Raw genomic sequence first — 121,896 nt, 5'->3', positions numbered from 1 at the left:
GAGAAACAGTGGAAACAGTGGCTGACTTTATTTTTCTGGGCTCCAAAATCACTGCAGATGGTGATGGCAGCCATGAAATTAAAAGATGCTTACTCCTTGGAAGGAAAGTTATGACCAACCTAGACAGTTTATTAAAAAGGAGAGACATTATTTTGCCAACAAAAGTTCGTCTAGTCAAAGCTATGGTTTTTCCAGTAGTCATGTAGGAATGTGAGAGTTGGACTATAAAGAAAGCTGAGCACTGAAGGATTGATGCTTTTGAACTGTGGTGTGGAGAAGACTCTTGAGAGTCCCTTGGACTTCAAGGAGATCCAACCAGTCCATCCTAAAGGAAATCAGTCCTGGGTGTTCATTGGAAGGACTAATGTTGAAGCTGAAACTCCAATACTTTGGCCACCTCATGCAAAGAGGTGACTCATTTGAAAAGACCCTGATGTTAGGAAAGATTGAGGGCAGGAAGAGAAGGGGATGACAGAGGATGAGATGGTTGGATGGCATCACCGACTCAATGGACATGAGTTTGAGCAAACTCCGGGAATTGGTGATGGACAGGGAGGCCTGGCGTGCTGCAGTTCATGGGGTCACAAAGAGTTGGACACGACTGAGCGACTGAATTGAACTGAACTTGAGTGGGTTAGGCCCTGTTGTCCTCTGTTTCCTCATTGCAATTAACAAAAAGAAAAGGAAAAGGATGAATTGAGAGAGTAGCATTGACACATATAGACTACTTATCTCAGGTGGCCTCGGCCTGCAATTGCTTGGAGGGAGGCTTGGGTTCCCAGCCACAGAGCAAGGCCAGGCTGTGGTGGTGAGTGCACCAGATCCTGGCCATTAGACCAGTGGTCAGTGACTAGGGGCCTGGCCCTTTGGCTTTGCAGAAAAGAATTTCCACAAAGACAGAAAGTAGGGAAGCAAGTAGTTATTAAGAGGAAAAAAGAGTACAGGATGTGTGCATAGACACACGTGCGAACTCAGAGGGAAAGTCCTTGAACTGTGCTCCTATGGCAGTTAAAATCACTTACGTGGGGCATTTCTTCCTGTTTTCCTTTGGCCAATCATTTTGAGTTGTCTGATTCATTTTGAGTTGCCAGTTTATATTTGGCATATCTCAGGATCCTTCCATGTGTGTACAGGCATCTCTTAGCCAAGATGAATTCTACTGCAAAGGCCTGTGGGTAGAGCATCCATTGACATCAATCCCCCTTTAACCTCCAAGGAGCCTTTCTGTGCACATGTGGTTGGGGAGGTCTCCTGACTTCAAGAATGAGAAATATGTTGTCTAGGCAGGGCCCAGCCTCTTCCCTTAATTGTCCTGCTCTTACATTATATTAGGGCTTCCCTAGTGGCTCAGACAGTAAAGAATCTGCCTACAATACAGGAGACCCAGGTTGGATCCCTGGGTTGAGAAGACCCCCTGGAAAAGGGAATGGCTACCCACTCCAGTGTTCTTGCCTGGAGAACTCCATGAACTGAGGAATCTGGTGGGCTACAGTATTATATCATTTTTATTATTGTAATTATTGAACAACAGCATATAATTATAATTCACTCATATAATTATTCATATATATAATGAATATTATATGAATACATAATCATATATATTATTCATAATTCATGTAATTATTGAACAACAATTATTGTTGTTGTGTTAGTCACTCAGTTATGTCCAACTCTTTGTACCCCCATAGACTGTAGCCCACCAGCCTCTTCTGTCCATGGGATTCTGCAGGTGAGAGTACTGGAGCGGGCAGCCATTCCCTTCTCCAGGGGATCTTCTCGACCCAGGGATCGAACCTGGGTCTCCTGCATCGCAGGCAGATTCTTTAGTGTCTGAGCCACCAGGGAATTATATTACTAATACTTACGTATATATTATATTATTATTCCACAGGGAATGAATCTCCAATTGCTTTACCCTGGGGGGTGGGCATGTATCTCCTGTTTCACTACCCTGTGTGAACTAGACAGCTAGTGGGAAGCTGCTGTGTAACACAGGGAGCTGAGCTCTGTGACGGCCTAGAGGGCTGCGATGGGGGGAGGCGGGAGGGAGGCTCAAGAGAGAGAGGATACTTGTGTACTGATCCATGCTGTTGCAGGGCAGAAACTAGCACAACATTGTGAAGAAACTATACTCCAATTAAAAAATAAACTTAAAAAAGAGAGAAGAAATCACTTCTTCCAGGCTTATATCGAGGTAGAGACTTGTTCAGACTTGGTACAGAGTTAATGCTCTCAGATGCAAGTGGCTCCCTCCTGGCTCTTCAGTGGCCCATCACAAGGGCATGTAGTGGCTGCATGAGAGTCTGTGTTCTCCTCAAATATCTCCTTGGAAGAGTGGGTACTACACCCCAAGTTCTCTTACTTACTATTTTAGCTTTTTTTCTTCTAAGGAAGTATTTTCCAACATACACAACAGAAGAGTGGACATATAGTAAACCTTTGCATCCATCACTAGTTTCAGCAGTCAACAACTTCCACGTCTCCTGTGTCACCGGCCTCCCCCCATAATTTTTTTCTTGAAATATTTGAAAGCAAATTTCATCCATCCTATCATTTCAACTATAAACATTTCAGTGCGTATAACAGAAAAAACGTTAAAGAACATAACCACAATTTTTTTTATTACACCCCCGAAATGAAGTATTCATTAATGTAATCTAACACCCAGTCCATATTTGTTTTCTCCCCAGTGATCTCTACAATGTCTTTTTACTATTGATTTGACTGAATCAGGATTCACATTACATTTGATTATAAGGTCTCCTAGACATTTTCACACCAATCTGCTGTTCTGTTTTTAGTGAAAATGCTAGAAAAATGAGGAAGTTCTTACTTCCTGAAAATCTCCCAGCCTACTTCCTGAACCCATTCCAAGTAAACAAAAATTATCATCTCCTTTTTTGGGTGTTTTTAAATGACAAAAAAGAATTCACCCCAAAAAAGGGATTCAGCAGCTTTGAGATAAATGGGTTCCTCAAACAACTTTCAAACCCCAACAATCATCCCAGTGAAGAAGAAAAGCAGTCCATACTTCAGTGCTGCTGTTGGAGGGACTTTTTTCTTTGCAGAAAGACTTTTTTATGCCCTCCCACCTGCTTTTTGAAATCCACTAACCACAAAATTTACTCCATCCACTTTTTTCTCTCTCCCTTCCACACTCCCTCTCTCTTTTTAGCAGCAACATACAAGCCGGCCATATTAGAGAGATGGAAATAAAGGTTCCTTAATGTTGTATGTGTCTTTGAAGTACATCCGTGCATTTTTTTTTTAGCACCTAACCATTCCTCCCTCGTAGCTCTCGGCCCCTCAAATCGCCCTCTCCCCTCTCACCCGACTAACATCTCAGTCTGAAAATGCACAGAAATGCCTGGCTACCTCGCCCTGCCTTCAGTCTCACGGGGCTCAGTCTCTTTTTCTCTTTGGGTAAGTTAGACTGCACATCTGCATGCTCCTGAGGGGTCCAGAAGTGCAGCTGCAACAGGAGGAGGATGGGGGCCGGGGGCAGGAAGGAAGACATTGCTTGTGGTTCCCTTGGTGTCCTTGGGGAGAGAGGTGCTGGGACTGGGGGACTGCATAATGCAGTCCGGGGACTGCCTAACGCTGGGGTGATCTGGTCACAGAAACGCTGGGTCAGGGGATCTGAGAATTCCCCGGAGGTGTCAAGAGAAGTGATTTTTCTGTGGATTTCCCTGAAATGGACCTATGTGGGGGTGGGGGCAGAGGGTAGGTTGATCTGCAGAGCCTCTTCATGGATTTTTGCTTTCAGCCGCTACAGATGATCTGGGACTTAATGTCTGTGAATCTTCAGAATCTGGCGGATTTAGGGTATTGAAAAGAGTATTCGATGGTGGAGTAGGGGGCAGAAAGTTGAGTCTGGGTCTGGCTTCCTGGAAATCTGTACCACTGATTTGTTGCTGTGTGTGGGGGCGTAGGTGGGAAGCAGGCTTGAGGAATGATCTCTGCATTGGGATGAGAACTGCTGAAGCAGGCACTGATGAAGAAGCTCTCTGGCTTGGGCCAGATGGAGTGGAGGAGGGGTCAGGTGAAGGGATCAGGAGAAAAAAAAAAGCAACTCATGGACTGAGGGTGGTTGTGGCCCTTTAGATCATGTCTCCAAACTGCCCAGCACTGCCCCCACCACCCAGCTTGCAGACTGTCAAGAGATCCAAATGCTAATTTCATACCTGGCCACTCATGGACTTCCTGGTGGGCAGGTGGGTAAAGGAGTTACTTGCAAGTCTGCTTTCAAGGTAGTTTCACTCTTGCTCTTAAACTTACTCATTGCTGGCGTAGCAATTGAGGATCCAGTCCAAGGGCGGTCAGTGGGAATATTCCCTATCACAAAGTCTCTCTCTCACTCCTTCTCTTTAACCCTCTTTCTCTCTTCTTCTCTGGCATGCTGTGCTGGCTATTGGTGGCGCTAGTGGTAAAGAACCTGCCTGCCAATGCAGGAGACATAAGAGACGCGAGTTCAATCCCTGGATGGGGAAGATCCCCTGGAGGAGGGCATGGCAACCCACTCCAGTATTCTTGCCTGGAGAATCCCATGGACAGAGGAAGCTGGCAGGCTACAGTCCATGGGGTCACAAAGAGTTGGACACGACTGAAGCGACTTAGCATACATGCTGGCTATTGGGCTGGAGTGCTAAACAGAGACAGCGCAGGGCCCCTGGCAGCCTGCACGATGAGGCAAATGAGCTTTGCTGGATTATTGGGTGTATTAACAGAGTGTTACAGAAGCTAAGGTGGTAGAAAGAGCATGAGCCTTGGATTCCATCTGGTTTTAAAGCCACGTTTGTCATTTACTTCATACTATTGCCAAGTTGCGATTCATGGGGTCGCAAAGAGTCGGACACGACTGAGCAACTGAACAGAACGGATTGACAGGTTACTCACCTCTTTCCTGGGTGAACTGAAGAATATCTACTGCCTGGGGTTTTTTGAGTCTGGCACACAGCAGATGATCAACGATAGTTAACATTTATATCCGTGCACTGCGCTTGTTTAGTCCTGAGGCGATTGGTAATCATGTGGGGCAGATATGCTGTGATTCTCATGTTATAGATAAGGAAACAGGCACAGAGAAGTAACTTGCCCAATAGGGTCCCAGGAATAGTTTAAAGGGAGTTGAGATTTGAACCCTTGCTTGTCTGACTTCAGCCCATTCTTAACCACTGAACTCTCCTGCCCTTAATGTTTGAGAAATGGTACTACTATGCTAAAAATGGGCTCTGTTAGCTCAGCTGGTAAAGAATCAGCCTGCAACGCGCTAGACCCTGGTTTGATCCCTGGGTCAGGAAGATCCCGTGGAGAAGGGATAGGCTATCAACTCCAGTATTCTCGGGCTACCCTGGTAGCGCAGACAGTAAAGAATCCGCCTGCGGGAGACCTGAGTTCGATCCGTGGGTTGGGAATATCCCCCTGGAGGAGGAAATGGCAACCTACTCCAAAATTTTTGCCTGGAAAATCCAATGGATAGAGAAGCCTGGTGGGCTACATTCCATGGGGTTGCAAAGAGTCAGACACAACTGAGCGACTAAGCACAGCACATGCTAACAATTTGGATTAAAGAATCTTCAGTACAGGCAAAAAGAGGGGAGCTGGGTGAGTGACCAGTGTATAAGGAGATGGGGAAGCAGGACAGGCGATCTCTTCCGGGAGTTAGAGAGAGCTTCCTGTGGGAGGGAGAGCCTTCCCTAAGTGAAGTTAGGGAGGGTGTCTGGTGGACCTGAACCAGGGTGTGGCTCAGGTGAAGGTGGAGTCTGGGGTGAAGAAGTCAGGGTGTGGGGGCTGTGATGTGGTGGTGGGAGGAAACCTTCTGCAAACCTGGATGGGGGGAGGATTCAAGAGTGAGGCCCTTGAACTTGGACTTGGTTGGTGCTGTGATGAGGCATGCCCTGGCACTCCAAGGCCAAGGAGTCAGGTGGACAAGGAAACTTGGATGGCTGTAGCAGCAGCAGTCCCTGAGAGGGCGGGACGCCGCAGGTGAGAAGGGTGGGGCCGCGACAGGCGCTGGGCTTGTGGGATGACTGTAGAGCTGACACAGGGGACAGTGGGTCAACCTGCTGTATACACAGCAGAAGCACGCGAGACCAGCTCTCAGCTGGAAGCAATCCAGTTGATTGATCTTTCCTGGAGTTTTCCTCAAGAGCCTCGGCTCCGTAGTCACTGGACTGGTTACCAGAGTCTGGATTATGTTGTTGTTATTGTTTAGTCACTAAATCGTGTCTGACTCTTTTGTGGACACTGTAGCCCACCAGTCTCCTCTGTCCATGAGATCTTCCCAGGCAAGAATACTGGAGTGGGGTGGCATTTCCTTCTCCAGTGGATGTTCCCGACCCAGGGATCAAACCTGTGCTTGGCAGGTGGATTCTTCACCATTGAGCCACCCGGGAAGCCCCTGGGTCATATTAGGTGAGGCCTAGAAAGTGGAGTCTGGTCCTCACTCAAGCCCACTGTGCATGAACATACAGGGGAAGAGGCCTTCCCTTCCCCCTACAGACTGTTACTGAGTGTCCCCTGTGTGTCGTTCACTGTTCTAGGTCCAGGGATGCCAAGATGGGTAAGAATCAGCTCCCCAGAGTCTCCCGAGGGATTTGGGAACATAAATAACAACGCCACATCACACGTGCTATAAAACTACAGCAATGGTGATAACGCTGCTGCTGCGGCTGCTAAGTCACTTCAGTCGTGTCCGACTCTGTGCGACCCCATAGACGGCAGCCCACCAGGCTCCCTGTCCCTGGGATTCTCCAGGCAAGAACACTGGAGTGGGTTGCCATTTCCTTCTCCAATGCATGAAAGTGAAAACTGAAAGTGAAGTTGCTCAGTCGTGTCCGACCCTCAGCAACCCCATGGACTGCAGCCTACCAGGTTCCTCCATCCATGGGATTTCCCAGGCAAGAGTACTGGAGTGGGGTGCCATTGCCTTCTCCGAATGGTGATAATAACAGCGGCTAACCTTTGGTGAGGCTGACCACGTACCAGGCACTGCCATGAGCTTTTTTTAGTATGTAATCCTCACAACAACCCTAGGAGGTAGGGCCTATAGTTGTCTCCCATTTTACAGATGAGGAAGCTGAGGTGTTGGGAGGTGAACCATCTTGCCTGAGATCAGAGCAGGGTACGAGAGCACCAGTCTTGGCCATGATACTGCTCTGCCTATGGGTCTGGAAGGCTGGGGAGAAGGTTCAGGTGCTGGGGAAGTGATGCCTTGTTAGCTGGGGTCTGCAGGATAAGCAGGAGGGCTCAGGTGCAGCAGGGTGAATGAGCGTCCCAACCTGGAGCAAAAACTCGTGCAAAGGCATGGAGGAGTGGAGGAAGGTGGTGTTTTCAGAAAAGTAAGAACTCTGGAGAAGGGAATGGCAACCCACTCCAATATTCTTGCCTGGAGCACCCCATGGACAGAGGAGCCCAGGAGGCTACAGCCCATGGGGTCGCAAGAATTGGGCGTAACTTAGCGACTAAACCACCACAAGAACTCTAGAGTCACTGGAGTGGAGGAAGTATGGAGGGTTGGGAGCCAGAAATGAGGTTGGGATGCTGGTTGGCCCCAGATGGTAAAGGGCTTGGAAGCCCAGGAGCCTGGACGAGATCCTGAAAGTACCAGGGAGCCTGTGGTGGTTGGGGGTGAGGGGTGATGAGGACAAGGGCTTTCATGGCTGCATGGGGGTGGCCTGGCCTGGGAGGGGAGCCCTGAGGTGATAGGTCTAAATAGAGAGGCAGCCCAGGAGATAGACTGCATGTCACACTCACCTGGGAGTCAGGGGTGGCAGGAGGCCATGTGCTCCAGAAGGGTGGGAGGCAATTTCTCTGCTTAGACAAACTTTTTTTTTTTTTTTAACCAAGAAAAAATTAATCTACCTCATAGACTGGAAGGAGGCATGAGGAGAACTAACTCCTAGTCTCTGTAGGAAAGTGTTTGACGGTAATGAGCAAATGTTCATGATCTCTGCAGGATGGGCCATTGTATGACATGGGGCCCACGATGCCCAGATGCGCTTAGGAGAAAATGAGGGGGCCTGGGCCCTGGTAACATCAAAAGCCACATCCTGACTGTACCCCTGTTGATCATATCCTTTCTGTGAGCTGGAATTCAGGAGACCCAGGCTCTAGACCTGGTCCAGGAAGACCATGGGCTCCCTTGTATGGTGCACGTGTGCTAAGTCGCTTCATCATGTCAGACTCTTTGTGATCCTATAGCCCACCAGGCTCCTCTATCCATGGGATTCTCCAGGCAAGAATACTGGAATGGGTTGCCATGCCCTCCTCCAGGGGTCTTCCCAACCCAGGGATCAAACCCACATCTCTTACATCTCCTGCATTGGCAGGCAGGTTCTTTACCACTAGTACCACCTGGGAAGCCCCCTCTTGTATGGAAGTTCACTTTAAATAAGACCATTCCCATCTGGCCAGCCTGGGGGCTGACAGTTATGGCACAGGACCTGCTTTGCAGACAGCAGGAGGCCTGGTCTCTGGGACCCCTTGGAACAAAACCCACACCCTCACGCAATCTCCACCCCTCAACCCTCTCTGTCTGGAGCCTAGAAGCCTGGGTTCCAATCTAGCTTTGTCACTAGCTGTGAACTTGGGCTATTCATTTACTTCTTTGTGCTCCATTTCTTCACCTGGAAAGTGGGGGTGGTCATAGGGCAATATCTGTAGAGTGCTTAAACAGAGCCTGGCACATGGTAAGGCCCTTGTTGTTATTATGAAGTTCTTTTGTGGCCTTAGCTGTGGATTCCGCCACTTTCCTGAAGCAGCAGAGTTCATCAGGAGCCCAGAAGTTTGCTCAGAGCTCTGCCTGTGTTGCATGATGACTTACTCATCTTTAAGGACCGCCTGGATTGGTGAAAGGACATCAAGACTTTGCCCTGAGCTGGGATCCTGGGAGGCCTCAGGTGGAAGTAGGCGCTGGACAGGGAGTCGGGGACCATGATTCCGGCCCCGGCTTGTCCCTATTCGCTGTGTGTCTTTCTCAGGCCTCCTTTTCCTCGTTGGTAAGATGATGGAGCTGGATCTGTGGATACAATTCCCGAGTTTCCCTCTCTGCAGTTGGGAATTGACGATTGACCTCTCTGGCCGCTAGAGGGCACACGTGTCCGCCTGGTGCCTCCTGCCGGACGTGCGGTAGGGATGCAGGAGGCATCCGCATTGCATCTCTGTGTCTGCCTCCCTCCTGCGGGCCAGAAAAGGCCCCTCGCTCCCCAGAGTCCCGACTTCCCCGAAGGGTGCTAGCTTCTTCAAGATGGAGGGGTTTCCTGGTAGGGCTCAAGTTCTGTGTGTGGAGTGATGTCGTGGGCTGGGGCGGGACAGAGGCAGGGATGGGTTACGCAGATTCACCCGACCTACTTCCTGATGTCTCTTGGAGGCTCCTTTTGCTCTGGAGCCCTGGGAAAGGGCAGACCCTTCCCAGGGAAGGTGCGGGAGAAGGAGGATGTTCCTGGGATATGAGGTAAGCTCAGGACAAGGCCCTGCCAGGCTCCTTCCCTGCAGATTCCTCCGCCTCTGCAGAGCGGGGGTGGAGATGGCATTTTCCGCACACCTCCTCCTATCCTGGCGCCATGCTCCGCGCTTTCATAACGGCTGTGAGTGGGGAGGTAGGAACTGGGCTTTGTTCTTCTGGGCCGGCAGCTCAGCCTCCCCAGTTCATATTCCCCTGACATGCACGTCAGCACACCTAGCAGCCTGTCCTTGCAGGTGGGGCCGCCTGTCTGCTCCGCTGTCTATGGTTAGGTCCTGATCTCTGGGGCCAGCATCAGGATGTTTCTGAGCATCCCCTGTTCTTAAGTGCTGCCTGCTGGGCCCTGGCCACTCATCCCGAGGGATGAGCTGAGCGGAAGGACTTTGCTATCCCTGCTTCCAGGCTGCAGTGCCTGGGGTGGGGCCTCCGCAGCTTGGCACAAAAAACAACTTCTGCAGAAGGAGCTCCCTGTGCCAGATCCCAGGGAGTTCCAAGGGGCTGTCCTGAGGGACCAGGCTCCAAGGTGCCCCTGCCAGGAGAGTGCTCCAGAAGCCCTTCCTTCTATGGGGCAGAGCTTGAGGAGAATTTAGGCTACCTTTTGCTTTATTTTATTTTTGTGGGGCCCATGCTGTGCAGCTTGCGGGATTTTAAGTTCCCCAACCAGGGGCTGAACCCCCAGCCACCGCAGTGAAGTGCAGTCCTAAGCGCTGGACAGCCAGGGAATTCCTCTACCCTTTGGTTTATATGTTTTGTCTTATTTAATTGTTACAATAACCCCAGCAGGTAGGTATCATCGGTGCATTTTACGCAGGAGGTGCCTGAGCCTCAGAAGGTGGAAGAACCTGCCCACGTTCTCCCAGCTGACAGAAGGCAGAGCTAGGATTGAACCGTGTCTAATGGGAACTCTGTGCCTCCTAGCTGCTCCCTGGGCACCCTCTAGCGGCTTCCTATCTCAGAAGAATGGCAGCCTGGTCCCTGCCTAAGTCTGGGACCTCAGCTGTCTCCAATTGCCCCTTTGATCACCTCCTGGGTTGTGCCCCAGACACGTGATGCTCATTCCAACCACTGGAACTTTCCTCTGGATGTTCTGCTGCCCCGGCTTCCTTCAAAATTTGAAAACTTCTCCCTCCCTCACTTTAGTGGGGCCCACCTACAGGGCACCCTTTGGGGAAGCCTTCCCTGACTTTTGATGTCAAACAGCACCCTGCACCTTATATTATTTACAGCCCTTGCCCTGTATCACTAAAGTTACATTATTATCTTTTCCCTGTTAACATCTGCCCCCCTCCCTAGAATACAAACTCAGTTACAGCATCTCTGCCTGTATCACAGCAATAACTCTGGGGCCTAGACTGAGTGTTTGGGGGGGTGCAGAGAAGGTGATTTAGAAATGTTTGGTAAATATTTGGTAAATGGATGAATGAATGATTGATACTTAGTATTACTATTTCTCCTCTGTGTTGTTGTTCAGCCACTCAGTCCTGTCTGACTCTTTGTGACCCCATGGACTACAGCATGCCGGGCTTCCCTGTCCTTCACTATCTCTGAGTTTGCTCAAAGTCATGTCCATTGAATCGATGATGTCAGCCAACTATCTCATCCTCTGTCACCTTCTTCTCCTCCTGCCCTCAATCTTTCCCAGCATCAGGGTCTTTTCCAATGAGTCAGCTCTTTGCACCACGTGGCCAAAGGATTGAAGCTTCAGCTTCAGCTTCAGCATCAGTCCTTTCAATGAATATTCAGGGTTGATTTCCTTTAGGATTGACTGGTTTGCTGGGCTTGCTGTCCAAGGGACTGTCAAGAATCTTCTCCAGCACCACAGTTCAAAAGCATCAGTTCTTTGGCACTTAGCTTTCTTTATGGTCCAATTCTCACCTCCCTACATGACTATGGATATTTTGACTATATGGACCTTTGTGAGTAAAGTGATGTCTCTGCTTTTTAATATGCTGTCTAGGTTTGTCATAGCTTTTCTTCCAAGGAGCAAGCTTTTTTAAATTTCATGGCTGCAGTCACTGTCCACAGTAATTTTGAAGCCCAAGAAAATATAATCTGCCACTGTTTTCATTTTTCCCCCATATTGTTTCCATGAAGTGATGGGATCATATGCCATGATCTGAGTTTTCTGAATGTTGAGTTTTAAGCCAGCTTTTTCCAGTCTCCTCTTTCACCTTCATCAAGAGGCTCTTTAGTTCCTTTTCACTTTCTGCCGTAAGTGTGATGTCATCTGCATATCTGAAGTTGTTAATATTTCTCATGGCAGTCTTGATTCCAGCTTGTGATTCATCCAGCCTGGCATTTTGCAGTCCAGGCCTGATGTCTCCTAAAGGGACTCCTGTCCTTGTAGACCCATCGGTTGATCCCTTCGAATTGTGCTTGTTCTTCTGGGGTATTGCTTCCCTCCTGTTGTTCATCTGCCATCCCCACCAGGACCCTGGGGAAGAGGAGGGAGCTGGGCTGGACTGAGTGCACAAGCTTTCCTCTGCTCTGGGGTATGTGGGTCTGCATCTGTCCTCCAGGCTGCCTGCCCCCGGAGACACCCACCGCAGCTGCAGCTGGAAGGGCATGGGCTCTGCTGAGATGGTTGGAAGCGGTGGCAAGAAGGGGAAAGCTAGGCCAGCATAATGCAGTGCCTTGTCCAAGGTCTTTAGCCACCAGGTGGCCATGACAGTCCTGTGGAGTCATGACAGTCAGGTGGAGGGAGGGCTTAAGGCCATCTGTCTGTCCCTGGCTTGACAGATGCTTTGATTTCTCTTCACCCAGCCTTGTTCTGTCCCCCACTTCTCTCCAAGGGCCACATGAGGCACCCCTTAGGAGTTTTGCCCTCCCCTCCACCCCTTCCCCCGACAAATTGCAGCCACAAGGGACTCAGCCAGCTGCCCGAGCTCTGCCCCACTCCCCATCGGGCGCACCTGTCCCCTCCCCGGCAGCGTCAGCCAGAATCCTCATTGGGTGTGACTCTGTCCACAGTGCCACCAGGGAGGAGCATGGAAGTCACAGTACCTAACACCCTCAACGTCCTCAATGGCTCTGATGCCCGCCTGTCCTGCACCTTCAACTCCTGCTACACCGTGAACCACAAACAGTTCTCCCTGAACTGGACTTACCAGGAGTGTAACAACTGCTCCGAGGAGATGGTGAGCCCTGGGATGGTGGCAGGGGATGGGGGAGGAGGCAGGAGCCCCACAGCATGAAGCCCCCTTTCCCACTACCTGTCCCTGCCTTGGACCAGGACTGCAGCATACCCCGGTGGGCTGTCTGCTCCCCAGGGCCTCAGCAGAGGTGCGTTGTCACACCTGGGTGGCCCTGGGAGGGCGGTAGAGATCTGGAGGTGACTGCCTCCCTTTCAGGTAAAGGCGGGGGAGGGAGGAGGGGGGTCCTGCTGTCCTTGCAGCTCCTTGCTCATCCAGCTCCCCCACCCCGTCCTGTCCTTTGCCCCCACTCAGTTCCTCCAGTTCCGCATGAAGATCATTAACCTGAAGCTGGAGCGGTTCCGAGACCGCGTGGAGTTCTCGGGGAACCCCAGCAAGTATGACGTGTCAGTCACCCTGAAAAAAGTGCAGCTGGAGGATGAGGGCACCTACAACTGCTACATCATGAATCCACCTGACCGCCACCGCGGCCACGGCAAGATCTATCTGCAGGTCCTCATGGAAGGTGAGAGGCTGCTGGGGGGGGCCCTGCCCGTTCCCAGCCTGCTACTCTCCAGCAGGGATAGTGGGTGCCTTGGGAGAAGCTGTGCCCTCCTGCGGGGTGGGAGCCACAGCGTGTGCTGGGTTGAAGGCATCTATTTTACTCCTTCCAGTCCTTGAGGACTGTGTCTCCAAGAGTCCTGATCATGCTATCCATCATGATCATGACCTTAAGAATCTTGAGAACAGCTTTCATTTATTGGACACTTACTATGTCTCAGTTATAGGTACAGGTAAACTCTCTATATGCATTATCTCATTTCATCTTCATACAACCCTTTCTCATCCCCATTTTACAGATGAGAAAACCAAGGCTTTGTAAGGTACCTAAGGTCACACAATAAATAGTACAGTGACTTCCCTGGTGGTCCAGTGGTCAAGACTCTGCATCTAGAGGGCTTAGGTTCGGTCCCTGGTCAGGAAACTAGATCACACATGCCATAACTAAGACTTCGAGTGCTGCCACTAAAGATCCCACATGCCACAACTAAGGATCCTATAGGAAGCAATTGAGATTCAGTGCAAATAAATAATTAATTAAAAAAGAGAACTTAAAAAAATAGTGCAATCAGACATTGGTATATTTAAAATGGATAACCAGTGAGGATCTACTGTAGAGCCTTTGGAACTCTGTTCCATGTTATGTGGTAGCCTGGAAGGGAGGGGAGTTTCAGGGAGAACAGATACATGTACATGTGTGGCTGAGTCCCTTCGATGTTCACTTGAAACTGTACAACACTGTTTATCGGCTATGCCCCAATATAGAATAAAAGGTTTATAAAACAAATTGGCAAATTTGTTAGCGTTGCCAAAATTTTAATAATTGGTGAAACTGTGACGAGTATATGGGAGTGCGGCAGCTTTTCTATATTTTACTTTTTAAAAATTAAAAAAATTTTAAGAGAAGTTTTTAATAAAAGAAATGTTACTAAAGAAGTGTGGAAAAAAAAAAAAAAAGGAAAAACAGTACAATTGGGACTCAGATTGGGTCCACTGGCCTCAATACAGTATTGGACCACCCACCCCTGGCTATTTCAGGTGCCCTGGAATTATGGGGTGGGCCGGGCGCTGAGAGGCTGGGTTGGTTTTTGGCTATGACTAGCTTTCCCGCATGGAGAAGGCAATAACACCCCACTCCAGTACTCTTGCCTGGAAAATCCCATGGACGGAGGAGCCTGGTAGGCTCCTCCATGGGGTCGCTAGGAGTCGGACGACTGAGCGACTTAACTTTCACTTTTCACTTTCATGCATTGAAGAAGGAAATGGCAACCCACTCCAGTGTTGTTGCCTGGAGAATCCCAGGGACCGGGGAGCCTGGTGGGCTGCCGTCTATGGGGTCGCACCGAGTCGGATACGACTGAAGCGACTTAACAGCAGCAGCAGCAGCTTTCCAGCAGGAGAGTGAAGGCAGGACCACCCCGCGCCCGCTGCAGGGAGCAGGCGCCAGCGGGCGGGACTCCCTTTTCCAGCCCTACTGCTCAGCGGGTCTGTCTCCTCTCCTTCTCCAGAGCCCCCCGAGCGGGATTCCACGGTGGCCGTGATCGTGGGCGCCTCCGTCGGAGGCTTTCTGGCAGTGGTCATCTTGGTGCTGATGGTGGTGAAGTGCGTGAGGAGGAAAAAAGAGCAGAAACTGAGCACGGATGACCTGAAGACTGAGGAGGAGGGCAAGACCGACGGAGAGGGCAACGCGGACGACGGCGCCAAGTAACGGCGGCGGCCCTGCGGCCCCGCTCCCGTGCGCTGCCCCTCCCTCCCCCGCCCCTCCCCGCCTGCCCTCTCTCGGTGTGCTTCTCTCGAGCCAGGACCCCGGGGCCCGCCTGGGGCCTCCTCCTGAGTCCCTCCCTTCCTGTCCCTTGCACCAAGAGTGACCCACCTCTCTTTGATTTGAGAAACCTGCTGGGCGTCTGGGATGTGTGGGCCCTGGGTGGGGGGAGGGGGAGGGGGGGGGGGAGAAGCGAGGTGAAAACTGCCAGCCCCTGAGAGGAGGCAGGAGGCCTGCGGGAGGGGCGCGGAGAGAGAGGAGGGGACCAGCTGTCCACCCTGCCCAGGGCGTGGGCTGATCTGGTGGTGGCTTCAGAGGGGGCCTGAAGGTGGGACAGGGCTCTGGGGCTGCCCCTCTAAGGCCCGGGGCGCATGGCCCGGCTCCCAGCCCCGGGCGGCCTCCTCATGGGGGTGGTGACGGCTTCCTGTAACTTGGGGGCTTGTTGAAGGGACACCTGTGCGTTTCCTGGGTGTGGAAGGAAGGGGAGCAGGGGCTGGAGGCAACCAGAAACAAGCCTTGGCCCCGGGATCTCTACTCCTCGCCCTTCCCCACCTCGTCTGCTTCCACAGATGCCCCTGGGTCTCCCCTGGCTGCCAAGCCTTTGGGACTTCTGGCAGAGAAAAGTACCTAAGGCCTGCTGAGCGAGGCCATGGGGCAGGGGTCGGGTCTGTCTGGCTGGTGGTCCGTTTTCACCACAGTTACCCACTAATAGGAGATGAAGTTCAAAGTTAGCGGAGAGAGAGACAAGGGGCTGGGGGTTCTGTTGTAGAGTGGAGTTCACGGTCAACTGCCTTCTCGCCCAGGGTGGCAGCTCTCACTGGGCCAGGAGCCGCCTCAGGTGTGGAGATGAGGAGGGAGGGGGTGGGAGCCACATTGGAGGAGCTGGTGCACAGAGTGGAGGGCTTCACTGGGACTTCTGCTCAAACTTTCCCGCGCTCAGCAGGGTTTCATCCAGCTTTTGGCCGGGAGGGAAGCCTCTGAGACCGTGTGGCCATGTCACATCTGGAGCCATGTTACACCCTCCCCCGCCTGGACGACTCTCTCTGTGGATAGCAGAGTAGCATTTGTGGGGAGCCAACTTTCACTGCCATTTTACTCACACGGAGAGGGAATTGCTTAAACCTCAGGAGAGGGAAAGAGACAGACAGAAACTGCCTTGGAAGGCCCTCGGAGATCAACTAGCCTAGTCACCCATACTACAGACCGGGAGACTGAGGGTCACATTCACAGAAACCAAGGGGCCTGTTTCTCCTTGGGTTTCTTATTTTCCAGTTTGACTCAACAGAGGTACAGTTTGTGGAAGAGATGGGGAGAGGGAGTCGGGCTCCTCCAGCCCCACTCACCTCTTGGGAGCCCATCCCTCGGGCTGCGACTAAGGCTGGGATGGGGTGATGGCAGTGGGAGGGCAGAGCTGCCGGAATGCCCCACCCTGCCCCAAGCGGACCCTCTGCAGCACTTGCCAATCTTTCTCGGAGCTCAAGCCCTGCCCAGGCTCAGGGAGTCAGTGCCCAGAACCCGAGAATGGGAGTCTGGGGAAATGGGGTGGAGACAGGACTCCAGCAGCCTCTGGGACCATTCTCTGCCTCTGCCCAGCAGAGGGGAGAGAGCAATAGCATATGGGCGATTCACTTTAATTCACTTCAACTCACCATCCATTTATTGAGCATCTCCTATGTGCCAGGCACTGGGCCAGGTGCTGGGATGTACACAAAGCCATAACAGAGCTGGGAACTGCTAGGTCAGCACTATGGGGAACCAAGATGATTTTTTTTTTTTTTTTTTGGGTGCATCTAATTCCACCTCTGCAGCTACTGCTTCCAGGGCTGGAGTAGGAGAAGAAGGAAGAGATTCTAGAATCTGGGCCCTGGGAAGGGAAGAAAGGAAGGAAAAAGGGAAGATACAATAGGGAAGAGGGTGAGAGGCCAGGCAGAGTGCGCACAGAGTTGGGGATGGGCCACAGCCTGAGAGCTCCTAGGTGGGATGAGTCCGGCTCATCTGGAAATTCTAAGTCATCAGTACCTAACTGCCAATCAACACACTGCCAATGGGGGGTGGGCTAAGCCCCCAGGATACCTGGGGTGGGTGGACATTGCCCATCCTTGAAGCCAACCAGCTGAGAGGGGAGAGGCGGGTGGTGGGCACCTTGATCTCCAGCCGAGATCAAGGGTGGTTGTAATAACACGTCTGCCCCTTGCAGATTTCACTTTTTTGGGCAACTTCTTAAGTGCTCTCCTCTTCCAGGATGAGGAAGGATCTGCAGATGCTGGGAGCTCTTCTTTTTCATAACATTTAGGGGAATTATTTGCAAGATTCCCTAGGTTTATTCTAAGAAATTCTACTCTCTATAAAAGAAGCCTGAGACTTTCGGGTTCCTTCCTTTCTCTGCCCTGACCTAGAGGGTCCTAGGGAGAGCAATGCCTCTCCAAGGGGCCTGAGATGCCTGAGCCGATGGGGAGGGACCAGGAACCCACCTTTGTCCCAGGGGCCCATCTTCATATGCTCTTTCTTCCCAAGCCTCTTAAGAGTCTCTTTCAGAGGCCTCATGGAGCTACCTCCCCCAAGGCGATGAGGTTGGGAACAAAATGGGGCTTCTGCGAGTAGAGGTGGGAGACCGGTGAGATGTCCCCTCGGCACCCTTCTTTCTAGCGTGGACCTCCTCCTGCACCACGGGGCTCAAGCCCTGCTTCCAGCTGCACATTCCCATCACTGCATTCTGCTGGTTTTCTCAACTGCTCCTGCCTCTCCTGCTCTCTCGGAGCCCCCTATCTGTCTCTTTCTCCTAATTAAGGGTCCCTGTAAAGAGAGGTGGGCTGGCCAACCCTGGAGTTTAGCTTATGAAGAACAAAGCACACTTTTTCAGGACTGAAATGCCTTGAGGTGCCTTGGAACTGGCTTTGGAAATAGCTATCTGCCCCCTGGCTCTGGGCTAATCACAGTTTATTGTCGATTTATAAAAAGGAGAAGCTGGATGCGTATTTCTCCTTGTGAATCTCCTTGGTGAGGCCGGGCTGGTAAGTATTTGCAAGGTCAGGTTAAGCAGATGGACAAATGAAAATACTGGCTAGGTTCAAAAAAGATAGTCCCAGGCCATAGGAATGGCTTGATGCAATTGGAACGGGTGATGAATCAAGAGATTTTTCTTCCTATCTGCGTCTTAAGGATAGACAGCCTGTGTCTTTTGCTGTGCCTCTTGCTGATGTTGTCCTTTATTGAAGCTTGCCGATGCGTTTGTACATAGTCTATATATAGGTAGAGATATATTATATATACAAATATAGGACATCTCACTACATCCACCCCAAAAGTTATACTGGGGGAGGGGGGGAAACAATCATTTCTCAATATTTTGAGTTGATTCATCAAAGGCAAATTATGGAATGTTCTCATGGCTGTTTGTGCACTTGGAGGGGAAAACACAGCTACTCATGCATTTTCTAGGACTGATGTGCTATGTGGTGATGGAAGAGGTGGTGGGGAGAGAAACTCAGGTGGTCCTCTGTGACCCAACCGCTGTGAGGGGTCTGCTTTCGGTAGCAGACTGAGTTTCTTCCGCGGTGTGTCTCCTTGCTTGGATGTATTGGCTGCAATAAACTGACGGTCTCCCCTGGACCTCCCTCAAGTGTGACTTTTTTCAGGGGGTGGGGCAAGTTGAAGCAGTGCCAGGACCGTCACAGGGGCCCCTGCTACTCCTTTCCTGGTGACGTCACTGACACTGCCGGGTCCCCATCAAGGATGAGGTCGTCCCGCTCCCCTCTTGTCAGATGTCTCCTCTTTTCCCCTCGTGGCCTTCCCAGAATCCTGGGCGACTCCATCCACCTTGAAAGCACCCTGGGGACAGGGTGGCTAAACACCCACTTCTTGGGGGGCTCTTGGTTATTTCTGGACGGCTGCACTGCAAGCCCCCAAGGCTGACCGCCATGCTGCTGCTGTCTACTCTTTCTGGGGGTGGATGGGCCAGCCTTCCTGCTCCCTGTTGCTAAGCTGCTTCTGACTAGGCAGACATCTCATCTGTTTCAGGCTCACAGAAAATAGACGACAGCTGGTGCAGAGTCTGCCCTCATGCAACTTCACGGATGAGGGTGGCTGCGGGGTGGAATCAGGTTGCTCGTGTCCCATCTGCGAACCGCTGTATCCTAGTGCTGTGTTGATGAGTCAGCCCTCAATGTAGGACCAAAAGCAACCACCTGGCCCTGGGGTTCTGCTTCCCCTAGGCACATACAGTCTTTTTCTCTCTTGCCTCCTGTTCTTATGTTTCTCTTTGCATTTTCTCTCTCTTACACACAGACACACACAGACACACACACAAACCCTTGCCTAGGAAGCTCACCCAATAAGAAAAGCCTCAACTTTCTGAATGTCAAGGGAATGCTGAAGTGGTTGGTTCCTGTTTTTTTCTTAGCTTCTTTCTCATTTTTGCCTGCTCCTTGGTAATCCAGAGACCTTCACCAGTGGTGAGTGGTCAGATGCATTTTAGAATATTCCAGGAGGAGCCTAACACTCATAGTCCTAATGCTGGCAGCTGCTCCCCAAGAAAGCAGCCAGATAGAAGGTGGCAGCCTTAAGCAGAGGTGGCTGGTATTTGACAGAACTGAAGCTACCTTAGTTTAAAAGAATGTCTGTCCTTGGAGTCCTGGAGTCCTTCCAAGGACCTGATGTTAGACAGGATGCTTCTTTACCTAACAGGGAAACTGATGCAAGCGACGTGGACTCAGGAGTAGAAGGTGCTAGGATCCTGGCTGGTTCCTTCTGGGTGGACACAGCATCTAACTCAGCCCAGGGCTTTTCCACCAGAGCTTTGGAGGACACCTCGGAGCTGGGCCTGGCTCATGGGAGTCTTCCCTTGTGGCACAGCAGTAAAGAACCCGCCCACCAGTGCAGGAGACGTGTGTTTGATCCCTGGGTCAGGAAGATCCCCTGGAGGGGGAAATGGCAATCCACTCCAGTATTCTTGCCTGGAAAATCCCATGGACAGAGGAGCCTGGTGGGCTACAGTCCATGAGGTCACAAGGAGTTGGACATGACTTAGTGACTAAACAATAACAACTGACTTCTGGAGGGCTGGGTTTGGCTCAGGTGTCTCCCCTAAATCGATGTTTTGGGGCCCAGCCTGCTTGGGGCCTGGGGGCAGGTTTGTTTCTGATTGTTGAAGGCACTGCCATGTCAGGGGAAGGTTAGCTCCCACCCCACTGTTCAGAATTGCTCACCAGCCTCCCATGGCCCCCAGCCGAGGTGCCTGTACAAGAGCCTCCCCATCCCCACTGCTCCTTGGCTTCCCACCGGAGCCCCCGTGGCTCAGGCCATCGGCCTGCTCACAGCCAGCTGCCATGGAACAGGAGTCTGTGTGCCGGGCCTGAGTCTCTAGGACAGGTTTTAGAGCCCAGAAGAATGGCGGAGTTTGGGAGGGAGTAGATCTTTACATCAGACGGGTCCTAGGGACTACTTGACCAGGTCTCCTGATTATCCTGAAGGGGAAATTGAGGACCAGATTGGGGAAGTGACTTCCTTAAGGCCACTTGATGAGTCCAGGACAATCCAGGATCTCCCAGCAGGCTCTAGGCCACCTGTTCTTCCCATAGCCCACACCTCGTCTGGGCCTAGCGCTTGGCACAGCTCAGCACAGCAGCCCACACCGGCCCAGGTGCCTGCCTGCCCCTCCCCAGAGGGCTTTCAAGCCCTCTGAACAAGAAGAGGCCCCAGGCTTCTCGTCAGGGTGCAGTTTTTAAAGCTGAGGTTCAAAGAGGGTAAGTAATTCTCCCAAAGTCACACAGTAGGCTATTGACAGAGCTTGGCTTTAGCTGCCTTTCTGAGTCCTCTTCTACACCCCAGTAGAGTGACTTTCTTCAGGCTGGTTTGTGTCCAGTCCCTCTTAGACCACTTGTCTTCCTTCCATCTTGCAGGGGTGGGGTGGTATCTAGAAACCTTTAGGTGAGAGGAGGCTGGTGAAATGCGGGCTGGGCAGCCGGATGGCAGAGCATGGGCCCCACTAGCTCTCCTGCCCTCCTCCTCCTTTGGCGTTTCGGGGCCTCAGAAGGTCCATGCTGGCTGGGCTCTGTAGGCATGCTTCTCAGATGCCCTAGTGGCATTGCCCTGCACAGACTCATCCTGACGCCCGCCATGACGCCTGCTACCATGCTGACATGCAAGGCTCCAACCACCTTGGAGCCCAGGCTCCAGTCACCCAGTGATTGAGGGTTCCAGAGGGTGATGGGGAAGGAAGCTCATCTTAGAACTAGATCCTAGCATCTTGACATGGCACATAAACTTGCCCCCAAATAGATTAGTCTAGCCTAGAACCCCACTCCTCTATGGGGCCGAGGACATCTCTGTCTAGGAGAGAGAAAGACTGTGGGATGGAGGTGGCAGGACTGGATGAGTTGAGTGCTCCCACTAGGCTAGTAGTGGGAAGCCTCACAAAGCAGCCTCTTTTCTCTGGCCATCATGACCTTGAGGGTCCATGAGGTGCTAGGGAAGAGGGGCAAGTGGACACTGGATGCTCTGCTTGGCAACTCAGGATTCCATAGGAGGGGCTTTCCCTTTTGCCTCATTGGCAAATCACCTTTGTCCTGACCGTAGCTGTCTCTGCTTCTCAGCTGTGACAAATTCCCTGTGAACAGGTGGTGTGAGGACTAGGAACTGTTTGCCTCAACAGATTGAGAGCCCCCTGTGGGCAAACGGACAAATGAAGAGGGTGGGTTCCGCTTGGAGGGGAAGTGTACATCACAGCTGATGGCCAAAAAGTGGTTAGGGCTGTGGCCACAGGGGAGAGGGATTAGCCTTGTCCTGTTCTGCCCCAGGGTGAAACATTAGAGCTGGCAGACAGAGGCGGGTATAGATCCAGCGTAAGTCAGAGCTGTGCAGAGGGTTGAGTTTCTTTGAGGTAATGAGATCGCGATCCCGGAAGGTCTTCAAGCCTAGCTTGGGGGTGTTGTCCAGAAGATGCATATATTAGGGCATACTTCTAGATCTGTCTAAACTTACTGGCGATGTCCCTCTGCGGCCGTCATCTTAGGATTCAAATGACAGATGTGGGATTAACTCTTGCTTGGCTGAAGATGAACAGGACACATGCAAGGGCAAATTCTGTCCTGTCTGGCTGCCATGTTCCAGTCATGCTCTATCCCAGGCTGCCTCTGCATCCTTCTACCTGCCTGCTCTGGTCATCTTTACTTGACTTAGCAATGGTGGGGAGAGGGCAGGTGGCAAAACCCTATTCACAGTGGGAAATAGGCTGGGAGAGGGTGGAAATTTGGAGTTAGGAACCCTCAGGAGCTTCCTTCCAAAGATCACACCAAGCCTAACTTGAATGCTTGGTCCTCCAGCAGGGGCAGAGTATCCCTTGTCCTTCAAGCAAAACTGCAGAAAATGGTGACAATCCTTTCCCCCTCCTCCCTTCGCCCTCCCAACTTTGCTATAGTCTTCAGCCTCCCCATCCTTGTCTCATAGCATGCTCAAATGCATACTGTGTGGGCTCTCACAGGAGCTGATGCTGTTGGGAAGGGCTGTGGGCATGCATGCATGCTCAGTCACTTCACTGTGTCCAACTCTTTGTGATTCTATGGACTGTAGCCCACTAGGCTCCTCTGTCCAGGGGATTCTCCAGGCAGGAATACTGGAGTGGGTTGCCATGCCCTCTTCCAAGGGATCTTCCCAACCCAGGGATCGAACCCACGCATCTCCTGCATTACAGGTGGATTCTTTACCACTGAGACATTGAGAAGCTCAGGTGGGTTCATATCCAGCCTCAGAGGGCTTGGATGGTGGGGCCGGGTTGGTTGGGGGGATTAGTGACAGCTGGCTAGGCTAATAAGGATGATCACTTTTTACTGAGTAACTACTCTGTGCCTTGCTCTGAACTCAGTATTCTATGTGCATCAGCTGACTTAATTCTCAGGACAACTCCCCCAATACGCATTCTTTTCTCACTTTTACAGATAAAGAGACCAAGGTTCTGTTATACAAAGTATGTGTATATTCAAGGTGACACAGCTAGAAAATACTAGCAAAGAATTCAAACCCAGGGTGGAGCGATGCCAAAGCCATCACATCAGACTGTGACAAAGGGCAGTGGACCAGCCTCTTGCAGCCCAGAGACCTAGGAGTCGGTGGGGGAAGGGTGACTCGGAGCCAGTCTCAAAATGACTGTGGACAACAAGAGGTGGGCAAAAGTGCTTGGAAGCGGAGGCAAAGCCTCCCCACTGGGATGTTTGGGATGCCCCAAACATGAATGGCCAGATGTCCATGCCCCAAACATCCCACTCTGAGTGGCCTGGCCCTTGACCCCACAGCTCTGTGCAAACAGCTCTGGCCTCTGCCGGTCACCCTCTCCTCTCTTGGTTTCTGAAAACCTATAAAAATTCTTCTTCACTTGCTGACCAGTTGCCTCTATCGTTACCCCTCCTCCTCGGCCTGTGTCTCACTCCAACTTCCCCAGGCGACCCTTCACTCCGGGCAGACTCTCTCCATGCTGCTTCCCTTCCTCTCGGCCAAATCCTGACCTTCTGCCCCTGTCATAGCTCTGCTCCTACTCCATGCCCTCCCTTTCCCCTCACTTTACAAGATCCACTGCTCCTGCACTAAAATGTTCATAGCAGACGGGATCAGAACATCCAGGGAACCTTGCCTGGCGCTCTGTTCCATTTTATGCTCCTGGCTTGGTCAGTCTGTCCCAGTGCCCAGCTCAGTGGCAGGACCAGGTCTAGGGTTCTGGGAGGACATCTGGCCATTCAGCTGACAAGGCAGTCTCCCTGCGATCAGTGACCACCTTCCCGATGACTCCAACCCCCAGCCCTCCTGAACCCCCATCCTCCCTTGATGGGAAGGCAGTGAGGAGGCATGGTAACCCCTGAAGCAGAGAGGTAAACACAGCTCTGGGGTGCTGGGCAGGGTGGCAGAGACCTTGCCGTGGGGCTTCACACCCCACCCCAAAGTGGCCCAGAATAAAGGGATGCCCAGGACTCACCCCATCTCTGAGTTGCTGTGAGGGAAGCAGAGCCTGTTCCTGGAAGAGGGCACACACCCCTCTCCAGCTTAGGATAGTCCGGTGAGCATCTCTCTGGTCAGGATATTTCAGCTTCCTCCTCTCTCTGCCCTCCTCCTCCCAATGAGCTCATCTGTCTGGGGCTCCCCACCCCCCTTTGCCTGAGAGGATGTTTGGAAAGAACCTGGCAGAAAACAGAAAAAGAGGAAGGGAGGGATGGAGGAGGTGGCTGCCTACCTGCCTGCACCCAGAGCCCTTAGAAAGTGGAGATGCCCGAGAAGGGTTCAGGAAGTGTTTATCTCCACCCCAACTCAGATGCCCAGTGGGCTGGGGATCAGCAGGCAAGGTGGCCAGTACTGGTTCCTTGCTGGACTGCTGAGCCACGTGCCTGCGGGTTGGTTAGGTACACTCTGTCCGGGTTAACCCCCTCAGCACCTGCCAAACTTCAGCGGATGCTGAGACTGTGGCTGGGGCAAGCCGGCAGTGAGTTGGGGGTGGGGGCAGAATAGTAAGGATGGGCAGCGAATAGACTGAGGTACACTAGAAAGAGGTTCCCAAATGTCTGTCCAGGTCACATCCACACTATCCCAACCCCAGAGGCAGAAGGATTTGGGGGCGTTCAGCTTGAAGTTCATGCAGAGCTTTCTGGCTCCTGCAGTCCCGCGGTCCTGAGGTTGGGGCTCTGTTTATAACCGGGGATTATAAGCTCTGGGGTGTTGATGCAAGTGGTCCATGGTTGGTGGGAGAGGCTGTGAGGTGGAGGGCTTGGGGGGTCCCTGCAGAGCCCCTCGTCCTCTGCCCCTAAGAGCCGAGTCAGCAGGGTTGCCCTCCAGCCCCGTTACCTGCAATGCCCGGACAGGAGCCGCGAGGGCTTGTGGGGGAGCGGGGGAGGCGAGCTGCAGGCAAGGGCGAGAGGGGAGCCGGGGTGTGGAGGGGGGCGGCTCCCTGCCAGGTTCTCTTTACTTAGAAGGAACTCCTCTTAAAATAGCTCTGGAGACCTCACCAGATCTCTCCCTTCCTCCCCTGCCGGGGTCTTGGCTCGCTTTCTGAGAACAGATAGGGGATGGAATCTTCCATCACCACCCCCCCCAACACCCCACCCCCTACCCCCACCGTGGAAGGTGGGACCGCGCCCAGGGGTGCGTGCCTTCCCGGGTAAGAGCATCTCCCGGAAGGCTTCGAGCCAGAGCTCTGCCCCCGTTCCTGCCCGGGCCATGTCCCCACCACACTCTGACACTCTGACCCTCATCTCGTGCTTGCGCCCCTTCCTAGCTCCCATCTTGCTCCCGGGAGGGCCGGGGGTGGAGGCCGAGAGCAGGAACTGAGAGAGGCTCGCCTATCTCAGAGAGGACTGTTGGACTGCCTCAAAGAACCGCTTGAACCCTCCCCACTTCCCACCTCCCCCCCATCACCCCCCCCACATAGAAAAAAAATCCTTTCCCCTTAAATCTAGGCCCTATCTCCTCCCACCTGATAACAGCTCCCTGACAGCTCCTTGGCCCAGGGCCCAATCCCTCTATGCCTCCCTGAAAACTTGCTCTTCAGGGTATTTCTCAGCCAGGCCACCCAAGACCTGAGGGTGCAGGAGCCTACCCTCAGGAATCCACCCTGCTGGGTGCAGCTGGGGGCTGTGTCCCAGCTGCCATCCCGCCCTCTAGGACTTCCAACAGGAGGAGGAGGAGGAGGAGGAGGAGGAGGAGGAGGAGGAGGAGAAGGAGGAGGAGGAGGAAAGAGCCAAGGTACCTGCCCATCCCCCTCCCAGACCCCAGACTGGGGCTCTTGAGTTGGATGAAGGCGGTTTATGTCAGGGAGGGCTCTGCAAAGAAGTAGTTTTCTAAAGGTGGGACAGAGGAATTCTGACTTTTGCTTGCCCTCTCCCCTGGCATCCCTGGATGGATCAATCGATGGACTAGGGTTTCGAGAATTTTTGAGGAAAGTGCTCTCTAAATGTAAAATTCCTCTAGCTGCTAATGCATCTCTCAAACACTTTTTCTGCCCAGTTGTGGAGCCCTCCTGATGTTCTTTAGAGGAGAGCTGGGGGTGTGGAGAGAGGGAATCAAATAATGGGGTAGATTCTAATTCTGACTTGAAGAATCACTTTCTCTGTGACCTTGGCCCACACATCTTACCTCTCTGCGCCTGTTTTTTCATTTGGGAGGCGTGTGGATTTTGTAAAGACCCTTCTGGCTCTACGAATTGGTGAGCAGAGATGCAGCTGAGAAGGTGGAGGGCATGGAGGAAACTGGCACATTTTCGCGTCACCAGGATCTAGAGATACCCAGGGAGCTCTGTCCCCTCCCAACCCCATTCTCTGGGCAGGGGTCACGTTCCTTCCCTTTGGCTCACCTCCTGACTCACCTCAGGCTCCGGCTCCTGAGAAACATAACCCCTGCTGTAAAAATAAATTGAGCAGCGAGGAGGCCTGGCCCTGTGGATCTAGTGTCTGGGACCTCCTGGCAAAGGAGGGGGTGAACGTGCAAACTTGGAGACAGAAAGAGGCTTAGACTTTTTAGGGCCCCAGACCTCTTTGAGAATAATAAGAGCTAAAATGTACTGGGAGCTGAGCCTGTGCCTAGAACTCTATTAGCATTTTACATGTGATAATAGCTCATCCAGGGCTTCCCTGGTGGCTCAGTGGTAAAGAATCTACCTGGCAACCAGGAGATGCAGGTTCAATTTTTGGGTCAGGAAGATCCCCTAGAGGAGGAAATGGCAACCCACTCCAGTATTCTTGCCTGGGAAACCCTGGACAGAGGAGCCTGGTGGGCTGTAGTCCATAGGGTTGCAGAAGAGTCAGACACAATTTAGAGACTAAAGGACAAACAACAGCATCTCATCCAGTCTCCATAGGTCTACATCTGATGTCTGTGATGCTTGGGGTGAGCACACAAATGGAAATTACATATATGTCTAAATATAAGTTAAGAATCAAGATAACAAAGTGTGGAAACTTACCTATTATCTTCTGTCTTTGATGGATTTTTCTCAGTCTTAATTTTAAGGCCAGGCCCCAAAGCCATTCCCTGGTCCACTCTTCCCTGGTCCTTGGAGGATAGGGTCTCTGATGCGTGCCTGGATGTCAGGTTCCACCTGAATGTCAAGTTCCATCCACTCCCCACCCTCTGCAAACAGCTGCCCTTTGCCTTCTCCCCAGGCCTGTAGATACACATTCTGTATGGGCAGCTCCTGAGAGGATGGGCCCAGGGAAGAGGCTTGCTCAGAATTGGGTCATTTGAACAGAGAATTCCATGATCCCAGGTGTCTGGAGCATGGTCTAGAAGATGAGGTATAGGGATTACCCTTCTCTGCTGTCCCAGGAACCACTTTTCCAGTGAGGAGGAGGGGGTGTGATCAAAAGAGGGCCAGAGTGAGACCCTCCAAACTCAGCAGCCCAGGGCTGAGGCCCCTGTTGCCCAGGTCTAAGAATGGCATTGCCCTTAACAATTTCACGAGGTAAATATCATCCCTTTCATCATATTTCAAATGAGGTTTCTGCAGAAGATTGCATAACTTGCTCAAGGTCATCCAACAATAAACGCTGGAGCGTTTGATTCCCCAGCGTGTAGCTCCAGAGCCACTGTACCCCTATCACAGCTATACTGAATCTTTCTCCCAGGAAAAAAAAGAAAAAACCACGTAGACTTCCAGCCTTTCCCATACAACCTCAAGGGGTCCATGATCTCTGAATCCCACCAAGGACCCTCAAGTCAAGAAGGTGGGTGGTGGGGGGGCTGTAGCAGGGGTCAGACCACGAAGTGGAAGCAGGTTTCCAAGTGTGGAACCAGTGTCCAGACAGGCGAAGGATGGAGGGTCAGGAATGCAGACAGGACCTGCGGTGGAGGGAGGGGGCTGGAATGGTTGGGTAGGGGGCCTGAGGAGGAGAGCAGATGTGAGTTACTAAACCACTGGGAATAGCACTGTGCGTGGGTGCATGTGTGGGAGTGTGTGTGCTCAGTCCTCAGGACTCTTTGCGACCCAATGAACTGTAGCCCACCAGGCTCCTCTGCCTGTGGAATTCTCCAGGCAAGAATACTGGAGTGGGTTGCCATTTCCTACTCCAGGGGATCTTCCCGACCCAGGGATCGAACCTGTGTCTCTTCCGTCTCCCGCATTGGCTGGTGGGTTCTTTACCAACCGAGGCACCCGAGACAGGCTCCCTTGTAACTCCAGAGGTTCTGGGGAAAAGCCCTCTGACCTGGCTGTGACCACCCCCCTCCTATCCCGGGCTAATCTACCCCTACTTCAAAACAGAGGCGAGCCTAAGGGAGTCTTCGAGGATTCTGAAGGACACAGGAAACCCTTGGAAGAGGGGGAAAAAGGGAGGGTCGGGGGTGGGGGTGGGGTGGCCTAGGTGGAAAAAAGAAGTAGGGGCTCCGCAGAGGGTGAATCAGGGCTTGGACCCAACGGTAGGGCCTGGCCGGATTCCGTAACCAGGAGCATCAAAATTTCTGAGGAGTCCATGAAGCAATGGGAGAGGTTGGTGTGCGGTGGCGGGGGCAGTTTGCAGTTGGAAGCCGGGTCCGTGGGACCCTGTACAGCTGGGCTTTAAGGCTGCACACACGCGCGTCGGCGGCCGCAGTGTACATACAAGCCCGCACACGCCCACCGGCTGCGGCAGTGCCGGCTGCGGGCGACCGAGCGGTCCTTACGCGGCCCCGGGAGAGGGAGCCGTTGCCCAAACTCCTGTTCCCCAAAGCAGACATCGCAGCCTTCCAACACCCGAAACGCTCCACCTCGATTCCTCCCCAAACTATCCTCCTAATTGGCAGCTCAGCGCACGGGATGATGCGGGCGGCTGCGGGCGGCCCTGCAGTGCCAAGCCGCAGCCACCCAGCCCGAGCTGGAGAGGAAGCAGGGGTGTGTGTGTGGGGGGGCGGGGGCGGTGCTGGGGGTGCGGCCGGCTCCTGGGGCTCCGGGACCTGGAGGCGGGGGCGCCCCGGGCTCCGCGGCGGCCACCGCCCCTCCTGCGGCTGGAGCGCTTCCAGAGAAGAGGCGCAGCGTCGCTCGCCTAGGTGCTAGCTCGGCGGGCCTCCTGGCCCTGCTCGCGTTCCTCCTCCGCGGGCTCCTCCTTCTCCTCCCGCGCCCCCGGCGGCCGCTCCCGCAGCCGGCTCCTCCTCTCCCTCCCTGCCTCCCCCTCCTCGCGCTCTCCGCGCTAACTTTCCCGAGCCCTGGCCAGCGGCGCAGAGCTCCCCGGCAGCCTCCGGCCCCACTGCAGACCGCGGGCTGCGAGCGCGGGTGTGCCCTGTATCCCGTCCCCGCGCCCCGGGGGCGCTCCGGAGAGAACAGAACGATGCCCGGGGCTCGGGACCAAGGCGCAGCCCGGGCGAGATGGCTGGGCATTGGGCTTTTGGGTAAGGCAGCCCCGGCTTGGTTTCTTCTACCTCTTGCCCCAACCCTTCCCCCACCCCTCCCCCCAGAGCAGGGGACACTTAGAAGAACAGCACCTTGGATAGGGTGGGCTTTGGAGCGCGGCCCCCAATGAGCGGCTCCCGCTTCTTCCAGGACGCCGTTTGGACTGCTGAGCTGCCGGGGGACCTTGCGCCGTACCCCGCCCCATCCGCCAGCCCGGCGATTAGTTCTTTGCTGTCTCTAGTGCGTTCAGCTTCTGGAGCTGGAGCTTGGGGCCGCAGAGGTTTAAGCCGGCTGGGGGAACGCGTCTGGGATCGGATGTAGGAGATGCCCGGTGGGTTGCACGTGTGGTTGTTGGGACGCTGGTTTCTACCCCAGCCCGGAGCCCCTTGCAACTTGAATGCGTGTTGCCCCGGCACCTGGCGTGCACCAGTTCAAGGCGGGGGAGCGCCCCTTCCTCCTGCCCCTTTTCCGTTTGGCTCCTCTGCTGTCTACTTCCTCTAGTGCCCATTGCCTTCTCTGCAGACTGGATGGGGTTGGAGGGACTTGGAGGATCGTTCAAGCCCTCCTTTAAATTTTATTTTTGTTTTTATGGCTCGAGACTTGTGGGAATCTTAGTTCTTCGACTAGGGATTGAACCCATGCACTCGGCAGTGAAGGCACCAAATCTTAACCACTGGACTGCCAAGAATTTCCCCCTTTTAGGAAGGATCCTGTCTCTCTTCTTAGGTAAAGATTCCATGGGGTTGGGCGGTGGGACCTGTTTAACCTGCTCTTGGCTCTTCATTTTTGGGATGAGTATGAAGACTAAGGAGGCACATCCGGAGACCACAGAAGGAACGGATGATTAGTGTCTATTTTATGCATATGATACTTTTGAGCGTCAAACTCCTCGAGATTAGGGAATGACATTTAGTAGTCCAGAATGTAGCCTCTCCGAAGTCAAAGCTGGATTTCAGTGTAAGCCGATTCCATCTCTGGCACCTGCACCTCTTCCTGTTTATATTTGTCAGATTTGGCTTTTGGCAGCTCCCCTCATCGGGTTGGGCACACAATGTAAGCATTTGGGCTGAAAACAGGAAGACAGAAGTCTTTAAGGGTGGCCACTGCTGCTTCTGCTGATGTGAACCGTGTGCTGACCTGTCATGTTAGCACCTGGGGGTGGAGCAGGGATAAAGTATGTCCTTCACTCAGGAGCCGCTGCTTTTGTTACATTCCTACAGCTGGTGTTCTCTCTTGTAGCTTAGGCACAGGTGTGCTGATTCCACGGTGACCCTAAGAGGTGGGTCTCTGCGAGGCCCGAGGCTTCTCTTCATGGGCTGGGCACAGTGGCCCTCTGCTCCCCCTCATCTCTGATCACTGTGGCCATGGCAAGGGGAAGGGGTCACTGGGGAATTCAAACTCACACCACCATTAAACTAGCCTGCTTATCAACACCTCTGGCTTCCCTTTCTCCTACTGCCTGGTTGGCTGGTGGAATGTGAGTGCCAGAGTATTCATAGAACTTGTCTTCTGTGGGGAACCCCACCATACACCGTGTGTGAGTGTGTGTGTGTGTGTACACACCAAGGCACAGATTCTTGGTACTTTTCTCCAGGTGGAAACCCCCACATCCTCTAAGCACTGTTTGAGCTGATAGACTAGGGAGGGACAGAGGCCCATTGGAACAGGTTTGGAAGATTCCCTGAGCTACCCTCTGGGAGCCCAGGAGAGAGCAGAGTGATTCATAGGAGGAGACCAGCAGACCCTAGAACTGGCCCCAGCTGCTCTGCCCCTTGCCCCTTTGGTCTGCCAAGGGAATACAACCTGAGTCCCTCCCTGGACGTTGCCCAGGCAGCCACTGATAAGACCTCACAGTGGCATTGCTTTGAGCTTGGCACGAAGACACCATCCTTGGTCTTGGTCCAGGAGGGGAGATGCAGAGATGACTGGACAGCCAAGTAGAGCATCAGAGCTGGCAGGAGCTTTGGAAACCGTAGCACAGAGCTCCCCTCAGGATGTAGAAACCACGGTCCAGAGAAGGTGACTTGCTCACTGATGTGTAGCCAGTTGATGGCCAGGTAGGCCTGAATCCAGGTCTCTGGGGCTTTGTCACACCAACTTGCCTCTCAGTTAACCACAGTCTGCTGCAGGGGAAGGTCAGCAGGGGTCCTGCTGATGGACTGAAGAAGCAGTGAGCTTGGGAGCCTGAGTGTGGAAGGATAGAGGCTTAGGGGCCCAGAGCTGTTCTCACAACTATGGAAACTGGGTACAGAGTAGTAAGCTCCCAGGAGTCCTCTACCCCTCCAGCTTCCTCACCCCACATCAAACTCAATTTCCTAGGCTGAGACGAAACTGATTTTTGATAATCTGACCAGACGCTCCTTTCTTAAATTGAGACACAGTTTTCAAGACGGCAGTATTGCAATTGAGGCTAAAAGGTGTCAGTCCCTTCCTAAGTGTCTGTCCTACCCACTCCTTCCTTGTTGCTTGATCTGCTTAATTGCTGCGATCTCTGTGTAATTATCACTTGTGAGGGTGCTCTGTTGCCCAACCCTCTTTCCCTGGGTATGTATTTATTAGGACTTGTTTAATGAGAAGGCAATTAAGCAGAGGGTGTTTAGTCCCACTCAGAGGAAGGAAAAGGAAAGGGTAAATAAGCGGTTCATGGCAAAAAAGATGGGAAAGCAGGGAAGAGGAGAAAGACCCCAGGTTTGGGGATTCATTCTTTTTTTGGACATGCAGGCTTGTGGGGTCCCAAGTCATTATGGCTGCTGTGGCGGGTGGGACCAGCATGCTAGGTAGACCCCAGGCACAGATTCTCCCACCTTGCCCCCCTGTTGAGGGTGTAAGGATCTCTGCAGAAGCCACATCCATTCCATGGCCTGCAAGAGGAGGGATGGGCACACTGCTTGGAATTGTTTGCAAAGCTGGTTTTGTTGAACATCCAGCGCTGTCTCAGGGGCATGTTTCTATCCTGGCAAAGCTCCTGGGGGTGGGCAGGAAGCCGGCAGGTTGCCTAGGGAGAGGGAGCTGAAATCTTTCCTCTGTCTTTGGGCCCAGGGGCCTTGCCTGGCTCAGCCCCTGCCTCCCACAGCCCCCAGGGCCTGCACCCCAGGAGGAGTCTTGTCCTGCTGGCCTTGGCCCACTTTCTCCCTCCCAGCTCTTACTTTGAACCTGATTCCCCTGGGGCCAGTGTATCAGCTTCCCTATTAAAGTCAGCCGCGATTCCGCCTGCCTTGCCAGGCAAGCCCGGGGAGCTAAACTTAGAGTGTGCTCCACGCTGCCCCTCTTTCCTCCTCTCGGCCTAAGTTGAGTATCACTGTACCTGGATATGGGAAAAGGTGGCAGAAGATTTCTGCCTTGGCATTTGACTTGGAACGTCTGATGGTAGATATGAGATCCCCCTTGGTGTATTTAATAAGATTTTCCTGTACAAATATATTTTTACTATAAATGGGAGGCTTGAGTCAATCCTTAGACATAATCGGGTGGGATAGGAGGGGGCCGATCAGAAAACAGCCAAGAAAATGGCTGTTCTGAGAATGGTTCGGCAGTTAGTGAGCAAAGACAAGGCTTAGGATTGAATTCCACAGGATCACGGGTCGGAGGATTTGTTCCCACCCATCCCACGATGCAGGAAAGGGACCCCCAATCTGAAATACACACAAGATCACTTGAAATTCTAAAGAGTTTAGTTTGGGACAAAGAAAGTCCTTCTTTATCCGAGGAAGTAGCCACATGGAAATAATTACCTCCAGGAAGTAATACAGGGTGAAAGTATAAAACAGTGCTTGAATGACTTGGAGATATTGTTGGCTGACACTGGTCCTTAAGTTGAGTGTCTTGGTTACATCTAGACCTACAGTGGAGGCCAGCCCTGTCGCTCTGCCTCCTTTTAAACACTATGTTCCTCTACCCGCAGAGAGCCCAGGCCAGAGGGATGCATTCACTGAAGCCCTTCTCATGTTTTATAAGCTCATGTTTTTTTTAGCTTTATACCAAGCTTAGAAGGTAGAAAAGACAGGCATCCCTGGTTTGAGGATATAGCACCTCTGACTTTCTCAAGGTCAGCCAGCCAAGTGGGGTCTGCCATGTGCCTCCTGACACATGCATCCTGGCTTGGTAATCCTGCTGAAGTACCTCTCTGAGTCCTCTAGTGGGTCTAGATCTGACTCTGCCCACTTCTCTCCCCCTAGCACAGGCTCACAGGGAAGAAGGCACAGGACGCAGGCCTCCGGGTTTTCCTGTGCACGAGCCTCCCAGACACGGCCGATAAGACTTCTGCGTGCTGGGAGGGTGTGCGGTGGAGAAGCCAGGCTTGCTCCCCATCTCTGATGCTTTAATTCAGGCAGGACTCTGAACTTCAGCGTAGAAACATCTCTGCCTTCCCTTTGTCCCTTCTAGGCTACGGTGGGAATGGTGATGCTTCACTCTGGGAGTCTGGGAGTCCTGAGTACATTAGAGTTAAGTCATCCACACAGGCGCACACTAATCAGGCGGAAATGCACACCGTCATGAGTCAGACCTTAGAGAAGTACTTTTCTCCTCTGTCCTGGACTGTTTTTTTTTTGTTTGTTTTTGCTTCTATTTAACGTGATCAAAAAGATTTCGCTTCTGATGGGTATCTCTGGTGCTTGGATAGTCTATTCCAGCTGAGGTTGGGGGGAAGGGGTTTGGCCCCTGACTTGGATCCCCCTGTCTCCCCTAGGATCCTGGACACTAGAGGCTGGTGCTGTGGTGCTCCCCGGAACACGTGCTCAGGCTCCGAGGGAGCACTGTAGGCATCAGGAAGCTCCTTCTGCTGAGAGCTTCACCACACTGCACTCCATTCTTTGGTTTGTGGAGGCGGTGGGGGTGGTGAGAGGCAAAACTGAGGTCTCCCATCAGAAGGTTGTCTTCTTGGGACTTCCCAGGCAGTCCAGAAGCAAGCAAAACTCCTTGCTTCTACTGCAGGGGGTATGGGTTCAATCCCTAGGTGAGGAACTAAGATCCCACATGCCATGCAGTGTGGCAAAAAAAAAAAAAAAAAAAGACAACCAAATTGAAGGCCATCTTTTAGGCAGGGGGGTGTAATCTCATGTCTGGCTCCTGTCTGTAGATCTCTGGGGCAAGGTGGTGAGGGAGGGGAGAAATGAAAGGAAAACCAGGAGCTTTAAGGAGGGCTGGCCCTGACGGCGTTGTTCCCTTGGAGAGGCACCGTCACAGAGTGGTGGAAAGCAGAGCTCGGTCTGTAGTCTGCTTATTCCACTCACCAGTTGTGTGGCCTTGAGCAAGTTAATCTCTCTGAGGCTGTTTCTTCATTTTGCATGTTGGGGATAAAAATAATAACTACCTCATTGGGATTATCATGAGGATTAAATGAGACAGTGCCTGTAAAATGCCTATCCTATTTTACCGTCAGTGCTCAATTCCAGATCCACCATTTATTATGTGACCCTGCGCAAGTGACTTAACCTCTCTGAGCCTTAATTGTATCATCTGTACAATGAGAAAAATGATACCCATCTTTCGGCATTCTAATCAGAGTTGAAGTTAATAGGTAGAAATCCTCTAGCACAGTGGGGCCCAAAGTGTCATCTCTGATTGCAGCATTTTCTGGGAACCTCTTAGAAATGCAAAATTTCAGGCTCCACTCTAGGTGCTGGATCTGAAACTGCTGGGGTGGGGCTGGCAGAGCTAGCTGTAATCACCTCCAGGTGATTCTGACGCTTTGTGAAAGCCACGGCTCTAGAACAATCCCTGGCACGGAGGGGCTGATCAAAGATTGAAGGCTAATTGAAATGACCCCTCAGCACTAACTGGAACTCTGGTGGGCAAAATCTGCTGTTTTAGGATGTAAGGTAGCACTTTCTTGCTTTGGGATGCTAGAAATGTCTCTTGTTGACCTTTGTGTGTATGCGCTAAGTTGCTTTGGTCGTATCTGACTCTGAGCCACCCTATGGACTGTGGCCTGCCAGGCTCCTGTGTCCATGGGATTTTCCAGGCAAGAATACTGGAGTGGGGTGCCTTGCCCTCCTCAAGGGGATCTTCCTGACCTGGGGATCGAACCTGAATCCATGTGTCTTACATCTGCATTGGCAGATGGGTTCTTTACCACTAGCACCATGTGGGAAGCCCCTCTGTTGACCTTAGGCAAGTTACCAAACCTGTCTGTGTTCAGTTGCAGTGTCTGCAATATGGAGCTATTACGGTACACCACTCAGAGCGTGGCTGTGGGGCTTATATGTAGCCGGAAGTGCTGAGCATATACCAGCAGTTGTTGACAGTGGCAGGGGATCCTGGACTATGGGTTGTTATTTCTGAGCTTTGTGTTAAGAGCAGTCTGCTTTGCCTTCAGAAGTGAAGAGGACATGAAGAAGCTGAGGGAGTCCTAAGAGCAGAGTTGGGCCTCCGGCTCTCCATGGAGCTCCTCTTACTTATTTATGGCAGGCGAGATCTTAGTTCCGCAACCAGGGATTGAAACTGAGCCCCCTGCAGTGGGAAGTGCAGAGTCTTAACCACTGGACTGATGGAGAGGTCTCCTTCTTCTAAGTTAAAAAGCATTGCCCAGGTGGCACTAGGCATCCTTATCTCGTGTGTGCAAACCAAGAGGAAGCTGATTTATGATGTATCAATATAATGAGGAAATTAAGTTTGATGAAAGAGGTCCTTCTCTGAGAATGAGGATGGGAGTAAGGTTGGCAACTTTAAAACAAAGACTGACCCTATCTGTCTTGGGAACAAGAACAGTTCTGGGAATTGCCTGCAGAGCTGGGAGCTGACTGGCCTGAAAGGGGTTCTCAAGTGGCTCAGCCACTAAACCCAGTTAGTTCAGCCAAGTCTCCTCCCATTTGGGGTCTTGGTTGTCCCATCTCTAAAATCAGGCAGTGGCAACTTAGTGTCTCTAACCTGAAACCATCCAGGTCCTTTAGGCTCTGACACTGTGGGAACGCCAGGCTGGTGGTCCAAGTAGTTGAGAGAAGCTACAGTCTGGGAAGAGATGCCAGGGAAACTTTGGCATAGGAGGTGGTACAGCCAGGTGTCTGCTCTCAACTGCCCAACTGGAGTCACACTCCAGTTCACATTTCAACTACCTCTGGAAGTTGTAGGACTTTGGCCAAGGCACAGGGCACTTTGCTCTTCTGAGCCTTATCTTTCCCACCTGTAAAATGTGATTAATGAGACCCTCCTTCCAGGTGAGAGGTGAAGATGCTATGAGATTACTCATACGAAGCCTTAGCCAACATCTCTGCTCAGGAAAAGGTCATTATTCTCAGCATCACTGGGAACCTGAGGACTCTGAGTCCTCACCCGGGGTGACCCTGGTTCATTCAGGGGCAAGGACAGCTAGTGTCTAATTCTGAAACCCCTCCTCCTCATGACCTTGAGGTACAGTGGGGTTTCCTCAAGGACTCTGTAGGACAGGAGGGCCAGGTTCTCTTACAATAACTCACGAACTCACAAGGCAGGGCCCAGAGGCCATGAGTGGAAATTCACAACTGCCACCTGCTCAACTGGCAGCGATGGCATTGGACTGGAAGGTGTGGGAAAGAAGGGGGTGGGGGTGGGGATGTTCCCAGGATGAGAGGCCGCAGTGGGGCTGCAGGGAGTCGGGGGGCTTCTCTGGGTCCGGAGGGGACCACGGGTGCAGCGCCCACTCCAGCCACCTGCTTGCAAGCATCCTGTTGCCCTGAGTCGGCCTCCATAAAGTGTCTCCCGCCCTCACTTTCTCTGAGGTTATTGCTTTACTCCCTCTGATTTCACGGCTGCTGAGTGATGCCAAGACATCCCCGTTCCACCCCACCCTGCGGGATGCCCTCCAGGTCCGCCTTGTCTCTCTTTTCTTCTCGAGGTCCCTTTCGGTGGTGGAGCAAGGTCCAGCGGGAGGCATCCCCCTGCCTCTCGGCCCCTTGGGGCGGGTGGGAGCCTCCAGGGTCCGTGATGAGTGGCCGAGGAGCCGGTGTCTGCCGTTTTCCTTTTAGCCACCTCAGGAGACCCGCTCAGCCTCCCAACACCCCCGCCCCGCCAAATCCCGAAAATATCAGGAGGGGGTGGCGCACAGCCCTTGGGGAGATTCCCAGCGCGAACAGGAGGCGCAGGTTCTGCACTTGGGGGCCTCAGGGACCACATCCGCTGGTTAAGGGGCGCGGACTCGCGGCCCGGAGGCCGGGACCTGGTTTTCCTGGGTTGGGGTGACCCCTGGTGGTCACTTAGAGTGTCACAAGGGTTACTAACAGGCTCAGAAGTCCATCCAGCTCAGGCCAAGAGGGAGAATGAATCACGGAGGTGGTCCAGGCAGAGTCGGTTCAAGAGAACCATCTTCTAATATTGACACGGAGGGCAATAGAGACATCCCTGCCTGACCATGCCACTGCACTCCACCGGAGAGGTCCCTTCCAGGGCTGCAGGCTGGAGGTTCTGGTGGGATTTTACTCAGGGAGGTGGTGCCCCTCACACAGGTCTCTTCCTGCTCCCGGTGTCCCTGTCGCTGGAGGTGTCAGTGGGAAAGGCCACCACCATCTACGCTGTCAACGGCACGGAGATCCTGCTACCCTGCACCTTCTCCAGCTGCTTTGGGTTCGAGAACCTACACTTCTGGTGGTCCTACAACAGCAGTGATACATACAAGATCGTAAGTAGCCGGAGAAGGGATGGGGCAGCTCAGATCCTCCTCCGGGGTTTATCCCCTCACCCCTGCCTCCCACCCCAGGCTATGGTCCTTTCTGGACTGACCCCTCAGTGATGGTCTCCAGGGATGCATCTTTGGTCACCCTCACCTTTTATTTATTTAAAAAATACATGTATTTCGCTCTTTTTGGCTGCACTGGGTCTTTGACGGTTTCTTCGGTTGCAGCTGGTGGAGGCTGCCTTCTAGTTGCAGTGCGCGGGCTTCTCACTGCAGCAGCCCCTCTGGTTGAGGAGCAGGGGCTCTGGGGCACATGGGTTCAGTAGTTGTGGTGCATGGGCTTAGTTGCCCCATGGCATGTGGGATCTTCCCAGACCAGGGATTGAACCTGTGGCCTCTGCATTGGCAGGCAGATTCTTAACCACTGGACCACTAGGGAAGTCTCTCTCCCGGTATTCTTTCCAGAGCCTGTCTATGTGGGAAGGATGCTTAGATTTTTGTTGCCAGAATTTGGGGTCTGTTGGAATTCCTGTCTCGAGTCCTCTGTCTGGTCTGAAGAAATACCGGAAACTTGGTTAGCTTGTGTAAACATTAATAATTTAATTTAAAAAGCAGAAGAGACAAGACATTTGGAAGACTTGGAGAGGGGGAGTGAGAAGAGTCCAAACAGGAGAAGGGCTGGGGAAATGGCCTTGGAAGGATGGAAGGGGATGCTGGAGAAGAGAAGGGTTCAGGGCTTTGGCTGGGGGTGGAGATGGAGAGTCAGCAGGTGTTTTTAAATGTTTCTTTATGTATTTGACCTCACCAGATCTTAGTTGTGGCAAGCAGAATCTTTAGTTGTGGCATGTGGGATCTAGTTCCCTGACCAGAGATTGAACCCAGGCCACCCTGCATTGGGAGTGTGGAGTCTTAGCCACCGGACCACCAAGGAGGTCCCAGCAGGTGTTTTTTGAGTACTCTGCAACCTAGTAGGGGATTGGAAGTCACAAGATACCAACTCTGGATGTAATTAAACACTGAACTCAGAGGGTGCTGATGCACTGCCCTGTGGGATTGATCCACATCTTGATGGAGGGTCAGAATTCAGGCAGATAGGGGATGAGGTGTTAGCAAAGGCTGGAAGGAATGACAGAGGGAAGCGAGTGTGGTATTAACAGGCTTTTATGTGGTATTAAAAGGCTTTTATGAAGAAAGCAGTAAAAGTCATGCTACATTCTAGGGAGACCTTAGTAACAGAAATTGGGTTTAGCCGGAAGCAAGTAAAATCCAGGTTAGACAGACAGAGCTATCGGTAAGTGCAGGAAACCAAGGGGAAGGGCTCTTCCTGGCCTGGGCAGAGAGGTGCCCAAGGAGTGGGCTGGAGTGATGTCATGACTGTAGAAAGGACTCTGATTTTTTTCTTGGCCCCCTCCTTGCTCCCATCTTCCCACACAGCTCATAGATGGGACTGTGAAGAATGAGAAATCGGACCCCAAGGTGAAATTGAAAGATGATGACCGCATCACTCTGGAGGGCTCCACAAAGGAGAAAATGAACAATATTTCCATTTCGCTGAAGAACCTGGAGTTCAGTGACACGGGCAAATACACTTGCCACGTGAAGAACCCCAAGGAGAATGATTTTCAGCACCAGGCCACCATCTTCCTCCAAGTTGTTGATAAATGTATGTAATGGGTCTGGGACAAGGGCAGTGGCGTTGGAAGGACGGGGCTAGGGGTGGGTACCCATCTCAGTGTAATGGTGAAATGGACCATTGGTGTTTTCTTTCACTTTATGCTTTCAAGGGCAACTGGAGTTACATCTGGAAACTCGAATAACTTAGTGTGAAAGTTATTCTGCCACTGAATAGCTTAAGATATACACTGAGGCCCTCTAAGCCTTGTTTTCCTCATATGAAGATTTGCCTTCTCTTAGGGTTGCTGTGAGAGTTCCAGAAGCTACATGGAAGTGTGTTGTGAAGTTCTCCTTATGTGTTGATTATTACTGCTCTTGTGTATTCTGTTAGCAACAGCTGATTGAATGCCATGTAGGACCAAAAAGTGCTATGAATGATACACAGTGGCCTTTCTCAAAGAATTGACAGGTCAGGGTAGGACAGAAGACAAGTAAACACATAACTGAAATGGGGCAAAGCATGCAAAGCCAAAGTAAAGGAGATTAAAAATATATTTATCTATTTATTTGGCTAAGCCAGATCTTAGTTGAGGCGTGTGGGCTCTTAGTTGCCACATGTGGGATCTAGTTCCCTGACTAGGGCTTGAACCAGGGCCCTCTTCATTGGGAGCTCAAAGTCGTAGCCACTGGACCACCAGGGAAGTTCCAGTAGAGATTGATAAGAATGGTCTCTCCCCTCTGGAGCTTAAGTCCTGGTTGAGGGGATTCCAATCCAACAATGGTGGGACAATTAGACAACGAGGGAACACGTGATAAGGGTATCCCGTGACCCTGACACTGGACGTGTTTAGAGAAAGGGCTGAAGGAGTTAAGACTGGGTGGGCATCATGGAGCCTGGAAGGCTAGCGAGGCATGGAAGCAGAGAAAAAGGAATTTGCTTAAGCATCCTGATCGTGTTGCATTTCTTGCGTTCCTGGGGATCCACTGCTCTCCTGGATGATGTGGGATTCCTGCAGAGAAGATGCTCATGATTCTGTAATTTTTTGGAGTTAGGGCCATTAGGATTCTCAGGTGGGTTGGATATAGGGGTTTGAGAAAAAGAGAGGAGTCAAGGATGACTCCAAGGATTTTGGCCAGAGCAACTCAAAGGATGGTGTTTTCTCAGCAGAGATGGAGGAGATTGTGGGTGGAACAGGTTTGGGAAGTCAGGAGGTCAGTTTTCAGATGAGGGAACTGAGGCTAGAAGGGTTAAGTGACCAGCTGTAGGTTATTAGTGACTATCAGTGACCAGCTCATTAGTGACCGTGGAAATCCTGTTGTTGAAATCCAGATTACCTGGCTCCTGTGTCTTCTGGCCGCATAAGAGGTATTGCAGGGAGATTCTCAATTTTTTTTCTGCATGGGTAAAAGGAAACCTAGAAGGAGGCAATGAAAGTCTCATGCTTGAGGGTCAAGTCAAACCTGGATGCTGTGGTCCCCAAGTCTGAGTTATTCCAGAACTTGTTGTGTGGGTGTCTGCGGGAGGGCGTATGTGTGGAGCACAGGGGGAGAGGGACGACTTCCTGTTATGCCTTAGCCTGACGGATGCCATATTCTAGCTTCTCCTGCTTCCTGCTGGGGTGGGCGTGTCCCAGAGGCCCAGGTTGGAGGCTGGGGAGCTGCTGGGCTGCCATGGTGCTCCAGGTGACTCCTGCTCTCCTTCTCCACCCCTCTTCTTTCCCTTCTCTGACCATGAAGTGGAAGAAGTGGACAACACCGTGACCCTCATCATCCTGGGTGTCGTGGGCGGGGTCATTGGGCTCCTCATCTTCATCCTGCTGGTTAAGAAGTTCATTGCCTTCATCATCAAGAAGACTCAGGAGAAGAAGTAAGTTGATTCCTGCCTTCTCACCGGCCTACCACCCATTCTCATCTCATGGGTGTTCCAGCATCCTCTCATCCACCATCATATATCCCCATCTGCCTTCATCCTTCCATCTGTCTCCTAATCCCTCCTCTTTTCCTAATTCTTCTACTCTCTTTTTTATCCCTGCCCCGCTCCTCTCATCTTTCAACCTGATTCTTCATCTCACTCCTTTTTCCCCATCCGCTCAGAAGATGTTTATTGAATACACTGACTTCACTGAGAACATACATACAACTCATCTGCTCTTCCTCATTCCCCTGTCTTCCTGCCCATCCTGTTATTTGTACCACCTCAATCTAAAGTCTTACCAAAGGCTTTAAAATGCCTTTTTTTTTTTTATATCAGGGGAAATATGAGATTCTGCATACAGAAACCCTAAAATGGGAAGATCCTTCTAGGGTGATGGGAGTCTTTTATTGTGAAATTTTGAAAATTCAAATGAAGGAGAGAAAAACAGTCTAAAAAGGCTGATATGACTACCTGGGAAGCCCTAGGATAAATTCAGGTATAAAGACAGATATTTGTAAGAGGAACGAGAAGAAAGATCAGGAGGTACAAAGGGTGCAGCCCACAACCAGAATTGCCAGAGCTGGCAGGTTCCACGATTGAATGCTGCAAAACCCAGAGCAGACCAAAGGCATTTGAAAGTTGTGTTCTTGGCAAGAAAGATGAGATGAGGTAGGCCTTCCATTGAAGCAGAGAGGGTGAAAGTAAGTAGGAGAAGCAAGGGAGAAGCAGAAGATAGAAGAAGATCTGTTGGGGTTGGCTTCATGCTGCTTTGTTGAGAAGAAATTAGGCTGAAAAGGGCACTGGTCAGAAAGGAAGGCAAAAATGCCACTGGTCAGAAAGGAAGGCAGCTGAAGGCAGGGAGAGAATTTTAGGGATTGGCAGAGGGGAGGGAGAGCTGGGAGGACTGGTTGCGATGATGAACTCTTGGGCTATCTAGCTGCATCATGGCTAGAGGCTGGGAGGATTTCAGAGATCTTGAGAGGGGCCTGGAGCATGGATCCAGACCAAATTGTGTTTTTAATAATCAGTCTTACTATTGCTGGTGAGAAGATTTGGAGAACACATTATTCACCATACGGTTTAAAAGCACTTGGGAAAAAAGCAGTCATCCTTGGCAGCCACCATGAGTTCACTGGAACCAGGGCAGGCTAACATTTTCGCGCTCGTGCACAGTTGATCAGAAGGATGCTGCATGTAATAGCGCTTCCTGTCGTTCATCACATGCCTCTACCGTGTGTTAGATACTCCATCAGGCATTTAAAAAAATAAAACATGTATGATTTTATTTTGAAGTTGAGCAAAGTGAGGCTCAGAGTGGTTAAGTGACTTGCCCAGGGTCACAGCTAATAAGCGATAGAGCTGGGATTTGAATTCTGACTTGTTTTCTTTGAAACTTTAACTATTGCCGCTGCGCCCTCCTGATTCACAGGGGGGTGGGATCTAGAGTTCAGTAAGTCATTCTTTCATTCGGTGGCTCTTTTTGAGATGCTATGTGCAAAGTACTGTGCCAGGCACTGCAGGAAATTCTACAAGGAATGAGATTCTGCCCCTAAGTAAAGAAGACATGTGCAGAAATCAGTGTAACAGGAGGTAGAGGAATTAGGGCTGGGGTAACCCACTCCAGGATTCTTGCCTGGAGAATCCCATGGACAGAGGAGGCTGGCGGGCTGCAGTCCACAGGGTCGCACAGAGCTGGACATGACTGAAGTGACTGAGCATGCATGCACACACTCAGAGAGAATGTTGAGGGGGTTCAGGAGAGGGTGGAATAATAGTGAAGGATTTCTGGCCAAAGAGACATTTGTGGTCAGCCTTGCAAGATGGATATGAGTTAAGTCCCAGGGAGGGTGAAGAGAAGGTTGTTCTGTAGGGGGAACCGCTGAGAGCAAAGACAGCCAGCCTGGGAAGCGACCATGTTGTGGAGAACAGGCGTTTGTGGTTGCTGTTGTTGAGGGAGTGGGGGTGGGGTCAGGAGGAGGGGGGGAAACCCGCAAAGGGGGTGGGGACAGACCCTTGAGGACCCTTGAGGCTGAGATTGGCTTTTCTCTGACCACAGGGGAGCTGGGGAGGGCTTGCAGGGCCTAGCTCCATCAGAGGACCTGGAAGAAAGGGTCTGGCGTTGGTGGGCACAGGGACTGGGAAGGCAGAGGCTAGAGGTGGGAGACAGGCCAGGAGGAAGGCTGAGAGGGTCCTCTGAGCAGCAAGGTAGGCCTGCATGACAATAAAGATGTGGTGGCTTCCTGAGAAGAAGGGAGGTGTGGGGCAGCATCTTATGATCAGTTCTGGGCTTTCACATGTGAGGGTGTTCCCTCTGCCTCGAATGTCCCCTCCCTCTTTTCCTGCTCATCTTTCTTGGTCTCCGCTTAAATGACGCTTCCAAAGGACCCTCCCTGACCCTAGAAGGAGCCCTCCTAGGCTGAGTCCCTCCCTGGCATGCCCCACCCCCATCCTGCCATTTACTGCATTGTGCTGCAGGTACTTGTTTAATAGCATAGTCCCTGGAAGACTGCGGGTTTTTGGAGAGCAGGCACCTTGTCAGTTGGACACCTTTGTAGCCTGACACAGTGCCTGGTAGCTAGCAGGGTCTTTGGAAAGAAATATGGATGGTTAGGTGGATAGGAATTGGCTAGACTGACTATTCCTTAGGTTTAGAGATAGGTAGGTAGATAGATAGATGATAGACCCATCTGAATAGAGGTCTTTAGTGGTATGTCACAGGCTCTGTTTGTTCATTGTTATTACTGATTTAAACTACAGTAAGAATGACATGGGCTCTGGTGGCTCAGGGGTAAAGAACCCACCTGCCAATGCACTAGACACAGGTTCGATCCCCGGGTTGGGAAGATCCCCTGGAAAAGGAGATGGCAACCCACTCCAGTAGTCTTGTCTAGGAAATCCCATGGACAGAGCAACCTTGTGGGCTACAGTCCATGGGGTCGAAAAGAGTTGGACACAACTTAGTGACTAAACAACAACAACAACAGGAATGATACACTTATCAAATTTCCAGAAACCTAGCAACTGTATCGGATGGATAACAAAATTGGGATCTGGGAGGATCTTTTTTTTTTTTTAAATTAAAGTATAGCTGATTTAGTGTTGTGTTGGTTTGCTGGAATCACAGCAAAGTGGTTCAGTTGTACATACCTACATATTTGTTCTTTTTCAGATTCTTTTCCATTGTGGTTTATTATCAGATATTGAATATAGTTCCCTGTGCTATACAGTAAGGCATTGTGGTTTATCTATTTTATGTAATAGTAGTTTGTATCTGTTAATCCCTAATTTATCCAAATTTATCCCTCCCCCTTTGGTAATTATAAAGTTTTTTCTATCTCTGTGATTTTCTGTTTATGCTTTGTAAAGTTCATTTCAATCATACTTTAGATTCCACATATAAGTGATATATGGTGTTTGTCTCTCTGTCTGATCTACTTCACTTAGTGTGATAATCTCTATGTCCATCCATGTTGCTGCAAATGGCATTATTTCATTATTTTTATGGCTGAGTAATATTTCACTGTATACATGTACCACATCTGTATTCATTCGTCTATGGATGGACATTCAGATTGTTTCCATGTCTTGGCTATTGTAAATAGTGCTGCTATGACCTTTGGGGTGCATGTATCTTTTTGAATTAGAGTTTTCTCTGGATATATGCCCAAGAGTGGGATTGTTGGATCATATGGCAACTCTATTTTTAGTTTAAAAAAACTAAACCTCCAAACTGTTTTGCATAGTGGCTGCACCAATTTACACGCCCACCAACAGTGGAGGAGAGTTCCCTTTTCCGGATTTAGGATAGGCTGGAGGTATAGACTAAATCCTGCAAGATGAAATTGATGAAGATGAAATGTTAAATCTCTCCTGAAGGCCTCAAACTCAGCTACACAAGCCCAGGGTGAGGCTAAGATGTAGTTTAGTGACAGAAGCCGTGAAAAAGACTTGGAAGTTTTCATGGGCCAAAATGTAGGAGTAATGCAGCAGTCAGGTCTTCTCTGGAGCACCCTGTGCGGCCTGGCCACTGCTATTGGGGGGTCTTGTACTTAAGACTTGAACATGCCCAGCACAGGGTGGCCGGGGTGGTGCCTGTTCTGGGGGGTATTCCCACCTGCCCACCTCTCCTTCCTCCTGCCCCATCCCCCGCCTCTGCCCACACCTGCCTGCCCTTCCGTCTCATTTTGCTACATCTAGTCCCAGCAAACTTCAGGAGGAAGGGCCTGCGGGGCCTGGGTGAGGAGCTATTTGCCCTGGGCATCCTGTCTGCTGGCCTGGACCCTTCCCCTGGCTTGGCACAGCCTGACATCTACCCTGGTTTGGGCTCCCCTCATTACTGACCCCTGGGAGGAGTGACTGGTACCCTTGCCCTCTGCCACGTTGAGATGACCTGGTGATGCTGGCCTTACTGAGTACTTTCTGTGGCTCAGGCACTGTTCCAAGTGCTCCCTGGCTCCTCCCAGTAATCCCATGAAGAAGGGGCCATTGCAGCCATTTTTTAGACAAGGAAATGGAGGCAGAGAGGGTGGGCGATCTGGCCTCTGGCTACCGTGGCACTACAGAAGGCCAGGGAGAGGCTCGGGGCTGGCATAGGGGGCCACGGCTCCCCTCCCACACAGTTTTACCCACCACTTGGCTCTCCCTCTCACCACTGCCTCCCCTTCTCTCCTTTCTCCCTCTCAGGAAGGAGTGCCTCGTGAGTTCCTCAGGGAACGATAATACCGAGAATGGGTTGCCCGGCTCCAAGGCGGAAGAGAAAGCACCAACAAAAGTGTGAGCCCTGCGTGGGGCCAAGCAGCTGCTGGGAGCCTCACTTTCCTATGATGAAGCCGATGCTTGAGCCGTGTCCGTGACCCCATGTGCCTGAGACATCTGCTGCTTGGCTCAAACTGTAGTCTTCCCCGGGCGGGGAGAAACTGGGGTCCTGTCCCGCCTGCCCCACCCCCTACCTCCCACCAGGGCTCCCCAGGGACAATGGCTGGCCAGGGAAAGGAACCCGCGGAAGGTTCGGGAAAGGAAAGGAGGGGCTGGGGCGGTGTGAATGGCCTGTTCCCCGACACCGGGGTAGATGGTCTTCAGTGCCCCCCACCCTAGATGAGGAGCACCTTGGTTTTCCTCCTGATGTCTCTTTGGAGAGACTTGGGGGGTTGCCGAGGGCTGCCCCAGTAGTTGGACCCTGAGTATGGAAGACTAACCCTTTTATGGCGGGAGTGGCCGGAGGACTCTCTACAGGCTCTGGGGGTTGGGGGCTGCTGGAAGGATCCTGCAGGGACAGGCTTCGATGGATACCTGGTTCCCCATGTCCCTCCAGTGAGGAACTTCCCTCCCCCCCACGCCGACCCCTGCGTGCCTGCCTGCCTTGGTTCTCTCCTTCTCCCCGCTGCTCGGAGTCCCTGAAGACTCCCAGCTAGGGCTGCCACTTTGTGTTAGGGGTCCTAGCCCACCTAGTCTGCTTTTCTAATCTCTGGGTTCCGAAGGGCTCATGAATGGGTCCCTCAGGCTGTCCCAGAGCACTGGGCGCCACTTATTTCTTTCCTAGAATTTCTGTTCGGGGCGTCAGGGCCGCAGAACGCCCACCAACGCCGGCTGCCCCTTCTCCTTGGCCTGGCAGGACCGTGGCCGCTCGTGGGAACTCCCAACCGGCTCCGCCCTGCTGCTCTTCCTCCGAAGCAGCAGGTGGCGCCATCTCGCTTGAGGAGCTGCTCGCTCCTGTGTTCCTCTCGCTTCTCCCCGCCCAGGGTTGCTCACCTCCATTCCCGGGTCAAGGCTTGCCTTCGCCTCAGGGACCCTCTTGCTTTGAATGAGAGGGTTCTTGGGTTTTCTGGCTGCTTCCTGCTCAGCTGTCCCCTCCATCCTCAGCCTGGGGTGGGAGAGGGGCAGGTAGAGAGTGCCCACAGTTTTCCTCTGCTTTTCCACGCACTGGTTTGCACACCCCTTGTGTGTGGGGCTAGACTGTGCCTTAGCTCCTGAGTCCTGGCTCATAACGTCCTCGACCCCTTCCTTCAGCCCACGTGGAACAGCCAACTCTGGTGGGGCCCTGGTGAGGGGTCCCCAGCCGCTCACACTCAGGGTCAGGCAAGGGACCGGGGAGCTAACGCCCCCTGGGCCAGCAGCTGAGTCCTGGAGGCATCTGCCAAGTGCTCCCTGGGGCCCTGCCATGTCATGGTGTTGTCCCTGTGGGTTGATGAAGTGGGGGATGGACGGGGCTGTGATCATGGAGGAATCCACCATCTGCTCCCACCCACCTCAATCTCTCATTAAATTTCTGACACTCTGTCCTTTGGGGCCCTGGGAGGAATGAGAGGGGAGTAGCCCCTTTTTCAAAGTGTATGGGGACTGCCTAAGGGCTCTCCCTGCCAAAAATCAGCAGTGAACATCCCAGCAAGGGCCCACTCAGATCTGCCTCTGTCCCTTGTGTCTTCTTTCTCCCATCCTGGGCTCAGGTTCAGGCTTTCCTGTCTTTAGGAGCAGACAGACCAGAGCCACCAGTTATTCGGGAAACTTCTTAGGTTTCCTTCATTCAGAACCGTTTTCTTTTCCTTTCCCAGCTTCAGCATTTGGACAGGCTTGGGCTCCTCTGACTTCCCTGAGAGGAAACCAAGGCATACAGAGTATGGGAGAGGGAGAGCATCATCCTCTGTATTCCTGGGTCTGCTGCTGACTCATAGGCAGATCATGTAACTTCTCTGGGCTCAACTTTTCCTATCTGTAAAATGGGGTAATAATACTTACCTACTTCACAGGACTGTAAGACTTGGAAAGTTTTGGTTTAAAAATGTCTTTTTGGCTTGGAAAGGGATTTAGGAGTTCAGGTATCAAAGTTGGAGGGAGTGTTCCAAGTCTATCCTGTCCTCTGTGTCCTATCCCTATAGTGCACACACCACACACACATATACACACATTCTCACTCTCTTTTCTGTCTCTCTCTTCCCACCCACCCCCTGCCCTTAGAATTATTTTAGCTTTTGTAATGTTAGAAACCTTGCTCTGATGCTTAAAGCTTCTTGTCCATGGCTTTTGTTTGGTAGTTTTCCATAGAGGTGATTGAAACTGTAGAGGGGGACACTTTTGGTTGCTCCAAGGCTTGAGGACTCATGGCTACTGCCGTTTAATGAGCGTGAGGGCTAAGGATGTTCAACTCAGTCCCCACAACAAAGACTGTCCTGCCCCAAGGCTGGGATTATACCCATGGAGAAGCTCTGGCATGAATTTGCAGTGGAAGATGTGTGGGCAAAGCCATCTTCCCAAACAGACCCTCAGCGCATGCAGGTCTCTGAGAGTGATCTTCAGGGGCTGGTGAGGGTGTTTTCAGGGTGTGTGGGCTAGACAGCATTCACAATATTGAACTTGGGAGCCCAGGACACATGCAGTTTCACTGACACTAAAGTCAGGAGACCACAAACAAAGTCTTTCCCACTTCCCCTTCCTTGACCCCCAAGTAGGACCTGAGTATTCCAGGCCTTGGGATTCTCCTGGTGTAGGAATTGTGCAGAAGGCAACCAGGACGAGCCTGGAGAGGTCTGGGAGGACAGCTGGTGGAGCTTAGACTTTCACATCTGGCTGGCTGCCCACAGCTGGATGCAAAGGGTGGGGTGTAAGAGCGGGCTCCTGAGATGGGGACAGCTGAGGGTGTGCCTGTGTGGACAGAGCATGTGGAAATGCGTGGCTGTGGGGTGGGTGGGCCGTGCATGGGCATGCGGATGTGTGTATAAAGGCTGAGTGTGCCTGAGATGGGGGAGCTTCTATACATTTCAGAACCATCTTTCCTGTTGGGGCACCTGGAGTCTGAGAAAGAATAGAGACAGAGGGAGAGACCAGCTGTGCTCCTGGGCCCCATGACACACCATGGTGCCATCTCACTGTCACAGCTGCCGTCAGAGTGGGGGGGGGTGCTAGGAGACGGGACTTCTCTGGGGGAAATCCTACAGCTTGCTTGACTACTGTGTCCCAGGGAGTCCCTACCCTCCCACCTCCCACCTGATACGCAGTGCTTTCGACTATCTTATGCATGGTTTATCCCTCTGGCTTGGATAACAACAATACTCATAGTCAATTTCCTGTAAAACTATAAATCAAAACAATGCAGCACAAACGGGCCTTGTGGGGGTGGGCCTCAGATCTGCGGGTGCCTCTGGGAGGCGCAGATGTGCACACACCAAGCACTTACTTGTGTTCAAGCACAGAATGAATGTGAGCTGACTGACTGTCTTGCCTTGACAACATGTTTTGCTTTGTAGAATTTTATTTAGTTTTGCCTTGGATGAAATAAAAATTATGTTTAATAGAAACAGTTTGGGGTTTCTATCCTTGGCTAATTGGAAGTTGGGGTCCAGTTTTATTACTTGCCAGCTGAGCCTCAGTCTTCTTGTGTCTGAAACGTCCCCTGCCTTGGTGAGATACCAGATGTAAAAAGTCTAAGAATGTCTGCTGTATTCATAGGCATTCAGGTTGTATTAGTGCTGATAGTACTTCTCCTTCCCCGAAGAAGGTGCAAAGATGGCCATCTGATACTGGAATCGTTACCAGGGCCTTCCCTGTACTGATGACCTTGGCAATGATTCTGGTACCAGTCAATGTCATCACATTCCCTTACCCAGGTCTCTCCACCCCAGGTTAACATGTGTATCCAGGTGAAATCTGTTTCAAATGACAAGGCCAACCTTAAAGAGGAAAAGCACAGGGCTTCCCTGGTAGCTCAGTGGTGAAGAATGCCCCTGCCAACGCAGGCGACATGGGTTCAATCCCTGATCTGGGAAGATCCCACATGCCGTGAAGCAACTAAGCCCGGGCAGCACAACTGCTGAGCCTGGGCTCTAGAGCCCAGGAGCACAACTACTGAGCCCATGTGCTGAAACTCCTGAAGCGCACGTGCCCTAGAACCTGTGCTCTACAACAAGAGAGGCCATTGCAGCAAAAAGCCTGCGTACCATGACTAGAGAGTAGCCCCTGCTCGCCACAGCCAGAGAAAAGCCCGTAAAGCAACAAAGATGAAAAATTTTAAAAATAGTCCACATTAAAAAAAATCTAAAAAGATTAAAAAAGAGAGAAAGCACAAAACGACCTACTGACTGGTCTATATAGGCACAATGAGCCACGCTTGGTGGGTCATGCTGTCTGGAGGGATGGGAGGATGGGCGTGGGTGGGGATGGGGGAGGGAGGAAGTTTAGGCTTACATCCCAGGAATGACTACCCATGTGCATTTCATATTGTCCATCTTAATTATTTGAAAGAAAGTGAAGGTGAAGTCGCTCAGTTGTGTCCGACTCTTTGCGACCCCATGGACTGTAGCCCACCAGGCTCCTCCGTCCATGGGATTCTCCAGGCAAGAATACTGGAGTGGGTTGCTATTTCCTTCTCCAGGGGATCTTCCCAACCCAGGGATCGAACCCAGGTCTCCCGCATTGCAGGCAGACGCTTTAACCTCTGAGCCACCTAAGTTATTTGAACATAGTTTAACCAAGCACTCCAGCCTCCTTTCCAGCTGCTGGGCATAAGGCAGGCTGGGAAGGAATTGGGAATGTGTGTGTGTGCTTATATTTGTGGATTCTATCATTCCACATTTTCCCCCCATATCCCTCTCTTACATGGGTTCACCTAAGACTGCATCTCAAAGAGTTTCAAACACTAAGTCCTCAAGAGATCTTATTAAAAGACTCTGCTTCCTCGATCAAGGACCCCAGCAAGGCAGAGGTCTATGAGGTCCTCAGTATCAGCAGATGTACTTGACATCTGCATTCTCTTCACCCTCAGCAATAGTAACTCCTCTGTGCTCCCACCGTGAATGAACTCATCACCAGGATCCATGTGCTCACCCGTCTTCAGCGCCTGCTTGTTGCCTGGGACCTCCTGGCACCTTCTCATCAGCTAGAGACCTGTGAGATATTGAGGTTTCCTGGTGCATATCTGAGTTTATAACACTCTTGGAGTGCTGTGCATTGAACTTGTAGTTCCCCATGTAAGGATCAGTCCCAAGGCCTAGGTAGGTTTCCATCATTGCTGTTTCATTCTATTTCCTTTCCGTACTCAACTGTCATAATTGATAGATAAACGAATGTGTCAAAACCAAATTAGGAACTGGGACTGTCCTGGGTAAACCTGAAACAGGATCACCCTGTGAAGGCCATACTGACTCACCAGGACAAAAATACACATAAACTGTTGTTGTTTAGTCATTAAGTTGTGTCTGACTCTTTTGCGACCCGATGGACTGTAGCCCTCCAGGCTCCTCCGTCCATGGGATTTCCCAGGCAAGAATACTGGAGTGGTTGCCATTTCTTTCTCCAGGGGATCTTTCCAACCCAGGGATTGAACCCACATCTCCTGTGTTGGCAGGTGGATTCTTTACCACTGAGACATCAGGGAAGCCCCTCCCCACCACACACATAAATTTAAGGGTTCTTAATTTGAGCTGCTGGCAGGCACACAGACTAGATGGACTATTTTGAACCAGGAGCTCTGTTAGAAGCTAATGTTACTAAAATGGGCTAAATACAAAGCATACTCTCAGGGAGCTTATAGTCTCTTGTGATTCAAATAGAAAACTTCTAACACGATGCAAGTTTGCTTCTCACTTGTGGATCTTTTGTCTAGGCTCTTTCCACATCTTGCTCAGAGGTGTGGCATCTTACGTTGTGGCTTTGTCCTCCTCTGGGTCCTTGGAGCCTTTCCCATGCAGCTGATGGACAGGGAAGGAGAGAATGAAGATGGTGTGTGGGGATTTTTACAGGCTAGGCTTGGAAAAGAACCACATCACTCTGTTCATGTGCTCCCCACAGGGAAGCTGGGTGCCCAGGAGAAAGCGAAGTGTGTTTTGGGGAACACAAAACAGCCCATAAGAGGACAGGGGTTCAGGCAACTGTAGGAGATTTAACTGTGGCTGAAGCCCCAGAGGTGTGCTGGAGATGGGGAGGGAGGTCTGCAGGCAGCATAGGTGGGGCCCCAATCCTGCAGGGCTTGTAGGCCATGCCAGAAGGTTCAACCTGTATTTTGTAGGCAATGGGGAACCATTGGAAGACTTGGGAGACACAGGGGAGAGAGAGGGCTGAATTGGGGAAGACAAGACAGGAGACAGTGAGTATGGCAGGGCTGATGTGGTTGCCCAGGCAACAGATGATGGAGAGCAAGGGTTGAGATAATCAAGGGGATAGAATATACAGAGCTTGATTTGGGGGCGGGGGGCGGGTAGGAGAAGATGGTGCCAAGGATGGCTTCTAAGATCCCCCTGCAGATGATAAGGTATTTAGAAATAATTTTGCCCTGAAAGGGAGCAGAGGGAAGCTCTGGGTGTGGGGAGAATATAAATGTGTTTATGAAAATGTTCAATGTGCCTCCAGGATAATAGCAGGTAGTTGTAAAGAAGAGTCTAGAACTTAGGAGTAGTTCAAGTAGTATGTTCAAACCATGGCGAAGGTGGGCTCATCTAGAGAATCCTGGGCTCTGACATTCAAGGGCTGTTTGGAGGAAGGGGAGGCCATAAAGAGTGTCATGAGGGTGGGCCCGAGGGCAAGGTCAAGTGGTGTCTTTGAGGTCAAGGTGGCAAGGAGTGCTAAGAACTGAGTGGCCATCGCTAAATTAAGGGTCAATCCTTACAAAGGACATTGGTGACCCCCGTGAGCCCAGCACAGAAGAAGGGAGGGCCAGGTGGGAGAGGCTTAAGGAGCCTGATTCCAGGGTGTGGGTGAGTCAGCGGAAGGGAGGAACTCACTGGCACACAAGATTACGAATTCAGGGAACTTGAAGGAAAGAAAAGGCATTGGCCCAGGTAGGAAGGAGAATGGATGGTTTTCTTCTTAAGATGGGAGAAATGAAATAAAATCAGGGTTAAACGCAGGTGGGGAAGAGGTAGTGGAGAGGGGAAGGCTGTCTTGGCTGATAGGCAGGCAAGAGTCCTTCAGACCTGAGGGGATGGGCCCCGAGGCTGGGAGGGTTTTATCTTGTCTAATTGGCTTTAGACAAGAGGGGAATCAACCCTCTACTACTGCAACAGGGAAAAGGAAAGGAAAGAAAGTGAAGTTGCTCGCAAGTCGTGTCCGACTCTTTGCAACCCCATGGACTGCAGCCTCCTAGGCTCCTCCGTCCATGGGATTTTCCAGGCAAGAATACTGGAGTCGGGTGCCATCGCCTTCTCCAGGGGATCTTCCTGACTCAGGGATTGAACCCGGGTCTCCCGCATTGAAGGTGGACACTTTACTTTCTAAGCCGCCAGGGAAAGGAGTACAAGTGGAAATTAAGGCTGCTAATATTTGCAGGGGGTGTGGGGCAAGAGACTGAGAGACTTTGCCTCATGGTCTTGGTTCCTACTAAGACACCAGGTCATTTGCGGAGCAGACTTTAGACTGAAGCTGGAGACAGCTCAGCACCCCTCTCAACTCAGGGCCCCAGGCATCTGGCCGGCTCTTTCCTGGCATTCCACTTGCACGTGCACGCGCTGCAACAGGAACACACTAATGGTGGGAAGGGGATGTGCTCATGGGTCAAGGCTCAGATAAAGCCTCAGAGGTGCTAACAGGTAAGATGAAGGGTCCCCTTCCACCGCCTGAGTCTAAGTGTGGAAAAGAACAATCCTGGATTTAGAATCCAGAGTTCAGGTTCAAGTTTTCACTCTGTGATTGACCAGTAATGGCCTTGGGCACCACCTCGCCTCTCTCAATCTTAGTTTCGGTTCCATAACCTGCAAATAGAGATGATTACACCTACCACTGTTGCTCTTGAGAGGATTAAGGGAGACAATAGTTGTGAAATACTTTAAAAACTGGTGGCTCAGAGGTTAAAGCGTCTGCCTGCAATGTGGGAGACCTGGGTTCGATTCCTGGGTTGAGAAGATCCCCTGGAGAAGGAAATGGCAACCCACTCCAGTATTCTTGCCTGGAGAATCCCATGGGTGGAGGAGCCTAGTGGGCTACAGTCCACAGGGTCGCAAAGAGTCGGACAGGACTGAGCGACTTCACTTTCACTTTCACTTTAAAAACTACAAAGTGCTGGCCATAAATGTCAGTAGTTTCTAAGCCAGGTAGCGTTTCTATATTTGGAAAGGGCTGCCCGAAGCAGGGCTCCATCACGGCATCTCCAGTGGACTGGAAGGCAAGCCGGGTGTGCCCAGAGCTGAGCACACCCTCATGTTCCAGGTTAGGAGAGACCGTCAGTAGAGTGGGGCAGACCTGGGAGGGAGGGGTATGTGTTGAGAAATGACTTCCTGGCAGACAGGGTTATGTCAACTCTTCAAAACCAAATTCCTGATCTTGTTTCATTCCAATCTTGCTGGTCCCAGTCCTTCCCATTCACCCAGTCATTCAGGCCCCAAATAGTAGAGTCGACCATGACTCCTTATGATCTCTCACACATGAATCTCACACATGAATCAGCAAATCTTATTGGCTCTGCCTTCAAAGTACACGCTGAACTCAGTGACCTCACACCACCATCCCTGAAGTCATGGGCCAGGGGACCGCTGGCTGTCCCCTGGATTCCTGCAGTTGTCCACTGGTCTTTCTACTGTTGCCCTTGCCCATCCTTAGTCTGGTCTCCAGAGTGATCCTTTTAAGACAAAATTAGATGATGTCATCTCCACTCCCCAGCCAAGATGGAGTCTTAGAGACCATTTACCCTTGTACTTCAAACAACTGAAAAACTGGGGGAAATATATAACATGGTGGTTTTCATCATAAATCACAAGAAAAAGGGGAGTAGGGGACAGTTTCTGAGAGTGAAAAAAAACAAAACTTCCACTGGCCCAGCTTACTGCTTGGAGAGAATTTCCAGACCACGGTGCAGGGAGGGGGACCCAGGCTAAGCCCAGTGTTGTCCTGAGTTGATGACAGGAGTTGAGAATTCCTGGGTCTTCCTGAGTCTTCAGCTGAGTATTGCTAGTTGGGTGTGTGAGGAAACTCTGTGAGGCTAAGGAAGAGACCAGCAGAAAGGGTTAGGGGGAATGCTTGCTGGAGCTGACACAAGGCAGCCTTTCATCTAGGGTCGATCTCACCCACTGGGCTTCCTGGTGGCTCAGTGGTAAAGAATCTGCCTGCCAATGGTGGAGACCCAGGAGACACAGGTTTGATCCCAGGATCAAGAAGATCGCCTGGAGAAGGAAATGGCAACCCACGCCAGTATTCTTGCCTGGGAAGCCCCATGGACAGAGGAGCCCGGCCGGCTATAGTCCAAAGGCTAACAAAGAGTTGGATGTGATTGAGCAAATGCAGCATCTCACTAACTACTGAGGCAATACCCTTTGAACTCTCTTCCTCGTCTCCCAGGAATCATGACATTTTCCATTCTGGTTGGTGCTGATGATCCTCCTCCCCAGCCTGTGTGAGCTCCAGGGGTTGTTCTTACCAGTCCTTTCTGGTGGTTCTTCCTCAGCCTTAGGTGGCTTCCTCACACACATGGGTTGTTCAGAAGCCAAAGACCTGAGGGGGCCCTTTGCAGCTCTCTGGAACTTTCTCTCTGGGAAGTTCTCATCTCCAGGACTTTGCAAGGTGGGCCCCATCCGCTTTGGCCTCCCTGACTCCCACTTCATCTCCTTGATTCCAGGGGGCTGCCAGGCTCTGAGTCCCCCTCCCTGCGCTCAGCGTTTGTAGGGCTCCTTTCACTGGTTTCTCCCCTCTCAGCTATCGCTGTCATGTGATGTCTGATGTCCTATGTCTGAAAACCATTTTGTATATTATTTTCCCCCAGGTTTTTAGTTGTTTCAGATAGGAGAGTAAATCCATTTCCTGTTACTCCATCTTTGTCAGAAGAAATTCATGAAAAAACTTATAATCACACAAAAACATGTATGTACATGTTTGTAGGGATTTTATTTTGTCATTGTCATCAACAAGAAGCAGTCCAAATGTCTTTCACCTGGTGAATGGATGAACAAACTATCACATCCATACAGTGGAATATTCTTCAGTAGTAAAAAGCTCCATACGTGGTATAATATTTAGAGTAACGACTAAGTAACAGTAAATGAATGTATATATTAAAACAACCTCCTGTTTTTCTAGTCATTATGGAAATGACAGGATACTGACCATGTGACATCAACAAAAGCCAGAAATCTTGCTCAATTTTAATCTTTGAATTTGGAAAATAAAAAGAAGTTCTATATGCCAGTATGGATGAATCTTAAGTGCTTTATGCTAAGGGAAAGGATTCAGACTCAAGAGGGCATCTACCATAAAGTTTCCTCTAAATGACACCCTGGAAGAAGCAAAGCTATTGGGACAGAAAATAGATCCGTGGTTGCCAATGGCAATAGGTGGGGATGGGAAAGGCTACAAAGGGCAAGGGAGACTTTTGCAGGAGTGATAGAGCCATGATTGCTTGCTTGCACACATTTGTCAGAACTGGCAGAACTCTATACCCAAAATGGTAAAGTTTACTTTATGTAAATGACATCTTAAAAAATTACCAAAAAAAAAAAAAGATGATGTCACTCTTTTGTCCAGAACTTTCCAGTTTGTCTTACTCACGCCTCACAATTGCCCAGAAGGCTCTATTGTTCTCGCTGGTGCTGCCTCTTTGATATCTTCTTTTCCTGACACGCACCTGCTGACTCATCCCATGCCAGTCTCACTGTTCTCCTTGCTGTTCCTCCAAATATCAGCCTCCTTCTGTCTCAGGACTTTTGTACATGCTGTTCCTCTACTAGAATGTTCTTCCCCAGATATCCACAGAAGTCATTCTCCTATTTCTTCTTCTGTTTTATTTTGACTGTTCGGGGTCTTCGTTGCTGCTGGGTCTTTTCTCTAGTTGCAGGGAGCAGGGACTGCTCTTGAGTTGTGGTGCGTGGTCTCCTCGCTGCGGTGGCTTCTTTTGCCGGGGAGTTTGGGCTCCAGGCGTGTGGGCTTCAGTAGTTGCGGTTCCTGGGCTCTGGAGCACAGGCTCAATAGTTGTGGCACAGGCTTAGCTGGTCCGTGGCACGTGGAATCTTCCTGGATCAGGAATCAGACTCATGTCTCCTGCGTTGACAGGGAGATTCTTTACCACTGAGCCACCAGGGTAGCCCCTCCTATTTCTTTTCATTTTATTTATTTTTTTGGCTGTGTGGTTTGTGGAATCCTAGTTCCCTCAGGAATTAAACCTGGGGCCCCCACAGTGAGACTGCCAAGTCCTACCCACTGGACTGCTAGGGAATTCCCTATTATTCTCCTATTTCAGTCAGATCTCTGCTCAAAACCCATCTCTCAGAGAAGATTCCCCTGGCTATCTTATCTACAATTACATCTTTCACACTCAGATGCTGTCTACCTATCCTGCTTTATTTTTTTCAAAGCACTTCTCTCTAGCAGATGTCTATTTGTTTACTTGTTTATTGTATACCTTCTCTAATTAGGACATAAACTCCATGGGAGCAGAGGCTGTGTCTATTCTCTGAGGAGAATCTAGACTTTCCCTGCTTTCTTTGAAGGAATAGGATTCTCAGAGGCTTGAGTGTGCCTAGAGGGAGGGCAGCCCCTCGGGGTTCAGAATGAATTGTGAGGTCAATTGTCTGGGTCCTTGATCTTGTCAGGCAGAACATTTGTCCATGTCTTTCAGTTGGGCCACAGGAAGGACAGGAGTCAAGGGCCCTGACTACTAAAAGTGTGGTCTGCCGGCCTGCAGCATGAGTGTTACTGGAGAGCTTGTTAGAGATGCAGAAGTTCAGGCCTCATCCCCAAAGCATAGAATCAGAATTTGCACCTGTAACAAGTTTCCCAGGAGATTTCTGTGCAAGTTCTAGTCCCTGGCCCAAACTCCATCCTCTTCTTGGGCACGGTCTGCAGGAGGGTGAGAAAAGCTAGGGTTTGTCTTGCCCTTGATCTCCTCTTCTTTTGGGTGTAAGATGGCCTTAATCAGCGAGTGTGAAGACCTGTGGGAGCAAGCAAGGGAGACCCGGGTTCTGTGTAGTCATGACTAAGGCAAGTACTGATCTGGTTCCTGAGATTCTAGTCCCCTTCCTGCAACATATTCACATCTCATTACAATCCTGAAAGGTAGGTAGAATTAATTCCCTTTTACCCATGTTAAAACCAAAGCACTGAGGAGGAAAAATAATTTTCCAAAGACATGTAACTATTAGCTGTGTGCCTGCTCAGTCACTCAGTCATATCTGACTCTTTGTGACCCCATGGATTGTGGCTCTCTAGACTTCTCTGTCCATGGGATTCTCCAGGTAAGAATACTGGAGGTGGTTGCCATTCCCTTCTCTGGGGGATCTTCCAGACCCAGGGATTGAACCTGAGTCTCCTGCATTTTCTGCATTGCAGGTGGCTTCTTCACAGCTGAGCCACTGGGGAAGCCCCAGCCCTATGAGGGAAGAGCCATTATTACTAGTCCCATTTTACAGATGAGGAAATAGAGACACAGGTATGATTATTGATAATTGTATAGAAAAGAGTCTGAAAAGATACACATTCAACTGAGGTCAGTGGTTGTCTCTGATGAGGCGGACTGGGGACTCAGCTGGGAATTGAAGACAAAACTTTATTCTTTTTTAAAGTAAAGCAACTATACCTCAATAAAAATTCAAAAAATGCTATAAAATTATATTTTTATTGAAGTATAGTTGATTTGCAATGTTGTGGTGTAGCAAAGGGATTCGGTTATGTATATATGCACTCTTTTTTTTAAATTTGTTTTGTAGTTGAATGGTAATTGCTTTACAGAATTTTGTTGTTTTCTGTCAAACAGCAACAAGAATCAGTCATAGGTACACCCATGTTCCCTTCCTCCTGAACCTCCCTCCCATCCCCCTCCCCCTCCCACCCCTCTGGATTGTCACAGAGCCCCTGTTTGAGTTCCCTGAGTCATTCAGCAAATTCCCATTGGCTGTCTATTTTGCAATTGGTATTGTAAGTTTCCATGTTACTCTCTCCATGCATCTTAACCCTCTCCCTCCTCCCCTCCCCCCATGTCCATAAGTCTGTTCTCTGTGTCTATTTCTCCATTGCTGCCCTGAAAATAAATTAGTCGGTACCATTTTTCTAGATTCCATATATATGTGTGTTGGTATATGATATTTATATTTCTCTTTCTGATTTACTTCACTCTGTCTAATAGGCTCTAGGTTCATCCACCTCATTAGGATTGACTCAAATGCATTCCTTTTTATGGCTGAATAATATTCCATTCTATATATGCACCACAGCTTCTTTATCCATTCACCTGTCGATGGACATCTAGATTGCTTCCATGTCTAACTAGTGTAAATAGTGCTGCAGCGAACATTGGGGTACATGTGTCTTCTTCAGTTTTGGTTTCCTCAGGGTATATGCCTAGTTGCGCAATTGCTGGGTCATATGGTGGTTTTCTTCCTAGTATTTTAAGGAATCTCCATACCTTCTTCCACAGTGGCTGTATCAGTTTACATTCCCACCAGCAATGCAAGAGGGTTCCCTTTTCTCCACACCCTCTCCAGCATTTATTGTTTGTAGACTTTTTGATGATGGCCATTCTGACTGGTTTGAGGTGGTATCTCATTGTAGTTTTGATTATATATGCACTGTTTTTAATATTCTTTTCTGTGATGGTTTATCACAGGATATTGAATACAGTTGCCTGCGCTATACAGTAGGACTTTGTTGTTCATCTATTCTATATATAATGGTTTGCATCTGCTAACCCCAACCTCCCACTCAATCCCTCCTCCACCTGCCCCCTGCCTTGGCAACCACAATTCTATTTTCTACGACTGTGTTTAACTCTTTACTTTAAACCTTTGGAGCTGGAATTTTTTATAACTATGTAACATAGATAGCATATTCAAAAGCAGAGACATTACTTTGCCAACAAAGGTCTGTCTAGTCAAGGCTATGGTTTTTCCTGTGGTCATGTATGGATGTGAGAGTTGGACTGTGAAGAAGGCTGAGCGCTGAAGAATTGATGCTTTTGAACTGTGGTGTTGGAGAAGACTCTTGAGAGTCCCTTGGACTGCAAGGAGATCCAACCAGTCCATTCTGAAGGAGATCAGCCCTAGGATTTCTTTGGAAGGAATGATGCTAAAGCTGAAACTCCAGTACTGTGGCCACCACATATGAAGAGTTGACTCATTGGAAAAGACTCTGATGCTGGGAGGGATTGGGGGCAGGAGGAGAAGGGGACGACAGAGGATGAGATGGCTGGATGGCATCACTGACTCGATGGACGTGAGTCTGAGTGAACTCCGGGAGTTGGTGATGGACAGGGAGGCCTGGCGTGCTGCGATTCATGGGGTGGCAAAGAGTTGGACACAACTGAGCGACTGAACTGAACTGAACTGAATACATTCTGGAGAGTACCTTGGACTGCAAGGAGATCCAACCAGTCCATTCTAAAGGAGATCAGTCCTGGTGTTCATTGGAATGACTGATGCTGAAGCTGAAACACCAATCAATACTTTGGCTACCTCATGCAAAGAGCTGACTCATTGGAAAAGACCCTGATGCTGGGAGGGATTGGGGTCAGGAGGAGAAGGGGACAACAGAGGATGAGATGGCTGGATGGCATCACCAACTCGATGGACATGAGTTTGAGTGAACTCCGGGAGTTGGTGATGGACAGCAAGGCCTGCGTGCTGTGATTCATGGGGTGGCAAAGAGTCGGACACGACTGAGAGACCGAACTGAACTGAACTGAATACATTCATAATAAACACACACATACACACAGAGTTTTGAGTCAGGTGTGCTTGCCTCTAAAATCCTTTTTCTTCGCTATGGTGTCATCCATGTCTCTCCTTTCTACTTCCCATTCTGTCCCCACTCATACTGTTCTCTAAACACAGGGCTTCTTCCTACCCCTTCCTTTGTGCTTGCTGTTCCCTCTAGCCACGCTCTCCTCCTGGGGTGGGTACAGCCTATGGTCTCCAGCTCTATTTCAGACGTCACTGTCTCATGGCATTTGTACACACTTGTATTGTGCTGTTTCCCACGCCATCCTTAAATTCTCTCCTGAGTTCCCCTAAGGGGCTGGGCTGCCTCCTCACCCTCTCCCTCCGCCTTTTCTAGTTCCTGACCCACATTCACACTCAAGGCTCCATCATGGTTTCTGTAACGACTTGCTTTTAGGTGGGGAGTTTCTAGTGTAGATGGCCCTGGACAGAAGCTGAGAGCACCACGGAGCCAGGCTCATCTTTCTGGGGTTCAGATCCCATCCTTCTTAGTGGGAAGGGGACAGGGGTCTTCTCTCCACCAACCCCCTCACCACACCCTCCCTTCCAGAGATGGTGAGGGTCACCTTTGTGAGTCTCAGTGCTAGTCACTTTATAGCTTCCTGTTGTTTCTCTCTTGAATCCTCTCCCCTCGTCTAGTGGAACCACTTATACTCCGAGGGTCAAGTGCAAAGATTGGTCCATCTCCAAACAAATCCAGATCAGTATGAGCACAAAGACTTTCAGGTTAGCTGCTGAATGTCACTCTAAAACAATCTATGCATATGTGCTTGTGTCTGTATACATCCTTACATATATTCTATATCTTTCATTATCATTCTAAGTAAATTTTTTTCTTATAATTTCTGCTTTGACCTATGAATTATTTAGAAGTGCTGTTAAACATCACATACATTTTATATTTAAAAATTACTGCTTGCTGTTATCTTATAACTTAATGGGGTTGCAATCAGAGAGTTTCATCGGCTTGATAGTCAGACCAGGTTTCTTAGAAAACTTAAGTTGTATAAATTAAAGTTAATCTTAATGCTTTTTTATGGGGTTCAGTCTCAGGGAAGTAGCATTTAGGGGGAAAGGACAGAATGGCAGGTAAAGAGAGAAAGGAAACACAAAGCGATGCAGCCCTGAGCTGACACAGCTCTATCAGCAACACGCCGCTGGTTGCTGAATCACAGGACTGTCTCTGGAGAACTAGGGCTTCTCTAAATAGTTTCATTCTGGGTAAGAAGGTAGAATAATTTATCTTCTGGCTCCTTCCTGTCTATTATTTTCCATTATTAAACATTTATCCCATAGACAATACCTTCCATATTTTACCCAGTCTTTCCAGACAGCCCTGGGAAGCAGAGCCTTGTGGGTATAGTCTGCTGGTGCTGAGTGCTGGTGGGTATGATGAAGACCTTTCAAGCCACACACCATCCCTGGCTCCAGGGGAGGTGGAGACCAACGTGGTGTTAGGAGAAGAGGTGGTGACAGTTGAAAGGGCTTTAGAACCAAGGGAATGAAAGGAACCAGAGCTGGGGCAGGAAGCCAGGCCAGTGACTTCATCTGCCGGGGTCCAGCCCCGGCTGATCCAGGGTATTCGAAGGAGAGACGGCTAGGCGACCTATTCAAATGTTAATTAGAGATAATAAAGAGTAATAGAATGAGGATAGCTCAGTAGGAAAATTTCAGTGGAGAATAGAAGCTGAGTGGCTTGGTTTACACGGAAAATCAATATAACCCGTGACACCAGGTTAGCTCTGACCACGGAGGCCGCAGGCGCCCTCTCGAATAGCAGAAGGTGCCCCACCTTAGACACCTTCTCGAGTGGGTCTTAGAAGCCCAGGCAAATAAATGGTCGCAGAGGATACCCACGCTCCAGATGGACACTCAGCTGGAAGTTAAAGGGAAGAATGACATGGGGAGACCAAGCGTTGGTGAGCAAGGCCCGTAGCTTTATTTTCAACAGGGGCTTTTATACCCTAAGTTACACATAGAGGATAATAGGGGATGCAAAGTCAGCAGTCTTTGATGCTTATCAAAAACCAGGGTTTCTTTCCTGCAAATTTATCGTATACAAATGGTTTAGGTGATTTACATCATCTTCTGGCCAGAAGGCCTATTAACATTTTATGACTCTTGACAAGGACTTATCAACAAAGACTTATTTTCTCTAAGAGTAATTATTTTAAGGTTTGGTGCCATCTTTCGAAGATAAAATTACATTCCTATAGGGCGGATGTGTAATGGGTTTACAAAGGAAAGAATTTATTACCTTAAGGGTCTAAAGTTACTAACACCAAGGCCACTACTTATTTTTTTACATAGCAACTATATTAATTAATACACATTCAAGGATACAATTCAGGGGATGTGAAAACTTGGCAACAAACATTGGCTCATCAATGAAATCTTTTACTAGTTTTATTCTGACAGTTTCTAACTCTCTGAGAGGCTCTAAGTTATTTGAATATCTTAAGCTTCCCGTGCCTCTCGAGGCTGGGAGACTGTAAACAATCGTATGCATAGCTGTAGGTGTCCAGGTAAACTTGTCAGGCGAGTTAGAGAGCCATCTGAGGGATTTGGATTTAAACACTCCTAATTGCCCAGGAACTTTATTAATTGGAGCTGTAAGTTAACTCTTTGACAGAGAGAGCGAGATGGTGGTGGGGGACAGCCCCCAGTAAAGTCAGAGGTGAGAGCACAAAGCAATAAAGTAGGCAGACTCTGGTTTTTTGGGGGTAGATGCTCGAGAATATCCGGGGGCACTCCCGAGGCTCGATCCCGCCTTTGCGTATGCCGAGCCCCCTTCCTCATGACCTTTGTCACGAGTGGAATGTCTCTCGCCGGCTCCCGGCATTCATCCAAGTGGTGAGAGGATGGGGGATGCAGACAAGGCTGAGTAGAAATTGATGGATGTGGTGGGTACCCATACTGCCTTTGAAACAGGTTGAAACTTACTTTATGAACCAGTATGGAGTTAATTTTTTTTTTTTTAACAAATGTGCTTGAGAAGGATGTTTACTTTCTAAGCATTGAGTGTAAGGTCCTACACATGTGTATTAATCAAGTATGCTAAGAATATTGTTTACACATCTATGTGTGTGTGTGTGTGTGTGTGTGTGCACGCACTCAGTGGTGTCTGACTTTTTGCAACCCCATGAACTGTAGCCTGTCAGGTTCCTCTGTTCATGGGATTTCCCAAGCAAGAATACTGGAGCAGGTTGCCATTTCCTACTCTAGGGATCTTCCTGACCCAGGGATTGAACCCATGTCTCTTGCATCTCCTGCATTGGCAGGCAGATTCTTTACTACTGAGTTATCTGGGAAGCCTTAAGCATCTATACTTCACTAATAATATTTTACCTGTTTGACCTAATAATCATTGAGAGAAGTATGCTTCAAGTTTGCTTTATGATGGTGGATTTATCCATATATCCTTGAAGTTCTTTCAGTTTTGAGATGGATTTAAAACTGTGCTTATATGGTTTTTTAAAATCTATTTACTGAGAAAAAATTCAGATATACAGAAAAGTAGGAAGAATAATAAATATCCATCACCTAGATTCCACACTTGTTGACACTTTTCTATCTTGTTTCAACTTTTTTTTTAAATGAATTACAACATTGTGTCATTTTATCCCAGACACTTCTATATGAATCTCTAAAAAGTAAAGATATTTTAAAATAGAATATTATAATGAAATTAACAATTCCTTGTTATCATCCAATATCTGGATGGTATTCATATTTCCCCAGTTAGCCCTTAGCTCAGATGTCTTTTGGGATTCCCAGGTGGCTCAATGGTGAAGAATCCACCTGCCAGTGCAGGAGATGAGATGCAGGAGACCCGGGTTTGATCCTGGGTTGGGAAGATCCCCTGGAGGAGGGCATGGCAACCCACTCCAGTATTCTTGCCTGAAGAACCCTATGGACAGAGGAGCCTGGCGGACTACAGTCCATGGGGTTGCAAAGAGTCGGATACGACTGAGCGACTGAGCACATGCACAGGGAGGATCCAATCGAGGTCCACACCTTCTATTTGGTTGTTACTCTCTTAAGTCTTTTTTACTTTTCACATTATTATTATTATTATTTTTACTGTTTACATGGGCTGTGCTGGGTCTTTGCTGTGGTGCATGGGATCAGTAGTTGCAGCCCATGGGCTTAGTTGTAGTATGAGGGATCTTCATTCCCTGACCAGGTCTCTTGGTCTTTAGAATGTCCCACCTTCTGGATTTGTCTGTTAGGTCCCAAGGGTGTCATTTAACTTATTCCTCTAATTCTTATATTTCCCATAAACTGGAAATTAGATGTAAAGGTTTGACTTAAGCATATTTGATAAGTCACCTTTAGGTGACAAAAAATGGGGTATACGTTATCTTTATGTTGGGAGGCATATAATATCTGGTTGTTTCACTGTTAGTGAGTAAATGATGACAGTCTGACCCTTTGATTATATTTTAGCTTTTAAATTTGAAATATTTTCTGTTCAGAATTTTCTCATTTTTATTTTTTGTCAATTTATATTTTATTTATTAATTTTTGGCTGTACTGTGTGGCTTGTGGGATCTTTGTTACCTGACCAGGGATTGAACCTGTGCCCCCTGCATTGGGAGCATGGAGTCTTAATTACTGGACCACCAGGGAAGTCCCCTCTTGATTTTAAAACTAGGTTTTACTCTTGAGATTAGCAAGGAATCTGTGAGGGTTATACTTGGGCTTTATGCAAATATCCTGTTCTCTTTCAACCTTTCATTTAATGGTTTTAGCATCTGTTGATGATACTTGCCTGAATCAATTATTTCATTGATGATGCAAAAAATGATTTTTTATCATTCATCTATATCAATTTGCTATATTTTTTCTTTAAAGAAGAGCTTTTCCTTACCACCTTGAGTCATCTTGTTAACTGCAAGTAGATTTTTATGGCAAAACAGAATGATGCTCACTTTTTTCTCTCTAAATACAATTTCCAAATAAAGACTTGGTGTGATAGCTAACTCCTGTGGTGACAAAGAGATGGCATTTTTTCATTTCTTTTTTCTTTTCTTTGTTTACAAGTTTTTCTTTTTAATTTATTTTTTATTGAAGGATAATTGCTTTACAGAATTTTGTTGTTTTCTGTCAAACCTCAGCATGAACCAGCCATAGGTATACATATATCCCCTTCCTTTTGAACCTCCCTCCCATCTCCTACACCATCCCACCCCTCTGGATTGATACAGATCCCCTGTTTGAGTTTCCTGAGCCATACAACAAATTCCTGCTGGCTATCTATTTTACATATGGTAATGTAAGTTTCCGTGTTACTCTTTCCATACATCTCACGCTCTCCTTCCCTCTTCCCAGGTCCATAAGTCTGTTCTCTATGTCTGTTTCTTCATTGCTGCCCTATAAATAAATTCTTCAGTATCATTTTTCTAGTTTCTGTATATATGTGTTAGAATATGATATTTCTCTTTCTCCGACTCACTTCATTCTATAATAGGTTCTAGGTTCATCCACCTCATCAGAACTGACTCAAATGTGTTCCGTTTTTTGGCTGAGTAATATTCCATTGTGTATATGTACCACAACTTCTTTATCCATTCATCTGTCAATGGGCATCTAGATTGCTTCCATGTTCCAGCTATTGTAAATAGTACTACAATGAAAAATGGGATGCATGTGTCTTTTTCAATTTTGGTTTCCTCAGGGTATATGCCTAAGAGTGGGATATCTGGGTCATACGGTGGTTTTATTCCTAGTTTTTAAAGAATCTCCATACTGTCTTTTGTAGTGGCTGTATCAGTTTACAAATTCCCACCAATAGTGCAAGAACGTTCCCTTTTCTCCACTCGCTTTCCAGCATTTATTGTTTGTAGCATTTTTGATGATGGCCATTCTGACCAGTGTGAGGTGATATCTCATTGAAGTTTCGATTTGCATCTCTCTAGTGATGAGCGCTGTTGAGCATCTTTTCACGTGTTTGTTAGCCATCTGTGTGTCTTCTTTGGAGAAATGTCTGTTTAGGTCTTTTTCCCACTTTTTGATTGGGTTGTTTTTCTGGCATTGAGTTGTACGAGCTGCTTGTATATTTTGGAAATGGATCCTTTGTCAGTTGTTTCATTTGCTATTATTTTCTCCTATTCTGACAGTTGTCTTTTCACCTTGCTTATAGTTTCCTTTGCTGTGCAAAAGCTTTTAAGTTTAATCAGGTCCCCCTTGTTTACTTTTGTTTTTATTTCTGTTACTCTAGGAGGTGTGTCATAGAGAATCTTGCTTTGATTTATGTCATCGAGTATTCTGCCTATGCTTTCCTCTAAAAGCTTTATAGTTTCTGGTCTTATGTTTAGGTCTTTAATCCATTTTGAGTTCATCTTTGTGTATGGTGTTAGGAAGTGTTCTAATTTCATTCTTTAACATGTAGCTGTTGAGTTTTCCCAGCACCATTTATTGAAGAGGCTCTCTTTGCCCCATTGTAGAGTCTTCCCTCCTTTGTCAAAACTAAGGTTCCCATAGGTGCATGGGTTTATTTCTCGGCTTATTATCTTGTCTATATTTCTGTTTTTGTGCCAGTATCATACTGTCTTGATGACTGTAGCTTTGTAGTATAATCTGAAGTCAGGAAGCTTGATTCCTCCAGCTCCATTCTTCTTTCTCAAGACTGCTTTGGCTATTCGGGGCCTTTTGTGTTTCCATATGAATTGTGAAATTTTTTGTTCTAGTTCTGTGAAAAATGCCATTGGTAATTTGATAGGGGTTGCATTGAATCTGTAGACTGTATGTGGTAGCACAGTCATTTTCACAATATTGATTTTTTCTTACCCAGGAACATGGAATATCTCTCCATCTGTTTATGTCATCTTTGATTTCCTTCATTAGTGTCTTATAATTTTCTGTGTCCTTTTGTCTCCTTAGGTAAGTTTATTCCTAGATATTTAATTCTTTTTGTTGCAATGGTGAATGGGATTGACTCCTTAATTTCTCTTCCTGATTTTTCATTGTTAGTATATAGAATTGCTAGTGATTTCTGTGTATTGATTTTGTATCCTGCAACTTTGCTAAATTCACTGATTAGCTCTAGTAATTTTCTGATATTATCTTTAGGGTTTTCTGTGTAGAGTATCATGCCATCTGCAAACAGTGAGAGCTTTACTTCTTTTTCTCCAATCTGGATTTCTTTTATTTCTGTTTTCTTCTCTGATTGCTGTAGCTAGGACTTCCAGAACTATGTTAAATAATAGTGGGGAAAGTGGACACCCTTGTCTTGTTCTTGATCTTAGGGGGAATGCTTTCAGATTTTTACCATTGAGAATAATGTTTGCTATAGGCTTATAATATATGGCCTGTACTATGTTGAGGTAGGTTCCTTCTATGCCCATTTTTTGAAGAGTTTTAATCATAAATGGGTGCTGAATTTTGTCAAAGGCTTTTTCTGCATCTATTGAGATTATCATATGGTTTTTATCTTTCAATTTGTTAATATGGTGTATCATTGATTGATTTGCCTATACTGAAGAATCCTTGCATTCCTGGAATAAACCCAGCTTGATCATGGTATATGAGCTTTTTGACGTGTTGCTGAATTCTGTTTGCTAAAATTTTGTTGAGGATTTTTGGATCTATGTTCATCAGTGATATTGGCCTGCAGTTTTCTTTTTTAGTGTTGTCTTTGTCTAGTTTTGGTATTAGGGTGATGGTGGCCTCATAGAATGAGTTTGGAAGTGTTCCTCCCTCTGCAGTTTTTTGAAAGAGTTTTAGAAGGATAGGCATTAGCTCTTCTCTAAATATTGGCTAGAATTCTCCTGTGAAGCCCTCTGGTCCTGGGCTTTTGTATTTTGAGAGATTTTGATCACAGCTTCAGTTTCAGTGCTTGTAATTGGGTTGTTCATAGTTTCTATTTCTTCCTGGTTCAGTCTTGGAAGATTGAACTTTTCTAAGCATCTGTCCATTTCTTCCAGGTTATCCATTTTATTGCCATATAGTCATTCATAATAGTCTCTTATAATCCTTTGTATTTCTGCATTGTCTGTTGTAACCTCTCCTTTTTTATTTCTAATTTTGTTGATTTGATTCTTCTCTCTTTTTCTTGATGAGCCTGACTAAAGGCTTATCAATTTTGTTTATCTTCTCAAAGAACCAGCATTTAGTTTTATTGATCTTTATTATTGTTTCTGATTTCGGTGTTGACCATCTGGTGATGTCCATGTATAGAGTCTTCTCTTGTGTTGTTGGAAGAGGGTGTTTGTTATGACCAGTGCATTTTCTTGGCAAAACTCTATTAGTCTTTGCCCTGCTTCATTCCGTATTCCAAGGCCAAATTTGCCTGTTACTCCAGGTGTTTCTTGACTTCCTACTTTTGCATTCCAGTCCCCTATAATGAAAAGGACATCTTTTTTGGGTGTTAGTTCTAAAAGGTCTTGTAGGTCTTCATAGAACCGTTCAACTTCAGCTTCTTCAGCGTTACTGGTTGGGGCATAGACTTGGATTACTGTTATATTGAATGGTTTGCCTTGGAAATGAACAGAGATCATTCTGTCGTTTTTGAGATTGCATCCAAGTACTGCATTTCAGACTCTTTTGTTGACCATGATGGCCACTCCATTCTTCTGAGGGATTCCTGCCCGCAGTAGTAGATATAATGGTCATCTGAGTTAAATTCACCCATTCCAGTCCTTTTGAGTTCGCTGATTCCTAGAATGTCGACATTCACTCTTGCCATCTCTTGTTTGACCACTTCCAATTTGCCTTGATTCATGGACCTGACATTCCAGGTTCCTATGCAATATTGCTCTTTACAGCATCAGACCTTGCTTCTATCACCAGTCACATCCACAGCTGGGTATTGTTTTTCCTTTGGCTCTATCCCTTCATTCTTTCTGGAGTTATTTCTCCACTGATCTCCAGTAGCATATTGGGCACCTACTGACCTGGGGGAGTTTCTCTTTCAGTATCCTATCATTTTGCCTTTTCATACTGTTCATGGGGTTCTCAAGGCAAGAATACTGAAGTGGTTTGCCATTCCCTTCTCCAGTGGACCACATTCTGTCAGATCTCTCCACCATGACCTGCCCATCTTGGGTTGCCCCACGGGCATGGCTTAGTTTCATTGAGTTAGACAAGGCTGTGGTCCTAGTGTGATTAGATTGACTAGTTTTCTGTGATTATGGTTTCAGTGTGTTTGCCCTCTGATACCCTCTTGCAACACCTACCGTCTTACTTGGGTTTCTCTTACCTTGGGCGTGGGGTATCTCTTCATGGCTGCTCCAGCAAAGCACAGCCATTGCTCCTTACCTTGGACAAGGGGTATCTCCTCACCGCCACCCTTCCTGACCTTCAGTGTGGGATAGCTCCTCTAGGCCCTCCTGTGCCCGTGCATCCACCACTCCTTGGACGTGGGGTAGCTCCTCCTGCCCATCGCCCCTGGCCTCAGGCTTGGGGCATGGGATATCTCCTCCCGGCTGCCACCCCTGACCTCGGACGTGGGGTAACTCCTCTCAGATTGATTATATTCTTTGCAGCCAAAGATGGAGAAGCTCTATACAGTCAGCAAAAACAAGACCAGGAGCTGACTGTGGCTCAGACCATGAACTCCTTATTGCCAAATTCAGACTTAAATTGAAGAAAGTAGGGAAAACCACTAGACCATTCAGGTATGACCTAAATCAAATCCCTTATGGCTATACAGTGGAAGTGAGAAATAGATTTAAGGGCCTAGATCTGATAGATAGAGTGCCTGATGAACTATGGAATGAGGTTTGTGACATTGTACAGGAGACAGGGATCAAGACCATGCCCATGGAAAAGAAATGCAAAAAAGCAAAATGGCTGTCTGGGGAGGCCTTACAAATAGCTGTGAAAAGAAGAGAAGCAAAAAGCAAAGGAGAAAAGGAAAGATATAAACATCTGAATGCAGAGTTCCAAAGAATAGCAAGAAGAGATAAGAAAGCCTTCTTCAGCGATCAATGCAAAGAAATAGAGCAAAACAACAGAATGGGAAAGACTAAGGATCTCTTCAAGAAAATTAGAGATACCAAGGGAACATTTCATGCAAAGATGGGCCCGATAAAGGACGGAAATGGTATGGACCTAACAGAAGCAGAAGATATTAAGAAGAGATGGCAAGAATACATAGAAGAACCGTACAAAAAAGATCTTCACGACCCAGATAATCACGATGGTGTGATCACTGACTTAGAGCCAGACATCCTGGAATGTGAAGTCAAATGGGCCTTAGAAAGCATCACTACGAACAAAGCTAGTGGAGGTGATGGAATTCCAGTTGAGCTATTCCAAATCCTGAAAGGTGATGCTGTGAAAGTGCTGCACTCAATATGCCAGCAAATTTGGAAAACTCAGCAGTGGCCACAGGACTGGAAAAGGTCAGTTTTCATTCTGATCCCCAAGAAAGGCAATGCCAAAGAATGCTCAAACTACCGCACAATTGCACTCATCACACACTAGTAAAGTAATGCTCAAAATTCTCCAAGCCAGGCTTCAGCAATATGTGAACCGTGAACTTCCAGATGTTCAAGCTGGTTTTAGAAAAGGGAGAGGAACCAGAGATCAAATTGCCAACATCCACTGGATCATGGAAAAAGCAAGAGAGTTCCAGAAAAACATCTATTTCTGCTTTATTGACTATGCCAAAGCCTTTGACTGTGTGGATCACAATAAACTGTGGGAAATTCTGAAAGAGATGGGAATACTAGACCACCTGATTTGCCTCTTGAGAAATTTGTATGCAGGTCAGGAAGCAACAGTTAGAACTGGACATGGAACAACAGACTGGTTCCAAATAGGAAAAGGAGTTCATCAAGGCTGTATATTGTCACCCTGTTTATTTAACTTATATGCAGAGTACATCATGAGAAACGCTGGACTGGAAGAAACACAAACTGGAATCAAGATTGCCGGGAGAAATATCAATAACCTCAGATATGCAGATGACACCACCCTTATGGCAGAAAGTGAAGAGGAACTCAAAAGCCTCTTGATGAAAGTGAAAAAGGAGAGTGAAAAAGTTGGCTTAAAGCTCAACATTCAGAAAATGAAGATCATGGCATCTGGTCCCACCACTTCATGGGAAATAGATGGGGAAACAGTGGAAACAGTGTCAGACTTTATTTTTCTGGGCTCCAAAATCACTACAGATGGTGACTGAGGCCATGAAGTTAAAAGACGCTTACTCCTTGGAAGGAAAGTTATGACCAACCTAGATAGCATATTCAAAAGCAGAGACATTACTTTGCCAACAAAGGTCTGTCTAGTCAAGGCTATGGTTTTTCCTGTGGTCATGTATGGATGTGAGAGTTGGACTGTGAAGAAGGCTGAGCACTGAAGAATTGATGCTTTTGAACTGTGGTGTTGGAGAAGACTCTTGAGAGTCCCTTGGACTGCAAGGAGATCCAACCAGTCCATTCTGAAGGAGATCAGCCCTGGGATTTCTTAGGAAGGAATGATGCTAAAGCTGAAACTCCAGTACTTTGGCCACCTCATGTGAAGAGTTGACTCATTGGAAAAGACTCTGATGCTGGGAGGGATTGGGGGCAGGAGGAGAAGGGGACGACAGAGGATGAGATGGCTGGATGGCATCACTGACTCGATGGTCGTGAGTCTGAATGAACTCCGGGAGTTGGTGATGGACAGGGAAGCCTGGCGTGCTGCGATTCATGGGGTCGCAAAGAGTTGGACACGACTGAGCAACTGATCTGATCTGATTATTGTTTCTTTCATTTCTTTTTCATTTATTTCTGCTTGGATCTTTATGATTTACTCCCTTCTACTAATTTTGGAGGTTTTTTTGGTTCTTCTTTTTCCAGTTGTTTTAGGTGTCAAGTTAGGTTGTCTATTCAATGTTTTTCTTGTTTGTTGAGGTAAGATTGTATTGCTATAAACTTCCCTCTTAGAACTGCTTTTGCTGTATCCCATAGATTTTGAGTTGTCATGTTTTCATTGAAATTTTTGATTTCCCTTTTGATTTCTTCAGTAACTTGTTGATTATTTAGAAACATGTTGTTTAATCTCCACATGTTTGTGTTTCTTACAGTTTTTTTTTTCTTGTAATTGATATCTAGTCTTATAACATTGTGGTCGGAGAAGATGCTTGATATGATTTTGATTTTCTTAAATTTACTGAGGTTTGATTTGTGACCCAAGATGTGGTCTATCCTGGAGAATGTTCCATGTGCACTTGAGAAGAAGGTGTATTCTTCTACATTTAGATGAAATGTCCTGAAGATATCAATGAGATCCATCTCATCTAATGTATTATTTAAGACTTGTGTTTCCTTATTAATTTTCTGTTTTGATGATTTGACCATTGGTGTGAGTGGGGTGTTAAAGTCTCCTACTATTATTGTGTTACTGTCAATTTCTCCTTTTACGTCAGTTAGTGTTTGTCTTGTGTGTTGAGGTGCTCCTATGTTGAGTGCATAGATATTTACAATTGCTAGGTCTTCCTCTTGGATTGATCCCTTGATCTTTATGTAGTGTCTTTCCTTATCTCTTGTAATCTTCTTTATTTTAAGGTCTATTTTGTCAGATATGAGGATTGCTACTCCAGCTTTCTTTTGCTTTCCATTTGCATGGAATATATTTTTCCATCCTCTTACTTTCAGTCTATCTGTGTCTTGAGGTCTGAAGTGGGTTTCCTGTAGACAGCATATATATGGGTCTTGTTTTTGTATCCATTCAGCTAGTCTGTGTCCTTTGGTTGGAGCATTTAATTATTTACATTTAAAGAAATTATTGATATATATTTTCTTATTGCCATTTTTAAATTGTTTGGGGTTGATTTTGTAGATCTCCTTTCTTCTTTTGTATTTCTTGACTATATAAGTCCCTTTAACATTTGTTGGAAAGCTGGTTTGGTGGTACTGAATTCTCTTAACTTTCGCTTGTTTGAAAAGCTTTATATTTCTCCATCAATTTTGAATGAGATCCTTGCCAGGTACAGTAATCTTGGTTGTATATTTTTCCCTTTCAATACTTTAAATGTATTCTGCCATTCCTTTCTGGCTTGCAGTTTCTGCTGAAAGATCAGGTGTTAAGCATATGGGGTTTCCCTTGTATGTTACTTGTTGCTTTTAATATTCTTTCTTTGTGTTTAGTCTTTGTTAGTTTGATTAATATGTGTCTTGGTGTGTTTCTCTTTGGGCTTATCCTGTATGGGACTCTTTTGTGCCTCTTGAACTTGATTGACTATTTCCTTTTCCATGTTGGGGAAATTTTCAACTATAATTTCTTTAAAAATTTCCTCATACCCTTTCTTTTTCTCTTCTTCTTCTGGGACCCCTATAACTAAAATGTTGGTGTGTTTGATATTGTCCCAGAGGTCTCTCAGACTGTCTCCAGTTCTTTTCATTCTTTTTACTTTATTCTGCTCTTCAGAAGTTATTTCCACCATTTTATCTTCCAGCTCACTGATTCGTTCTTTTGCTTCAGATATTCTGCTATTGATTCCTTCTGCTACTGCTGCTGCTGCTAAGTCGCTTCAGTCGTGTTCGACTCTGTGCGAACCCAGAGATGGAAGCCCACCAGGCTCCCCCGTCCCTGGGGTTCTCCAGGCAAGAACACTGGAGTGGGTTGCCATTTCCTTCTCCAACGCATGAAAGTGAAAAGTGAAAGTGAAGTCGCTCAGTCATGTCTGACTCTTAGCGACCCCATGGATTGCAGCCCACCAGGCTCCTCCGTCCATGGGATTTTCCAGGCAAGAGTACTGGAGTGGGGTGCCATTTCCTTCTCCCTTTAATTCTTCTAGGTCTTTGTTGACTGAGTCTTGCATTTTCTCCATTTTGTTTTCAAGGTTTTTAATCATCTTTACTATCATTAGTCTGAATTCTTTTTCAGGTAGTTTGCCTATTTCTTCTTCATTTATTTGGACTTCTGTGTTTCTAGTTTGTTCCTTCATTTGTGTAGTATTTCTCTGCCTTTTCATTATTATTTTTTTAACTTATTGTGTTTGAGGTCTCCTTTTCCCAGGATTCAAGATTGAATTCCTTCTTCCTTTTGGTTTCTGCCCTCCTATGGTTGGTCTAGTGATTTGTGTAAGCTTTGAATAGGGTGTGTTTTGTGCTGAGTTTTTGTTTGTTTGTTTTTCCTCTGATGGGCAAGGCTGAGTGAGGTGGTAATCCTGTCTGCTGATGATTTGGTTTGTATTTTTGTTTTGTTTGTTGTTTAGATGAGCTGTCCTGCACATGGTGCTACTGGTGGTAGGGGGATGCAGGTCTTGTTTTCAAGTGGTTTCCTTTGTGTGAGTTCTGACCATCTGATACTCCCTAGGGTTAGTTCTCTGGTAGTCTAGGGTCTTGGAGTCACTGCTCACATTCCAGAGGCTCAGGGCTTGATCTCTCTGCATCTAAGAGAAGATGAGGGAAAGCTGAAGTGAGTTAGAAGCTGTTTTCTGATGGAAGATGAGGAAAACCTGCGGTGACTTAGAGCTCCTGGAAGCCCTCTGTGGGGCAGCCATTTGGTTCCGGGACTGGAAGGAAAACAGCAGCAGCCACTTTTACAAGTTTTAACTTACTGTGTCTTCCTGGTGAATTGAAGCTTTTATGATTGTGTAGTGACTTTCTTTATCCTTAAGTATTTTTTCCTTTTTTGTCCTAAATCCCTATTTTAAAAGAATATTTAGCTTCTCCAACTTAAATGTTGTTATGTGCTTGCTTTCTGTACTTTTTTTCATCTTCTTGGTTTTAACAGTCTGTAACCTAACATTCTGGTGTGTCTCTTATAGATAACATGTAGCTTAATTTTACATTTTTATCCATTTTGCCTATCTCTATGTATTAGTTGATGAATTTAACATTTATTGTAATTATTGATATTTTATCCTATCTTTGTATATTTTACTTCATTTTCTATACTTTTTTTAGTTTTAGGTCTCATCCTTCTTTTGAGATTGCTTGATATTTAGTTTGTTTTTCCTTAATCTATTTCTTGTTTGTATTGTTTTGAAGTTAAAAATTTTATTTCCATTCTTTTGGTGGTTACTCTTTTGACCACTTAGAATATGTATGGCCCTATATTTTGGCAGTGTGTAGCATGAACTCTGGAGTGAGAATGCTTATGTTCAACTTGCCAGTATGCAACCTCAGGCAAGGTACTTACTCTGATTATGCTTAGTTTTCTTATCCATAAAATGGGGATAAGAATAGAACCAATTTCATAGGTTTGTGTGAGTATTAAGTGACTACCTACATGATGAAGCCATTAGAGAGTAGTGTCCATCACACAGACATACTCTATCATATATATATGATTATATATATACATTCTATGTCTATATGTATAATAAAATATAATAATTATTATAATTATCTATAATTCTAACATCTAAAGTTCTTGAGGTTTTATTTTTAAACTCTTGGCCAATCTTTGATTGTGAACTTATATTTGGAGGATCTCCCTCTGGAAATCCTGAGGCCCTAAATCTAATGGAGTCTTTCCTCCTCCATTAGATCTGCCACATGGGCTCTACCCCATTCAGTTGTCTCTGTTTTATGTGGGAATCCCAGTTTCAGCTTCCCTGCCTGCAGTGGGTCTGGGGTTAGTTCTGATCTCAGCTTTCATGTAAGTCTTTGTCTGAGGGCAACCCAAGACTTTAGTAAGCCATTGTTCCCAGATCTCCCCCATAGTTTCAGTTCATGATTCTGATGGCTTTGCTTTATTTTTATTTTTTTGGCCTTTGAGGATTTCTATTATTTACTAAGACCCTAAGAAGACGTTAACAAGTATATTTTATCAAGGATTTGACAAACTACAGTGAGAGAGTCCTCAAAACACCTGGGCTCCCTACAGCTGCCAGAAAAGTTCATGGGACTTCTCTGACCATTTTGAGTGCAGGAACTTATTCATGCTAATATCCTCAGATCCCAGCTTGGAGACCATCTCATTTCTGTGCAGGATTGTGCTCAATTGCTCAGTCTTGTCCGACTCTTTGTGGCCCCATGAACTGTAGCCCACCAGGCTCCTCTGCCCATGGGATTTTCCAGGCAAGAATACTGGAGTGGGGTGCCATTTCCTATTCCAGGGGATCTTCCAGACCCAGGGATCGAACCTGTATTTCCTGCATGGGCAGGTGGATTCTTTACTACTAGTACCACCAGGGAAGCAGGTGATAAATGACTGTTTAAAACTGAATGACAGGGACTTCCCTGGTGGTCCAGTGGTTAAGACTCTGCACTTCCGTGCAGGGTTGCACCTGGAGTTCTTAAGGAAGATGTTAGGACCTAGAGTTGCAATACCTTTTCCCAGCCTCTTGGGGAGCCATGATTCAAAGTCAGCCTTGAAAGCCCAGATCCTCTCCCTGCTTGTGGCTGATATCAGGGCAGAGAGGAAGGGAAGGAAGGCAGTGGGACAAGTCCCCTGTGTAGAAAGCACACTTAATGACCCCTGGCTTCCCCAGTGGGTTGTTCACTGTTGCCCCCTGAGTGGGGTGCCCCCACCCATCAGCGCTGGTACCCATGTCTTCTTTTTTTCTACTTTGAGAATCAATCATTTCCCATAGACCTTTTCCTACCTAGGACAAGTAATAAAGATCATAGTTTGGTAGTCTTTAGCTCAACACTTTTCAAGCAGCCCAGTCAGCCTATGTCAAAGACTTCATGCACCAGTTTAATAAACAGTGACCACAATACAAAACCGTAAGAAACAGTACTTGAGCCAAGAGCAGGACAGCAGATTTTCCATTATAAACAGTTTCTTGTTCAGGTGGGCTTGGGGATGGGCGGGGAGGCAGAGGGCTGGCTCAGACCCTCTCCTCCCTCCACTCCAGCCCTTGGTGATCTGGGCTCTTAGAAGAGCGTCTGTTTCCATTCAATAGAGTAGAAAGTTCTTGGCTTAGCAATGCCTTCAGAGACCTCAGCCTTGGAGGCTGGCTTGTTCGGTGGGCTGTGTCTCTCCCTCCTTGGGATGCCGAGAGCATCATGGGCAGCTGAACTGGAGCTGCTGACTTCCTGCATGCCTGTGAGCTGTGGGGTGACTTACAGGATTGCAGGTCCTTTGCTGCACCTAGAAATGCTGAGAGTGTGGGCAGAGAGGTGTGCCCAAGGGGGCTCTTGATCTGTGTCTGACTTCTGGGGGATTCCCATGTGGGCAGGACAGGGGGAAGCAGTTCCAGCACTGCAGGGGGCAGGAGCATCATGGATCAGACTAGAATAAAAGAGACCAACAAATAAACTAGGTAATTCAAAATTGGGCAAAATGGTGGCATGCAAAATTAATCTTCCTTTTCTGAAGCTCTTTGCTCCTCTCTCTACTCTCTAGAGGTCAGGAAGTCTCATAAGCCTTTCCATCCTCCTTTTCTTTTTTTTTTTAAATTGGAGGATAATTGCTTTATAGCATTGTGGTGGTCTCTGCTGTAAATTAATGGAATCAGTCATGGTTATATATATCCCCTCCCTTTTGAGCCTCCCTCCTCCCATCCATTCCACCCCCTAGGTCATCACAAAGCACCAGGCTGAGCTCCCTGTGTTATACAGCAGCTTCCCACTACTTATCTGTTTTACACATGATAGTTTATATATGTCAATGCTCCTTTCTCAATTTGTCCCACCGTCTCCTTCTCCAAATGTGTCCACAAGTCTGTTTGCTATGTCTATGTCTCCATTTCTTCTCTGTAAATAGGTTCATCAGTACTATTTTTTTCTAGATTCCATATATATATGCATTAATATCTGATGTTTGTTTTTCTCTTTCTGATTGACTTCACTCTGTATAAAAGGCTCTAGGTTCATCCACCTCACTACAACTGACTCAAATTCATTCCTTTTTATGACTGAGTAATATTTCCATCCTCTTTCTTATCAGAATCTGGTCTCTGGAAAGTGTCTGATAGCTGCATTCGATCAGAGAACAAGAGAATGGTAAAGCTGGGTGTGTTCCATACAGTAAGGTATTTGCATTTAATGGGAGATCTAAGGAATTTCAGCTCTTAATGGTGGAATTCCAGGTTGTCACTTACTGGGAATGAAGACTATTGGGGGTTTAAAGGGGAATCTCAGAGCCATTAAGTCACTAAGGGTGGCCTGGAACCCACAGAAGAGAGGGAGGGAGGGAGGGTACCACAGGGAGGGCAAACACGCTTACCTTCCGGACGTTGTAGATCCAGTTGAGATAGGCTGTGACCTTAGTGTATACTCCTGGGGTAGTAGGTCCCCCACAGCCATGGCCCCAGCTCACGATGCCCACCACTTGCCACCAGTCAGAGTGATACATCAGAGGGCCACCACTGTCACCCTGTGAGACAGGCCAGAGCAGAGGCTGCTGGGGAGGGTGGGCAGGGCTGGGGTGGAGAGGTGGGTTTCTCCACCCTCCCCTCACTGCATTGGCCCATCTGGTCCCTGCTCTCCAGCGCCCTCTGCTGTTCCACCTTCACTTCCCCTGCTCATGCTGTTCCTGCAGCCTGGAATGCCTTTCCCTTTTGGGGTGAAAGGGTTCTGTCTCTGTCAAGCAAGTTGTGGGTGTGCTTTTATTCCTTTTTTGGAGATCTACAACTCACACTAGCACAGTGAGGGCTCTAAGGAGTCCTGTAGTAAGGAAGCCTGGTTATCTTTGTCTAACCTAGTGCGTGTTAAGTCGCTTCAGTCATGTCGGGCTCTATATGACCATATGGACTGCAGCGTGCCAGGCTTCTCTGTCCGTGGGATTCTCCAAGCAAGAATACTGAAGTGGGTAGCCATTCCCTTCTCCAGGGGATCTTCCCGATCCAGGGATAGAACCCGCACTTCCTGCATTTCAGGTGGATTCTTTACCAACCGAGCCCCCTGGGAAGCCCATCTAACCTAGTAGTTTCCAGATTTATGGAACCATTACAGGGGGGCTTATTTCATGCTAGTCACTGTTCTAGATAACTGGGATCAATTAATGAAAAGAGAAAAGATCCTTGCCCTAAGGGAGCTTGGAATTAGATGGAGAGAGAGAGAACAAGCAAACTACAAAATGACATTTTCTTGTACGAAAAATGAGAGATAGTGGAAAGTGCACTTATTTAGGTGTCCTTCTTACCAGCTCTTATAGCCTCTGGGGCTTCATCCCTCAGAACCCAATAACTCTGTAGCTGAACTGCCTGTGGAGTTATTCACCCCCGCCCCCATTACTGTGAACTCCCTGAGGGAAGACACTGTCCTCAAAGTTCTGCATCTACTTGATATCAAGTCATCAAGAGAGGACTAAGAGATGCCTCTTGAGTGAAGGAATTTAATGACTGAGAATGGGGATGGGAGAAGGGTTTGGGGTTTTAACGAAAATAGTTGAGAAGATCCTCTGGGTGGGGATGTGAGACTATATTCACGGACTGGCCAGTAAGATGGGTGAGGGACAGTGCACTGGGGCTTATCCAGCACGAGATGGGTTTTCTCTAGTGTAGTTCAGCAGCTTGAGGACAGTTGTAGAGAAAACAGACCTGGGGTTCCTGCCTGCTAGGGGCTAATACTGTTTTAAATGATGGGAAGTAAGAGCAGGTGGTGAGGGAAACATCATCTTTCTATGTAAAATATACATTTGAAATCTCTTTGCTTCTATCTGTCTATCCATGCATCCATCCATCCTTATATCTTTTTCCCTCTCCCCCTTCCTCCCTTCACCACACACTGAGTGCCCACCATGTGCAAGGCTTCATGTGGGGGCATTCATCCTCTGAACTTTTTCATCTCTTCAGAGCAGACTTCCCCTATCTCTGTAATTCCCTCATGATCCTCGGAGGCCGCACCTGGCAGGTGTCCACGCCGCCCTCCGGGAGGCCTGCGCACATCATCGTCGCGGTGACCTCCCCCTGGTACGCATCCTCTGCATTGCACCGAGTGCTGTCGATGAGCTGGACGGATCCCTGCTGCAGTATGTCAGACATCTTCCCTGGAGGTTGAAAACACACTCGCATTCCCATTCTTGCCTTCAAACCCCAGCCCAGGACAGTCCTCTGGGTTTCCTGGTACCTTGGTGTTTGGACCTCCAGGATGGGTTTTTCTAAAGGATGGTCCTCCTTCCCATCACTTTTGGGAGCTGCTCGCTTAGTCCTGTAATCCTGAGCCTGCCACTTACCTCCGTTCTCTTCTGTAAAGCCCCATCCGATGACCCAGAGTGGGGTGCCTGGAGTGAGCTCCTCGTCAGAGAAGGGCAGGCAGATGGGCCTGATTGTGCCTACCAGGAGCAGAGAGGAAGAGGGGACCCAAAGTTCAGGAGAGCCTGGCGACTAAACCCTCTATAAGGGTGAACACCAGGGTTTCCATAGCACATGTTCCATGGGATGTTAATAGAAGTAGCATGGAAAAAAAAAAAGATTCTTTGGTCAAATAAGTTTAGAAAATGTGTTGGACTTCCCTGGTGGTGTAGTGAATGAGAGTCCACCTGCCAATACAGGAGACATGAGTTTGGTCCCTGGTCCAGGAAGATTCCACATGCCACAGAGCAACTGAGTCCAGGAGACACAACTGCTGAGCCCATGTGCTGCAACTACTGAAGCTGTGTGCCTAGAGCCCTTGCTCTGCAACAGGAGAAGCCATAGTAGTGAGAAGCCCAAGCACCGCAAGGAACAGTAGCCCCTGCTTGCCACAACTGGAGAAAAGCCTATGCAGCAATGAAGACCCAGCACAGCCAAAAATAAATAAATAATTTTAAATAAAGAAAATGTGAATTAAACACAACAAAACAAATTGCTAAAAAAAAACACAAACCCTCTTAATGTCATTAATATACTAATGTGTTCCAGGAAGAGAGCTATGGTATAAAAATGTTTTCCAAACTTATTTGAGAAAGGAACCCTCTTGTACCCAAGGGACCCGTGTTCTATGGAACCATCCATTGGAGATGCTGATCTAAATACTACCCTGTGTAAGCTTGAGTCATTGAACAGAGCTGGTCAAAGATGCTATGGGCTGCCTTAACAGTAATGAGTTGCTGTCCCTGGAGGAGAGCAAATGAGCCCAATGACCCTTTGGCAGGGAGATTGTGCAGGCTTTTGCATTGGTTGGTGTGGAGGATGGGCCAGGAGATCTTTTAGGTCCCTCACAACTCCAAGATTGGATGAATCTGTGATTCTCACTTGGGGTGCTCTATGTAGAGAAAACAGACATCAGAAGAATCTGGCAGGGGTAAGGTGTCAGCTGAGAGCTCGAGGAGGCCTCATGGCTTTCATGACAATAGGCTGATATACTTGCCAGAAACAATGGGCCAACTGAGATCTTGAGAGGAGTAGTGATGTGCCCAAGGCCACTTAGTGAAAGAGCTAGTGGCGGAATGGGAGTTCTGTCCCCAGGCGCCGGCTCTCACCGGAGAATGTGAGCGGGAGCTGCAGCTTCACGAGGGCAATGTCGTGCTCTCTGGGGTATGTGGTGTTAGGCTCAAGGATGAAGATCTTGGCCACAGGCAGGGATGGGAAGCTGCCCAGTCTGTCTGAGCCAGCCCTCACCTTCCAGTTGGGCACATCGAGATGCTTCCTGGGGGCAGAGACAGTGAGGTTCAGGTCCGAGCCAAGCATGAGGAGGTTTTGCTAAAGGCTGGGTCTCCGGGGCCCTGGGGAGTGGGTGCTGCATGTCCCTGCCTTGGTGGGTAATGATGGTAAGGGCAGGGGTGCTGGAGAAGGGCCATCTGAGGAATCACCTACTGCAGGTCAGATTCTAAAAGGGGATTTGATTCTTCTCCCTGGTGAAACCTGCTGGAAGAAACTTATAACTGGAGGGCTGGGGAATGGGCTATGCTCAGTGCCTGCACTCTGGGTCCTGACACTCTAGTGCATTTTACTGGTCTTGTTACTCATGTGGTACTTGCATTGTGGTCAGTTCTATTGTATACAGTAAGTCTCCTACGTATGAACCTTCAAGTTGAAGACTCAAAGATGTGAATGTGTGTTTGCATCTCCAATCATGTAAGTTAGTTAATGTGTCTGGCGCTATTTGTAAAATTTGGGTACCTAGGCTAACTTTGTTGAAGTTAATGAACAAATTGGACTTACAAACATATTCTTGGAATGGAACACATTCATATGTAGGGAATTTACTATACTTTTCTTCTTCCTGACACCAGACACAGCTGAGTGCACAGGGAAAATATAGCTTTTATCAGATTCTCCAAAAAAGTTAAAAATCACTGGCCTACACCATGTGTTCCTCTGAGGCACTTATGGCGTCTGCTGCATGAAGGCACATGGTACCTAGTAGGTACTGATAGATGGTGAATGAATGAACAGATGAATGAATGAAGGTGAAGAGGACCTGGAATGGTCCTTCTCCAGAGGTATGGGCAGGCCTGTCTCTGCTGGCTGGTAACAGAATACTTTTTTTTTTTTAACTTCTGGATATAATGAAGGAGTGGCATGGACCTGGGATTTGGAACCACTTCTTGAAAGACTAGCAGAAAGGGAGAGAGTTCTCAAGCCTCCCTTGGAGTCCTCAGAGGCGGATGGGAAGTGCTTTTGTGCAGTGAGTGATGTAGGGGAGAGTGAGGACACGGGGTCTTTGCTGGCTTCCCCCCCGAAAGGGAAGAAGTCAGGCCTGGTGACTGGTACCCTCTGCTAAGAGCCCCCAAGGCCTAACAAAGGATGTCATGTCCAGTGTCTCATTAGGCAGCCACACCCTGGTACATGCTCTTTAGGGGGAAGGGAAGGGCTGGAGGGCATCAGACAACAGATTGGAGACAGAGGATCCAGGTGCTCAGGTTCCTACGTGGCTCTGACCCCAGGGGCTCCCCGTGTGCACCTTACCAGAAGCAGTGGGCAGCTGTGAGGATCCAGTGTGGGTCTAGGATGCTCCCTCCACAGATGTGTTGTTTGTCGTACTGGATGCTGACCTGCCAAGGCCAAGAATCCACAGAGGCCTCCTTCCCACCCACCACCCGAGGGGCCTTCACGCTCTGTCCGCAGGCTGGACTCAGAGGGAAGGAGGAAGAAAGAAGGAGTCAGGCTCTTGGGGACTGGGGTTGTCCCCTTTAGAGCCCCCAGCCTATCCTGAGCAGGGTCCTTAGGACTGGAAACAGAGGTGGGGGTAGAGAACCAGGCCAATTTTGAATTATTCACCAGGAGACGCTGAGTGTCCCAGACTCCCCCAGTCTCCGTCTCCTGTTTTTAGCTTCGGATGGAGTTTATACTGGGAATATAGATGTGTCCATTGTGCTGGAATTCATGACCTTGAAGCTAAACGTGGACCCAGAATTATGAAAGTCTTGCCCAGGGGGGTGTCCCCAGCTGCTCCCACTACTCAACAGTCAACAGACGCCCACAGGCTGCTTCGGGATTGGAGAGTGGGAAGAAAGTTCCAGAAATGGATCTTCCCATCCTAAACACACCTTTCTCCAAGTCCCTTCCCCCTGCTCAGAGAGTCTCCCGATTTGACATCCTGTTCCCTCTTTCACATCCCACTCTCCTGGCTCTCACGTCTGACTTGCGAACTCTTGTAAAAAATCTCCGGTTCCACCTCTCCGCCCTGTTCCCAGCCTCTCCAATCCTTCTGGCAGTCACTGCCACAGTGATGGTTCTAAGGGGGAAACGCCACCACCCTCTCTGGATTTGTGCCTGGAAGGGGCTTGTGAAACACTTTCTAATTCCAAACACTGCTTTCTACACATCCCTCACTCCCTCACTCAAAGCTCCTTACCATCCCTCTCTGTCTGTAGGGGAAGAGTTTAAACTCCTGCTCCTGGCAGCCTCCTGATAGAAAATTGCTGTCTAGCCAAATCGATCTGCTGGTAGCTCCCTGAAAAGTCTTTCTGTTTTTGCTCCAGGAAGTCCCTGTCCCTGAGATGCTGTCTCCTCTAATGTTCATCTAAATCACTGTTCATTCGGCTGGGAAGAGAGCACTGGCCAAGAGAGAGAGACAGACCTGGTCCCTGCCCTCTTAGAGCCTACAGTTCATTCTGTGATGTTTAGCCTGAGCATTTTCTCCAGGTTGCCTGATCCCTGGGGATTTTCCTCTCCTGGCATTTTCACAGCCTGCCTGGATGTTGGCCAGCTTTCCTTGTCTTAGTTCAGTCTTGTCTTCTCAATGATACTGAAGCCTCCTCTAGGGAGGATCTGTGGCTTAAGCCTCGTTCTGACTTCAGTGCTGCTTAGCTCAGCACATCAGGTGCTTAGATCCCATCAGTAACTTGAGATCACGTGATAATGGGTAAAAGTCTTAACATCCAACAGGGATACATCAGTCAGTTCAGTTGCTCAGTCATGTCCGACTCTCTGCGACCCCGTGGACTGCAGCACGCCAGGCTTCCCTGACCATCACCAACTCCTGGAGCTTGCTCAAACTCATGTCCATCAAGTCAGTGATGCCATCCCACCATCTCATCCTCTGTCGTCCCCTTCTCCTCCTGCCTTCAATCTTTCCCAGCATCAGGGTCTTTTCCAATGAGTCAGTTCTTCACATCAGGTGGTCAAAGTGTTGAGTTTCACCTTCAGCATCAGCTCTTCCAATGAATATTCAGGACTGATTTCCTTTAGGATGGACTGGTTGGATCTCCTTGCAGTCCAAGGGACTCTCAAGAGTCTTCTCCAACAACACAGTTCAAAAGCACCAATTCTTTGGCACTCAGCTTTCTTCATAGTCCAACTCTCACATCCATACATGACTACTGGAAAAACCATAGCTTTGACTAGATGGACCTTTGTTGGTAAAGTAATGTCTCTGCTTTTTAACGTGCTGTCTAGGTTGGTCATAGCTTTTCTTCTAAGGAGCAAGCATCTTCCAATTTCATGGCCTCAGTCACCATCTGCAGTGATTTTGGAGCCCAAGAAAATAAAGTCTGTCACTGTTACTATTGTTTCCCCATCTACTTGCCATAAAGTGATAGGACCGGATGCCATGATTTTGTTTTTTTGAAGGTTGAGTTTTAAGTCAGCTTTTTCACTCCCCTCTTTCACTTTCATCAAAAGGCTCTTCAGTTCCTCTTCACTTTCTGCCATAAGGGTGGTGTCATCTGCATGTCTGAGGTTAGGGTTAGGGTTAGGTTAGGGTTTCTCCTGGCAATCTTGATTCCAGCTTGTGCTTCATCCAGCCCAGCGTTTCTCATGATAAACTCTGCATATAAGTTAAATAAGAAGGGTGACAATATACAGCCTTGAATTACTCCTTTCCCAATTTGGAACCAGTCCGTGGTTCCATGCACGCACACTACTAAGCTGCAGGGATGCAGCCACACTGCTAAACTGCAAAGGCAGCGAGGATGACCTTCCTCCTCTCAGGTGATCCAGTTTCTGGCCATCTGCCAGGCTCAGCCTGGTTCTCCCACGAGGCTGGTGGGATGAGTGGGACCTCAGAGCTTGTTTTTCCTTCTGATCTTCTCTTAGAACTAGGGGCTCTCCCAGGATTCTGTTGGGCTGTTGGACCAAAGGGCTTCTTGGGAAGATGAACTTCAGAGAGATCAAGTGAATTACCTAAGGTCACACTGGAAGCCAGTGGGACGGGTGCTGTCCAGATCTCCTGATGTCCCCCCTGCCCTCCCGGCTCCATGCCATCACTCTGGAGCATGTTAGTCGGGACTACTGGTCAGTTTGGCACTTCCTCCATGTGGCCTCACACCTCTCTCTTTGGTCAGCCATTAGCTTCTGAGGACAGAGGCCAATTCTCTTGCTTGTCTGGTATCTTCTACTTCCAGCTAGCATCTGACAGTGATGATGCATCTTAACTGTTCCATGAATCTTTGCTAAATGGAATGAGCAGATGAGATTACATGGGCCCTGGCCAGGGGTAAGAGAGGGTAGAGGCTCTGGTTTTCCTACTCTCTCTTGGATCTCTGCCCACAACAAGTGTGGAGATATGGGTGGGCAGTGGGAGGGAGTTCTTAACATCAACTACTTGAAGGAGTGTTCACCTACAAGCCCAAGGTCCAGGGAGTAATGTCTGGACAGAATAGAGTGACACTTGGAGTCTAAGTGATTTAAGAATGAGGATGAAGGTCTTCTTTTCTGCTTATTGCTGGCCCAGGACCCAAACCCTCAGAGATGGGGCGTACTCACCAAGGCACTGCAGGGAAACCAGGGAACCTGAGAGACAGGGGCTGGAAAGGAGACACAGGCATCCTGTGATTTTTGCTTGTCTTTTGGCTGGGAGGCAGGGACTCGGGTCTCCTGGCACTATTGATTCCAGTCCCCTCACAGCACCCGGGAAATATGAAACCTTGCCAGATGGGGGCTGTATAGACACTGTGCTGTGCTGTACTTAGTTGTTCAATCGTGTCTGACTCTGACCCCATGGTCTATAGCCTTCCAGCCTCCTCTGTCCATCAGATTCTCCAGGCAAGAACACTGAGGTGGGTTGCCATGCCCTCCTCCAGGGGATCTTCCCAACCTAGGGATCGAACACAAGTCTCCTGCATTGCAGGTGGATTCTTTACTGTCTGAGCCACCAGAGAAGCCCAAGAATACTGGAGTGGGTAGCCTATCCTTTCTCCAGGGGATTTTCCCAACCCAGGAAACTCACCAGGGTCTCCTGCATTGCAGGTGGATTCTTTACCAGCTGAGCCACCAGGGAATCCCCATATAGACACCGTACTTCCACCCAATTCAGTGCGACTGAATGCAATTGGATTCCACACCCCTACTGATAAGCATCTGATATGTGCTGGGCCCTGCCTGAGTCACAGCCCACCCTGGGGCTCTTGGCAGCCTGAGATGGAAGAGAGCAGAGGCTGGACCAGTGTCTGCGGCACTGCAGGCTCTTCAAACAGAAGAGGAATGGGATTTTAGTGAAACTCCAGGCAAACAATCATTCTGCTCCTAGTCCTCTCCTTTTCAAGATTTACTCTTTGATGAATAAGCAGCTCTCAGCAACCTCCCTGCATGCTAAGGAGACATCATTCTCTCTGTGGGGTGACAGTGTTCCTGTAGATGCCGGGCTCTGGCACAGGTGGTGGGCATGAGAACAGGACAGCGGCCATTCAGCTGCTCCCCTGGAGAGTTAGAAATGCAGAGAGGGGTACTACTCTGGCCTGGGTGAGTGGCAGGAAGGACAAAGTGGCCTTTGGTATCCTGCCTCTGGGGCTCAAAGAGAGCATAAGGCCATAGGAAACCAATTTGGTTTTCTTCTTTGACTGATGAAAGGCCGCCAGTGTGTGGACAGCGCACTTTGTCCCGCTGCCCCTTGTTTTAAGCTAAAGAGTCAACACAGAAAACCGCTCAGAAATGTGATGCTCTAGCTTTTGATATCGGACTGTCTGCCTGGCCAGGAGTTCTTGTTGTCTGGCTTATGTTCCCCTTGCTGCATCCGTTCAGGGTGGTCTGGCTGCAGTCCCAACAACAGCGAGCGTGGCTGAGCTTTCTGGGCCAGAGGCGTCCTCTCACTTACCCACTTGAGTTTTGCACCTGAAGCTCCTGCAGGTTCTCTGTGACTTTGACAATGTCCAGATCTTGGGCTGGGCCAACATCCACAGCTCTGAAGGTGGGTTTGCTGCTAGTGTTGGGAGGGAAAGGGAGAGCGTGAGAGACGTGAGCTGAGGCAGGAGCTCAGACCAAGATGGTGGGAGTAGCCCCTACTCCCAGGAGAGGGGGCAGCAGAGGGTGCTGGGTGGGGCGTGGCAGGGGAGTGGAGGTGGCCTTGGTCAGCTAGGGTAGTGCCTGCTTATCCAGGACTCAGCCCTGAGCACAGTGCTGACATGGACTTGTTTTCTTGGGCAGGGAAGACTGTTTCAGAGCCCAGAGCTCTGAAGAAATCCTCTGGACACCCTTTTGAACTCCCAGCTCTGTCCTTATTCCAAATGTCCCAGCTGTTTCTCCTGGTTCACAAGGAGGCAGAGGAAACAAGTTAGCACCCATCCCTACCTTGGAGGGAACTAGATGTAGACACTTTGTTCTCCAAACGAGGCATCTGGTCTGCACTTGGTAGTGGGGTACATTTATGGTTCCTTTGGAGGTGGGACAGGCCAAGATCAGGCTTCACGTACATTCAGACAAACATCTGTCTCATTTGGATCACTATCCTTCTTTCTCTCCACAAATCCATGTTTGTCTTCTTTCAAACCTTGAGTGTAAGTCTTCCCTGCTCCAGGAAGTCTTCCCTGATTAATCTCATCTTTCTGATTGTTGCTGTACTGAATGTACCTCTTTTCCATCTCTCCTATCCTTGCCTATCCTTTATACCAGTCATGCTAGCGTAAGCTCTGTATGCAGGTTTGGGTCAACCCAAGACACTGGCTGACTGGCACACTCTCACATGCCCACCCAGGAATCTGGCACTACCTGGATGACCCAGCCATGGCACCTGAAAGGCTGAAGTCTAGCAGTGCTGGGTTTTGTGCTGACAGCCCTCAAGCCTGAGATTCTTGTCCTGGCTCTGACACTAGCTTGATGTGTGACCCTTGGCAGGTCACATTTTCTCTCTGGGTCTCTCTAAGCCTCAGTTTTCCCCTCTATAAATGATGGGTAGACCAGATGATCTTCAGAGTCCTTCCCATCTTGAGCCATCTAGAGTTTTGTGGTCCTGGGACAAGAAGGCCCTCCTAGCCAGGGAAATCTGAGATACAGAAAGAGGGATCATGGTGGAAGTGGACATTCCCAGGAGAGTTAGCCTCTCTTCACCAGTTACATCATGATGAATAATTCTGATCAGCTTTGATCTTGCAGAGCCCAAGAGTGAGATGGCTTGATGCCTTAAAGAGCTTAGAAGGACAGAAAATCTAGGAGCCTTTTACCTTAAGAACCCCTGGAGACACCCTGGTTTCGTAACCAGCTGCAGCCTGCTCTGCTAGTACAGCTGACACTGCAGTTGGCTGGGCTGCAGTAGGGAGGGGGTGCTGCCGCCAGGAGGCCAGGCTGGGGTTGCTGTTGGGGGAGGGGTGACGCGGGGCAGGGCTTGCCTTCCTAGCTCTCCTTGGGAATGAAGGGGGCAGGGTGTCCTTCTGGAGGGTACTGCAAGTTGCACACTGTGGAGGGCAGAGAGCAGGAGAAACCTGACAACCAGAGAGCAGAGGGCGCAAATAGTTCTGATGGATGGGTGATGTCTGTCTAGAGTACTTACTGAAAAATGAGCTTGAGGCTGCTCTAGGGTTTGATGGAAGAGGATTCTGTGATTGACTGATGGACGATGTCTGCCTAGGATGTATCATTTACACCTAGTCTCTGGGTCCAGTTTCTTAGAATCCTAAAATTTGGGGCCTGCCAGGAAGAGATTATCCCCTGTGCAGCTGAATGCATGGGTCCTTTTCTATCCTCTCCAGTTAGGCTCTGAGTGATCAACTGTCTCCCCTCTCCTCCCTTTATAGATGAAACCTCCACAAAAGAGAGAATTACCCAACTTAGAAACAGATATAATTCTATAATTCTGACACCTGGAAATTAGGGGGTCTTGGGCACACATTCCAGCCCTCTTGCTCCCAGCTACTATCCGATCAAGTTATTCACCTTCTTTGAACCCTACTTATAGAACAGATAGAATAATAACTACCATTTTGGTTTTTGCCAAGATCAAATGAATATAAATATGCAATGTTAATTACCCTTCTTAAAACTGTATATTTTTTCATCCACTGAAGATTTAAAACTGCCTTTGAAATTTGCTGAGAGCTGAGATTGCCCATGAAACTCCAGTGAGATCAGGTTCATTTAAACTAAATTTTAACCAATAGGACTTTGAATAAATAAATAAGATTTTTTTTGTATTCTGGGGCAGGGACGGCATCTTGCCAAACCAAGAAGAAATGAGGGTTGAGGAGTAAAGGAAAGGAGGGGATTATGAGGAGCCTGAACTGTGTGTGGGGGTGGGGATGGGGGTGAGGGGGGGCGGGGGGGGCAGATATTCTCTCTTTCATAACCATCCTATGAGGTTGGCATTGCTTCTCCCATTAATTCTTTTTTTAAATTAATTAATTAATTTGACTGTAGGCTTCCCAGGTGGCTCAGTGGTAAAAGAATCTGCCTGCCAATGCAGGAGACATGGGTTCGATCCCTGAGTTGGGAATATCCCCTGGAGGAGGAAATGGCAACCCACTCCAGAGTTCTTGCCTAGGAAATCCCATGGACAAAGGAGCCTGGTGGGCTATCCATGGGGGTCACAAAAGGGTCGGACATGACTGAGCCACTAAACAACAACAACCAGGTCTTGGCTGTGGCACGCAGGATCTTCAATCTTCATTTTGGCATGCAGGATCTAGTTCACCCACGAGAGGTCAAACCTGGGCCTTTGCATCGGGAGCACAGAGTCTTAGCCACTGGACCACCAGGGAAGACCCCCCGCCCCCGCCTGCACACCTCGCCATTAACTCTTCACAAACTGAGGCTTACAAGATTTAACTTCATGCTGCTTGTAAGGAAAAGTGTTTCAAAAGCAGTTGTCTGACTCCAATACCTACAATTTTTAGGAAAGAGAGAGGAAGGAGGAAGGAAAGAGGGAAAGGGGAAAAGAGGAGGGAAGAAAGAGAGGGAGAGAGGTCGTGGGGTGAGGTGACAGCCACTGGACCTTGGGCTGGGTACCTGTCATAGCCCATCTGCCGACAGGCGGTCTTGGCCAGAGCTTCTGTGAAGCTGTCGAAACAGGCAGAGGCCCAGTTCTTCGTGGCGGGATTCAGCACCTGCAGGGTGGATCGGTCCCTGGAGAGGCGGACTGGGAGGGAAGGAACCCGGGTCAGCTCAGGGCAGGGGCTCATCTGGCTCATCTCCCAAAGAATTCATCATGTGGCCAGCCCAAACTGGTGGTCCAAACCCTCCTGGGAACCGGGGAGCCTCACAGAACACCAAACCTTTCCACCTGAAGGGGAGTTCCTCCTTTTGGCTTTGCTTGATTGAGTCTCATTCTGACAGGAGCTAGGGTGACCAGGAGAAGGCAGTGGCACCCCACTCCAGTACTCTTGCCTGGAAAATCCCATGGATGGAGGAGCCTGGTAGGCTGCAGTCCATGGGGTCGCTGAGGGTCGGACATGACTGAGAGACTTCACTTTCACTTTTCACTTGCATGCATTGGAGAAGGAAATGGCAACCCACTCCAGTGTTCTTGCCTGGAGAATCCCAGGGATGGGGAGCCTGGTGGGCTGCCGTCTATGGGGTTGCACAGAGTTGGACACGACTGAAGTGACTTAGCAGCAGCAGCAGCAGGGTGACCAGATGTCCTGGGAATAATCTCCATTTTGACTTTTGCCCTGGCATAATTATTAATAGCTCCCCTTTCACTTTTGGGCTTCCCCTGTAGCTCAGCTGGTAAAGAATCTGTGCAATTTGGGTGACCTGGGTTCAATCCCTGGGTTGGGAAGGTCCCCTGGAGAAGGGAAAGGCTACCCACTCCAGTATTCTGGCCTGGAGAATTTCCTGGACTGTATAGTCCATAGGGTTGCAAAGAATCGGACAAAACTGAGTGACTTTCACTTTTTAGATGTATTTGCATATATGTATTTGATGGTTGTATTATAAGGCCTTCCTACCTGTGGTTCACACAAGTTCTCTAGTCTGGGAAAACTTCTCAAAGAGGAACCTTGCTCTTTTTTCCATGTAAGGTCAGAGAGGGGTAGGCGAGTGAGAATTGCTATTGGCAGTACTGTGGCAAGGCTCACAGGCATTTGATTTCTGATTAAAAAAAGGAGCAAATACATAGGATGTCACTCAGCCTTGCCCTATAAAAGCCCCCATCACCCGTGTCCTGGGCCGTCTTTTCTTTGCAGAGCCCAAGTACTAGGTGGATTAAGCTGGAATAACCCAGTCCAAGGAAGAACATGGGTTTTTATGTAAAAACCATCCTTTGAAGGACCTAGCTCAGTCTTGTTCCATAACGTGTTACAATAAACACTTCTATAATGAATAGCCACCCCTGGTGGCTCAGATGGTAAATAAACTGTCTGTAATTCAAGAGACTGGGTTCGATCCCTGGGTCAGGAAGATCCCCTGGAGAAGGAAATGGCAACCCACTCCAGTATTCTTGCCTGGAGAATATCCCATGGACAGAGGAGCCTGGGGGACCACAGTCCATGGGATTGCAAAGGGTCAGACACGATTGAGCAACTACACACACACGCAAAATAAATAGAGGAATCAATAGCTGACTAGTGGCCATATGGTCTCTTTGCAGTCCTCTTGAAATAATAGGTGTCAGAGAAAAAAGGGAACTCCCCAAGGTCATTCAATTCAGCGTCTAGGTGCAGCAGGAATGGGGCAGGCTCAGTTACAACTCCCTGTCCCCTCTGGTCCACATTTGTTCATCAAAATGTACCGAGTGTTTGCTATATGTTAAGTATTGGGGATCCAGTAGATAAGACATGATCCTGTTTTTAAGACTCTTACAATAGGGAAGGAAGCTGACTTGTCAGGTGGAAGATGCTATGCAGTGGACCAAGAGGACCTGAGCCAACTTCCTGCTCTGTCTACTCCCCTGGCCCCTTGGCCCCTGGACTCACCTGCCACTGGAGGTCCGTCGGGGAGTTTCTTAATGCAGTACTTCTCATCCTCCCCCGAGGCACAGTCCTGGTGGCCATCACACACCTGCTCCCTTGGGATGAAGAGGAAGGGCTGCCCACAGAGGAAGAAGTAATTGTCCAGAATCACCTTGACTGGAAGACAAGGGCAGGGCAGGGCAGAGAGGGCTGATGGTCAGGCAGGCAGCCCAGGGGTAGGAGAGGCTGTTTCCCTGAAAACCTGCTGGGCCTGGAGACAGGCAGATATGGGTTCCAGGCCCACTTCTGCCACTTAATTGCTGGTGTCCTCAGTCTTCTCATCTGTAAAGTGTTGATAATAACACCAGTCCCCATCCCTAAAGATGGCTGAGGAGTCTATCAAGATCACGTGTGAGGAGCAACTCAGAAATAGCCCCCACTCACTTCTCAACCCCAAGTATTGGTCAGGGCCTCTGCGGACAGAGGAGATAGCACTGGGCCTGGAGTCTGAAGACCTGAGTACTGGCTCTCCCGCCTCCTGGGTGACTTTAGACCAATCGCTGCCCTTTCTGGGCTTCACAGGGTTATGGAGAATGAACGCTTAGTGGGCTGGTGGTTGTGAAAGTGTCTCTTTGCTATCAAGCACAGTTCTAGGACAAGGTGTTTTTACCTGGGGTTGAAAGACCATTACGAGGTTGGCGTTTTGCTTGCTTTGTCTTCTGCCTCCTTCCTTCAGAGTCTATTACTCCTTCTCTGTCTTGGATGATGGGAAGGAGTCTGGTGTTTTTAAGTCCTCAGGAAACAGATATTTCAATACTTTTCCAAACTCTCCCAGCTCCTCCTGTCTAACTGAACTCTCCTTTGGCCTGAAGCTCCCCTGGGCAGCCTAGCATCACCCTTGAGTGGCCCTCAGAGTGATGCAAACAAGTGTCATGATGGGCCTGCTTATCGCTGCTAACAGCTTTCCAGGCATTGTCACCCGGAGTCCTGACAATAACTTTAGGAGGTAGGTGCTATCAGTAACTCACGTTACAAACAATGATATGGACGTTTAGAGAGTTAGGGTTTATTTCCCAAGCCACATGCACTTAGGTGGAGCCAGGATTTCAATTAGTCCATCCAGCTCCAAAGCTCTTTGCTGCTTCTCCCAGCCTTCCTTACAGGAGCTTAAAATGTGATTTATTGGTCCTGATGCTCCTGCTTTGAGAAGTAAGGGAGAAGGAGCAGATCAGATATTTCCTCGACTTTCAGGGTTTGGTTCATGGTCAGGAGCCAGGGTGAGAAAGGGTCAGTCCTGCCTCCTGGGGGAAGCCAGGATACAGTGTCACCAGTCGAGCCCCCAGAAACCAAATGTTGGAGCCCAGCCCAGGAGGGAAGTTCAGGTTACTGCTTCTAGTTGCAGAACCTGGGGGCCCCGGGCTGGAAGTCACTCAGGACCTTCTGGGACAAGGAAAGCCTGACTCTAAATCATGTATTAGTACCTGCCCTGGCTCACCCTGAACCTGGCCCTGTCTGCTCTCTCCACTATGGCGGGGCACATGGTCAGAGAAGGTAAGCTCATCTTACTATTAATTTGAGCCAAACATGCTTAGGACAACAAATCTGCTGATACCCACCACCACTCTTGGGTCAGCCAAGGTCTAAAGGGTTTGGGTTTATCTGCATCTCATGTCCCCCTGGGGCACTCAGGATGGGTGATGTTTATGTTTTGGATCTGCATTTTCACCGCCACGAGGTGGAAATGGACGTACTCATTTGGGGGCCTGATTGTCTGTCCCAGACCCTCAACTGCCATATCCCCCTTCTCTGCCTCAGTGCCCAAGTGGAGACTGACGGGTTGGACCAGATGAGCTCTGAGTGTCCTCCGATGAGGCAGAGGCCGCCCCAGGCTCCTGGAAAGCTGTCCTGGCCTGGTGAGCAAACACATGCCCTTGGCCTCAGCCCTACATATGCATGATGACCTCCACTTTTGCACAGCTTAGTTTTTAATCCAAGTACTTTACACACATTACCTCATTGGTTCTCTGATATCCCTTTGATGAGGAGAGGATATTTTACAGGCGAGGCAACTGAGGTTAAGAGAGGTTGGGAGACTTACTCAAGGTCACACAGCACCAAGAAGGGGTAGCACCGGGATCCCCATCCCAGGTGTCTTGAGTCCTAGTCAGGTCCTCTTGGCCCTACTTCCTGGGTGAAATCTGTGGTCAGTACCCTGCTTGGCTATGGTTGGGGGTGGAGGTGAGGGCTCAGTCGTAGGATGGGGTGTGGGGGAGGCTGAGAGGGACAGGCTCTGGGAATCAGGGCTTGCTTGATTCACTCATCTTTTGCCTGCTTGGATCACACTGGGTCTTAGGCTCCAGCCATGGTGAAGCCCGAGCTCAAGATGGGGTGAGGCGCTGCCCTCCTGGGCATCTTCCCTAATGCCTCTTCCTTCCTCCCCTCCTCACAAGCAGACATGCTCTGCTTCTCCAGCCCCAGAGCTGCCAGAATTCACTCAGCTCTCAGTCTGCAGACCTGGGAAGGAGGAGGCTGGGGGCGCGGCTGCTGCGCAAATTGCCTAAGTAGGTTTGTAACTGGTGCAAACTATGCTTTCCTGGCAGAAGGAATCACTGGGGACAGAATCCATCTGGGATAGATGGGGGAGGAGTTCATCTCCCCTCCACTCCAAGAGGAAGGCTTCGTTCAAAGCAGGGGTGGATTCAAAGCTATATGCACATCACCTCCCCTCGACTCTGCTGGGGTGGGAGGGGTAAGGATGGGCAGCGCTGGGAGGTGAGGGCAGGGGAGGGGTGGGTGGGAGCTACCCCTTGCTGGGGTGAGGCTGGACGCCGGGTGGGGGCTGGGACTTACTGAGGATGGCCACCACAACGATGGTTGCCAGGATCAGCACTGCTGCAATGATCGGGATCCCCACTTTTTTGAAGGTCTCCAACGGTGTGCGGGATTTGCGCAGGGGAGTGACATCTGTAGGGGGAGGGAAAGAGCAGTCAGCTCTCAGAGGCTGCCCCTGCCAAGGGCTACAGCCTCCCCACCCTCTGGCTCCGGGAAAACTTTGGGGACAGTTTTGTTTGGTGCTGGGGTTATTCCTGCAGACTAGGCTCAGCTTCCTCAGCGCGTGGACCCCCACCTCCTTTCACTTTCCCGGGCTTGTCCATCTTTCCCGGTGCTCCTCCCGCCGTGGCACCTGTCCTAGGATGTTTTACCCTGTCCAGTCTGACCTGCGTCTGCCCCAGGAGAGGCCCGTCCCCTTTCCCTTTACTATCACGTGACCTCTTTCCTGGGCTTCCCGAGTGGCGCCAGTGGTAACGAACCTGCCTGTCAATGCAGGAGACGTTAAGAGAAGGGATCCAATCCCTGGGTTGGGAAGATTCCCTGGAGAAGGGCATGGCAACCCACTCCAGTATTCTTGCCTGGAGAATCCCATGGTCAGAGGAGCCTGGCAGGCTATAGTCCACAGGGTTGTAAAGAGTCAGACACGACTGAGCACGTGTGCAGGCATCCTCTTTCCCAGGTTAACTTTTGACCAGACTTTAAGCTCCAGGTGTGCAGGGGCTGCCGGCACAGTACATGCTTGTCCAGTCCAGTGCTTCGTAGCTCAGTCGTGTCTGAGTCTTTGTGATCCTATGGACTGTAGCCCTCCAGGCTCCTCTGTCCATGGGATTCTCCAGGCAAGAATACTGGAGTAGGTTGCCATGCCTTCCTCCAGGGGATCTTCCTGACCCAGGGATTGAACCTGTGTCTATTATTGTCTCCTGCATTGGCAGGCGGATTCTTTACCACTAATGCCGCCTGGCAACAGAGTAGGTTATTAATAATGTTAGTGGGTGTTGTTTTTCAAGTTCCAGCAGTGACTGTTCAAAACTATCCTCTTTCCTGGGGCCGTGGACATGGAGACATTTTGCTCCTTCATTCATGTGCAATTTCTTCACTGAGCACTTACCTCTGGGGATACAAGGTTGGCTGGTTTTCCCAGACGTACTTACTGAGAATTCTTTGATGAGTTCCCTTGTCCAGGGCCCAGTGTCTCTGCCTCCCTGATGTCCTCATGGAGAACATCATCATGAAGGGAAGGGTTTTCTTGGTTTGTTGTCTATAAAGTTTGCTGTTTATAAAGTTAACCAACCCTCTGACCTGTGAACAGCATCCCTGCCTGCCTCGGTTCCTTCAGCCTGTCCAGCCATCTGCTGCTAAACAGAGCTTCCTAATACTTTGCTTTCATCCTGTCATGTCCCTGCTCCGGAACCCACAAGGGCTCCCCACGACTTCCATAACTGGACCACACTCTTCTCTGGGCTTTCAAACCCAGTGTAATTTGGTCTCCCTCTCCCAGTCAGATGGATTCCCACTGCTAGTCCTCGCCAGCCCCGGTTCCACACGAACAGGTCCACTCCCTGGTCCTTGCACAACCTGTCATCACTCTTAACTTCAGAACTGTCACTTGGCACTGATTTCTCCCTCCCGGGCTCCCTTAATTGTTTTCTGGTTTGGCAGTTCCCAGGCTTATTCAGGTGATGGAGCACTTGTATGTCTGGTGTTCTTTGGGGATACCAGGGAATACTGATATGTTAAATCGCAAAGTAGAAACTAGGCATCATTTTACCTGCTTAAGATTGTATTGTTTGTGATCTTTATTAACCCATGACCCTGAAATAATAAGCTGTCAAAGTAAGTGGGTTTGGTCATTTCCTTATGAACCTGTCATATTAATATTTGTTCTCTGCTCACTTTTTTTTTCTTTTTTTTTTTTTTGCTGATCCAGGCTATCAGGCATAGGTATCAATAATTTAAGGAAATGGAACGAGAGGGAAAAAAATCCCTCTATATTTGGGAAGACTTTATCTATTAACTCCTTTTTTCTGCTGTAAGTCAGGCAAATACTGCTATTTTCATTTTATATGCTATTTTTTGCTTTTATTTTTTACAATTTAATTAAACAAATTTTTGACATGTGGGATCTTAGTTCCCAGACCAGGGATCAAACTGGCATCCTCTGCAGTGGAAGTGTGGAGATTTAACCACTGGACCGCCAGGGAAGTCCCTCCCATTTTCTGTTTTACTAGTGAAAGCACTTTTGTTCAGGCTGTTCCTTGGCAGCATGGTCAGACTGTAAACTTCATGAGGGCAGGGACATTAGCTCTTGTATTTACGCTGTAGCTCAACATCCAGTCCAGGGCCTGGCCCATTCAGGCTTCACAGTATTGTTGAAGGAATGAGAGAATGAGGAACTGAATGAGTGAATTAGACAGTCACTGCCACTGGGGTTTTAGGTTTGTTGATCCTATTTCTCCAGAGACTGTGCCTCCTTCTTATACTAATACAATGAATCCTGGAGATTACACTTGCTCAATTAATGTTTGTTGAATGATGGATGGGTGTCTCCCGTAGCATTTATCACTTGGAGGTGGTGGTGAGGGTCCTGCAAGAGGGGTTTAGTATCTACTTGGTAACTGATTTGAGGCCGAGGTAGACAAAGGAAAGCTAGACCTGAGCTTACCGAGGCTGTTCAGGGGTCGATTGATCTCAGGATCCTGTAATTGAAGGAAAAATAGCGAGTTAAGTGAGGGAGCCTCTTAAGCTGGGGCTCTGAACTGAGGGAAGGGCTTTTATCTACATTCTCTTTTCCCTGTTAAGTCTAAGTTGGAGGTCTCCATGATAACTAAATAATTGGTTAAAAATATATAAATCAGTTACGCATTCAAATGACCCGGTACAGCAGATTTACTAGTTGTAGCTACTAGTTATCAATTATAGAAGCAACTGGCTGCTGGGCTATTGTGTGTTTTACTGAGTTTCTAAGGTGATTTTGCTTTCTTTTATGTTTTTGTCCATCATTTGTCTACTTTTATGGATGATATAATTCTTTAGAAACTTGAACAAACACTTCACAAAAGGAGATGCTTCCATGGCCAATTAAGTGCCAAAAGATGCTTGATATCATCACTCATCAGCCTAATGTAAATTATTATTATTATTTTTACCATGCCACACGGCTTGTGGGATCTTAGTTCTCTGACCGGGAGTTGAACCTAGGCCTTCAGCAGTGAAAGTGCAGAGTCCTAACCACTGGACCACCAGGGAATTCCAGGCCAAAGTAAATTCAAACCACAACGAGCCATGTCTACACAGACACCAGAGTGGCTAAAATTAAAAAGCCTGACAATAACAAGTGTTGATGAGAATTTGGAGCAGCTGGAAATCTCACACACTGCTGCTGTGAGTGTAAATTGGTACAAATATTTTGGAAAAAGGTTTAGCTGAGTTTACTAAAGCTAAACAAATGACTCTTCTATGATTCTATGACCAAGAATTAGGGCCAAGAGAAATGAGTACATCTGTCCAGCAAAACACCTGTGTAGAAGTCTTCCTACTATATCCAAAAGTCAATCACTGGTGGAATAGATATGTAAATTGTGGTATATTCATATAATGGAATATAATTCAGCAGTAGACAGGAATAAACTAGTGCAAATGCAATGACGCATGGAGTAATCTCAAAGACATAATAATAATAAAAAAGAAACTATAGACATGAATATTATTTAATATATGTGATTAAAAGGTAAAGGTAATCCATGGTGATAGAAATCATAACAGTGATTATAATGAGGGTTATTGGAAGGAGCACAATGGAGCCTTTTGGAATGTTGGAAAACTGGATCTTGATCTAAGTGTTGATTACATGAGGGTATATTGTTGTTCAGCCGCTAGGTTGTGTCCAACTCTTTTGTAGCCCCATGGACTGTAGCCTGTCAGGCTCTCTGTCCATGGGATTTCACAGGCAAAAATACTGGAGTGGGTTGCCAGTTCCTTTTTCAGGGCATCCTTCTGACCCAGAGATTGAACCTGAGTCTCTTGCATAGCAGGCAAATTCTTTACCACTGAGCCCCTATGGGTAAAAATTCATTGAATTGCACATTTTAGATTTGAGTAATTTACTGAACATATATTATACTCAACAGAATAAACAGACAGAAAAAAAAAGCAACCAGGACACTAAAGTATTTCTTGAAGTGTAGTCTTGTCAACACACATACAGAAATATATACACAATGACTCTCATGCAAAGTACTCGCACCCTTTCCTGCAATGCAGAGGCTAGGGGAGGGTGCTGCCTAAGTTCATGCTTTCCTGCCACCTGTGAACTCTCTTTTCTTTCTTCCTTTTCCTTGTCTAGCGCATGACCGGGAGCCCCTGGGCAGGGTGAGGTCTAGGTCTCCACCCCGGGGCTCACCTGCCCACTGGCTGAGGTCACAGCCATTCCAGAGCAGGTGGGGAAGCTGCAGGTCCCTGGACATTTCCAGCTGGAATTTCCTGAGTCCCATTGGGGATTGAGAGGGACTCTTCTAATGCCTGGAGGGGAGGGTGGTGATCTAGATTATAAATTGTGGGGTCCCTGGGAGCTACCTGCTCTCATGGCAGACACAGTCACTGGGAGAAGGAGCTTCTTCCTTTCTTCCTCAACTCTGGGGTCTGCTGTGGGGACGTGCCTGGCTTTGCCCTATGGGGGCACTAGGCCACGGGTAGCTGGGGGATGCAGTAGAGATGGCCAAGGCTCTGCAGGGACCAAGTTGGAACATGGGCTCTGCCTCCTATTAACTGTGAGCCTTTGGGCAAGATACTTAACCTCTCTGAGCTTTAGGTGTCCCCTTGGTAGAGTGGGGAAAATGACACCTGCATCATAGTGCTGCCGTGAAATATCTAGTGGGAAGTGCCTGGTTCACAAAGCAGCTCCTTCCGGGCCCTTCCTCCCTGTGCCCCCAGACACTTGGCCCAGGACTCTACCCCAGGAACTCTCCAGTCAGGTGATCTCTATTTCTTATTGCCTTTGCCTTGGGTGCTTTGCATCTGGCTTGTACCTAGTAGAGGCCCAGTAAATGACAGCTAGAATTCTGGGCTCTGTACTATAGCTCCTTCTGGGCCATCTCTCCTCCACCAGGGCCTGCATCAGCAGCTACTTCCAGGATGAAGATGAGAACAAATCCAGTGACTCCCTCCATTTTGGTAGCTACAGAGTCAGGTGATGTTACCAACAGTAATCTACACACAATCAGCAAGTAACAGTCTACAAAGCTCTTTTGTCTAATTCAGCCAAATACAAAGGTGAAAAGAAATAACACTTGTCTGATAACCAGAGTGGTTCAATAGCTAAGTATTAAACAACTATTTGTTGAGGGTCTGTGTTGTACCAGGCACTGCTCTGGGAGCTATGGATTTAAAGACAAATGAGAAATAATTACAGCAAGGATGGGAGAAGTGCCAAACAAGATACGCCGGATCCTGCTCTTGAGAAGCTTGTATCCTGGGGTGAGGAGTGGGTGGGGGAGTCAGGGGGTGAGTAAGGGAGGGTAGGGGAGAGTAGGGGAAGTTAGGGGAGAGCCGACCATCAACAGATAAACCCAGAGAGAGCTGGGTGCTATGTGGAGAGTAATGTGGGTGATGGAAGACAGTGCCTGGCTGTGTGCTGAGAATGGGAGATCTAGGGAAGGGATCATCTTAGGGAGCGCCTCTGGTCTGAGGCTTGAATGCCTGGAAGTTGCCAGGCAGCCAGGAATAAGCTTGGTTCTGGAGGAACAGAATGGAGATCAGTGTGGCTACAGCAAGGAGGGATAAACAGACAGTTGGTGAAAGATTCAACTGTGCTTCAAAGATAAAGGCAATGCATGTGTGTGCGTTCAGTTGCTCCGTCAAGTCTGACTTTTTGCAACCCCCTGGACTGTAGCCTGTCAGGCTCCACTGTTTATGGAATTTTCCAGGCAAGAATACTGGAGTGGGTTGCAGTTTCCTCCTCCAGGGGATCTTCCTGACCCAGGGATGAACCCGAGTTGACCTCAGTTTCTCGTGTCTCCTGTGTCGGCAGGCAGATTCTTTACCAGTGCGCCACCTGGGAAGCCCCTGAAGGCAATGTGTGCTTAGACGCTTACTCATGTCTGACTCTTTGAGACCTCGTGGCCTGTATCCCACCAGGCTCCTCTGTCCATGGGGATTCTCCAGGCAAGAATATGGAGTGGATTGCCATGCCCTCCTCCAGGGCCTAAAGGCAATCGACCTTCCTAATAGATTGAATGCTTTTGGGTTTTTAGTGAACAGGCAAGAGGGTACACGCTGGGATGTGGAAGGCTACAGGAGGGGCAGTTTGGAGGGGTATCAAGAACATCCAGTTAGTGGCCAGTCCCCTGTCAAGTCCTTCTTTTTCACAGAGTCTGCCTGCACGTAAGTGTCTGCATTGGTTGAAGCAGGTAGCTCGAGTCTCTTTTGTTTATTATTTCAACAAATATTGACTGTTTTCCTTTGGTGGGTCCAGAATTGCAAAGCAGGAACCAAAGAGGCTTTCAGCCTGTTTTTGCTGGGACCTTGAATTCCTCACCTCTGAACTGAAGTGACCTCAGTACCCCGGACTAATATGCTTTCTGTCGCTATCTACTGAATAGTGGTCATTATACCGAAAAGCCTTATCTTTTAGAAAACAAAAGAAAAATGAGGAGAAAAGCCTGCAAACTAGAAGGATAGAGGCTGCGGGTGTTTTGGTCATGACTGTACCCCTGGTGTCTCCTACAATGCCTGACACATTATGGGTAGTTAATAAATCTTTGCTGAATGAAAAAATTAAGGAAAAGATTGCAGTTTTAGGGCTCAGTCCCAAGCTAGCCTTGAGAAGCTGGCTGTTAATTTGCACAATAGAATATTATGCTGCAGTCAAAACACACAAAGTATAGTGCTGCAAAGTACTATGAATGGCTTGAGCAATTTCATATTAAAGGAAAAATTAACTCCTTGAAGATTTCATAGAACACAGAATTTTTCCCGGAAAAAAGCAAGGAAATTATGAACATGGCATTCAGGTTGATTCTAGCACCCTTTCTGGACTATCAAATATGTACAACTAAGATTTGTTGAATTAATAAACAAAAGAGACTTGCCCACCTCCCTCAGCAAGGAGATCGCCTGGTTAGATATAGGATATTGCTAAATCCTAGCTTTTGTTTTGGGTGGTAGGTTTATGGAGACTTATTATGTTACTGAAACTAGGGGGTGAGCTCTGTACAGTGAGCCCTGCATTGGCCACCAGTGAAAAATGCCATGAGTCAAGGATTATGATTTATCCAGGGCCGTGTACCCGAGGGTCAAAGAGAAAACAAAAATGCAGCCACCTGGCTCTGCTGAGGGGTTCAAGGTGTTAAACTCCCCTCCTCCTGATGTTCCGCTCTGATTCCGTTTTTTTTTTTTTTTTAAGATTTTTGTTTTTGATATGGATCATTTTTAAAGTCTTTATTGAATTTGTTACAATATTGCATTTATTTTATGTTTTGGATTTTTGGCCCCAAGGCATGTGGGAACTTAACTCCCTGACCAGGGATCGAACCTGCACCCTCTGCATTGGAAGGTGAAGTCTTAACCACTGGACCACCTGGGAAGTCCCTGCTAGTCTTATGCTGCCTGAGTTCTTCAGTTAGTGGCTCATTCTTTGGTTTTTCTTGAAGCCTCTCTGGCAAACATCTCCAGCACAGGGATCAGAGATGATGGGTTACTAAACTTCTGGCAAGGGCAGCTGCTGAAGGTCAAGGGCATTGGGGATAGTGGGTAGGAAGGTAGGTGAGTTTTAGGCTTACGAATGACAGCTGAGGAAAATCAATGCCAACGACTTTCCTGAGCAGGATAAAGGTGGGGACTCAGCAGCTGCGTTGCCTTTTGGTCCAAAATCAATCCTGAGCAGAGGGAAGCTGGGGGGAGCTGAGAGATGTGGGGACCAGATTAGATCCTGGGATCTGGCCTGCCCCCAACATTGTGGTGGATTCCCACATGATCATAGTGTACACGGCTGAAAGGGTCTCTGGACACCATCTCAGGCGACTCCCTTGTTTTCCTGGAGAAACCCCTCCAGGCCGGGGGAATGTCTTGCCTTGCAGCTGATAGAGTGAAGGGGGCTATGAGGCCACCAAAGACCAGCTGTGCCTCCTTCGGCTTTGCTGGAGGCGTCTCTGTTTATCCTCAGCTTGAACTCAGCCTCTGGCCACAACTGCCACAGCCCAGGCCCAGCCCTGCCCATGCAAAGGTGTTGGCCCTCCTCTTTTGGTTGGGGCTGCTGGTGGGGTCACCTGCCTTATTGACTCAGTCTGCCAGTAGAGCCCTGACTCACAGGGCCAGCTGAACCGGTGTCTGACCCAGGGCTTATCCTGGAATGAGGCTCCTGCTGTCTGGAGTAAAACAAAAGGGCAAGAATCCCTAGGGCCCCAGAGACCCCAGAGCTGGAGGGAGGTGGGAGGTGGGTGGAAGTTATTTGACTGGAAAACATTATGTTAGTACCTACTGCCTGATTCTCTCCGAGAATCTTCTTACCTTGCTTCTCAATTGGTGGCAGAAAGACATTAACCCAAGACCTAAATATGGAGGCAGAACAACTTATTCTGCAGTTGGGTATTGTTACATATCTTTCATAAATGCCACGAGGATTAAATATTTTCACAACAACCCTGAGAAATTATCCCCACTTTATACAAGAGAAAACCCAGACTCCTATAGATTGAGTGGTCACTATGGCCCCAGAGTAAGTAACAGATCCAGCCCTTGAGGCCAGCCTCTTGGACTTGATGGACTGTTGTTTTCATTTCCCCACTGTTTCAGGAACCTGTTTGGTTGTTGTCAACCAGTACTGGATCCTTCTGATTCTCCACTCCCCTGCAACGAGGTCTTCAGTTCAGTTCAGTTCAGTTGCTCAGTCGTGTCCGACTCTTTGCGACCCCATGAATCTCTAGTTGCATATAATTAGCATGCAATCAACATGTAGAACTTAACTCCCAGCATCTCCCCAGCCCTTCTTCAGTCTGGAGGCAAACCCACCTCTGCATGGTTCTTGACTGCTAAATTGTCCATGAGCAGGGGTGAGAAAACCTTCCTCCCAGGCTGAGTTAAGGAAAGGGCCTACTACAGTGCTTGCTACCTGGCAGGAGCTTTATTGATTTACTACCCCTTCTTCCCTCTGTTCTTTTAGCTTTGCACCTTTATCACCTGCTCTCCTTCCTTTATTTACCTTTATTTTATTTACTTTCTTTCCTTTATTTACCTCAGCCACTGCTGTTTTACTATTTTTTTAACTTTTAGTTTTCCACTGGGGTACAGCCGATAAACAATGTTGTAATAGTTTTAGGTGGACAGCAAAGGGACTCAGCCGTGCACATACATGTATCCATCCTCTCCCGCACTCTGCTCCCAGCCAGGCTGCCACATAACACTGAGCAGAGTTTCCTGTGCTAGACAGTAGGTCCTTGTTGGTTATCTGTTTTAAATACAGCATGTGTGCATGTCCATCCCAAACTCCCTAACTATCCTTTCCCCTCAAGTCCCTGCTGTTTTAGATCCCAAGAAACTCCTAGTTGTATTTAGCTCAGCTCCAAATCACAGATAACTATCTCAGCTGTTTCCCCTCCAGCACAGAGATGATGAATCAAACAGAAGGCAGCTCTTGTTTTTAAATGGGGGCGAGGATTAAGTGTACTGTAGGAAAGACAAAGACCCAGTTGGGGGAGTATGAGTTCTCATCTTGCCCAGTCTTCTAACTTGCTGGGTGAGCTTGGGCATGCTCCTCGACCTCTCTGAACCTCAAGATGCCTTCAGTAATTGGGAGCTCTCTTTCAGAGATGATGAAGCAGAGAAGAGGGTAACTAACCACACAATGAAATGGGCACCACCAGGCTAATAATGAGGCAAAGAAGAAGCAACTGCTCACAGAGGCCAGAAAGCCTGGTCAGCTCCTTGGTGTGCTTTCTTTGCCAAGTAGCCTGCCCTTGGACCTCATTTCTCTCTTCTTTTCTGTAATGCTATCTCTTCATTCCTTATTCCAGAAAGAAATTGGTAGGGGCACAGAGCTGGCTGATTGGGGTGTAGAAGAAGGGAGAAAAGCAGGGGTCTACAGAAAGGGGCTTTCTGGCCCTGATCTGGTCTGTGGCAGCTTCAGGCTCCCAAGGGGTCTGAAGCCCTGGCTTCCCATAGTCTCCCTGGGAAAACTTAGAGCAGGGATGCTACTGTTGCTAGGTGATGGGATATACAGGTCCTCTGGGGCTCTGGCAGGTGGCAGCTAGGTTGCTAAGGCTGGTGATACGGTAGGGAGGCGGGAAACCCAGGGGAGGGGGTGGGGGAAGTTCTCTTGGTGAGCCAGGGGACCCAGAGGCTGCTCCCAGTTAGCCCGCAGAGCGGGGCTCGGCCATCGGCTGGCTCAGGGGCTGCTCTGAGGGGCCTTACACAGTTCTGACCCACGAACCTGCATCTCACTCCCAACCTGACGGCAAGCAGTTACATACTGTCCATCCGCAGTCTGATGCCTTTGGCAGGCTGAAGCGAGTACCCTCTCTCTAGGGTGCCTCAGCCATGACAGGTAAGGTAAGGAGGGTGGCCGTGAGTGGGGCTGAGGGATCACGAGTCAAGAGAGGAGAGTGTGAGTGTCCTGAGATGAGCCTGGATGGGAAGCAGCAGCCCTGAGTACATGGAAGGTTCTCAGAGATGACAGATCATGCTGGCTTTCAAGTATCTTCTGAACTGTTAGAGCCCATGGCCAGGCAGAGCCCCTCAGCCATGGCCACGTACAGGTGGGTATCCCCGCCCTGGCAAGGAGGGGCCTCTGGATACGCCCTTGCTCACTCTGCCTTGGGCAGAGATGTCCTTATGCAGCATGCTTTCCTTTGGACCAACCTCAGTCTCAGTTGTTACATTCAAAACCATTTTGTCTTGTTCTAAGCCACAGAGATGCTGACCTGTTGGCAACTTGAGCTGAGCACCTTGGCCCCATCCCAGCTTATAATGGCTCCAGGGCAGGGCCTGGGGCGGAAGGGAGGTGTCGGGTGACCTGCCATTACCCTGTGGCCAGCCTGCTGTTCACTGCCATCAATTAAGAATCAGCCTTTGTGTGCAGGCACGGCTCTCAACTCCAGGTAGAGCCAGGGGAGAGAGCAAAGGTGGCTTACAAGTGAGGAAACTGAGGTCCAGAGGCACTGTGCTGTCTCGCCCCAGGTCACATGGCTGAACATTGGGAAGGGCTGGCGGGAGGTATTAGTACATGCTTGTTGGGTTGAGTCAAACTGAAGGAAGCTGGGGTTCCCCAGTGCAGAGCCCTTGCCTCCAGCTGATGTTGCTGTTACCTGTCGCTCCTACAAATCCCACCTGAGGGCCATCCTTCGGCCTCAGGAGGAGCAGCCCCTTCTCTGCAGCCTCTCTGAGTTCTCTTAGCAATTCTACTTTATTCAGTTTGCTTTCTGACAGTGGCTCCATCCAGCCCACTTTCCCTTCCCTGCAGGGTGTGATGGGGAGGAGGGTGTCCTCACCTTTGCACACCTGAGGGCCATGCCTGCGCAGAGGCTGAAGGGGACAGGAGAGCCGCCAGGAGGCAGGACACCCAGACTGACAGGGACCCTTAGGGGGTTGCCTTTGGAAAGGGCTGATGGATCTCAAAGCTTGGCTGGGTTCTCTAAACCTTGTAATTTACCTGAACTAAGGAACGGCCATCGTGATTCGGGCTGAGGTTGATAAAAGAATCCCACAAAGTTTATATTGCCTTGGAAAAATCATACTCCCTTTGCTTGTCCTGAAGTGTCCTTTAAAGTTTAACAGGGAGAGAAATGGTGGGGAGGGAAGAGGGACTTTGGTATTATAAAATCTAACTCTTCTATTTACCTGCGGAGCTCTTTTTTAGCTACTATTTACTAGGTAAATCATTTAACATCTTCTGGACTGAGTTTTTTCCTTCGGAACTCAGGTGTGATAAAACTTACTGTGATAAAACCTGACAGTGAGAAAGTTTCCATCAGGTACTTTACATCCTAGTTTCGATGCACCTTTTCAAGCTCACAGAAACCCCCATCTGGTCTTCTCATGGTCAAACAGACTTGCTCATGGTCCCGCTCACTTGGTGTTTGTGGTCTGAGGAGGGGTGTCTCTGCTCTTGTACCCTCTGAACTCTGAGTCAGGAGCACTGGCCTGAATCTAGTTCCGCCCCTTATCGACAGTATGATCCTGAGCAAGTTACTTAGTTTTTCTGTTTCCTCATCTGTAAAATGGGGAGAATACGATCTACTTCACAGGGTTGTTGGTGAGGATTCACTGAGATGACGCGCACAGTGCTTTGATGTGCAGAGAAACTGTTGGTGTTGTTCAGTCACTCAGTCATGTCTGACTCTTCGCGACCCCATGGACTGTAGCCCACCAGGCTTCTCTGTCCATGGAATTCTCCAGGCAAGAATACTGGAGTGGGTAGCCATTCCCTGCTTTAGGGGATCTTCCTGACGTGAAAATTCACCCCTCCAACATGCCCCGGAGGCCTGGGGAGCAGGACTCCTCGCAGCAGTGGAGGAGGGGTCTGAAGGTGGCTCCGCACAGGGAGGACTGAGCATTCTCCCTTGTTCCGCATGAGGCCAGAGAACCAGCTTCTAGTGGGCCGGTTTAGCTGCTGCAGCAAAGAGCTGCCATCTCCTGGCTGAAGTTTGTAGTGATTCCGGGATCTCTGCCTGTGAACCCTGAACTCGGTGCTTCAGCGCTGCTTCCGCGGCTGCTCTGCGTCTATTACTTTGCAGTTGTACAACGTGAAGCTCCTTTCCTGCATTCCCATTGTCATTGTTCAGTCACTCAGTCGTGTCTGACTCTTTTGTAACCCCATGGACTGTAGCCCGCCAGGCTCCTCTGTCCATGAGATTCCCCAGGCAAGAATACTGGAGTGGGTTATCATTTCCTTCTCCAGGGGATCTTCCTGACTCAGAGATTGAATCCAAGTCTTGTGCATTAGCAGGTGGATTCTTTACCACTGAACCACCAAGGAAGCCCCCTGCTTTCCTGCCCACTCAGATGACACTGGGAGCGCTTGGTGAAGTTTCTCCTTTCTGGGCTGCCGTTTTCTAGAGGAGACTGTGTTTCATACTGGATGGATGCAGCACGGGACTCAATTAAGTTATTTAACCCCTGGGAGCCTCAAGAATGTGTGTGTGTATGTGTGTGTGTGAGAGAGAGAGAGTGAAAGAGAGAGACAGAGACACAGATAGAGCTAGACAGAGATTCAGTGTCTTCCTCTTAATGAGACCAAAATATGCATAGCATATAGCACATTGCCTATTACATAGTAGGAATGCAATAAATATTAATAACAACAACAATACTAATACTTTGTCCATTCAGTAAGACACTGTTCTGGGACTGGAGATATAGCAATGAACAAGTAGGCAAAGTCCTTGTGCCCATGGGGTATATATTGTATTACTTAAATTAATAATTCACAATAATAATATAGAACCTAGGAAGGGCTTGACATAATAGATACTAAAATATCATTAATTATTAATGAGAAAGCCTAGTAGAGGGTCTAGCATGTGTGTAATAGGAGCAGAGCAAATGGTAGCTATTTTATGATTTCATTAGGTCAACGGTTCTGATTTCAGGAAAGGAATTGAAGGATGAGGATGCCCTGGCGGGGAGAATGACCAGGGCAGTTAGGGGACCTGAAGTGATGTCATGGGACGTATGTGATCTTTCCATGAGCAAAGATTGGAGGATGCAGGAGCCAGAGCAGTGAAGATTTCAGGTAGCACAGATGTGGTCCTTTAAAATATGTAGAGCTGGACTTCCCCAGTGGCTAAGAATCTTCCTGCCAATGCAGGGGACACGAACTCGATCCTTGGTCTGGGAAGATTCCACATGCCGTAGGAAAACTAAGCCTGTGTTTCTCTATTGAACCCATACTCTAGAGCCCAAGAGTTGCAACTACTGAAGCCCATGCACCCTAGAGCCCATGCTCTGCAGGAGAGAGAAGCCACCGCCATGAGAAGCTCACCTACCATAACTCGAGAGTAGCCCCTGCTCACCACCACTAGAGAAAGCCTGCACAATCAAGACCCAGGGCAGCCAAGAATAAAACATAAATAAAAGGTTAAAACATGTGTAGGACCATCTCAAGGTGGAGGCAAAAAGGATGCTGAGGACAAATGGGGCAAGTTACATAAAGATGGCTTTCTCTTGGCAAAGGGAAGATTGTTATGAACCACAGAAGGACTATGAGTAGAAGCTGAATCATGAAGGAAATTTCCATTCTAGACAAAGGCAAGGCCAGTGAAGCGCTCTGGGGAATCCTGGGGGGATTTGGCGGAGCCCCCAGAGGTTGCTGCAGCAGGAGAGAGGTAGGGGAGGAGTGGATGGGGGTCACAGTTCTTTCAAATACTGCAGCTCTGGTTTTTTCTCTGTTTTCCACGTGGGGTTCTATATTAGATTTCAGAGGGGCCAAGGGCTCTGAGGCTGAACCAAATTTGGGGAAACCACTTATCTGGAAGACCTCTAAAGTCCTTTCCTTAGGGCCTATGATTCTGAAGAGCTTGCTGTTAATAAGGAACTTCTGTTACCTCCTTGCCAGATAAGACTAGTCCTAGTGCTGATTTACTCATAACATTCTCTCTTTAAATCAATTTTCAGTCCTTAGTGATCTCATAGTAACTTGCTTTTCTCCTAGGTAGCATCAGGCATGAAACTTGTCCTAGGCCTTCTTGAAAGTCTGAGTTAATTGTGCCCACTGGTTTCTTGTGTCGTGTGTTTTCTTTCTTCCTTAGTGACCTTTATTAGCTTAGCAAGGAATTCAGTCTCCTTGCAGAAATGACATTGTCTTTATTCCATTTGGTTGTACCAGCTGATGCAGTCTTCCCTAAATGCATACTTTATTATAAAATTTATCAGCTTCTAGATAGGAAACTGGGGCCCTCTGGTCTTACAGTTTCTAGTTTAAGTTCAGGTCTTATGGGTCCACATCTTCGAGGAGATAGGACGGCAGGAAGGAAAAGCAGGGGACTGGATCCCAAACTCCCAGAGCTTAGGGTCCCAGCCCTGACTCCTCTTGGCTAAGTGATCCTGCTCAAGTCACTTGAGCTCTTTGAGCCTCTGTCTTCTCATCTGTACAAGGAGGATCACCACATCTCAGAGAGCTGGGGTAAGAGGCAGAGAGATTCTTGGGACTTCCCTGGCGATCCAGTGGCTAAGACTTCAGCTCCCAATGCAGGGGGCCTTTTCGATTCCTGGTCAGGGAACCAGAGCCCACACGCTGCAACTGAGAGTTCACATGTTGCAGCTAAGCCCTGGTGCAGCCAAATAAATACATATTGAAAAAAGGATTCAGGGAGATTCTGGATATGAATGTGCTTCTCAAGCCAGAAAATGCTGCTCTTGCTGTGTTCAGGTGGAGATGAGATGCAGCTGCTATTGTTACTATTCTCTCTACAGCGTCAGTGATTCTTTCTCACCAGGGTAGGTCCTCTGACACCCTGGCAGGACCCTCTTCTCTGGGGATCAGAGGCATGATCATGCATGTAGTCCTCAGTGTCAGGGTGGGAATGGAACAAAGGTGAGGTGGGGTGGCCTTAGCTACGTTGTTCCCTTTCTGTTTCACGTCCATGGGTGAACAGATGCTCTGCTCTGCATGAGGTGGGGGGAAGTAGTTTTCCCTGCTTCTAGGAGAAGGAAATGGCAACCCACTCCAGCATTCTTGCCTGGAGAATCCCATGGACAGAGGAGCCTGGTGGGCTGTCGTCTATGGGGTCGCACAGAGTCTGACACAACTGAGGCAACTTAGCAGCAGCAGCATTCCATCCATAGAGAGCATATGGAGCATATGAGTTTAGATTTTGGGCGTTCTCTGAATCTCCCACTGTGTCTTGCCCGTGCATAGTACATACTGTATGCTCAAGGAAGCACATGCTGAATGCATGCATGCATGTTATATAGGCAGAGATTGACTGCAGGAAATGCCTAAAGCATCAGCCATACCAGCAGGCAGAGCCCCTGCCAGACCGGTGTGCTGCACATTTAGTGATGGAAGACGCTGCTGACACCCCTGGACGTGTGTCCACCCCTGAAGGGGTGCTAAAGCAGCCTCTTGCCCTCTTCCTCAAGTGTTTCTTTCTCCTGCTACCCTGTGAGAGTTTCCAGTTGCGTGTGGATTATGCGAGGAAGCTGGAAGCTGCTCTGGGAGGGAGGAGTGGAGAGAGGTGTTGCGGTTTTGAGTCTTAAATCTTGTTTACGAATTTCTCTGCTGTGATCGTGACAGAGCTGCAGGCTGTGAGGTGGATTTAATCACATCGCACGGGGATTGCCACTTTGGCTGTGCTCAAACTCTCTCTTTGTTATCACTGTGGTTTCTAGGTGGGCTCAGGCCTCATCCCAGCCCCACCTGGGATGAAAACAGCTGGGGAACACCTCTGGTGGCATATGGGATCTTTCCATTCAGACTTGGCTAATCTTGTTTTCAGTATCAAATAAATCAAACTGCTAGTTACAGGGGTTCCAGTTTTTGGTCATTTGTTTGTCCTTCGTTAGCAAACATTTATCAGGTGCCTATTCCGTGCTAGGTCCTATGGTAGGTTTGGGGCTAAAAAGATGGAAAAGACACAGACCCGGGCTTCTATACACAGTGGTAAAGAATCCACTTGCCAATGCAGGAGACAAGACAGGTTTGATCCCTGGTCCAGGAAGACCCCACATGCTGTGGAGCAACTAATTCCATGCACCACAACTCTGGAGCCTGTGCTCTGGAGCCTGGGAGTCGCAACTACTAAGCCCACAAGCCTTACTGAAGCCCGTGGGCCCTAGAGCCTGTGCTCCGCAATAAGTAAAGCAACAAGAAGCCTGCATACCACAGCTAGAGGGTAGCCCCTGCTCGCTACAACTAGAGAAAGGCCGTGCAGCAGTGAAGACCCAGCACAGCCAACAATAAATAAATACGTAAAAATAACAATAGAGACACAGACCCTCCTCTCAAAGCTCACAGTCTGGTAGTAACTCTGATGTTTGTAAAATAATGTGGCAGATGAATGCATTTCAGGTTTTGGGGAATCACTGTTGGGGTGGATCATTGCTTGGGCATTTGAGGTGCTTTTTAGAGGCAGATGTTTTTATTTGAGCAAGAAGGAAGAGTGAGGGGAGGTGAGCTGAGGAAATCTGAGAGGCCTGCCAAGATTTTCAGGCCTGAGAACACCTGTCTCTGGCTATCCTAGGTTAGTTCTGGGCTTCAGAAAAGTTTGTCCAGAGTTCTTGAGCCCTGTTTTTGGTTTCTTCCATGTTCCCCCTCTGTCCTGAACTAGTCTCGCCTCACTTCCCACATTTAGCTCCTCAGTTTCTCAGTCTTTGTCAAGGGCACAGATGTTTGCTGCAGATGACCGCTGGGGTCTCAGTGGCACAGAGCGGGGGCAAGGAGGGTGAGGGAGAGGCCGGGGGCAGGACCAGGCCTGACTTCTAAACCACTTCTCCACGTCCTCAAACCCAGGCACAGAGCTCTACCCCCAGGGCTGGAGGGAAGAGCCCTGGGAGACAGAAGAGGGCCTGGGGCTGTACGTCCACCTTCTAGCCCACTGTTCCCTCCAGCCGGCATGGCCCATCTCCCCGCATCCCAGCTCCTATGCAGCCCTTGGCCTCTGCTGACCTCTAGCCAGGCCCACACCCTGGTCTGGCTCTGACAGCTCCTGTGTGTCTCATCGCAGCCTGTGATACTCAGTTGTTTGGTAAAACTCCTGTTTCAGGAGTGAAACAGATTGTTGATAACCATCAACCCCTTCCTACCCTCCATGTGCTCTAGACGCTGAGCTCTGTGAGTGCATGGCCCACGTCTGCTCTGTCACCAGCGAGTCTAGTGTGGGTACAGAGAAGGCACAGCACCCATTTCTTGGGACGAGGTGGGGCTGTGCCAGGTTCTAGGGGTGGCTCAACCTGAAGCATGAGCACCCAGCAGTTGCTGGGACTTCACTTTGGCCCAGCCCCCCCTGAGCTCCAGGGCAGGGTGGGGACCCCAAACCTGATCTCCATGGAGAGCCTGCATGACACCCCGAGGGGCCCAGACCCCAGCTTCGCCCTCTGTGCTTGCTGCGCCTTCGCCCTTTGCTCCAGCCCCCACCCCCGCCCCCTTGCCACGGCACTGCCACACTTTCTGCTATTCACACGCACTTCCTCCTGCCTGGAGACAGCCTGTTTCAAGGTCAAGTGCAAGTACTGTCTCTTCTGGGACGACTCCCCGGCCACCCCTAGAGAGAATCTGCTGCCTTCTCTGCTCCACCGGTACCTCGCACCTCCTCTGGTTATTGGATTGCTCACACTGCCTTAGGATCCTTTGCTTAAGGAGCCGCCCTTCCTCTGGATTCGAGCACCTCCAGGCCAGAACCCAGGCTTTGTACCCTCTTGTTCCACTTCCAGCCGTCTGGAGGCTGGCCAGTAGGAGGGGCTGATTAAATGGCAGTTGGAAGGGTGCAGCTACTTTGGGGGTCACAGCAGGTGGGGGGCCTGGAGAACAGGAGGGCGCCTAGCCCTTCTTTGCCTGTCTTCCTCTCTTGGGTCTTTGCATGGCCCAACTCTTCTGTCTACCAGCCAGGAAGGCACCACAAGGACTGAGTGGGCTCCTGGACTCAGCCTCTCTTTGAAGTGGACACCACTCATGCTCCCTGACCCCCGCTGCCAGCAGGCTGCCTGCTGACCAGCCACTTTCCTGAGTCCCACCAAGCCCAGCAACCTCTGGGCCTGTATCAGTAGCAAGTTAAGGAGGCAAAGAGGACCTGCTTTCTCCAGGGTAGCCCGAGGGTTGGACTGACCTCACGTGTTGAGCCCTCTACTCCTGTGGCTCATAGTGTATTGGGGCCTCTTGGGCAGTAACCAGTTAAGACCAGGAAGGCTAGTCCTCCCGTCGCAGGCTTCCCTCCAGGGCTCAGCCATAGGTATCAGATACCAAGAGACATGTTCCCCTTGAACGCCGAGGCTCAGACCTCTTCCCAGGGCCCTCTCTCTCCCTAGCTCCTGTCCCACTGGCACATCTGGTTGAATAGGTTTGAGGGAGAACCAGTATGAAGACAAAGCCACAGTGCAGGACCTGGTCCAGGGAGTGGCCCTGGGGTGTGGGAGGAGGAGGGAAGGCTGTCTCATCTCTCCCAGGGCTGGGAGCTATAGTTGTCTGGGCCTCATTAGAGGAAATAGCAGGTTATGAGGCACAGTGGTTTAATGGTTAGCTCAGGGACTGGAAGCTCGCTGGGTGCCATCCTGATTTATGGCCTCACTGTTGCCTGGCTTTTGGGGCCCCAGGCTTGGCCCCTCCTCCCCAGTGTGTTCACCTGCCCCAACTTGTTCACACAGCAGTGAGCACCCAGCTCCTGCCCAGGGCAGCAGAGGGTCAGTGTAGGTCATGCCCCCCCAATCTGCCATTCCCTGGAGCAAGTTCTATTTAGTCATAAAGTCCTGACTTCTGCACATGGTTCCCTGGTTTACAGAGGCTATTCTCATATATCACTAGGCTAACCTGTGTGTATGCCTAGGGGGTGGTGTGGATATTTCTGTTTTATAGAAGGAGACAGTGAGTTTCAAAGTCTCGAGACTGATAAGGTCACAAAGGAGCTGGCCATGTGACCTTTGACTCTGCAGGTATTGCCCCAGCAATCTGCCATCAAAACTGCCTCCTGGGACTTTCCTGGTGGCTCAGTGGTAAAGAATCCACCTGCCAATGCAGGTTTGATCCCTGGTCTGAGAAGATCCCACATGCCATGGAGCAACTAAGCCCGTGTGCCACAACTGTTGAACCTGTGCTCTAGAGCCCAGGAACCGCAACTTCGAGGCCCACAGGCCCTGGAGCCCATGTTCCACAAGAGAAGCCAATGCATTGAGAAACCTGTGCACGGCAATGAAGAGTAGTTCCCGCTCACCATAGTAGGAAAAAGCACAAACATCAATGACGACCTGGCGCAGCCAAAGTAAATAAATAAAACTATAAATCAAAAAACTGCCTCCTTTGTGGCTCCAAGTGACACCAGGAAGCTGCCAACACTCAGGCAGGCTGGTACCGCTCCCTCCTCCATTCTGAGAGCCCCGCAGGATGGAGCTTCTTGGCATACAGGCTGGGCGTCTAGGGATGGGACACGGGAGGGCGTACTTTGATCCTGGCTGAATTACAGAGTAAAGCGGCGAGCCATTCCTGGCCCCCGCTACCCCAGCCCTGGGGCCGGAGCGTTGCCAGACAGTTCAGAGGAATGTCACAGGAAGTGCTCGAGAGTCAGGAGACCAGCACCTGAGGGGCCCCAGCAGATCATCCCTTTCTCCCGGACATAGTGCTCTCCCCTTCCCTCCCCTTCGTTTTCATGCTGGTTGTTGGCAACTGTGGCATCTTGTCCAACAATCGGAGAAGGAAGGTTCCCTGGCTTCCACCTCCTCCCCTCCCTGTCCTCAGTTATCCTCCCTGAAAAATGGGATTGATTCTCTTCACCCCAAGACCATAGAGAAGCTCTCAGTGTTCAGAGGAGACGGAGAGCAGGCAGAGCCAACAAAAGAGACAAGTAGATCTCCACGGCACCCCAGATTGTTCTAAGTCAGCGCTCTACTGTTTTCTTTAAAAAGAAATGAGTCAGTTTCCCCACAGAGGGGGCAGAGGGCCACCATTGTGTCAAGACAGTCCCTTGCCATTGGCAAGGTGGTGCCAGTCTCCAGCCAACAAGCCAGGAGACCTTGGGTAAGAGAGAGGCAGGATTTAGGAGGGCTGAGCTGAAAGGATAGCCCCGGCTTGGCTGTTGGAGGGAGGGGAGGGCAGGTGGGGACCAGGGTGACTTAGGTGGGACCTCTTTTTTCACCTGGAAGGTGTTGCAAAGTTGTGAGCTGATGACCTCTTAGGCTGCCTGAAGAGGGGAGACCCTCCCTCTCCCAGTCCTTGGAGCCCTCACACTTACCACCCTAGCTCTTCGATCTTCTGAATTTTCCATGGCCTGGAGCTGAGGTCGCCAACCCAGGTCAGGATGAGGGTCTCTCAGGACCGGGCCCTGGCTGGCCAGCAGGTCAGCGATCCCCAGGCAACATTGGCTGGAGGAGCCCTAAGTGCAGGGCAGGCCTCAGTGGTTCCCGGCATCCAGCATCTCTATCCCCTGGCGTAGCGGGTGTGTGCCTCCCACTGCTGTCTTCCAGGAGTGATTTGGGGAATGTGGGGCAGGTCGATTAAAGCAATCCTCCAGGTAAAGTTGCCAAACTGGAATGATTATGTTTTGTAACCTGACACTGTCTTAGTTAGGGGCTGGAACAACACCTGGAGTCATTCCTGGGACCTTCAGCCTCAGAACAGGTGACACACCTAGATGTCGTAAAGGCCTTCCCGCCTGAGTGGCTTCCACCCAACTGGGTGTTGGCTGCCGGTGATGTTAGAAGGCCCTCTCTCTATCTCTTCTAGATGAGTGACTTCTCCCTGTGTGGGTGCTGTGTTTGGGGTTGTGGGGAGTTAGGATGACAGAGTTTACTGCTCAGTGGAACCAGATTGTTGCCATAAGTGGAGTGACAGGATTGGAAAGTCCATGGAAAAGAGGTTCCCTCCTCTTTCTCTGGACCGTGCGGTGACGCTGTCTTGGGTAGGCTTATATACAGGGCTCCAGTCAGCAATCCTTCTAAGCATTTCTTAGCCCCACTAAACCAGTTATTACTTTTGGATTGGCCAAAAAGGTTTTTTTTTTTTTTTTTTTTCTGGTTTTTCTGTAACATCCTATGGAAAAACCCAAAGGAACATTTTAGCCAACTCAATATTTTGGCTATTACTCTTGGTGCTCTGGCTTGAACACGGGTCCCGCTCCTCACAGGGTCCCTGCTGATTCACATCTTGCCATATTCTCAGGGTTGGAGCCACCTCTTGGCCAGCAGGGTGTGCAGAGAGACCTTAGGACTGCAGAACCACACAGCTGGAAGGGACTTGGGCAACTGTCATTTCCCATTGTTTTTATGGGTCAGGAAACTAAGTTCCAAGTTCCCAAGGTCACACAGTAAACTAGTGTCGGTTTCTGAACAAATCCAGATCTTCGTCCATTTCTCAGCCTTGACCCTCCTCAGGGACCAGCCCAGGTTAGATCTGTGTATTGGGCCATCCATTGACAACGTGCATTTATGTATCATCTCTTTAGTTCTCACCACAACCCTGTCAAAACTCCCATTTGACATTGAGGAAATAGTAGCTCATGGAAACAAGGGACTGGCCTCCAAGTCGTACTGGTCTCTTGGCAGTTTTGAGTCTGACTCAGGATTGAATGTAGCACAGGTGTCTGGAAGCCCTGGGTAATGGCCTGGGGAGATATGGCCCATGGAAGACCCTAATGAGCTCTGAGCAGGAGGAGGAGTATGGCTAGATTGAACGGTTTACTGGCCTAATTTTGGCTGCTCCGTGAGGTATGGCCTTGAACTTGTCTCTGAGCAGCAGAGATCTGACCTGGTCTGAAGTGTCTCTTGAGCCAACCACCTTCCCCCAGTCAAGGGTGGTGCCTTTAGAATCAGAAGTTTGGGGCAATGTGAACAGCCCATGATCTCAGAACAGGTGACATCAAGGGACAGGCTGTGAAGACACAGGCAGGCATGTTCCTGTCAAGGAGGACCCAGCAGTCAGGCAGTGGGAGGCCAGTGGGTTACCCTGAACCAAGCTTTTCATGGCCTTTCTTCTTATATGTATTGAGCTAAACATCGGGCCCCAGGCTTACATCTCCTCACTGGGCTCTCAGGTGATGAACCAGGAAAGAGGTAGCTGCCTGGGCAAGAATGCTGCTGGGCGAGGCTGGCTGGAGGGCTGATTACTCAGGCCTCCTGGCTCCAGCTCTGGGGCAGCTCCCAGGGTCTGGGAGCCCGAGAAGAGGCCGGGGAAGGAGATACGTGGACAGGATGAGGCAGGGTCCTTGAAGGGAGGAGGCTTCACCCTGTGCAGGTGGAGGTGTAATGGCCTGCAGAGAGTAGAGGGCCCATCCTTCCAGGTGCCTGGGGCGGGGGTGGGGGACCAGCTGGCTGGATGTTCCCCGCTTCCCCACCTCCATCCATCCAGAGGCAGCTTCATCTCTCCCTCAATCCCTTCCTGTCCTGTTCTTTCTGTTTTCCAACCATCTCTTTATGTGTGTGTGTGTGTGTGTGTGTGTGTGTGTATTTGTGCACGCGCGTGTGCTCAGTCATGTGCAACTCTGCGACCCCGTGGACTGCAGCCCACCAGGCTCCCTAGTCTATAGGATTTTCCAGGCAAGAATACCAGAGTGGGTTGCCGATTCCTTTTCCAGGGGATCTACCCAACCCAGGGATCGAACTTGCGTCTCTTATGTCTCCTGCATTGGCAGATAGTTTCTTTACCACTGTGCCACCTGGGAAAAGATGTATATGTATATATATCAGTTCAGTTCAGTCGCTCAGTTGCGTCCAGTGACCCCATGGACTGCAGCATGCCAGGCTTCCCTGTCCATCACCAATTCCCGGAGCTTACTCAAACTCGTCCATCGAGTCAGTGATGCCATCCAACCATCTCTTCCCCTGTCATCCCTTCTCCTCCTGCCTTCAATCTTTCCCAGCATCAGGGTCTTTTCCAATGAATCAGTTCTTCACATCAGGTGGCCAAAGTATTGGAGTTTCAGCTTCACCATCAGTCCTTCTAATGAATTTTCAGGACTGATTTCCTTTAGGATGGACTGGTTGGATCTCCTTGCAGTCCAAGGGACTCTCAAGAGTCTTCAACACCATCAAAAGCATCAATTCTTCAGCGCTCAGATTGACTAGACAGACCTTCATTGGCAAAGTAACGTCTCTGCTTTTTAATAGGCTGTCTAGGCTGGTCATAGCTTTTCTTCCAAGGAGCCAGTGTCTTTTAATTTCATGGCTGCAGTCACCATCTGCAGTGATTTTGGAGCCTTCACTGTTTCCAGTCTCTCACTGTTTCCATTGTTTCCCCATCTATTTGCCATGAAGTGATGGGACCAGATATATATAGTGTTTGTTTATTTTTGACTGTGCTCTTTGTTGCTATGCACGGACTTCTCATTGCAGTGGCTTCTCCTGTGCGGCTCTAGAGCACAGGCTCTGTAGTTGTGACACACTGGCTTAGCTGCTCCACAGCACGCGGGATCTTCCTGGACCAGGGATCGAACCAGTGTCTCCTGCACTGGCATGTGGATTCTTCACCACTGAGCCACCAGGGAAGCCCCCCAGCCATCTCTTTAGAGTCCCCTCCTTTTTCCTTCCTCCTCCCTTTCCTTTTGTTCCTCTTTTATCGCTTCATCTCTTTTTCTGACATTTTTCTCTCTTCCTTCTTCCTGTTGCTTCTGGTTCCAGTCTATGGGTCAAAATCAGAGGACGTTTTGCCATGGCACTCGTGTGGTCCAAGCTTCAGAGCCCCTCCCTGCATGGCCCCTGTAAGGAGCCCTGTCTTGGTTCTGTGTTCACATGGTCATACTATTCTGTAAATTTTGCAGCAGATTTTTGAGGGTATTCTTTTCCGTAAAGTGAGTCCCTTGAAATATATCAGCTTCAGGCCTCACAAAACCTGGCTTTCACTTGGTCAAGACTGTGGGCCCTGGTCCAACCGCTGATTATGTACACTATGGGTATTTTATTTAATCCTGCTACGTTTCACCATCCTCATCTGTAAAGTGCAGATAATCAGACTGGCCTCATAAGACTGTTACAGGATTAAATGAGACATCCATGTCTGGTACCTAAAAAGGATTTCTTGAATGGAGCTATTATCGCTATTCATTTCACAAAATGTATGTTTACAGAGTTCCTACTAGAGCCAGGCACTGGGGATTAGGAGATAAAAGACGCAGTCTCGCATGCACACACCTCATAGTTTACGGGAGGGGATGTGACGCATCCATAAATCATTCTAAATTAGTAAGATGTTCCAGTAAAGGGATAAAGAAAACTCTTTGGGGGTTTAGAGAGTTTTTCCTCTTTCACTGCCTTCTTCCCTTTCCCCCCTCCCTCTGTATCTCTGCCCCTCCCTGTCTTCCTCCCACCCTTCTTCCTTCCTTCTCCCTTACCCCATTTTCCCCCAGGACTATTTTGCCTTGATATATAATAGGTAAATACATATGTAAATATTTAATAGTATAGTCTATCACTTTCTTTCTTTCTATAGTTCCTTTTGGAGAAGGAAATGGCAACCCATTCCAGTGTTCTTGCCTGGAGAGTCCCATGGACAGAGGGGCCTGGTGGGCTACAGTCTATGGGGTTGCCAGGAGTCGGACATGACTGAGCAACTAACACACACACACACACACACACACACACAGTCTATCAATTGCTGACGGTTTCTGATTGATTTGATTTTCACATCAGCACCCATCCACCCATCCATTCACATGTGCCCACCCAATCATACAACCATCCAACAAATATTTTCTATGGTTACAGGTTATGATATTAAAGGTACTGTGATGTTAGACTATGTGACTGGAGAAAATATAAAGCTCTTGCCCTGGAGGGCTCAGCCTGCCCAGAGACTGCACTTCCCCCACTAAAACAGGAGCTTTTGAGGGCAGCAAGGTGTATTGATCGATTTACTGAGTCAGTAAATCTGCATTACAAGGATCCTGGGTGATTTGAATGTTCCCTTAAGTTTGAGAAATGCTGGGCTAGATCTCTTCTCACACTGGAGAGTGGGTTCTTGTGCGGTTGTTTAGTTGCTAAGTCAGGTCCGACTCTTTTGCGACCCTATGGGCTGTAGGTCACCAGGCTCCTCTGCCTATGAGATTTCCCAGGCAAGAATATACTCCAGTGGGTTGCCATTTCCTTCTTCAGGGGATCTTCCTGACTCAGGGATTAAACCTACATCTTTGCATCTCCTGTACTGGCAGGCAGATTCTTTACCACTAGTACCACCAGGGAAGCCCTGGGGAGAGGATAGAGGCTGTCATTTCTGGAGCAAGCTGAATTCAGAGACTGAGGCTT

The 121,896-nt window shown here is 49.0% G+C and overlaps 3 protein-coding genes and 1 long non-coding RNA gene across 6 annotated transcripts; 3 read left to right on the top strand and 1 right to left on the bottom strand.

The window, feature by feature from the left end:
* Nucleotides 1–3,199: 3,199 nt before the first annotated feature.
* On the top strand, nucleotides 3,200–15,073 carry SCN2B (sodium voltage-gated channel beta subunit 2). Of its 2 annotated transcripts, none has more exons than XM_055548252.1 (4): nucleotides 3,200–3,426; nucleotides 12,437–12,603; nucleotides 12,913–13,123; nucleotides 14,667–15,073. In XM_055548252.1, the coding sequence occupies exons 1-4, from the start codon at nucleotides 3,357–3,359 to the stop codon at nucleotides 14,864–14,866; spliced, it is 648 nt and encodes a 215-aa protein (XP_055404227.1). In that variant the 5' UTR covers nucleotides 3,200–3,356; the 3' UTR covers nucleotides 14,867–15,073. The 2 variants fall into 2 exon arrangements, with proteins under 2 accessions (XP_055404227.1, XP_055404229.1); XM_055548254.1 differs by lacking the exon at nucleotides 3,200–3,426 and adding an exon at nucleotides 9,095–9,266.
* Nucleotides 15,074–28,944: 13,871 nt separating this feature from the next.
* Nucleotides 28,945–49,650, top strand: SCN4B (sodium voltage-gated channel beta subunit 4). Of its 2 annotated transcripts, none has more exons than XM_055548237.1 (5): nucleotides 28,945–29,248; nucleotides 37,667–37,839; nucleotides 39,268–39,496; nucleotides 41,185–41,314; nucleotides 46,046–49,650. In XM_055548237.1, exons 1-5 carry the CDS (start codon nucleotides 29,188–29,190, stop codon nucleotides 46,137–46,139), a joined length of 687 nt encoding a protein of 228 aa, XP_055404212.1. In that variant the 5' UTR covers nucleotides 28,945–29,187; the 3' UTR covers nucleotides 46,140–49,650. The 2 variants fall into 2 exon arrangements, with proteins under 2 accessions (XP_055404212.1, XP_055404211.1); XM_055548236.1 differs by lacking the exon at nucleotides 28,945–29,248 and adding an exon at nucleotides 36,339–36,470.
* A 3,229-nt stretch (nucleotides 49,651–52,879) lies between these two features.
* On the top strand, nucleotides 52,880–81,566 carry LOC129628759 (uncharacterized). The gene is made up of 4 exons (XR_008702897.1): nucleotides 52,880–53,124; nucleotides 78,751–78,835; nucleotides 80,600–80,775; nucleotides 81,298–81,566. It is a non-coding gene; the product is annotated as an uncharacterized LOC129628759 (long non-coding RNA).
* On the bottom strand, nucleotides 77,542–96,168 carry TMPRSS4 (transmembrane serine protease 4). Its single transcript, XM_055548219.1, is given in 11 exon segments — nucleotides 77,542–78,093; nucleotides 79,030–79,179; nucleotides 80,651–80,793; nucleotides 82,207–82,373; nucleotides 83,636–83,795; nucleotides 86,876–86,916; nucleotides 88,203–88,307; nucleotides 91,322–91,451; nucleotides 93,229–93,381; nucleotides 96,055–96,124; nucleotides 96,127–96,168. Coding segments are annotated over 11 exon segments (1,173 nt in total). The 3' UTR covers nucleotides 77,542–78,081.
* Nucleotides 96,169–121,896: the final 25,728 nt, after the last annotated feature.

The sequence above is a fragment of the Bubalus kerabau genome, chromosome 15, assembly GCF_029407905.1.
Source record: "Bubalus kerabau isolate K-KA32 ecotype Philippines breed swamp buffalo chromosome 15, PCC_UOA_SB_1v2, whole genome shotgun sequence".
Lineage (NCBI taxonomy): Eukaryota > Metazoa > Chordata > Mammalia > Artiodactyla > Bovidae > Bubalus > Bubalus kerabau.
Note: the sequence above shows the minus strand (reverse complement) of the source record. Positions and strands in the feature narration are given on the sequence as shown.

Bases quoted from the DNA above. Each gene is read 5' to 3' on its own strand.
- SCN2B (XM_055548252.1), top strand. From the start codon at position 3,357: ATGCACAGAAATGCCTGGCTACCTCGCCCTGCCTTCAGTCTCACGGGG. The intron at 3,427-12,436 runs GTAAGTTAGACT...CTCTGTCCACAG, and splicing joins CAGTCTCTTTTTCTCTTTGG to TGCCACCAGGGAGGAGCATG. The intron at 13,124-14,666 runs GTGAGAGGCTGC...CTCCTTCTCCAG, and splicing joins TCTGCAGGTCCTCATGGAAG to AGCCCCCCGAGCGGGATTCC.
- SCN4B (XM_055548236.1), top strand. From the start codon at position 36,386: ATGAGACCCTCCTTCCAGGTGAGAGGTGAAGATGCTATGAGATTACTC. The intron at 36,471-37,666 runs GTCATTATTCTC...CCCCTCACACAG, and splicing joins ACATCTCTGCTCAGGAAAAG to GTCTCTTCCTGCTCCCGGTG. The intron at 39,497-41,184 runs GTATGTAATGGG...CTGACCATGAAG, and splicing joins CCTCCAAGTTGTTGATAAAT to TGGAAGAAGTGGACAACACC.